The following is a 126,174-nucleotide window of genomic DNA, read 5'->3' as shown; positions in this document are numbered from 1 at the left end:
AGTTTTGTACAACAAAATGCATTCTTCTAAACTACCTTAATAACGCCTCTTTAAATAATGGGAGTAACATGTTTTCCCTGTAAACTAACTCAGGAATGATATTTTTATCATTTATAAAAACAAAAGAGCATTGCATAAATTAATTAAAATTAGTTTCAGAACACCTGAAGTTATTCGTAAATTTTGGATTATAGTTGTTTGAAAACCTGAAAATTATGGTGTTAGGGTCTCCTTCAAAGATGAAATTATACCTTTGTTAGTTTGTTTTGTGTGTGTGTGTGTGTGTGTGTGTGTGTGTGTGTGTGTGTGTGTTTACATTCATGTGGAGGCCAGTGCTCTATGTCAGGTTCCTTCCTTAATTGCTCTGTACCTTTCTGCACCAGAAGCTTAGAAGTGTGGTTTTACAGGGTAAATTATCTGACCAAAAGCCCTCAGTGTCCTTTATCTAGACCTCCATTGCATTGAGATTACAGGCATGCATCACTACACCTGGCTTTTACATGGCAAACACTTTATCCTCTGATCCATCTCCCCTGCTCCAAGTGTGTGTGTGTGTGTGTGTGTGTGTGTGTGTGTGTGGCCTTGGGCAACCTGCACCTACTGCTGTACCACAGAGCTATGTTCCCAGTCCTGGAAATACACTGTACTCTGCTGCAGTAAGTGAATTTTATATAACTGACTGATTTTGACGCAAGAACTAATATCCTTTAACAGGTATCTGGCTCAGTCTAATACTGTGGTAAAGGCTTTCTTTTGCTAGTACTAAAAAGAGTGCTGTTTAGTGTAATAGAGACAAGGTGCATTCGTAATTCCTGGATAAGGTTTTATAATAAAAACCATAAATCATAAATTGAAAGTACAGAATATATCACTTGTGGAATTTGATAAACTAATCAGAACAAGCTATATTTAAAATTATAGTATGACTTACAAATACAATGGCAAAAGAATCTTCTATGGTACTATGACACAAATATCCTGATACTTTAAAGCAGTTATATGTACAATCATATAATTTGCCTTCATGATTATATTTGATACTCCTATTTATAACAGTGACTCTCCATTTGATGAGAGCTTTGTGAGACTTGTATGTGTCCTGAGTAATAGCCTGCCTGAGTACTGAGTAATAATCTGTCTCCTAACAGATTAAAAATGGATAAGTGGGGTTTGGGATATAGCGCAGTTTGTAGAGTGCTTACCTAACATGCACCAAGCATGCTGGGTTCCATCCCCAACACTGACTGCATGAACAAATTCTGTGGTACATGCGTATAATAACAGCTCTCAGATGCTAGAAGCAGAAGTTCAAGGTTATCCAATGTTCTATCACAAGTTTTAGGCCAGCCTTGTTTACAGGGAAAATCCTGGCTCAAAGAAGAAAGAGAGAATGGGGGAAGAGAGAGAAGCATGGATAAGTGAGCTTGTGTGTTTTCATACTCTCCACTTAATTCCCCAGACCCTCTTTATGTTTTTGATTTTTTTTTTTTTATACTATGTGAAGTCTACACCTAGTTGTTAAGAGCTTGCCTGCTATCTCTATGTTTTAGGGGAAGGTCTGTGACCATTGTGGGCCCAAAATGCTCCATATAAAAGATGGGCATACTAGCACTGCACTAATCAAATTCAGGGGATTCCAGGATAAGGGAGCCTTTCAACAGTAGCTGGTAAACAATAATAGCTTGCTGAATCTAAGCATTTTAATAGCACTGCATCCACAAGAAACAAGTGGCTATGTGTATTATTTTTAATATTTTTCTTTACTTTTTATAAGGAGAGAGAGAATGAATGAATGAATGAGAGGGAAGGAATAAGCACATCAGAGCCTCCTGCCACTGCAAACAAACTAGACACATGGGTCACTTTGATGCATCTGACTTTACGTGGGTACTGGGAAGTCAAACCCAGGCCGTCAGGCTTTGCAAGCAAGCACCTTCAACCAGTGAGCCATCTCTCCAGCCCATATTTGTGATTTTTTTTCTTTTTTTTTTCAAGGTGGGGTCTCACTCTAGCCCTGGTTGACCTGGAATTCACTATGTAGTCTCAGGTGACCTTGAACTCATGGTGATCCTCCTACCTCTGCCTCCCAAGTGCTGGGATTAAAGGCATGTGCCACCACGTCCGGCTTAAACACTGTTTTTTGTTCTACTGCTTTCCTAAAACTAGTGGCCGTGTGTTAAGGATAGTTTGAAGACAATAAGGAAGAAGTGACATCTAACTCAATTTATAAATACTGAAGTTACTTTTGAAGGAAAACTTTTATTAAACTTTTTGGCTTGTTGGTTTTGTTGTTTTTTTTTCCAAGGTAGGGTCTTGCTCTAGCCCAGGCTGACCTGGAATTCACTATGTAGTCTCAGGATGGCCTTGAACTCATGGTGATCCTCCTACCTCTGCCTCCCAAGTGCTGGGATTAAAGGTGTGCGCCACCACGCCCGGCTTAGTGTTTTATTATTTTATGTATCCTTGTCCACTATGTGGGAATAAAAGTTTAAATCTTGCTTTTGTGAAAACTAATACATAAAATCTTTAGATTCCCTCGAATGACAACTTTTCATCAATTACCACTGTGATCAAAAGTGAACCATCTGCTCAATACACAAATGAAAGTGAATGCTAGAACTCATTCCTTGGCCACTGGAGGCAGGGATTACTGTGTAGTCCAGAGCCCCACTGTGGAGTTCAGGCTGACATTGGATTTATGATCCTCCTGCCTCTACCTCTTCAGGGCTGAGATTACAGAAGTGTGCCACCTGACCCAGTACCAGTGTGTGTGTGTGTGTGTGTGGTGGTTGCTGTTTCTTGGGATCAAGGCCAGAGCTTCACAAATGCTAAGCTAGTGCTCGACCACTGAGCAACACCCCTGGCCTAAACTTAACAAAAACAAAAAAGACTTCCATTGTATATTTGCTTTCTGGTTCCCATTATTTTGTAAAGTCCATAAGGGACAGTTTGAGAGTGTCTTGTTTAACTGGGTTTCTTTATCCCCATCTGCCAATCCCGCAGGTTCTCATAGTCTTCTAGCTTAAAAATACTCAGCATACAAACCATTTCTTCCAACTTCTTCTGTGGTAGTCTTTTATTTTATTCTGAAAAACTTCTTCACCAAGTAATTAATTTGTAACGTTCCTAAAAATGAAAGTATTTTCATATCTGTATAATTGTTATATTGGAATTTTGGGCTAGCAGTGCTCAGATAAACTCTGCAGTATTTCTTGAGCTTACAGTGCACTTTGTATCTAATATTTTATATGACTATGCTTGATATTTTAGGAAGTGGCCACACTTTATAAAATAATGAAGGCATATACAACAGATTAACCAATAGAGAAAAAAACTGAGTAACAAAATTTGAGTGTGCACACATGTTTATAAAGCTCAAGTTTTTGGTATCTATGGTGGGTTATGCTATGTAATATTGATAGTTTTATACTGTGTGATTAAAGCTTTAATTACTGAAATTGTGTTGTTATTCTCATAGCTTCTAATAGTGTTGGTGTTAAGACCCATGTCAGTTTTGTGTTCTTATAAAAAGTGTACTTTCTGCTGTAAAATATTCATTCAAAAATGGCTAGATCTGTATTTATGATATTTTATTCCAAATAAAAACTAGGGACCAGGGCTGGAAAGATGACTTATTGGTTAAGATGCTTGCTTGTGAAGTCTATGGACCCAGGTTTGATTCTCTAGGTCCCACATAAGCCAGATGCACATGGTGGCCCATACATCTGGAGTTCATTTGCAGTGGTTAGAGGTTCTGGTGTGCCCATTCTCACATGCTCTCTCTGTCCCTCTCTCTGTCTCTAATAAAAAAAAATCAAAACTAGGGTCCAATGATGATTGTGTCTTCATTTAATGTCCATTTCATATAAAGTTATTTGTTGAAAACACATCTAAAATAAATCTGTGATCAAATGGATCATTTTAATAAAAATAACTATTTTTTGCCTTTTCTTTCTAAAAATTAATGTTTAAGTTTATAATGTGTGAAGGTTACAGTCTTTTGGAATAAGCACCTAATCTCACTGAATGACCATTGTAATAAGGCATAAGAAAGGAAACAAAATAATTCATTATACCTGTTCTGTCCAGGTACTAGGGCCAGAGGAAAAGATGTTAGGAGTCCTCTGTCAATCTACGCATGCAGAGACCTGAGGGGAAGATGTTAGGAGCCCTTTGACACCCTATATGCAGAGACCTGAGGAGGTGTTAGGAGTCCTCTGTTCCTCTAGAAGTAGAGACCCAAGGAGGTGTTAGGAGTCCACTCTCACTCTACATGCAGAGACCTGAGGAGGAGATATTACGAGTCCTCTGTTACTCTATATGTAGAGACCTGAGGAGATGTTACGACTCCTCCATTATTCTACATTCAGAGACCTGAGGAGAATATGTTAGGAGTCCTCTATGCTCATTTGCATTGTTCTCTTGTGATGTATTCTCTCAATGAACTTGGAGCAATTTTTTGGTCAGACTGACTGATTAGTGAGACCCAGCAATTCTCCTGTCTCTGGTTTTCACAGGACTGGGATTACAGACATGTGTGACCATGCCCAGTTGCTTGTGTGTGTTTTTGCAAATTGAACTCAGAGTGAATTAAACCCTCTCAGGCCCTCATGCTTGTGTGGCAAGTGCTCTTACATGGTGCTCCATCTCCTCAGTTTTTCAAAGATATGCCTTTTCAAATGCTCACAATTTTCTTTCTTTCTTTCTTTCTTTCTTTCTTTCTTTCTTTCTTTCTTTCTTTCTTTCTTTCTTCCTTCCCTCCTTCTTTCCTTCCTTCCTTCCTTCCTTCCTTCCTTCCTTCCTTCCTTCCTTCCTTCCTTCCTTCCTTCCTTCCTTCCTTCCTCTCTTTCCTTCCTCCTTCCTTCCTTCCTTCCTTCCTTCCTTCCTTCCTTCCTTCCTTCCTTCCTTTCTTTCTTTCTTTCTTTCTTTCTTTCTTTCTTTCTTTCTTTCTTTCTTTCTTTCTTTCTTTCTTTCTTTCTTTTTGAGGTAGGTTCTTACTCTAGCCAAGGCTGACCTGAAATTCACTATGTAGTCTCAGGGTGGCCTTGAAGTTAGGTGATCCTCCTACATCTGCCTCCTGAGTGCTAGGATTAAAGGCATGCACTACCTTGCCTGGCCACAATTTTCTTTATATTGAATTTGGACTAATAATGGACTTTTCTGGAATGCCTTCTCTTTCTAAATCATTTTTTCATTTTTGTTCTTAAGCCAGGATAGCCTTGGCTGGCCTTTAACTTGTGATTCTCCTGCTTCAGGCTCCTCTGTCCTGGAATTATGAATGCTGGATTACCACCTTGTCACTGTTTTTTTTTTTTTAAATATTTATTTTGAATACTGTGAGAATACATATTCCAGAGGATATGAATGGATAAATAAATTTTTTGTTTCAAATTATTAAAAGGTATAATAACATTACATATTTGGTATAAGTTTATAATCTGCAAGTGATTTGTTCTTTATAGATGGAAACCAAGACACAAAAATAATGGAGCTCATGAAGAATTGCATTTTTTTTTTTTTTGAGGTAGGCTCTCACTGTAGCCCAGGCTGACCTGGAATTCACTATGTAGTCCAAGGGTAGCCTTGAACTCACAGCAATCCTCCTACCTCTGCCTCCCGAATGCTGGGATTAAAGGTGTGTGCCACCACGTCTGGCTACATTTCATTTGCAGGAAAATGGTCATAACAAGGTAATTATATTAAGTGAACTAAACCACTCAGAATGACAAATATTTCTTTTATTTGTGGTTGCTAGATTTTATATATATAAATAAACCATCTACATCTACATGACATGAAAGTAGAAGCAAAACTGTTTAGGGGGCAAAAAGGGCTAAAAGGAAAAGCAAGAAAAGGAGGATGGAGAGCTATGAGGAGGAATATGCTTAGCGTGCAATATATACGTACACTAAACTTAAACTAAAAGCTGGGGCTAGAGAGATTGCTTAGGAGATAAATGCTTGCCTGAAAAGCCAAGGCATCCAGGTTTAATTCCCTAGCACTCACGTAAGCCAGATGTACAAGGTGGCACACACATCTGGAGTTCATTTGCAGCCACTAAAGGTCCTGGCATGCACTTTGTCTCCTTCGCTCTTTTTCTCTCTCACTCAAATAAATAAATAAAAATAAACTATTTTTTAAATTAAAAGGTAGGTTTACTTAAAAATAAACTGCTCAGGTAACCAGTTTTCACTTTGAGAAATAACACAGGGATCTCATGTTCTATTTCCGTCTCTCTTCTGTGTGCCTCACCCTGAAGGCTAAGGCTGGCAAGCTCTGCCAGCAAGTGGAGGTGGTGCCACTTTCCAAGAACATGTGCTTTTATTGTGCAAGGGCCAGTGGATTTGGTAAACAGCATTGTCTTAATTTGAGAACTGCTACAGTTACCCCAGTCTTCAGTATTCACCACCCTAATCAGTGGGCACCCATCAACATAGATGCCATCAAGACCCAACACAATATGAGATCAACTCCCTGAAGGTCCATGTGTCATGAGTATTTTAAAGCAGCAAAACATTTTAACATTAGGTATATGAATGTTTTAGACATAATACTATTATATACTTGTTTAGTCTCTGCTTTACCATTTTTTCCCCTGCCATCATACAGTTTCCCTTTGAGACCATGAGCCAAGATAAATCATTTCCTTTTGTTAGCTGCTTTTAGTGGGGTATTTTGCCCCAGCAGAGAACACATAACTGCAACATATCTCACACGATTGGAGTGGTTTTTACTTATTTATCTTTTTGGTATTCACCACCCTTTAAAAAGCAGATTCTCCAACCAAGAGTAAGAGAAGTATGGATCAAGGGAAATAAGAGCAGTCATTTAAAGACCTTTTGATGGGGCTGGAGAGACGGCTTAGCAAGGATTGCCTGTGAACCTAAGAACCCATGTTCAGTCTCCTTCCAGATCTCACCTAAGCCAGATGCACAAGTGACACCAGCACCAGGCTGCACATGTACACGAGGAGGCGCGAGCATCTGCAGCTTGATGGCAGTGACTGAGGCCACTTGCTTCTCTCTCCCTCTCTCTTCCTCTCTCATTCTAAAAAGAAAAAAAATAAAAACCTTTTCATGTGCATACTTTCTTATCTAGTTCAAGAACTGTGGGGACTTCCCTTTAGAGTCTATGACCTTCCTATCCATAGGCTTTTGACTTAGTTCTCAGTGCCAGGTATGGATTCCCTCCCTCTGAGCAGTCCTCCCATCCAATCTTACCCCATAACCTGGGTACCACTATTGCACAGGTGTGCTCATCTGTTCTGGGTGGTTTATTTGCTGTTCACAACATCTGTTTATTCAGGCTGTTGGTGACCATTGTCCTCTGGCAGCTCGCACAGCATTTTGCAGCATTTTGAGGGCTGGCCAACAGGGCGGTGGCTTCCTTCTCTGGCTGCTTGTGACGCCATGTCCCTGCAGCCTGTGATGTCTGCAGCAATGGGTCTTACCATCTAGCTTTGGTGGGAGCCAGGTACTTTTTCAATGGCCTGCATTGTTTTGGAGACTTCATAGTCCTCCATGACCAGCAGCCCACTGTGGGAGATAATACAGTTCTGGCATTGGGGTTTTACGGTTATGCTTTCTCCACCACCAACAGGGCACTTCTACCCAGACAAATACTACCCTATCTCAGTATCTTTTAACTAACTAGGAGGAATGTTTCTGTGGTAGTGATTAATGCTGTCATTAGTTTTGTGAATTCCCCCTCTAACTGTCCTTTACCCCAGTGCTCCCCAACACTCTTCTACCTCCTGTATTCTGTCTTTCAACTTGCCTTCTCTCATCCTTTCCTGCTGTCCCTCTCTTCTAACCTCATTCTAGTTCCTTGCTTATTGTATATAGTTTATAAAGACACCAAGCAATTCCATGTTAGGAGCTACATGTGAGAGAGAATATGTGGTATTTATCTTTCTGAGCCTGTGTAACCTTGCACAGTATAAATTTTTTCCAAGTCCTAGAAATTTCAGCATTTCGCTGTTCTGAGTAGAATTCCATTGTGAGTATGCACTGCATCTTCATTATCCATTAATCAGGTGATGGCATCTGAGCTGATTCCAATTCCTACCTTTGTGAACACAGCAGTGCCAAATATCGTTGTGCAGGTATCTCTGTAGTAGGGTCTTTGGGCTATATGCCCATAGTGGTGTAGCTAGATAAGATGCTAGAGCTATTTGCAGGTGTATTTATTTATTTTTGGTTTTTTGAGGTAGGGTCTCACTTTAGCCCAGGCTGACCTGGAATTCACTCTGTAGTCTCAGGATGGCCTTGAACTCATAACGACCCTCCTACCTCTGCCTCCTGAGTGCTGGGATTAAAGGTGAGCGCTACTGCTGTGAGCATCCTGACCAGCAGGATAAGAACGACCAGCAAACAAAGATCCTTCTCGATCACACTTTATTGGAGAGCCTCTTGGTTAACAGAAAAGTTGATGGCGAGGGGCCGGGGCGCAGGAGTGTAGCTGCTTTTATAGGGTGTAATACTACTAGACACCTACGGATTGGCCGCCACCTGCTCCCCCATCACCCATGGCCACGGGATAGGCCCAGGATGCATTACATCATGTGCACACTCAGCATCAAGCAAGACTGTCGCCAGGATATGACCAAGTAGGGGGTTGTTCGTCACCACTCTCAGCAGGAAGTCAGCGCCATCTTGTAATGGCGTCTGTAGCCGCTCCCTGCACGCTACCATGCCTGGCATCAGATGTAGTTATTTATTTATGAATAAGAGGGAGAGAGAGAGAGAGAAAGGGGGGGGATTGAAAGAGAATGGGCATGCCAGGGCCTCCAGCCTCTGTAAAAGAACTCCTGATGCATGTACCACCTTGTGCATCTGGCTTATGTGGGTTCTGTGGAATTGAACCTGGGTCCTTAGGCTTTGCAGGCAAGCACTTTAAGCACTAAACCAACTCCCCAGCCCTATTTTCAGATTTTTGAGGGTCCTCTGTACTTTTTAATAGTGGCTGTACAAGTTTGCACTCTCACCCACAGTGGATAAAGGTTCCCATTTCTCCACACCCCCACCAGCATTTGTTGAGTTTTTGATGATTGCCATTCGGATTGGAAGTAAAGTTTATAACTTTGCTGAAAAGATGCCAAATTTTTGTATTTTCCATTTAAAGATAGACAAGTCAGGCTGGGGAGATTGCTCAGTGGTTAAACGTGCTTGCTTGCAAAGCTTGCCTGCCTGGATTCAAGTCTCCAGTGCCCATGCATAGCCAGATGCACCATGTGGCACAGGTGTATGGAATTTGTAGTGGCAAGAGGCCCTGGCATTCCCAGACTGTTTCTCTCTTGCAAGTAAATAAAAAAATTAAAACATATACACATGTTATTTAAATTTCCAAAAAAACCTAGTTTTTTGGTAGCTTCTTTTTGGATCCCTAACATTTCCCACAGTCCAGATTCAGGGCTTCTGTAGTGATCTAATCACTGTTTCAAAATGTTCTAAATTCGTGCTGTACTTCTGAAAAAGCAACAAAACAGAAAGTTTGTTAGTCAATACTATGCTTAATAAATGACCTTGTAACATTGTTTTAAGAAGCAATTCCACTGGTTTTGAAATCATTAGACACCTTTTAACTGAAAATTAGATTTTGTTTTCTAGCAAGAAGACCTTCTTCTGACCATGGTAGCTAAGGCTGGTCACCCAGGTTATATTGCAACTCCTTCAGTACTATTTCTCTGGATTCCTAAAGGAAGGCTTCCAGAACTTTCTCCATCCTGGCCTCAATGAGGTTCCACCTTAGACTTCTCTCTCATTTTCTTCTAGTTCTGTGTAAACTATTTTTTTGAAGCTTTCCAAGTGTTGGGGAAGAGTCTAAGCCCCGAATCTACGGAACGCGGTAGCTAAGTTTTAGCCCTTAACAAAGGCTTCTCCTTTCTGCCCCTGCAGCGTGGAAGCGGTCTGCTAAGAGCTGCCTCTGCTGCTTCCCGGGGAACGTGGGTCCACTGGGGCCAGAAGGGAAGTGGGGTCCTCGCCCAGCGCCGCAGCAGGCGCACCATCGGCTGGACGCTGCCCGCGTCCTGCCCTCCTGGGTGCCCTGTCCCTCCTCCCTGCACGTGTGCCTCTGCCGTCTGAGCCCGGTCCTCTCAGAGGTTAGCTTACGAAGCAAAGCTGTATCTTTGAATTCCTGTTTGCTAACCATCCTCGTGACAGGATATTTCTCTCTTGGACAGTATTCATAAATTCAGGGGTCCCTTAAAGGGACAGTTTCCTCTGCCCTTCTTTTCAGCCGGGCAGCTCCCACGACCTTGGACTAAGTGGAGGGGCAGCCCAGACAAGGCTGCCCTCGTTCTTGTGCCCCGTCCTCCTTTTCCAACCGCCCGTGGGCCATGAGGCTGCCCCTACTTCTGGCTCTTCTCTCTGTCATTCCAGTTGGGGCGCAGCTATCAGGTAAGTCTGTCCTGAAGTTAGGGGCTTTCGTGGAGGGAAGGGTCTGCGACACACCTTTCTCTCTGGGGGAAATGCTGAGTCCTGCCGGGGCTGGAACAGAGGAAGACACTGTCCTCACGGCTGGGGCTGAGGGGGGGCAGGCAAGGTGGCCTTGGCGGCGGGGTCAGGTACTGGCAGACCCAAGCACCTGCTTCCTTCCCCGGCTTTGCTGAGGTCGCAGAGCTTACAGCTCATCTTTGCAGTGGTTTTCTATTTTGTGTTCCACTCATTCTAGTTTTGAATGCACACTGTGCCTGCATCTGGAAATCTGCAGCTGCTGTCCCGTCGTCCCAGGTCCAAAGGGTGATGGTTAGAACTCGCCCCTGAGAGGGACTCCGATTGCCTACTCATGCACCATGCTGGCCGTTCATAATTCTTCTTTCTAGACAGTTCATCTTCATCTGTATTCTTAATTGTTCAAACTGTCTCCTAAGTGGGGTTGTTCAGTTTTACACCGATGGCTCTTTGTCTGCACATGGGTGATAGCTCATTAGGAACACATTTGCAGCTTTATTCAACCTGACTTTCTGTTTCTCTGGCCCTGATCTGCATAAGCCTCAGAATGGGAGTGCCTGGGGGATTTTCTATTGCCAGATTTATTTTGAGAGGAGAGACAACGTTGATATTTTGGTTCCTCATCTCCCTTCATGTCCCTCAAACCCACTAATGCCCACCGGACACAGGCAGTACCTGTCCTCTTATCTCTGCCCTGTAGAAAGTCTCCTAGGGGCATATTTGAAAGAAAAGGCCCATGAGAGCTAAGTTGCCCTCACGTCCTTTGCACCCCGCTTTTGTCATTGACTAGTTGTGTGACCTTGAGCTGGTGATAAGGTTTTGTGCTTTCGCTTCTGGGTCCATAAAATGAGGACAGTAATGTTTTATGGCTAGCAAATTGATGTGATTCAGTGAGCATTATGTATGTTTAGAACAGAATGTGGCCAATGGTAGGTGCTTCAGAGTTTAGCTATTAAAGCAGTGACACCTCCTTTTTGTAATATAATTCCCTATCCAGAAAAAAGTTCTGCAAGCATTTAAAGAAGTTCCCCAAGAGAGAATGGTGGAAGAAGATCCCTGGAGCCCACAAAGATAGTTTAACTATAGTCCTGGCTAGACAATATTTCTCTCACAATTAATCATGGGAGCTGGAGGAGGGGCTGCTTAACCCAGACTGTAGGATTGCCATCTAAGGGAAGTATTATCACACTCTAATTCTTCTTCCAAACTTGTGTGAGATAGCTAGAATCTTCCTCATGGCTCCAAAAGTAAAAACTCACACCAGAGGCGGTTGAAGGCTTGAGCTGTTTCAAGCAGAGTGTTTTACTGAAGAGAACTAAACCCTTTCACTGAAGGTCTTTAGACATAGCCTGGTCAGACTGGATGTCACAACAAATGCAATTACATAGAACATAACTGCAGTGAAAGAAAAAGCAAAAAGAATCAGGTGACAGTTTGCTAACATAGTTTATTCAATTGAATATATCCAAACATTACCATTTGCCACTTAACCAATCTAAGTATGATTGGGATATTTTCACATTCGACAGCGAAACAAAGCCTTCAAAGTCTGGCCTGGCTCTGTACTCACGGCAGATCTCTCATCACCCCCTTCTCTTTCCATGTCCAGTGGTCAGTCACATGGGCTGCTCACTCCCACTTGGGTAACACAGCCTCTGTTTTTTGTTTTTTTTAAAACTGACTCAATGCTTTTGAGCAAAACGTAGTCCTTAAATTTCTTAGGAATTTGTCTCTTCTTGAGACAGCAGGATGTCTTCCTCTGATTAATGTCTTCCTCCTCGTGGCACAGATACTGGGAGATAGAGGCTGGGACCTAAGGATCTCTTTTTTAATTTTTTTTTTTGTTTAATTTTCTTTATTTGAGAGCAACACACAGAGAGAGAAAGAGGCAGATATAGAGAGAGAATGGGCGCGCCAGGGCCCCCAGCCACTGCAAACTGAACTCCAGATGCATGCGCTGCCTTGTGCATCTGGCTAATGTGGGTCCTGGGGAATCGAGCCTCGAACCTGAGTCCTCAGGCTTCACAGGCAAGCGCTTAACCACTAAGCCATCTCTCCAGCCCACTAAGGATCTCTTTCAAGAGTACAAACGCAACAGAAAATGGGGACATGGCAACATTTCCAGAAATTTTGTATTACTCAAAGTCTGTGATTTTTCTTTTGCCTTTTCTTGGCCCAAATAGCCCATGTTCCAAGGGAGTTTGGGTAAAAGCAGGACACTTCTTTAGTTAAAGGGACTGAGATCTTAGCGCCCACTTCTCTGCTCTCTTGTCAGGGGTGTCTCCCTACCACTTGATGGTTTGTTATTTTTTCAATTCAGAACATTTTCTTCCACCTCCAAGGCAGCATCCCACACTGGAAGCATTCATCCCCACCATGAGCTGAGGACAGCAGATGGACGAGTTGCTTCCTGGGACTCTGGGGAGGTTGACAGGGAAGCCACTTCCCTTCTTGTCCTTCTTGCTGTCGTCTTTTAGCTGGCTGATCATGTTAATTACTCTGTGAAATCACACTGGAGACTCTGTGAGGAGTGGTTGTACATTGAACGTGGACGAAGCAAAGCAATTTAATTTGGAAAGTGATGTGTTTGCCTCATAGGCAATAACTGAACAACTGGATCATAGAAGAAAAAACATAAAACACTGATTTGATTTATGGCATTTACTGATTTTTTTCCCCATAGTTTAAATATCCCCAGCATGGTTCATTTCAAACTACCAACCTGACCATGTGAGCATAGATGGGAAGAGGAGCCAGCTATTGGGTCTGCTGTCACCACAGGGTAGCATGACAACTTTTCAGGCTCTCAGGAGTCAACAGAATACGGTGTGTGGTGGGAAGTACAGGGCATGGGCTAATTATGAAAAGGAGAGGAAGTCTTGGTTTGGAGAGAAGCCTTAGGATCAGGGGTCATTAAAGCAAGAGGGAACTTGGAAATGCTGTGTTTTGTTACCATTGCTTTACAGATAAGCCAAGTGGTACAGGAGGCACATGTTCAGAAGGTGACTATTTAGCAGGTAGAGGCAGACCTGTGAGGTCACTGTCAGCTTTTCATCTTCCAGCTTTTTGATTTCTTGCAGTAATATAAGACCATGTAAATGTGAGTTAGCTCAGCCCTGCTTCATCGTGGGTGGGAAGCAATCAGACTGCGATGCCGACACTGAAGCCATGCTAAGGTGTACAATTCTGATATGCATCTAATTTCAGTTTTGTTGTCTAAATTCTAGGAAAGAATCCTCCTAATTGTCAGGCTTTTATTATAGGGTCAGTCTTCACAATTACTTGTGCAAACTTTGATATCAATACAGACTCATCTCCTGCTACATTTACTTCTTTTTTGGCTTGTTTGTATATTCTGTGTGGTATGGTGTGTGTGTGTGTGTGTGTGTGTGTGTGTGTGTGTGTTTGTGGGTATGCACATGTATGTGCACACTGACACATGTGTCCTGCACGTACATGTGTGGAGGCCAGAGAACATCAGGTATACTCCTTCATTGCTCACTTACATGTTTTCTTGAGACAGATCTCTCACTGAACCTGGAGTTGATGATTTTGATTATATTGGCTGAACAAAAAGCCTCAAAAATTCTCTAATTTCTTCTCACCCACAGGACTGGCATTATAGGTGTGTGTGCCATGAAGGTCTGTTTATCTGAGTGCTGGAGAATCTAATCTGGGGGAGAATCGGGCCCTCTCAGGCTCATGTTTGTACAGCAAGCACTCTTACCTGCTAAGACATCCTTAGTCCACCATGTTAGTCCTCAGGCTTATTTATTTATTTATTTTAAAATCTCAACTCTTTTTAAATTTATTCGTTTACTTGCATGTGTGTGTTGGGAGGGATAGTGGTGTACCAAGGTCTCTTGCTGCTGCAAATGAATACCTATCTGGCTTTTTGTGGGTTGCTGGGAAACTGAACCCAGACCAGCAGGCTTTGCAAGCAATCACCTCTAACCACTAAGAAATTTCTCTAGCCCTCCTATATTTTTGTTTACTTTTATGGAATTTTTCAAAGCTTTCACAGGGTCTGTATTTGGAAGCCTGTTTTCACATATACCTTGGAACAACTAACTACGTTAGATTGCTATTACTTAAGTACATTTTTTTTTGGTTTACTCTACAATTATTGCACACAAATAGTAGGACAGACATATAAGCTCAGGGGCTCATAGTTGCACATTAAATAGAAAGAAAATTATAACAGAAAGGTCCTCTGTTCCTTTTGTTACATGAAAAAAAAAAACAAAAAAAAACAGGCTTTGGAGAGGAAAAGGTTTCAGAATCTGTGATTTTGTGAGAGCCAGCTCTTGGTCTTAGTTTTCTGACTGTGAGGTTAAAAAATAGACACAGCTTACCAACTCGTATTTGCTAGTCAGGAAAGAGTTAAATGTGGTTTGAACCTCAACAAAGAGGGGCCAAGGGAAGGGGGCAGGTAATGGATGAACCTAATAATGGTACCAAATTGACTGTATTCGCTGAGTACAAAACTAATTAATAAAAAAATAAAAATAAATGTGGTTTGAAACAGTGCATTAAAAGATAGACTTACGGGCTGGAGGTGGAGCTCAGTGGGTGAAGGTGCTTTCTTGCAGGGCCTGATGGCCTGGGTTCGATTACCCAGTGCCCACGTGGGGCTGGATGCAGGGTGGAGCTTGCATCGGGAATTCCTGTTCAGTGGCAGGGGTCCCTGGTGCGTCTTTGCTCATTCCCTCCCAAAAATAAATGTGTCAAATACATAAACAAAAAAATGAAAGTATTTTAAAATATGGATGTAGATCTTGCTTGGATCAACTGGTTTTAGGTATTTCATTTTAATAGGGAAAATGTTTTTCAGGTGTTTACTATAGGAAAAGTGACACTGAGAGCTCTGTTCACACTACATCACTTGAAAGTTCACAATGACTCTATCAGAGCACAAATTATCTCCATTCAGATGAGATTCACGCTGCAATGGTTAGTTTAGCTAAAGAAATACAGCCAGTAAGTGGCAGAATCAGGTTTTGATTGCAGACACTGGCCCTCACGACATCCCTGTGAGCAACCCCCTACCTGCCTACTCAGGCTAGAAACTCAGAGGTGTCGTTTCCTGTACTTTTGTATCCTTCTGGCTTCTTTTCTAGGCTGCTACCTCATCTTTTGTTGTCTCTGGGTTTTCATCCTATTCTGAGCTATTTCACACAGTGCTCAAGCCTGGCTCCTCTGACTTCCTGATAAGGATAGCAAATATGTATCCATCCATCTCTGCATCCCTGACGGATCTGAGCCTTGTTTAGATTATTCCATTTAATTATTACAGCAAGGAAAAGGTCTTGTGCTTCCCACTTATCTGACTGATGGTAGCCCAGAGTACTACTGAAACTTATCCAAGGTTACACAGCCGGTGGGATCTTATCACCTGGCAATGCGATGAGACACTAAAGCTCTGATTCTGCCCAGGCTGACCACATTCAGCAGATGAGTTTGGCAGTCAGTGTGTGTCATGTAGAAGGGCAGTGAAGAACGAGCTTTGCATCTGCAGGGTTTGTTCTCAGTCTGGCCCAGAGGCTGGCACTGGGAAGTGGATGACATAGGAAGGCGAGGAGAGGGGAGGGAGACAAGAGCTGGAGGAGTGGGTGCAGACCAGGAGACACAAGAGATCAATGTGTGTGTGGGGGGAACCTTCCAGCCAGATGAAAGAACCTGACCAGAGAAGGTGTTGACCTTCTACTTCTGGGGAGGTGAGGGGATGTTGGAAGTTTCATGGCCTCCTTTTTTCTCCTTGAGGTTAGGATCCAGTTTGATTTCATATTGATTCCTCCCCAAATGGCCACATGCAGTAACAAATTTGTAAGTTCAGTGACTATTTGGTGAAGGAATGAAAGACCGGGAGGAAAGTAAAGAAATTCTTTTATTTTCCTTCACTTTGTTTTTCAAGCAAGGGTCTCACTGTAGACCAGGTTGGTCTGGAATTTACTATTAAGTTTCAGGCTGGCCTCGTGAGTGCTGGAATTACAGGTGGGCCACTAGGCCTGGCTGTTTTCCTTTACTCTTGACCAACGTTGCCAAGCCCAATCCTCTGCTTGTTCGCCATCTGCCCATGGCATTTCTTTTGTATATACAAGGGACATGCTAATAATTCCCATTTAATTTCAGGGTTTTTTTATGAGAGAGAGAGAGAGAGAGAGAGAGCAAGAGGGAGAATTGGTGTCCCAGGTCCTTCAGCCACTGCAGTTGAACTCCAGACACTTGTACTACTTTGTGCACATGAGTGACCTTGTGGGTCTGGATTACATGGGTTCTGGGGAGTTGAACCTAGGACCTTAGGTTCTGCAGGCAAGTGCCTTAACAGCTAAGCCACCTCTCCAGCCCAGTTACAGGTTTTATTTTTTGTGGAGGAAATTATAGGTTTTAAATTCATTTACTACAGTAAATGGACTGAGTGTTTCTTTTTTAAATTATTATTATTATTTTTTTTTGAGAGTGAGACCCTACCTTGAAAAACAAAAACCAAAAAAATAATTTTTTTTTTTTTTTTTGGTTTTTGTCAGGCTGACCTGGAGTACACTATGTAGTCTCACCATGGCCTTGAACTCATGGCAATCCTCCTACCTCTGTCTCCCAAGTTCTGGGATTAAAGGCGTGTGCCACCATGGCTGGCTAAATTAATTTGATTTATTTATTAGCATGTGTGTGGAGGGGCGTGACAGGGTCTCTTGCCTCTGCAAACAAATGACTGTCCAGCTCTACATGAGTGGTTGAGGATGTGAACCCCAGGCTGACAGGTTTTTGCAGGCAGGAACATTTAACCAGTGAGTAATTTCCCCAGCCCCACACAGTATTTCTTAAGCTTGGATTCTTTGAAAACGTGACTTCTGACAGTCATACTCTGATTTGAGTGCAAGAAACTTTATTAGGACGTGACCCTGAAAAGTGTTGGCAAGACGAATGAGAAAGACAGACAAGAAGAGGCACATATGTTTTCAAGCTAGTGAGCAATGTCAGGAACCCAGGTTTGCTGGTAGGCTCTGGAGCATGGTGTGGAATATGACCCCGCTTTCATCCCCCCAAGGTTCAAGGCTTTGGGAGTGTCCATTGACTCCCATGAGTCACTAGGGAAGGGCTACTTACAAGGGACATTACTTCTCTGACCCATCCAATGTGTCAGAAAATGTCCACAGGCCAAAAGTTGTCCTGCTGGCATTCGGGGGTGGAGTCACCGTACACGGAAAGGGAGAAAGAAAAGGTTCTGGCAGTATCCAGTACAGATTCCCTGCCCTGCTCCCTCCTATTCAACTTCCCTGTCTTCCAGAATTTATTACTTTTTGTGTGTATTTAGTATCAGTATTTTACTGATTGATAATGGAGAAAATCTAAAAGATATTAAGACGTATAGCATTATCAGGGACTGGGAGAAGGCTCAGTAAGTAAAGAGCTTGCCACACAAGCATAAGGATCTGAGGGGGGATCCTGAGCACCTGTGAAAAGTCAGGCCTGGGGACATGTGCCTGTAATCCCAGCACTAGGGCACTAGGCAGGGGCGGGGGGCAGGGGAGTGGCAGAGAGAATTCCTAGGGTCTGCTGGCTAGCTTGTCTACCTGAATTGTTGATAGGGTTTAGTGAGAGATGCTGGCACAGGGGATGTTCGACAAGTATCTACTGGAAAGTAGCTATGAGCTCAGAAAGCTGAAGTAAAGCTGAAGGGAGGATCTGTCTGAATTTACGCATTTCTGACATATAAGCATTATTTAAAACATTCCTTATGAAATGCGATTGCAGAGAAATGAGTATGGTTATCCATGTGTCCCCATTTGTTTAGCTTTGCAATATTTCTGCTACAACAATGTTATTTGTATAGACAAAAATGGAATATTAATGAATATGTTACCTAAGTGTGTTTGAGAGTGACAACAAAGTCTAGGTTTTAAGCAGACTTCTGGAGGAAGAAGTGTGGCATTAAAAAAAATCAGATACCTTTCACAGAAGCAGTAAGTGGCATGCTGACATGCTGGGAGAATATTGCATGGGCCTGTACCATGCAACAATTTCATGTTTTCTTGTCTGACAAAGGCAATGTCAAGCTTGCACTGCTTCCGAGAGTGGAGAAGGGAAGCATCACTGTGCGCATTGACAGAGCAGCTTTTCAAGCATGCTTTCAGTCCGGATCCATGCTTACATGTTGGTCTTGGGGTTAAATAAACTTGCAGAGAAAACACTAATTGTATTTGTATTTATTATTTTAAAGAAATATTTCTATTTATTTACTTATTTGCAAGGAGGGAGTAAGATAGACAGAGAGAGTCGCAGGGTCTCTTCTACTGTGCCACTTTGTGCATCTGGATTTACATGTGTACTGGGAACTTAAAACCAGACCAGCTGCTGACTCATCTCTCTAGCCCTGGAAAAGACTAATTTTAAAAGGACCCACAAACGTGATTCTGTTACTAAAAGAAAATGATTTGAATAAAGATGCTACAGATTTAATGCATGCCTTTCATTCATTTGACTCATATTTGTAGAGTGGTTATTTATAGTTTTTGAGGAGAGATAACAATATTGAGTCAAAAAGATCAGGTCCCCCTTCTCATGGAGTTTATACTTCAGTAGAAAGAAACATGCAAGCAAGTAAGCAAGGTGTAGTGACACATGGATGCAATCCCACCACTGGGAGACGGAGGAGACGAGACTAAGACCAGCACCAAGCACATCCAGTGTGCGAGGCCTCCCTGTCTCAAAAAGAAAAGAAAAGAAAAGCAACCAAAGTCAAACAAAATACAACCAAAGATACCCCAATAAAAAAAAAAACTCAAAACTGGGCTAGAGAAATGGCCTAGTAGTTAAGGTGCTTGCCTGCAAAGCCAAAGGACTCATGTAAGCCAAATCTACAAGGTGGTGCATGCATTTGGAATTTGTTGGTAGCAGCTGATGGCCCTGGTACATCCTTGATCTCTCTCTCTCTCTCAAATAAAATAAAAACCCCCAAACCCCAAACCCGTAACTAAACACATGTAAGGAGTCTACTTTAACATGGCTACGGCTATTACATAGAAAACGGCGGAGCAAAATGAGTAGCATGATGAGCTCTCTCAGTACTGGACATGAGATGGCCGCACAAAGCTCCTACAACGACAAGGAGAGCAGTGTGTGAGGATCAAATAGTCCAGGCTGCTGCAAGCTGGTGACTGAGGGGTGAGGGGTCAGGTGCTGGACCGTGCCATCCGCATTGAGCCAGATGTTCTCTTCTTGAGTTCACTTGTTCCAGTTTTGAAGGGTTTCTACAGTTGTGGAACAAACTTCAGTTAGAAACAGTTTCCTCTCAACCTGAAACCACTCTGTAAAGGTAGAAAAGAAGGATAAACTTTTTCCAGTATGCATTAAGTTAGAATGAGAGGCACAGCATGGTAACCCAAGTGAGAGTTGGTGAAAATAGATGGAAATCTCCCTTCTTTATGACTCAGTGCATTTGGCCATCATAAGGGGTCATTTTTGCAATGTGGAGTCAGGAGCTGAGTCAAGTCCATATCCTCAAAGGAAATTGGGACATTATTTTCCTGATGACTCCATTTCAAAGAAAGCTAAGGTAGAAGATCGTGTGGCTTAATGACACTGCTGACAGTTAACGTGGAGAGAAGAGCACGGATTAGGAAATTCATGTTAGTCAGGGTTCTGCAGAAAAGCAGAATTCGGGCTGGAGAGATGGCTTAGTGGTTAAGCACTTGCCTGTGAAGCCTAAGGACCCGAGTTCAAGGCTCCATTCCCCAGGACCCACGTTAGCCAGATGCACAAGGGGGTGCACGCATCTGGAGTTCATTTGCAGTGGCTGGAAGCCCTGGCGTGCCCATTCTCTCTCTCTCTCTCTCTCTCTCTCTTTCTCTGCCTTTCTCTGTCCGTCTGTCGCTCTCAAATAAATAAATAAAAATAAACAAAATTAAAAAAAAAGAAAGAAAAGAAGAATTCATGGAAGGGGGAGAGAAAGAGTAGGGAGACAAGGCAAGAGAAGACAAAAGGAAGGGAGGAGAGGAGAGGAAGAGAAACACATTGGCTTAAAACTGTAGAGGCTAGTAAACCCAAAAGCAGCGAAGATAGGCTGCAAATTCAGGAAAGAATTGATAGTACATCTCAAGTCTGTGCTATTTTTATGTAACCATAACAAAATATCTAAGAAAATCAACTTACAGTGACAAAATATGTATCTTGACTCACAACTTGGTGTGTGTGGGGCTCAGCCCGTACTCTGCTAGTTCTGCTGTTTTGGACCAGTAGTAAATATACACACCATGGTGGGAATACCAGAGAAACAACCACTTACCTATAGTCCAGGAAGTAAAGCGAGGGGAGAAGCGGGCTGGAGACCCACCGGAGACCTCTTTGAGCTCAAAGTCCCAGTGAACCATGACTTTCCCACAAGATCCCACCTGCTCAGGAACCCACCATGTTCCCCAATCACCTCCTTGAGGACAGAGTTTTAACACATGGGCCTGTGGGGGATGTGGAGTCCAAGGCAGCCTGCAGCCAGAACTGCCTGCCAGGAAATTTCCTTTTCTTCCTGAGCTTGTTTCTCTAAGACTTTCAACTGATTGGATGAGGCTCACGCACCCTGTGGATGGTTATCTGGTTCATTCAGTCTGTCAGTTTAAATGAGGATCTCGTCCTTAGATAAGATTTGTGGCAATAGCCAAGCTGCTGTTGGACCAAGAATGTACCTGTCATGATGCCCTCACCCTACATGACACATAAAGTGGTCAGTTGGTAGCAGTAATAGACAATGCTATTATTGTGGAAAATGAGGGAATGTTGAGAAACTAGGACCTTATTTTAGGCTTGAGAATCTGTGTGGACAATGGTGTCATTGATAAGTAAGATTGGATGTTTGTTCATTAACACTGCTGTGTTTACAGTACAATTAAGATGAAGTGCAGGTGAGGTTCAGGAACATAATGAGTGGAGGAGGTGGCTGAGTAAAAGCACTGGGGGTGCAAGCACGACAGCCTGGGGGAGCTCGACCCCCACGTGGCCATCCAGGCACGGCAGTGCACGCCTGTAATCACAGTCCTGTGGGACACAGAGACTGGAGAAGCACTGGGGCTCGCGGGCTGGCCCCTCTGAAAGGAAAGGGCATGTCCACGTCCAGGAAAGACTTGGTCTCAAGGAGACAAAATGGAAAAGCGAGAGATAAGGACAGCAAACCTCCTCTAGCCTCTGCAGGCCTGTGCATGTGGTGTGTATATCTACACACACACACAAGATGAACACACACACACACACACATCAAAAAAATCAAGAAAGAGAGAATGAGGGGGTGGGGAGGGGGAGAGACTTAGGCACATAAAAGTAAAAAAAAAGGAAGAATATGTTGTCTCATGAGAAGGATAATTATTAAATTATTGCATTTATTTAGGGAAATATAGAACCAAAGGAAGAAAGATGAATCCATTCATGTGGCCTGAGAACCCAAGTGGTGTGCCTAAAAAAAAACAACAACAGAGAGCACATAAAGTACAAAGAGCTCCTACCATGGGGAGAAAGAGCCCATGTAGGAAGTAGGGGTTACGGAGTTCCCCCTAGAGAGAAGAAAGAAGGGCTAGGGGGTACTCCTTAGAGAGGAGAAAGTAGGGTTGGGGGTTCTCCCTACAGAGAAGAAAGTAGGGGCTAGGGCTCCAGCTGGGCTGAGCCAAGGAGAAACCTACCCGAAGCTGGACGTTCTCCTGTGGTCAGGCAACCCAGAGAGAGCTTGCCCTCCCCTTGTAAGTGTGTTTATGACCTTATGGTGGTGGGCCCTGCCTTCTGGCTTAGGTGAGCCAGAAGCACAGCGGTTGGTCTGGGCGAGGGGCTGTCTCTGGAACAGGCCAGCCATGAGGCCATGTTCTGGGGTCCAAGCTTGACTAATGTCAGGATTCTAGAAAAAGACCTCCTTCCAGGGCTGAGGCTCAGGTATGGAAAAATAAGTCTACAGAACTAAGAACGAGATAAGAAGTCAGATCATCTTTTGATCTCCAGCAAGAGCAGACTTTCTTGCCTTTTTACTTTCAGGGGTCACCCAGTCCCCAAATCCCAGTCTTGTGCAGGGAGGAGACTGCAGAATTGCTTGGAACTGCAGGTCACCCAGATTGATATATATTCATATATACATATATTTGTGTATGTATAGGTATGTATGTGCATATATGTATTATGTGTATATGTATATATATTACTATCATATACATATACACACGTGAATATCTATCAAGAGATAAAATGAAGATCAAATGATTTAAAGTAAAGTTGAACATGGGTAGGAGAGATGGCTCAATGGCTAAGGTGCTTGTGCCTGGAAAACCTAACAACCTGAGTTTCATTCCCCAGTACCTGTGTAAAGCCAGCCGTCCTGGTGCGCCCATTCTCTCTATCTCTCCGTCTTTCTTCTCTTGCAAATACATTTTTAAAAATATGTAAAGTTGAGCACTCTAGTGTTATCATTAAAATAATTATATATGTTTTACCTAACCTACCTCAAAGAGGATGGTAACATATCACACTTCAAAATCCTATTCTAGACCCTACATATGTTCAGTTCCACACTACGGTTGATTATAGTCAGCAATCCACACTTTCTCATATTCATTATTCTCATTATTCCCCTCAGTTATCTGCCTTCTGTCCACTGAAATCGTTGAGCAATTTAGAAGGGCTTTTTTTTCCTAAGAGACCTGCTAATGTGCAGGGTGTCTCCACGCTTTGGAGCTGAGGGGTTAGCAGACAGCCAAGCTCCAGCCCAGCCCTCTGCCAGTGCCTCATGCAGGGCTGGGAGGCCAAGGACATCGTCACCTTCGCCTGGTTTCTTATAGTCACAGGTTTTTAGACAAATGAAATTTGGGAAATCATGGTCCTAAAATATTGCCCTTGTTATGTGAACATACTTAAGCATTTTTTCTTTCTTTTTCTTTTGTAAATAGACAGTAAGCAATTCTTGATATACAATGAAGATCATAAGCGTTGTGTGGAAGCCATAAGTCCCAGTGCAGTTCAAACAGCGACCTGCAACCCACAAGCTGAATCTCAGAAGTTCCAATGGGTGTCTGAGTCACGAGTTATGAGCGTTGCTTTCAAACTGTGCTTGGGAGTGCCATCAAAAACAGACTGGGTGCCCATCACTTTGCATGAGTGCAACACAGAGAGTGAGTTTCAGAAGTGGGAGTGCAAAAATGACACACTTTTTGGCATCAAGAATAAAGACTTATTTTTCAATTATGGCAATAAACAAGAGAAAAATGTCATGCTCTACAAGGGATCTGGTTTATGGAGCAGGTGGAAGATCTTCGGGACCACAGACGACTTGTGCTCCAGAGGCTATGAAGGTATGAGGCTTGTTACTTACTGTTAAAATATTCATTTGGTGGTGGGGGGGACTGGAAGGATGGCTTAGTGCTTAGGGTGCCTGTCTGCACAGCCTAAGGACTCATGCTTGACTCTCAACAGTAACACCAGCGTGCTACGTTGCACATGGGCACAAGGGGGCGCACCCATCTGGAGTTTGGCTGCAGTGGCTAGAGGCCCTGTCATGCCTATTCTCTTGCTCTCTTCCTCTCTCATTAAAATGGTCAGTCTGTTGGGCTTGCCTCAAAAAAAAAAAAAAAAAATCTATTTTGTGTGTGTGTCAAACATCTCTCTTCTTAGTTGGAATTGAAGGAAACAAATATACTTTTGGGTGCTCCATATTAGAAATGTTAATTGATCATTTTATGAACTATCCTGGTTTCTCTGAGGATATGATAGGGAATAAATGTAATCAGAAAGTCCAAATAGTACATTAGCTATTTGCTATTAATATGAAGATACTACTTTTTAATTTCTCAGAAATTAGTTATTTTTAAATCAGCTACAAATTTCAGAAAACAAATTTTCCCCATAATCAGACTGCAAGCTTCTTATTTAGCCTTGTAAGATTGTAGTGCTAACAGTCTAAATAAATTTTCCTTCATTTAGAAGAAGAGGTTCTAAGAACATGTTCTTCACCAATTCAGATTGCCTAATGTGGAATTTGGCAAATTCCTGAATAATTTTGGTTTCTGAAGGTTTCTATTTTGTCACACTTTGTGTAATTAAGAACTATAGTAACAGCTTTGAAAAGCTGAAAAACTGGCTCTCATGTCAACATGCAAAATATCTAGTTACTTGTTGCAGAACGTGGTAGCTCTGGAAGGTTAGGGCATTATCTTATTTGTAGTTTGTTCCTTGAGCTTTTGAAGGTTAAATAAACTCAGAGTACTTAGTCTTCCTTTATCCTGGTCAAATTTCATGATCTGTGGTCACTCAGAGACAGAGAACAAAACAGAAGAGAGAGGAAAAGCAGCTCCCAGCTCCTTGCTCTCTTGAGTCTGATGATGCTATAATCCCATTTCAGGCTTGGGTACTTGGTTATTGTGGAGTGTTATCTAGAATAACATCAAGGTTAGAGAATGAGTATGCCTTCGGGGACAAGGGATATGTATTTCCAAAATTAATTTGTTACTAGGGCTACCAAGATGTGTTGAACCCAGCTTATCACATAGAAAACAGAACATAGGAATTCAGTTCTTTATATTGTTAGCTTTCCATTTTCTGTTTGTATAGAGAGCAGAAGAGAGTAGATTTCAAAGTAGGTGAGAATAGGACTTGGAAAATAGTTCTTTCATGGCATTTATTGAACATAATATAGATATAGAAATTCTAAGAGAGGCGACCCAAGTCGAGAAGCTTAACAGAGAATTAAAGGGTAAAACAAGGTGACTCAAACTTGGTTGAGTCAAATTCTACAAAAGAAACAATTGAGTCATTGAGGAATTTAACTGCGATGATTCCAGGACTCACAGAAGCCAGATGCACAAGGGTGTGCATATGTCTGGAGTTCGTTTGCAGTAGCTGGAGGCTCTGGTGTGCCCATTCTCTCTCCCTCTCTTTATAAGTAAATAAGTAAAACATCATCTCACTGGATGTGTTTATTTACTTATGTTTGCCTTCTCTGCATGTCCCCATACAATTTGTGATGTAGCAGACTGGCCCTTCCGCTTAGTGAAGCCAAACTAACACTAGAGTAGCATTCTGATGTTATTAATAACTGGCTAAAATAATTTTGGGGTAAATAAAAATAAACCTACATGGGAACAAGTGCAAGTAAAATGGAAAAGGTCAGTAGAAGGCTGGGCAATAGCTCATTTGTTAAGGTGATTCACTCACAAGCATGAAAGGCACAGTAAAGATGTCAGGTGCCTTGCTCTCAGTACTGGGGATACAGACGCGGGTGGGTCACTGCAGCCCACTGCCCAGCACGTCTGTCCCTGCTTAGCCAGCTGTAGGCCACTGAGAGAGACCCTGTCTCAGAAAGTGGATGGTGTTTCTGAGGATCAACGCCTGACTTTTTCCTCTGCCCTCCATATGATGTCTACACACCCCTGCACACACATGTACTCAAGCATGCACACATAGCTATGCACATATGATTTAAAAAATCCGTAAAAAGGGCTGAAGAGATGGCTTAGTGGTTAAGGCGCTTGCCTGCAAAGCCAAAGAGCCCAGGTTCAATTCCCCAGGACCCACGGAAGCCAGATGCACAAGGGGGTGCATATGTCTGGAGTTCGTTTGCAGTAGCTGGAGGCTCTGGTGTGCCCATTCTCTCTCCCTCTCTTTATAAGTAAATAAGTAAAAATAAAATATTTTAAAAAATCTGTAAGGAACTAGTTGAGCATTGTGACTCATGCCTAAAATCTCAGCTTGCAGGAGGCAAGGCCAGAGGATCCTGAGTGTGGGTCCAGCCTGGGCTATATAGTGGGGCTGTTTCAAAGATCATAATGAAATGATATGCAGGTACATGACAAACTATAATAAATAAAGAATAAACATTGCTTACAAATAGTAACTAAGGGTTTCAAGTGGTTTCTTTTCATGAGGTGGAGTAGAGACGTATACTGATTCCCAACGTAAGTACCAAACTAAGTGGAGGCTGGCCTGACTAGAAGTGGTGGGAGAGGCTTTCAGGGGTGCCCGCGTGTTTGGTTCCACAGCTTTAAGGTTATTCTCAATGTAGAGAGTTCGTGAGACGATGGTTCCAATTAAGCGGAGGGGTGGCGCGTCTTCTGCCTTGGAGGACGTGGCACGTGGGGTGGCCCTTCGGAGGAGCAGGGCCCGAGCGCGGGCAGCCAGTCCCCGCGGGCGTGATGAGAACGGCGAGCTGGAAGGCCGGCGTGCCGAGCGTTCCCGTAAGCGCAGATCTCTGTGTCCCTCCAGCTATCTATTCACTAAATGGCAATTCAAATGGAGCCGTCTGTGCATTTCCATTCAAGTTTCAAAACAAGTGGTACGCGGAATGTACAACTGCTGGGCGGTCAGATGGCAATCTCTGGTGTGGGACGACCACGAACTACGACGTCGATAAGCTGTATGGATTCTGCCCATCGAAATGTAAGCTACTGTTTGTCCTCAAGATGTTTTTGGCACATTCAGCATGACAATGCAGTTCTGTGACCCTCATTCTCGTTGTATCCCACCATGACCCCTTACAGATGAGAAACCGATTTTACAATTGGGAAAATGAGCCATTTGTATTTAGGGTAAACTCCATGGCCTTCTTAAAGCTGGAAGTCGGTACCCCATTCTCTGAAGTCGCAAATGCTTTCGTTTTATGAAGCATAGATCCCAAACAGAATTGAAATGAGGCCATGAATATGGTTTGTTTGGGAGAGATTAAGTGGGCTCCTGCATTTTGTGCCAATGTAAGGTAAAGGGCTCCTTACGGTGGAGATCAATCTTTACTTTAAAAGGCCATCACTTAGTTTAACAGGCATGAATCAATGTAAGTGGGTAATTTATATGCCTTTAGGACTTTTTAAAATGAACATGCAGGTGCAGTTGCAACCATTCAAAATGGACGGTATTGCATTAAGTATGAGAACGTGCTTAAAAATTCGTGAAGAAGCAGTGTGGTAGGTCTTATGTGGGTGGATCAGAGCATCAGTGTTGGGGGCAAAGCTGGGGCCCAGGAAAGAGGAAAAGAATGATGCCATGGTTACCTTGTCATTGCTGGGATAAAGCACCCAAACAGAAATTGCTGATGAGAGGTAAGTTTTTTATATTTCCTTCTAGTCTCCAAGGGGAAGCTTCATGATGGTAGGGAGGGCATGAGCAGAGACTGGACGTCACCTCTGCCACAGCAGGGGGAAAAGAGCTGCGGAAGAGCAGCTGAGAGAGGAGGGGTGTGGCTAAGACTCTTTATTCCCCACCCCAGCAACACACCTCCTCCATGAAGGCTCTTCCTCCCAAGTTACCTCAGCTAGGGACCAAACACTCAGAGTACAGGAGTTTATGGGGACACCTGACCCTGACTCACACAACTGATGAGCTCTTTGTTTTCGTTCTCCAACCTCTGGTATCCTCCCTGCTGCCAGCTTCTCCCTTTCTAAACTTCTTACTGCTCACTCTGCCACCTGCTCTTTGAGATTAGATTGGAAAAGCACATTTCCTGCCATCACCCGGGGCCAGACAGCAGCATCCCACACAGTGAGGGTTGGGCCATCATCCAAACTGCAAAAAATTCATTGACTACCGAGCTTTTGTGACCACAAACCCGCACACAAGCACACTGTGCTGTATGTTATTGTAAGTCAACACAGCTGAGAGAAGTTTCTCAATGACAAACAAAAGGCAGATTGAAAGGGTTTTCCACACTTACCTTTTGGCCAGTCAACTCAGTAAAAGTCAATCTGACGCTGGAGAGATGGCTCAGCGATAAAAGCACTTGCCTGCAAAGCCTAAGGATTCAAGTTCCACTCTCCAGGTCCCCCCCCCCCCAGCCAGATGCACAAAATGACACAAGTGTGCAAAGTCGCACATGCGCACAAAGGGGCACATGCATCTGGTGTTTGATTGCAGTGGCTGGAGGCGCTGGCCCGCCAATTCTCTCTTATTAAAATAAAAGTAAATTTGAATTCTTATGTCATTGTACTTGCCTTCTCTGGGTATCACCTCTGTTCTGGGCTAGCACCCCAGAGGCACATGGGCTTCCATTCATAATGACACCACTCTGTGGCCTTGACTGAGGTAGGTGTATTTGCCTCTGTTCTACAAACATTTAGAAATTAGATTTCCATTAAAGGTTTATATATATCTAATGTTTTGCATCATAAGTTGTTTATTTTTTTGGCTGAAAAATTGGAGGATCCCCCCCCCCGATATAACCACCCTTATTTCTAGTGTTTGTGGAGTCTTAAATCTGACATGGTGCTTCTTTGAGGCATGTGTTATGTGGGTTCAGCTATGGCACCCCACACTTCAGAGGTAATGATGAAGGAGTTGCATGGATTTGTGATTTAATGGTTAAAGTGTGGAGGACAAATGACGATTTACTAATCACAAAGAAAATTCACAACCTTGGATTGTGTTGGAACAATGACTTGAGTGTATTTAGCAAAGTAATTTCCCATCTCATTAATTCTGTGTATTCAATGCCAAATTGTATGTTTTTTTTCTATTAAATATAGAATAGAAAAATATCTTATTTCAGTATTTTTTAAAACATGTAAAGCACAGTTTATACATTTTTATGTCTCATGGGGCTTTCTAACTTCGTAATCCATTTTGTTTTGTGATCCATTCAAATTAGGGTTTTGTTTTAGCATAGCCTTAGGGTGACGGGTTCAGTCCCGGAAAATGAGGTGCCAGTTACTGACCTGTTGACACCAAGTACACGTCCCTCATTGTCCTTTGTGTCAGGTGCTGTGATGGTTTCCTTCTGCTAAGACATTTGTTTTCAAGTATCACGAGAACAGGAAGAGGACAGCAGCCACTCTCCCAATTCCCCACAGCCTGCGACTTCAGCTTAACATCAGCCCTGCTGCTTCTCTCTGGGAATTTGAAGTCTGGGGATTTGTCCAGTCAGCAAATCCATATGTTCATTGAGATAAATGTTTTTGTTCTTTGATTTAAAATGCAAAATAAACTTTAAGTGAAGAGTCTTTGAAAGTTCTATGCTAGTCCTCAAATTAAGTCACTATATACTTTTAGTTTTTGAGGTGTGATGGGACCACAAAATTTACATCAAAAGCATAGTATGTCAAAAGGTTGATTCATCATTAGACACAAAACATAGTTTGGTCCAGAACTAAAAATTAGGATATCTTTTACTGTATGCTTATGAAAAACTACTAATTCCTTAGCAATCTGGGTACTTCTCAGAAGATCTGAAGAGTTAAGATAATATTCTCTGGCTTCCTTACAAATAAATGCAAAGTTTATTCCTTCTTTAATACAGCCTGTAATTGGAATTTTATATTATTAAAAAAAGAAAAGAGGCCATTTTCATAACATGAAACACAAACATTTTGTTTGTTACCTTCCAAGCATACATAACAAGCTATCAATAATGCCTATCTAAATATATGGTTGGGTTTTCACAGAGTATACTAAGTCTATAAAGGAAATTTGAAATCATAAAATAACAAAGAAAAATATAAGCTAAAATGATCTTATGAGGGAAGCAATCCTAATAACCCGCATATTCTCTTGCTAAGAGCTTCATCCAAGCTGCATATACCTCATGATGAGGAATGAAATGAACAAAAGAGGCTCCAAAAGGTAATTTACAGTCAAGCCTCTCAGGTTCAGATGGAACGAGTCCACAGGGACCCTAACCTTCCTCTCTTTTCCCTGTGTTTCTCAGAAGAACACACTAGAGAGTGCAGACGACATACCCACTTGCCAGGAGAGCAGCGTATTTCTTTCTTTTCCTCGTCCACGGCCATTGCTGATGAGCTCTGGGCTGGCTGCTCCATTCTTCCTCCTTGTATTCGCTTTGCTTCCCACCTCATCCAATCCAAATGTCCCAGCAGAAAACCAGGAAGACGATGCCTCCCTTTCTAAGGTTGGGTCAGATTGGCCAGGGTTGGGCCACTGAACATGGGCTCTATAGATCAAGAGTGACAAAAACACAAACGGCCTTACAGATACGCTGACGGTCGACAAGAAGAAACGCATGACAGTGGCTTCAGATGGTCTGAGATGTGTTGTTCTCTGGAAGTGTTTCCAGCCCTAACACAGCAAATCTCATTTGCCCTCTTTCGCAGTGGGTGGTGGGAACTTTTGGACAAAAGACCCACTGACCAGCATTCTGTACCAGATCAACGCTGAGTCTGCTCTTACATGGCATCAGGCGAGGAGGAGCTGCCAGCAACAGGATGCTGAGCTCTTGAGCATCACCGAGATTCATGAGCAGATGTACCTGACAGGTAATGCGCAGAAAGGAAAACACATCCATAAGTAAAACCTGGATCACCTGATTTCTACATAATTTAACTTAAAGGTGGGCAGTATGAGGAATGAAAGATGTTGGTCCATAAGCAGATAGTACAGATGATGTGACAATTCTGTGCTCTGAAGTCAACTCCAAAGGTGACAAAGAGGTGACTTTTCATAGCTGACTTTGTTTTCCTCATTTGATGGTCCTCATATCTGTGCTAGGGAGCTTCTGAGGATGATCTCAGAGTGGATGGCACTATGGTAAATGATGCTCTAGGACACAGGAGGTGCCTTCATGCTGGTCAGGTTTCCAGGTCTAACTTAAAGCCACAGGCTTCATGTTGGCACCAGCAAGTTCAAGATGATAGAAGGAAATATGCTGCCATCGGTAGAGACAAGCTGAGAACACTGGCCAGCCTAAGTCCTTTGCTATGTGTCTCTCCAAACCATAAAAGTATTGTTTGGCTTTTAAAAACAAACGTCTTTTATCATGTTGTGAAGATTAATGTTTGCTTGAGAAAGGAGAGTGTTTTTTAGTTTCTAAAACCCACACTTGGGGAAGCAGAGATTAGGGTTAAAAATCAGCAAACATATCTTTCCCATGGCTCTGTTTCCAGAATCCCCTCCCTCCAGCTCACCCAGATAGTACTGCTAAATCTGTCTTTGGCTCTATGACTATGTTAAAAAATCTGCTTATAAGGCTGGCTAGATGGCTTAGTGGTTAAGGGCCTTGCCTGTGAAGCCTAAGGACTCATGTTTGACTCCCTAGATCCCATATAAGCCAGATGCACAAGATGATGCCAGTGTAAAGTCACATATGTGCATGGGGTGGCACATGTGTCTGGAGTTCAATTGCAGTGGCCAGAAGCCCTGGCATGCCAATTCTCTCTCTCTGTCTATCTCTCTCTCTTCCTCCCTTGCATTACAAAAATGGTCAGTCCATTGGGCTTGCCTCAAAAAACAATGTTCTTTTTTTTTTTTCAGTTCAACTCTTTATTTTACTAAAATCAGAATATGCACAGCACATGCAGTGCTAGCATCTGAACTAATACAATAAGCAATTACTAAAGCTACAGTGACTTGAGGTTCAATCTTTACATTCAGCAAGTTTAAACCCATTTTGAAACCTTACTTAATAACTGAAAATATTGCTTGCTGATAAACTTGCTCAAATGCTACCGCTGAATGTACAAGTCACTGATTATGCCAATACAACAAAGACAACCACATGTTTGAGGATTGCAATGTGCCAGACATTCACTGAAAAAAAATACACACAACTAAACAAAACTCACACAACAAACATCTGAGAATCTGGACACTCCATTTCAATGTTTTGAAGTGTTTCCATTAATATCTTAAGACAAGTGTATCAAAACCTTGGCATATTTTAATTTCAAGTCGCCAATTTTGTTTTTACTAACATCAGAAAGTTATGGCTACGCTGCCAGTTCCGGGTCGGCTTAATTTGACTTAAGAGTTTAATATGACTTAACATTAAAAGCTCACACTACCCCGAAATATATAATTTCACGCATACGGTGACATTCAACATTCAAGTGCCAGTGTTTTTGTACTGTCTTTTGGTCAAGTTTTCTTTAAACTTTCAAAGAATCACTTTTAGGCTTACAAAAATAAATATTTGTCAAAATGCTCAATAAATATTACATAAAACTAGCAGCAAAAAGTATCTAGAAATCTGTTGTGTGCAAAGTTTTCTTCTCAACTATCATTCCCATGGTCCCAAATAAATTTTAGAATCTAGTCCCATCCCCTTCCTAGACAAGCTGCATTCAACAATCTCCAAGAGACAAAATAAGATTGGAAGTTTAAGGACACGTACACATGACATATATATAAAATTCTCTGAATGTGCAATAAAAGAAGTACTTTGTAAAAAGTTATGGGCAAAATGTACAAGGGCCTAAACCTAGACTAACTGAAATAGCACCATAACAAATGACCTCAATACTGTCAAGTGCACCTACTTAATAAAAGTTTTAGAACAAGGCACAATACACTTGAAAATCTATTGCACTTTAGGAAATTTTTGCCATCTTCCTATGCCACTATAAAAAGATTGAGCGAAAAAACAATGTTCTTATAGCACTTAATTTTTCATCAAGTGGCTAATAAAACACCTTCACATAGTCCCGAGCTGCCAGCTGTTCACCCATAATGCCTTTCCTTATGCATTCTGCTTCTTGACAAAAGAATAATCTTGAGCTCCTCATGGATGGCATGGGTGTCTCTTATTCTTCATCTCAACATCGCTTCCCATACTATGCTTTGAGTTTGGGAATCCCCAACTTTTATACAGTTAATCTGGAATCCTCTCCATTTCTCTTATTTTTTTCTCAATTTTTATTAACATATTCCATGATTATAAAAAATATCTCATGGTAATACCCTCCTCCCCCCACTTTCCCCTTTGAAACTCCATTCTCCATCATATCCCCTCCCCATATCAATCAGTATCTCTTTTATTTTGATGTCATGATCTTTTCCTCCTCTTATGATGGCCTTGTGTAGGTAGTGTCAGGCTCCATTTCTCTTATTTTTAAGCCATCATTTATTGTAGTTACTTACATAAATGTCCCACCACCTCTACAAAACTATAAACACATTGGACTATTGATTTTATTTTCATATTCATTCATTTATTTATTCAACAATCTATCTGATAACCATGTGCCAAGTGACATGATGGTACTGAGCTGACCCTGCACTGCCTGTATAAGCTGAATGTTCAGTAGGGAAAACAGACATATGTTGATGTATGGTATATGTGTGTGATGAAAAATATAGATAATTATTTATCCATATATCCTACTGAGTGGCCAGCAGAACATTAGTTTATCACACATACCATGACATCAAAATAAAAGAGGAGGTCCAGGGCACACTGTCCTAACTGGCAGATGCTGTTGGCATGTCTACCAGGCAGCAACTGTCCTGAGAAAGCCAGCCTGAGCTACCTTCAGATGCCTGCTTGAATCTTATCCAAGTTGCTGGAATGCTAGTCAGCAGATTTCCATTAGAATTGGCATGAGAGTGGCTGATCTGGGGTGATTTGTAGTACTTCCTGTCTTTCTTTAAGTCAAAAATAGCATAAGACCAGGAAAAAAGTCCAGCAGGAAATGTAAAAAGATTAAACAGAGGAAAGACATTTTTTTTTTTTTGTGGAAGTTAGACATACACAACATTTGATATCCACTGAGGAGGAATCTAGAAAATGATGAGGGCAGATACTCATGATATACTGTGTTTTGGGAAGTATGTCCTTAAAATGAAAAACAACTCATACATAGTTACCAGTTTACTTTTGTTTTGTTTTTCAAGGTAGGGCTTAGCTTTCCAGTTTTTAAATATTGCATTTATTTATGAGAGAGTATAAGAGAGAATGGGCATTCCAGGGCCTCCAGCCACTGCAAAGGAACTCCAGATGCACATGCCACCCTGTGCATCTGGCTTTACATGGGTACTGGAGTTTACCTGGGTCCTTAGGCCTTGTAGACAGGTGTCTTTTTTTTCTTTCTTTTACTTTTCTTTTTATTTTTTGGGAGGGGGGGATGGGCACTCCAGGGCCTCCAGCCTCTACAAATGAAAGTGCACCCCCTTGTGCACATGTGCGACATTGCAGGCTTGTGTCACTGTGTCTAGCTTATGTGGGAACTGGAGATTCAAACATCAGTTCTTAAGTTTCACCAGCAAGATCTTTAACTGCTAAGCAACCACCATGAAGCCATATCTTCAGCCCAAATAGTTATCTTTTTTTTTTTTTTTGGTATATTGTAGTAGGGTCTCACTCTAGCCCAGGCTGACCTAGAATTCACTATGTAGTCTCAGGGTGGCCTTGAACTCACGGCGATCCTCCTACCTCTGCCTCCCGAGTGCTAGGATTAAAGGTGTGTGCCACCATGCCTGGCTTCCAAATAGTTACCATTTTTAAATGTAATGTTTTTCATGGGAGGATTTAAAAAAGCCAATATGATTAAAAATGTGTAAACTAGTTTGATGATTCAGATTAAAGAAATTTATTAAACTAGATTTGTTAGTTCACACTTGTAATCACAGCACTTGGAAACTGAGGAAGGAGGATTGCAAGTTAGAGACCAGCCTGGGCTTCATAAGGCAACCCTGTTATAAGTTAATAAGTAAATAAATAATAACTAACTAAACAAATAAATTTGCTTATTGAATAGTGTATGTGTGCCAGATACTAGGCTTTATTTTGAAAGCCCAAGTCAACTTTATAAAAAAATATTGCCATCCCACTTTACAGAGGAGATAACAGATCAGAAGGGAGAATTGATGCTTGTTAATGCTTCAAATTCGGAAAAGGGCTAACCAGCAATCCAGCCCTGGCTAGAATTTTACCCAACTGTGTCTCATTCATAAAATGAGCAGGATCTGCTATGCCCAAGCTCTAGTGAGAAGCCTTCGTTTACGCACCCTCTCTCTGCCCCAGTGAGTACCTCCCAAACCTGCAGTGTGATTTTACATGACCCACAGGGCACAGTGTCTCACCCACCTGAGCCTTTGCCCACCACTTATGGTGTTTTCCATATTGATTTATGCTTATGTCCTGAAAAATGTCAGGTTCTCAACTTAATCCTCAATTCCTAAATCTGATAAATACTGCATATATGCTGGACTCTCATTTGCAGAACTGAAATAAGATTGAGGAAGTGAAATTTGGTTTGCTACCCTGATGTTTTGACCAATTTCCTCTGTTATTGCTTGGAAAACAAATTGAACATATATATGGATAAAAAAATAAAAATACCAGTGTAATAGGGGACAGAAAATTTGTTCTATCATAAATAAGTTCAAAAGTAGGCTTAGAGCCTTTTCAGACATCACACGTACCAAAATTAAATTAAAAAATTAGCATATGGAAAACTAGGTGTGGAGGTTTATGCTTGTAATTGCAGGCCATCCTTGGTTACATAATGAATTTGAGAACAGCTTAGGCTACATGAGACCCTGCCTCAAAAAAAAAAAAAAAAAAAAAAAAAGGAGCTAGGGCAATGGCTCAATGGTTAAAGGTACCTGCTTGCAAACCTGCCTGTCCAAATTCAGTCCTCTTCCATAAATGGAAGTCTGCAGAATCTGAAAGCTCCTGGGCCAGCTAGACTGGCGTATGCAGCAGAAGAAAAAACACAACGAACGAGAAACGCGCTTTCATAAGAGCGTGAAAGAAGAGGGCAGACACCCTGAGGTGGGCCTCGGACCTGCTCACACGTGCTGCAGCATGTGCACGTCCATGCGCACACACACGGTATATATGTGCACATGAGTGACAGCTTAGCATGCGGAACCAATGCTTTGTGTGACCAAAATAAAAAAGTTTTGATTTGGTCCATTCCGGAATTATGAATACACATTAGAGAAATAATCTGTGGATTATGCTTATTGGTTTTAAGTGACACTGTTCTTCTCTGTGCTAGGAATGGAACTCAGGGTTTTACACATACCTGGGACATGTGCTCCACCATTGAGTACACCCCAGTCCTTGAAGTGATAATGACCTTAATACAAGATTAGGTTTTTGTTTCTAAATTTCACCTTTAGCTAACCCTATTTCAATTTGTAGCTGTTAATAGTGATGATAATAATGATTACTTATATTTATTTTAAAGATACCTCTTGCAGGCCTCTTTCACAAACTATTAAGCTTTCAAGATAAGTTTAGAAGCATCTATGGAAGTGATGAGGTACATTTGAGGACAGTTTCTTTAAACAGCTCTAAGCAGTTATGCCAAACATGGTGGTAACTTGAGCAATCTGAGACAAAATACACTTTAATTTTGAATCCATGAATTGTTCTTTATAGTTTTGAGAAGTTAATTATGATTACTCTCTTACTCCTTTTTAATTTGAGAGAGAGATAGACAAAGAGACACAGAGAGAGGAGTGAGAGAATTGGCACGCCAGGGCCTCAGCCACTGCATTCAAACTCCAGAAGCTTGTGCCACCTAGTGGGCATGTGTAACCTTGTGTTTGCCTCACCTTTGTGTGTCTGGCTTACATGGGATCTGGACAGAGACTGAACATGGGTCCTTAGGCTTTGCAGGCAAGCACCTTAACTGCTGTGCCATCTCTGTAGCTCTCTCCTATTATTTTTAAACAGGTTCTTGCTGTATAGCTTTGGCTGGCATGGTACTCACTATATACCATAGATTAGCCTCAAATTTGTAATAAACCTCCTGCCTCAGCCTCCAGAGTGCTGGGGATTACAGGTGTGTACTACCACTCCAAGCTTTCATTGTCCTGGCCCTTAAGATGTTTAAAGTGCCAGGTTACTTGGTTTGGTAAGGAGCTATATTTAATATTTTTGAAAAGCTGCATTTTTTTAAAGACGGAGCCTTCAGAGCCTCTACCTACTGATCTTCCTACCTCAGCCTCCTGAGTACTGGGAATAAAGGAGGCCCAGGCCAACATACCCAACTTAAAATTCTACTTTTAAGAGCATTTCCTTAAGTTTACTCCCAGAAGTGTACGGATAATTATTCAAGTTAATATAAGTGTAAAGAGTTTGTGAAAAAAAAATCCACTATTCATTAGTAATTACTAATTATTAATATATAGAATGATGAGGCTTATCCTTGAATATTTCCTAGGTACAGTCCAGAGATATATTATTTCTTTTTACATGTTGTCCATTATCTATGTGCATGAAGAAGGTGAGGACAATTGTTAGTTTGTTTCTTTATCCTAAAGGGAATACTCAAAATAACTTTAGTAACTATGTAACATAAAATAAAAAAGAAGTTGTTGGTGATATGAAATTGATTCAATATGAATTCATTATTATTTTAATGAAGGTAGTCAGGCTTGATATTTATCACAAAATTTTAGGACTAAATAATGTCATTTATTTTTTATTTTATTTTTAAAAAATATTTTATTTTTATTTATTTGAGAGAGAGAAAGAGGCAGAGAGAGAGAAAGAGAGAGAGAGAGAATGGCACACTAGACCTTCCAGCCACTGCAAAAGAACTCCAGACACATGTGCCACCTTTTGCATCTGGCTTACATGGGTCCTGGGGAATTGAACCTGGGTCCTTTGGCTTTGTAGCCTTAACAGCTAAGTCGTCCCTCCATCCACCATTTATTTTTAAAAATATATTTATTTATTTGAGAGATAGAGAGAGAAAGAGGCAGATATATGCATATATATGTGTGTATATATATCCATCCATACATATATATGTGTGTGTGTGTATGTATGTATGCATGTGTGTGTGTATATATATATATATATATATATATATATATATATATATATATATATATATATATATATATATGGAGAGGGAGAGAATGGGAGTTCTAGGCCCTCTAGCTACTGCAAACAAACTCCAGACTCAGGTGCCACCTTGTGCATCTGGCTGTACATGGGTCCTGGGGAATCAAACCTGGGTCCTTTGGCTTTGCAGGTAAGTACCTTAAAGACTAAACCATCTCTCTAGCCCTATATAATGTCGTTCCTTAGGAAGGATTTATAATACTTTCTTTTTCATTTTGGAGTAAATTCTAAACATGAAAACCAAATGCCAAGTCTTCACAGATGATGGAGACAGGTTCTGGAAGCAGAGGGCTATATGATTCACACATTTTCTTCTGAATTTTATTTCCCTGGCTTTTCTGAATACGAGTCTTACATTTGTTTCTGCTTTCTGTTAAAAAAGGATTAACAAGCACCTTGACCTCAGGGCTGTGGATTGGACTTAACAGTCTGAGTTTCAACACTGGTTGGCAGTGGAGTAGTGGCAGTCCATTCCGCTATCTGAACTGGCTACCAGGTAAGGCCAAGCCTACTTATGCCTGAAGAAACTCAAGTTTAATTTGTGTGGCTGCCACAGTGACCTTCATTATCTCACATCAGGATGTCAAGGAGAAGAGTTGAGAGACCTATTGGAACATACCTTGTTACTTACCTTGCTTTGAAATATGACATATTCCTTTTTTTCTTTTTCTTTTTCTTTTTCTTTCTTTTTTTTTTTTTTGGCTTTTCAAGGTAGGATTTCACTCTAGCCCAGGTTGTCACTATGGAGTCTCAGGGTGGCCTTGAACTCACAGCGAACCTCCTACCTCTGCTTCCCAAGTGCTGGGATTAAAGGCGTGCGTCACCACGCCTGGCTGAAATATGACATCTTCTTTTTTATATGTACACAATACATTGTGATCAGAATTTAATAGGTTTGAATTAAAACTACTGCTTATCTCATATATAATATTCCATGCTAGCATAAAATTTATTAGCTGTTCTTTGACAATGTGTAGTTTGATTGCAAAAAATATACCATCAGGGCTAGAGAGATGGTTTAGTGGTTAAATTCTTGCCTGTGAAGCCTAAGGACCTTGGTTCGACACTTGATTCCCCAGGACCCACGGAAGCCAGATGCACAAGGTGGCACATGCATCTGGAATTCATTTGCAGTGGCTGCCTCTTTCTCTCTCTGTCTGTCACTCTCAAATAAATAAAAATCAACAAAAAAGTTTAAAAAATACAATCAGGGAATGATTAATCTTTCAAAAGCTTTCTGATTTTCTGGAAGATTGAGAATAAAGTCAAAGAATTATTTTCATGGTGTCACAAAATACAAGACACAGAGCATACCAGGAGACAACTTGATGAATATAACTTGCCATACAAGATGACTGTTAGGGAAAACAAAAGGACCAATGACAAAGTTTGCATCTCTTCACCAGTCCCAAGAGCTTTTAGTAGCTGGGGGAAGCTAGTGAGTGTGATTCCAGTCCCTCCAACCCTAGCTTACTAAGGAAGAGTCCTTAGTGATTAGTAATGTCTGCAATGGGTACAGGAAGGGAGAGAAGTGGTGTAGTGTATTGGATGCATCCTTATCGGCTTTGCTACAGACAATACTGAGATGGTGTCCATTAAGATGCTGAGATTTTTTTTTTTTTTTTTTTTTTTTTTTTTTTTTTTTTTTTTTTGGTTTTCCAAGGTAGGGTCTCACTTTAGCTTAGGCTGACCTGGAATGGACTATGCAATCTCAGGGTGGTCTTGAATTCATGGTGATGCTCCTACCTCTGCCTCCTGAGTTCTAGGATTAAAGGTGTGCTCCACCATGCCCGGTTCTTTATTTTCTTTTACTTTTTCTTGTGTGTTTGTGTATGTGCACATGTGTTTTGTGGGTCTGTATGTTGCTGTGTGGGTGGGCCAGTGTATGTGGAAGTCAGAGGTTAACCTCAGATGTCATGCATAGGAACACTATCTATGTTTTTTTAAGATCTGGTCTCTCATTGGTTGGCAACTTGCCAACTAGGCTAGACTGGCTGGCCAGCAAGGTGCAGAGAGAGTTCCGTCTGTTTATACAGCCCTGCGCTTCAACTGTGTACTACACCGGACACTTTTACCTGGGTGCTGGAGATAGAATCTAGGGCCTCACGCTTGCACAGCAAACACTGTGTCCTGAGACCTTAACCACTCCCTCTTTTGGAAGCCAGGCTTTTCTGTGTCACACAGGCTGTCCTCAAACTCTTGATCCTTGTGTCTCTGCCCCCAAGTGTTGGGATTACATGTGTGTAACACCATGCCCAGCTTGACTTATTTTTTAAAGCCACCAAATGTTACTTGTATCTGTTTTAAAAAATTAAACTTCTGATTTTTCCAGGTTGACTTCTATTTTTGTTTCAAAAATTGCTAAAACATGAGAGGTAACTCTTTGGAGATTATGTGGTTATATGTTAGTTTACATTGATTAGGCTTTAGGGGCTGAAGACAAAGCTCAGTATTAGATTTTTACTGTGAAATTGTGATATTCCACTTTTAATGTATTCCCTTTGAGTCTGATGGCTACAGGGCTATTGAATTTTTTGGTGCTGGAGTCATGAATGTTCCTTACACTCTCATCCCTGTGAATTGCACCTTGAAGTGATAATAAGTTTTATTTTCTTCTGAAATATGGGAAGCAAATATTACTGCAAGGGAAATTATATGCACACATACACATACAAGGTGCCTTTTTTTTCTTTTTGAGGTAAGGTCTCATTCTTGCCCACGCTGACCTGGAATTCACTATGTAGTCTCAGGGTGACCTCGAACTCATGGCAATCCTCCTACCTCTGCCTTCCAAGTTCTAGGCATGCGCCACCATGTGTGGCCAAGGTGCCTTTTAAAAAATAAGTAAAGATATCATTTATCTGCCTACTCATTTTGTCAAATTAAGTTGGAGAATACCAGCTGGGCTCAAACAAATCATTAGACAATCCTCAATATTTATTAGGGCACTAGAATTTATTCTTCTCTTAAGTAGTAAGTATTCTACACCATTAAATGACCAATTTTATTTTATTATTGAATTTGGAATAAGGATTTTAATAGTCAATATCTTGTATTCTAAGTGCTTAGTAAAATAATTTGGGGGTTAGCTTAGGGGAAGATGAGGCTATGAAAATGAAATATTAATAAGACAGGCAATGGGCTGGAGAGATGGCTTAGCGGTTAAGCGCTTGCCTGTGAAGCCTAAGGACCCCGGTTCGAGGCTCGGTTCCCCAGGTCCCACGTTAGCCAGATGCACAAGGGGGCGCACGCGTCTGGAGTTCGTTTGCAGAGGCTGGAAGCCCTGGCGTGCCCATTCTCTCTCTCTCCCTCTATCTGTCTTTCTCTCTGTGTCTGTCGCTCTCAAATAAATAAATAAATAAAATTAAAAAAAAATAAAAAAATAAAGAGAACTGTGTTCTTTTTAAAAAAAAAATAAGACAGGAAACACGTTTTCTTATTAAATCAAATGTCTCAGAAGTAGGTGCAAAACAAATCAACCTTCTTAGAGAACACATGAATTTCTTGAAACTAAAATTAGAAAACTTGTAGAACGCTTCCTTATTTTATATAAATTGATGAATAAAGTGTTTGAACCAAATTATTACTGGGTAATGCATCTAATAAAAACACATTTACATTTCAAATAATAATATTTTATATAATTGATAAATATAAATCTAAATATATCATTATTATAACAATACAAGATAATATTTGATATTAAAGGTGGTAGTGGTATTGCATTGATAACTATATAGATATATAAACATGATTTACTAATGAGTACTCTAACTAAGGAACAATAGCTATAAAATACATTCTTGTTTTGAAAGTTTTTTTTCTAGTATGGACACCTAATCTGTCAGTTTAGTTATCCTATTATTTTGGCCACAATATCAGCATATTAAAAAAAGCATTTTCATAGTAACTACTAACATTTTTCCTCTGTGTGGTATTTATGTAATCTCCAGTTTTTTTTGAAAAAGATTTTGTGACATAGGTGACATGATTCCCACCCTTCAGGAAGAGAGTGAGTTCAGGTACATGGTAAATACTTACCAAAGGTCACAAAGTAGAATTGGTTAACATAATGCATGCAGCTCATTTGGCAGACTTCTGGGGTGGGGGGAGGTGCCACTATCGGAGTAACAAACACTGAGAAATGTAGTAGTCAATGTGTGCATCCATTGCATCAACAATTGAGTCTATCTGGTTCTTTAATCAGTTTCTGGTGAGAAACCAATAAGGATTAGCTCTTAAAAGTAGTCTTCAGGGCTGGAGAGATGGCTTAGCAGTTAGGCGTTTGCCTGTGAAGCCTAAGGACCCCGGTTTGAGGCTCAATTCCCCAGGACCCACGTTAGCCAGATGCACAAGGGGGCGCACGCGTCTGGAGTTCGTTGGCAGTGGCTGGAGGCCCTGGAGTGTCCATTCTCTCTCTCTCTCTCTGCCTTTCTTGCTCTGTCTGTTGCTCTCAAATAAATAAATAAATAAATAAAATGAACAAAAAAATTTTTAAAAGTAGTCTTCAAGGGCCTGGTTTGAGGATATTGAGTATCTTAGTCCTGAGATGGTAAGTTGGCTTCCGGAGACTTTTACATTGCCTTGTCTCCTCCTTCCTTCACGTCCAGTCCAACTGAAGGGTCCCTCATATTCAGAGATTCTCTAGCCTATTTTTTACAGTTAGCCTGCTTATATTTTATGGTAGCTATTGCTTATGTTATAGCCAGTTTGGAACCCTGTGCATTCTTTTTATTTAGGTACATTTTGTTTTTTATAACTTGAGAACTTATTTGTATTTACATATTGCCTAATGGTCATATTCCCATTGAGCTTTACTCTTAGTTTCCCTTACTCCCACTCCCCTCACTGCATGGACGGCCCGCCACATTGGGGTTGTCAGTTTTCATTATGGGGTCATGAGTGCACCAGTCAGTCTTTGTGGTGGTGGTGGTGGGGCAATTCCTCAGGATACTCCTTCCCACCCTGTTGGTCTTATGTTGCTTCTCTTACCTCTTTAGTAAGGTTCCCTGAGTCTTGCAGGGTGTGTTAGAAGTCTCCTTTAGTGGTGAACTCTTGGCAGCCTCTGATTTTTTTCTCTGATGGGTTTTGAGTATCCTCAGTGTCTTCTGCCATCTTCCTGGAGGAAGTTCTCAGGCTAGCAGTAAAAGCAGCACTCATATTTAATCTGCCACCTCCTCGGTGATGTTTCCTGGGCCCTGGCAAATGTGATAGAGATGACATCCCATACTAGGCAGTTGATTTTCTTGTCCTATGGGTGTGTATTTAGGGTCCCCTGCACCCCTCTCACTGAGCAGAACTCATATCCAATCAGAGAGCAGTTGATTACCCCCATAGTTAGACGTCTTTCTGTGACACAATATAATCAATGTGACAACTGTCTAAAGTCTGGTTTTATCAATTGATGGGGGTGGTTATTTCAACATAGTTCACTTGTATGATCTACATTTTTGGTATTGGGAGTGAGCAAACCACAAAAAAAATAAGGAAATTACCACTATGTCTTTTGCTCTGCTGTCAGTAAATATTTATTTGTGAAAATAGAGCAAAAGACAGAATGGGAAACCAGGAAATCCCAAGGATGAAGGCATATGCCAGAGGGAAGCAATCTGCCTAGACTACCTCTAATAACCACACCTTAACCTTTCATTTTCTTAAAGGAAGTCCATCAGCAGAACCTGGAAAGAGCTGTGTGTCACTCAACCCTGGAAAAAATGCTAAATGGGAAAACATGGAGTGTGCTCATAAACTAGGCTATATTTGTAAAAAGGGCAACAGTACTTTGAATTCTTTTATTATTCCCTCTGGTAAGTGATTTAATCTGAAATGCATAAAATGCTAGAATTAAATATGAGATGATAGACTAATTATAATTGCATGAAATGACTCTAGAGACTTTTTTGAAAGCTTATGAGTAGTTGCATTGATATTCCCACAGAGTTCTTTTTGTTGGTTACTACTACTGGTTGCTAACATTTCCTGAATGTGAAGAAGAGTTTGATTATTGTGTATCGTCTTTGGTATAAATAAGAATTGTATCTTCCCTGCCCTATAAGGAATGATTTTCACATGTTCTGGAAGAGGAAAAGGAAATCCATAGGATATATACTTCTCATAGGTGACCAAACTGGAATTCAAGCTAGTAAACAAATATCTGGAAGGGATGTCTTTGTTATGTTCACATAGGTAGGGCTAGGCTCCAGTGTGGTTAAGTATAATATTTTACACTAAAATTTTGCATTGAAAACTTTTCAAACATCATTTGACAAGATGATAATCCCTGGACATTACATGGCTGGATCAGTGCATAGGCATGTTTACAGTTTTAGTTTTACAGATCTAAATAGAATTGAGTGGATATGTATGAGGACTGAACCCACTTTGCATACTCTCCAGAGTGACTGTGGTCAAGCCTTAGGGAGGCCTTAACTCAACTCTGTAGCTCATCTCCTCTCTTCCTGCTCTAGAATGGTTAGATAATTCTTTCTTAGGAGGATGCATGCAGTTCTGTTTCAGAGAGTTGCAACTTTGAGGAAAGGAAAGGCTGTTTTCTATTTTCTCTGGAATGGGAGACAGAATTCTATAACTTTTCCTTATTGCATAACTTGTTAGCTTTAAATTCCTCATTTTGTAAAATATAAATCATAGTACTTCGTCTTCTTGTAGTCTGGTCACTTCACTAAGAACTCATTCTCTATGAAAATATCTCCTTTTAGTTGATTACATATTGAAAAAATAATATTTTGAGCCAGGCATGGTGGTGCATGCTTTTAATCCCAACACTCAGGAGGCAGAGGTGGGAGGATTGCCATGAGTTCAAGGCCACCCTGAGACTACATAGTGAATTCCAGGTCAGCCTGAGCTAGAGTGATCCTACCTCAGAAAATGAAACAAAACAAAGCCAACAAACAAACAATAATATTTTGGATCTATTGAGTCAAATAAATTATATTATTAAAATTTACTTGGTTCACTTGGCTTTTTCCTGCTATGGTGAGCAGCAAATCTAAAATGATGTGTGTGACTCACATCTGTGGTTTTTGATGATCCTCTTGGAGAACAAATGATCTTTAGTGGCTCCCCTGGGGGACTCCCTTTATTTCACTGGGGTTGGTTATTTCAGGTTTTGGAAGTTTTTGTTGTTGCTTTGCTTTGTGTGGTGCTGTTGACTGAACCCAGGGTTTCACATGTAATGGGTGAGCCTCTGCAAAGAATGCTTTCATAGGATCACTGGTCTGTTTTTGGAGCCCTCAAAAGTGGCTGACATTATTTTCAGTTTCCTAGACAGCACAATTAAAATACTCCACCAGATGGCTCCAGAGCTATGCTAACAATTCTTTTTTCCTTTCTGGTAACCAATGAAGGTATACAGAATTAAAATTGTACCGAGGAGGTAGAATTTTTAATGTACATTTTTCTTTTACGCTAGTTCAGCCAGCGTCAAGGCACTGTGATTTACTGTTTCCCTCATGATGACTATGTGCGAAGATGTTTCCGCCGGTCTCTACTAGGGCAGGGAATGGTGCTAGTTCATTACATGCATTACAAGAGAGCTGGCCATCATATTCACCACTGGAAGCCGATCTCTTGAGAGGCTGTGTCAGCTGGAAAATAATTTCAGGGAAGCCTGGGATAGAGTGAGACTCTGTCTCAACCCCCACTAAATAAAAGAATGACAGTGGTACCCAATATGGGGCATTTAATAAAGCAGCATATTTGAGAACATTGAATGATATTAAACTTCAATATATAAATTCACCTTTATTTGATTAAATTTAGCCCCTTTCTAAGCAAGTGTTGCCAATTATTGTTTAAAATAGAATCTGTAAAACAGCCACAAAGAAGCTGTCGTCTCTTAACTGTAACTTCAGCGTTCTTTCCCAACCCACACTCATTGCACCTACCATGTGCTCCGCCTTGTGTTAAGTTCAGCATGGATGAAGAGGCCTCTCTACCTTCAGAAGTCTCTGCTGTCACTCAGCAGCGCAATTACTTTGAAGTTTTGTGTACTCAAGATTATGATGACTACAACTGTTTATAGCAATGATGGAGATTTTCACCACTGGGTTACTTAATTATGTTGTTGTTTGTCGTTGACAAGTGTGTTGTTTCTGCTCGTTTTGCGCTCAGGACACAGTGAAGAGGGGCAGTTTCATGTTAGTGGTAACAGTGTGAGCCTGTTAGTCTTTTAAAAATGTATGTGACAACTTTGGTTTGTGTGTTGTCACTTGTTCAAAACCACATGACTTGTGGCAAATTCAAGCTTTATCTAATAGATTTTGAACCCCAATTTCTTCACTGGCCAAAATCACGCATGCCATCTTTGTGAACAAGCTAAGTGACTAGGTTAGCCCCGAGCACGCTGGGCTCATGCAGCTCGACGGCAGAAGCTCCACAGTGGCCCTCCTATCCCCATCCAGTTCACTCCCTACCTCACTCAGTCCTTTCCCCCACCTTACAAAGATCACTGGTTCACCCTGAGTATTGTCTTTCTAACATCCATGAAAAAGGAAAAGGTATACTACAGTTCGTTTGAGGATAGATTATATATCAAAACTTTTAGGTTTCTAGAATGTAAACCTAAAGTAGGTTGGCTTATAATAAGTGTTTATTAAATTAGACAATCTGCTGTACATTAATGTAGTTTATTGCAGTTGCAACACCTAAGAGATATCCCATTTGACTTTATTTATTAGAATGCATTTTTTTTGTGGTATTGGGGATAGAACCTAGGGTCTTATGTAAGCTAGGTGACTGCATTAACATAGCTGTATCTCCCACCCTTGACTCTGTTTTAAAGTAAAAAATATGTATTTTTAAAAATCCCTTTTGTAGGGCTGGAGAGATTGCTTAGTGGTTAAAAGCATTTGTTGCAAAGCCTGATGGCTCAAGTTCAGTTCCTCAGTATCCACATAAAGCCATATGCATCTGGGATTCATTTGCAGTGGCAAGAGGTCCTGGTATGCACATTCCCTTTCTCTTTCTTCTCTCTCTGCTTAAAAATAAATAATAAACAATAAATGTTTAGAAACAACAAATCCCCCTTTTTTTTCTAAAACAAGTAAGATAGAATATTTTTAGTCTTACCTTTGTGAATGCATATGCCAACAAAAATGCATGTGTCTTTTATTGCCTATAAGTATGGATTACTTTATATATATGATAATGTTAAATATGTAAACAAATCTCTTAGAAATGTTTTCCAAACCTCTCTTTACTTATAGAGACTGACGTGTCTGTTAAATGTCCTAACCAGTGGTGGCCATATGCAGGCCACTGCTACAGGATCCACAGAGAGGACAAGAAGATCCAGAGGCATGCTTTGCAAGCCTGCCGGAAAGAAGGCGGTGACCTTGCAAGTATCCACAGCATAGAGGAATTTGACTTCATTATCTCTCAGCTAGGATATGGTGAGCGTCCTTACACTAATCACAAACTTCACACTGCTCTCTCCTCCTCTCCATCTGCCTCTGGAATATATGATCATCAATGTTGCTTAATGAATTTAAACTGATAATTAAACTAACATTAATTTAATAAATAGAAAGCAATCTGAGAAGATGAAAATTAAATATGTAATTTAATCTTATCACCAAGGGATTTCAATTTATTTTTCTTTTTCTAGGTAGCTATGAATATTTTTCTACATATCTGGTTTAAGAGATATCTGTGTTTAACTTGTCAACAATGTTTAATATATTGGAATTCTGTGTATGTGTGTATTTTCTTTTGCAAAGCCAATGTTATAGCTCCCAAAGTATCTCCAAATGAACCATTTCACAGCACACATTGAATTTTCCTTTCTTTATTAACCCAGCTTGTACTGCTAGGGTTCAGAGTAGAAGAAATGAACCATTATTAAAGGTGCTATGCTAAACATTTAAATAAATTTATGACCCAATTTTGTGTGTGGTCTGCTTTTAAATAAACATAAATTTAAAAATGCATAGAGAATATAACTCACTGAGTTATGAATTGCAAAGCTGAAGGAAGAATTACAGATACAGGCTGAGCCTGTCCTGAGCCATCGCTTGCACTACAAATGTTCCTGCTCTGAAGGGACCACTGACAAGTCCTATAGACAAGCCGCTGCTATTGCTGGCCAAAAGAGTTGGATAGGACACAGGGCTAGACAGCACCGTCTAACAGTGTGGCTTTACAAGAGAAGCCATCATGTCGGAGGTGCTCCCATCCATGCTCAAGAGGGCTGGAACCACAGTAATCTACCTGTAGCAGTGAACCTGGCCAGGTACCTCTGAGCACGCTTCCATTCCCAAAGAACTGTGTTGGGAGGCTTCTCTCAAACAGAATATGGTGGCCCAACATGTCCAAATAAAACATTTTCTTCTACACAAATAATTCAGCTTTTATTTATCACATAAATAAATGGATAAATCTTCTGAGAAGGTTAAAAAGAAAAAGAAAGAAAAGCTCATCCTAACCAGAATAAAAGAGGATGAAATGAGTCAGGAATGCTTACTCTGAGGAAGGGCAGCTAATGGGTCTCTGCGGAGGAGATGGCCATCATTCTCATCTCCCGCTGATGAGTCCACTGAAGAGCTGCGGCTGTTCTTCATTTCCACCAGCAAAGCCAAAGGAAATGGCTGCGGGTGAGGGAGGAGCCTGCTTCCTGACAGATAATTGCCTGAAAACTGACTGGGGTGCAGGGCAAGAAAAAGCATTGACAAATACACAAACAAAGACAGTCTTAGTAGTAAAAGATGTACAGGTTTGCAAACATGTGCTTGGGTCCAGTGCAGACCATCCAACTCTACATGACTGAGAGTGGTCTTGAGAAAACAGCCTTCTGCAGCATGGGAGCAATTTCTTAATTATTTCACACTTATCTTGCCTGGAAAAACATGCATTAAAGGATGCTAATGTAACCACAATAGATATTTTTGAATAGTAGTCACAAATGTTGATTATGTCCCAACAGTAAGTTAACAAATCAACGAGTGTTGGAAGTAGGTTGGTTAAGATACTAAAGGAGCCAGGTGTCGTGTGCATGCCTTTAGTCCTAGAGGCAGAGATAAAAGGATTACTGTAAATTTGAGGCCAGTCTGAGATTACATAGTGAATTACAGGTCAGCCTGGGCTACAGCAAGACCCTACTTTGTAAAACAAAACAAAACCAAAAAACCTGCTAATAGATTGTAAGGTAAACCCTGCCATATTGTGTATAACATGATACAGCAACAGAAGGTCCAACTATTATTATTACTATTTATATTTGGGACACTGAATGACAAAGGTTGCTTTTATATTCAGCTTGAGAATGAGTAAATTAATTAGATATCCTTCCTTTAAAAAAATTACTGAGCTGGAGAGAAGGCTTAACAGTTATGATGCTTGCCTGCTTGCCTAGGATCCAGGTTCGATTGCCCAGGTGCACAAGGGGCACATGCGCCTGGAGTTTGTTTGTAGTGGCTGGAGGCTCTGGTGCACCCATTCTCTCTCTCCAACAAATAAATAAAATATTTTAAAAGTTATTAAAAACAACATAGTCAAATATATATTATTTATATTTCAGCATAATACTTATTTAATAGAATAAGCATAGTCTTGATAAAGGTAAAGAAAAGTTGTCAAAATTGAGATTATTGCTTATAAATTAAAAGCTTTCAGGACCTATTTTAGGTAACTGAGATGGTAGCTCTAACATGAGTCGTGAAAATATGCTATGTGTAGATAACCCTAGGCCTGCACTTAAGCTGTAACACAACTCCTTTAACTGATGTAGGGAAATCTGTTTGGCAGTGTTAAACTCACGTTTGTATTTTTTGTAAGATAAAGATTGCACTTAGGAATTACAAAAGATCTAAGAAGACAATAACAGTTTAATAAGAGAAAAATATATAGGAATCACAATATTATAATTGTGTAACACCAAAAATCCTTGAGGGGTACATAAAATCCCTCTGAAGCTTGTACTTGTTGATCAAAAGATCATGATCTGTCAACTCAAGTGACAGGAAGAGGGGGACCATCCTGGTGATGTCCCTCATGCTCCGTAGTAGTGGAAACACCTGCCACGGCTGGCAGCAAGCCAGTGGTGGACTTCCCTCAAAGCAAAGTTGAAAGGCAACTTTCAGAAGGAAGACACTCAGCTGCTTAGGGAAATTCCTTTAATTTAATTTTAGCATTAAAAGATTATCATCCAGCATTCACAATTGTAATTCTCAGGCAAATTAAATAGATAATGGACTGTATGTTCTTTAATTTTTTCATCTGGAAGTTTTCTTTTTATTTTTAAACTTATTTATTTGAGAGAGAGAGAGAGAGAGAATGAGGGTGCTAAGGGCCTTCAGCCTCTGCAAACAAACCCCAGATGTGTGCACCCCCTTGAACGCATGTGCAACATTGTGTGCTTGCGTCACTGTGCATCTGGCTTACATGGGACCTGGAGATACAAACATGAGTTTTTAAGCTTTATAGTCAAGCACCTTAACCACTAAGACATCTCTCCAACCCTGAAAGTATTTATTTTTGCAAATATGAAATTTTAGATCTTAACTCACAAGTTTGATTTTTGTTAAGGCATTTCTTATTTTTAAAACTTTTTACTGACACTTTTCATACATGTAGATAATGTATTTTGATCATGTCTCTTCTATTATCTTCTCTTGTCCTCCCTTCCACCTCCCCCTTCTAGTGAACCCATTTTTCTTTCCAACTATACTACTTTGATGGATTTTTTTTCTTTCTTCCACTATCCATGATAGAATGCTGATAGGGCCAATATTTAAGAATGATAAGCAATTTAAGATTAATAATGCTTTCTATAAATTTCAAAACACAATAATTATATTTTAAATCTCTATGGGTTGTTTTGAATTTAGGTTTATTTATTATTTAAGTTTTGTTGGCATTTTGTGGCATTTCATAGTGAGCATGATTAGATATTTATTTATGTTTGAATAAATAAGTGCCAGATGTCAGAAATAGTGTCTCTTTAAATTTCTCTTACTGTTTAGATATTTTCACTCTTTATATAGCAATTTGAATAGAAGTACATAGACTATTCTTTTTTTAAATGATGTTTTAAAATGGTTTATTTCATTTATTTGAGACAGACAGAGGAAGAGGCAGAGACAAAGAAAGAATGGGCATGCCAGGGCCTCCAGCCACTGCAAATGATCTCCAGACTCATGCACTCCTTTGTGCATCTGGCTTATGTGGGCCCTGGGGAATCAAACAAGGGTCCTTAGGCTTCATAGGCAAACTCTTTAACCACTAATCCATTTCCCCAGCCCTAGACTGTTCTTTTGTAAAAATATTTTTCATTATTTATTTGTAATGAAAGAGGAAGAGAGCAAAAGTGAGGATAAGAATGAATGGGTTCACCAGAGCCTCTAGCCATTGCAAATAAACACCAGATACATATTTTTTGTGCATCTGGTTTTATGTGGGTGCTAGACAATCAAACCAGGGTTGTTAGGCATTGCAGGCAAATGCCATAACTGCAGAACCATCTCTCCAGCCCTAGACTGTTCTTAATAACAACAGTTGGTAAAACAGAAGTGATTTGAATTTTACTTAAAAATATTCATAACTTTAATGTTAGTCAAGTGATTTACATATATAACAGCATATCTCCAACACTAAGTGTGCTTGATATGATCAATTATATTGAGAAAAAAGCAGCTTCACAAGGTTAAGTGTAAGGATTTCTCTCTCACAATGCCCAGAAAATGTAATATTATAGCTAAAAATGCAGTCACATTTATGATGTAAAGAAAACATTGCACAACCTGAACTCAACATTGTAAAACATAGTTGACATGATTGTGTAGCATGTTGGACATAGTTCCATGCAAGAGGATTGTCTCCTATGACCGTTGTAGGAGCAGACTAAGGGGCAGAGCTGAGTGGGCAGAGCCTAGAGACTTCTTTCCCAGTGCCCTCCTGACCTTCAGAAAGCGCTCCTTGCATCCACTCCTTTGGTGTGTTCTTTCCCACTTAGAGCCCAATGATGAGCTGTGGATTGGTCTCAATGACATCAAGATTCAAATGTACTTTGAGTGGAGTGATGGGACTCCTGTAACTTTCACCAGATGGCTTCGTGGAGAGCCAAGCCACGAGAACAACAGGCAGGAGGACTGTGTGGTGATGAAAGGACAGGTAAGGAAGCTCTGCTGACTTCAGTCAGCGTCCGAGGAGCTCGTCTTCTGTCTGTCTGTCGACTGAACTTGTTTCTGTTGCAGGTAAAGTGCCATAGATTCAAGTTGGACCAAAATTCCTATTCAGTTTCTTGATTTTCTCTTAATTGTTTGCAAGGTCAAATTTTCAAGGCCGTAAGATAAGAGTAGAAGTGATTGGTTCAAGGAGGGTATCAATCAATAACTAATTTTGTTCCTACCCTAGGTTCTAATATACATGCATACACATATGTATCTTTATCTATATGATCTGATTGATCGAATCAGAGCTTTGATTGTGCCTTTTACTGCTTGTCCTGAGTAGATATGGACCAAGGAAGATCTATTTTGGCTTGTACTTTGGAATATGCACTTGAAGTCCTTCACTTATTTTTCAGATTGCATGGACATCTTCTATTGCTCCCTGTTTTATATATGGTCACAATAACCAAAGAATATCATATCACCGAATTTTCTTCTGTTAACAGATAATACACAACTTCTTCCCTCATTTGCAAAGTGGGAATAGTAGTTGTATATATCTAAGAAACTAGGCTGAGGACTGAGCTAATGCATATATGCTACACACAGTTTCTGATCAACTGTTGTTCAATGAAAATATTACCTGATACTTTACCCTTTTTATTGTTATCATAATTAATTGAAAGCTGGACAAAAGAGTAGGTGTGGTCTGCCTGAACAGTTGGCCGAGGGAACCAAAGAGCATCATTCTTGTAAGGCCTGAAAGGAGTCGGGGTAGATAGATAGGTAGGAGCATCACTGGTGAGGATCAAGAAACAAGTGTTGTCTTGGGTATGGAAGACCAAATTTGTAATTTATTACTGTGAGAGGACTGGATATTGAGTTTCAGTGGATTCAAGATAAATTATATCTTAAGGGCAGACAGTATGGAAAATATTGTTCAAGCTTTTCATCAACTAAAGCAAGGAGGTAGACATGATTTGAATATGATATGTCTAAGGAAGTTAGAGAAGGTAAAATCTGGAAAGAGGTAGAAGTGTGAAACAGATTTCGTGGGACTTTCATCAACTACGGAGAAGGACAGATGATGGCTAGGGTTTCAGGTTTGCTTTAAAGATTTGTTTAAGTGAGGATGTTTTCTGGAAGCCTGAGATGACCCAGGCTCTGAGGAGAAGCTTCACGTAATCCCCCATTGTGCACCATTATTGAAGCACCTTCACACACTTGTGGGTTTTCTCCAGACCACTGTAGACAGTGACTTTGCATGTTTAAAATACACAAATCGCACTGGGGCTACAGTCTCTTTATGTCTGTGTAGCTGGAATGAGGTTTGTTTTTTACATGAAAACATGTCGGATGACACTTTCCCTGAGTTTAGTTTTCCTTCCGAATTCCAGTTGTAAGAAAACTATAGTGGACTAGGCCAGAGATTAGTAGGAGAGAACTTTTCTAGCTTGCCCGAGGCTTTGGTTTCTATCCATAGCACCACAAAAAGAAAAATAAGTAACTTGGTCAAGCAACAGATAATCCTTCATTTTTCCTTTTGCTCTCTGCAGGAAGGGTACTGGGCAGATAGGGCCTGCGAGCAGTCACTTGGTTACATTTGCAAGATGAAATCACAAGCCCATGTTCCCGGATCAGAGGAGGCAGAAAAGGGCTGCCAGAAAGTGAGTACTGAATGTTCACAGCGATTTAGGGTCAACAAGTCTCACTTAGTACAACAGGCTTTATTGTTGTATGAGAAAATGCTTTCTTGTTGTGATTGCCAAATATTTCAACTGTCTAAACATTCAATTGCCATAACTATCTTTACAGTTGTTTGGGGGGGGGCTCTCAACAGTTAATATGTGGGCACACATGGGGCTTCATTCAGAATGTCATGAGAATTTAAAAAGAGAACAGGGAATAAAATGGGACAATGAATGGATGATGGGGCAGGTGATTAGATGAGACACAGGGGAAGGTGCCATCCAGATGTGGATGGTCTGTGAGCCTACAAGTGGTATTTCCAAGTGATAAGCTCAAGGGCTGACAGCAAGCTTCCTCAGTCACTATTCCAATTTATTGTATCTTTGGTTAATGTTCTTCCGGTGGGAGACCTCTCAGGAAACCACTGTGGCGGGTGGCGGAGCATCTAGACCCTGAAGGGCGCTGACAGCCCCTCAGGTAAACACAGTCGTGCAGACCTGTGCTGTGCCTGACTCACCCGCAGTCTTACGTTGTCGGGCGGGGAGGGGCGGTAAAGCAAAATGTTTGTGAAATAATTTTTCAAAGCACAAAGGAAGTATAACATAATTTTTCAGGTTTAGGATTATTTTCCTGTTTGCCGAGTTGCTCATCTTCCTCTTTTGTCCTTTCTCACTTCTCTTGCATTAAATGTGAAGTGGGAAGTGATCATCTTTCCAAGAATGCGATGCCATGGTTGCATCATCTTAAACCAAACACCACAAGACTAAGAGTGTATAACATAATTTGGTATAGGAAAAGTAGAACAGAGAGCAGACAGTTGCATGTGAAAGATTTAAGAAGAATCTAGCAATAATTGGAATTGCTTTTCTCATTCTGAACTCCAGAGACTTGAGCCTAGGGAATCTGTGTAATTTCTCAGCCCACATAGGCAAGGTCTCCTGTCTCCAGGCCAGTGCATGGGTTTCAGGACTAGCACTCCTACACTATGCCTAGTCATGTGCATATGGCAGCAATGGTGTATTATTGCTATTTTCTAAAGTAATGAACATATTTCTGCATAATAATCTATTTAATTAATTAAGTTGTGTGTGTGTGTGTGTGTGTGTGTGTGTGTGAGAGAGAGAGAGAGAGAGAGAGAGAGAGAGAGAGAGAGAGAGAGAGAGTGAGAGTGCCAGGTGCCGGGGCCTCTTGCCACTGCAGACATATGCACTACTTTGTGCATCTGGCTTCATGAGGTAATGGGGAATTTAACCGGGCTCGCAGGCTTTGCAAGCAAGGTTCCTTAACCACTGTGAATCTTCCCAGCACTCATCTCCATTTTATATAGTTTTCATATTAATTGTCACATATCTGCAACCTGATAATTTAATCTTAACATAGAACTAAAAAATAAGGAAGTTAGTTACATATTTGTGATATACAGTTATTTTATGTTCTAATAAACTTATGGAAAGATTATTATAGTTCTAACTCGCAAGAATAGGAATCCAAAGCTCAGGGAAAGAAAATAATTTGACAGCTTGGAAATACCGGTAACCAGCAGTGGCTTCCTCAGTAGGTGGGAAGGCTATGGGAAGAAGTTGCCCTTTCTGTGCCTGGACACATGTGGCACCAAGGGGTCTTCCTGAGAGTTTAACACCCTGAGCCTGTGATATAGACCTGGGGGTCAGTTTTCAATTCAACACCTCCAGAGAGAGAAGTGCTAAAATAAGATATCAACATTATATGACCCTGAGTTGCTAATATTCCAAATTGCCTAACAGATGCAAATATGAATCCCCATTTTGAACAGAGGTCGGAGAGCTGATGCAGTGGGTAAGAGCACTTGCTACGCAAGCATGCCTATGACCTCAATTCTGAGGGGAATGGGATTAGGAAAGATTGCTGCCAATCCTTGGTTAACTAGGGGAGGTTGGGGAGCTGCAGTTTCCATGAGAGACCCTGTTTCAGAGCAATAAGGTAGAAGAGTGATCGAGGAAGAGACCTGGTATCTTCTGTGACCGCATGCATGCACATGCGTCTACACACACCACACATACCTGTCACACATGCACACATGTTGCTACATATGCTACAATACTCATACCACATACACATATGCACCATACATGATACACATATGCATTCATACTCTACACATGCTATGCATGCACACCAAACATACTCTACACACATATACATACAAGTACCACACACACTGCACAAATACACACTACATACTACACACATATACTCACACTGTACAATCCTACACACACATCACACATATACTACACAGTCACATCTACACCACACATACAATACATACATGTTGCACACATACATGTACCACACATACTGTTAACACACTAAAAACTGTTCTTTACGTGGGGTGCTGGGCAAGTGAACTCAGGCCATTAGACTTTGCAAGCAAGTGCCTTTAATCACTGAACCACCTCTCTACCCCCTCGATTATCAGTTAAAACTCTGCATGTATGCCACTGTAATCCAATTCACCAATTCTCTCTGATATCCTTTCTCTTATATTTAATTTGTTGAGTTTTGACGTCATTGCTGTATTTATTTTTATTGTTTAAACACTGTCTTAAGTTAAATCACCCAATTTTTGGTGTATTTTATCTTTATGTTTGTTTTGGTTATTATTTTTATAATATAGTTCTATTATGTCCACTCAGTAATCCTCCTTTGAAAATGGGACATTTGTCACATAGTTTGTAGTTTTTGGTTATGAGCTAGTGTCTGTTTCCTTTCTCCTCCCTATCTCCAGTGACTTGGTTTGGGGAAATCTTTCTATCATGCCATTTTGTATACCTCTCCCATGAATGCTGAGGACTTTCGGTGACCATGCTTTAACTTTTTAGTTATGGAGTCTCAAACATTATGAACAGTACAAAATTAGAGCTCATACTAGTCTGTGTTACAGACATGGCTTTATTTATTAATTCACTTGTATTTGTTCCGGTGCTGGGATCTGGACGCTTGGGCATGCTGGGCAAGCATGCTACCACTGACCTACACCCCCCCCCCCTTGCTTTTCTGAGCATGCTCTCCCTGTGTAGCCCAGGCTGGCCTCAAACTCATGATCTTCTTGTCTCAGCTTCCCAGATGCGGGCGTTATGGGCATGTGCCATCATTCCTTGATGGCATTTGTTTTAAGACTGAAGAAATGTTTCTGTACCCAGATTCATGAGCAGATGACTAGATTATCAGCTGGGGATCTATGGCAGGGTTTTTTAGCTCTCCTTTCAGAGAGCAGCTTCCCTTGTCCCAGTCATCCACAGAGGACCCCAGCCCGTGGCATCAGAGTGGCTGAAGGCCCACCCCTGGGCTCTGAATGGTCAGGAAGACCGCCCCCCCTTTCAATCCCAGTCAACCATACTCTTAGCTTGTGTCTTTTCTCGTCAGCTTTCATTGTTTTACTTACTTTTTACCTGGAGAGTTTCTCTTCTTTCTCTCAAACTCTAGTATGAATTTCTTATTTATTAGGACACTTTGTCTAGTGTTTCTGTATATCTGAAGTATGAGAAAGGAGAAATATAGCCACATAACCTGATGTTTGATGAGCATTCTCTATGGCCAGGTAATATGATTTTATTCATTATTATTGAAATTAATTGTGTGTGATCTTGAGGCATGGGTTATAAAAGTGGAAACTTTAATGATACTATTATTATTTGGCCTTTTCATTGGAAACAGTGTAAAATAATTTTCTATTTTCAGTACTCTAAAGTAGTATTCAGAAGTTTATTATTCACCACCTACTATGGGTGTCAATAAATATTTAAGGTTGTAATCCCTCAAGCTGTTTTTTTCATTTTCTTCAGTGAGATCAGTTCACAGTGGTCTTTCCTGGGGATGCTTCGGAATTGAAGAGAATGACTTCCCTCTCTGTGCTTGGAGTCCTAAGTTGTCATATGCAGAACAATGCAGTACTGTCTTCTTTATTCACTTCTCAGTGTACCCGGCAATTTCTGTTGCACTGATATTCTTTAGGCTTGCGTTCTTTACACATTTCTATGGCTTACAGATTATTTGCGTTTTATGACAGAATAAGTTTTCAAATAATATTTCCTAACAAATATTCTTGGTAATCTGACCACTTGTTCATTGCTTGATGACACTTTCAGGGCTGGAAAAGGCATGGTTTTTACTGTTACTTGGTTGGCCACACACTGTCAACATTTTCAGAAGCAAACCAAACATGCCAGAGTGAGAAGGCTTATTTAATAACTGTTGAAGACAGGTATGTAACTAGTTTAATTTTGTTTAAAAATATATCAAATAGTGAAAAGTTTTCAGAAATGTCTAAGTAGTAGCATGTTCTAAATTTTGAAATTAATTGCATGCCATCTTGAGACATGGGTTATAAAGGTGGAAACTTTAATGATACTATTATTATTTGGGCTTTTCATTGGAAACAGTGTGAAATAATTTTCTATTTTCAGTACTCTAAAGCAGTATTCAAAAGTTTATTAATAATGGACTAAATATATTTTATATCTAATGTTTTTTTTTTCTGATCTACATGCCAAAATTTTAAAGTAAGAAAAGTAAGTACAATTTGTCAGTTCAACACTCCCCTTTCTTCTTTACCATCCCCTGTGCCAAAGAAGGGGACAGAGCAGACTGAATCTGAGGCTACAGGCGGAAGGAACAAGTCACACCGTTTCTCCTAGTTTATACTCACCCCAGGTTGTTTAGCAACTTTGAAAGGTCTGAGGATTTCTTCCTACCAGCCAGCAAAAAGTTCTTCAGTGATTCCAGCGGGGTGTTCTTGAGCCTGCTCAGTGCTAACGCTTGTCTCTCTGGTATCAGATCCCCCAGGCCAAGGGCTCAGTCTTAGAAAGGTTCCCCATTCACATCATGTAGTGGTGAGGGACCTAAGCTGTTTCTCCTGTGTTTCTGAGTGGTTTTCTGAGTAAGAAGGCATTCTCCCAACCGCCACTGTGGATTCCATTCATTTATTTGACCAACTCAGAGGACTCAGCAAAGCACTTCCGTTTCCTAGTCAAGTTGGAATATTTGGATGAAGAGATAGGTGCACACAGGGGGTGGGGGGAGATGCCCAGAGGGTCCATCTGGTCTGCCACCATCTCGGACTTACCACCTGTCCAGCTCTTGGCTTTCTGAACCCTTTGTTCTGGTTTTTTTTTTTTTTAATTTTGTTTATTATTTATTTATTTGAGAGTGACAGACAGAGAAAGAGGAGGGGGGGGGAAGAATGGGCATGCCAGGACCTCCAGCCACTGCAAATGAACTCCAGATGCATGCGCCCCCTTGTGCATCTGGCTAACGTGGGTCCTGGGGAATCGAGCCTTGAACCAGGGTCCTTAGGGTTCACAGGCAAGCACTTAACTGCTAAGCCATCTCTCCAGCCCTGTTCTGTGTTTTTATGGAAACCTTATTGCCTGGCCTACTTGATAATAGACCGAGTGAAGAGGCAGCAAGGCCTCTCAATGCTGTGCACCTCTCTCCAAGGCCCACAGCAGGGACCACCAGAATTGGTAGGATGTCTTAGGACCTACTATTGGACAAACAAAGTCAGAGTTATAAGCGTGTACCTACGAAAAACCAACTGAAATACATATCAAAATATCATAGTAAGTAACTTATTTATTCTTTCCATTCTTCCTTTATTTTCATTAATTTTAAATTAATCTTGGTTTTGTTGGCTTGGTTACTAGACTAATAGGACAAGAACATTAAATGAATATAGAGGATATTATGTAATTTTAACCTATAAGGCCTCATCAAATTTTGAGATTTATTTATTTTTTGTTGGGGAGTTGCTTTTCAAGGTAGGGTCTTACTCTAGCCCACGCTGGAATTCACTATATAGTCTCAGGATGACCTTGAACTCACAGTTATCCTCCTACCTCTGCCTCCTGAGTGCTGGGATTAAAGGCGTGCATCACTACGTCCAGCTGAGATTTATTTCTTCTTATTCTTTAGTTATTCTTGGCAATGTTTGGATTAACCACTCAAGAAACTTTAAAATATTCAGTTTACTTGCAGTAAAGAGGAATATAAAAAAAATCATGGTTTAATTATTTCAAGGTAGAGTCAATTAAAATCTGTGGGATCCTACTGATATTAAAAATCCTCACAGAAAAATAGATATGGGGCTAGAGAGATGGCCAAGCAGGTAGGAGTGCTCGCAGTACAAACCTGATGGCCCCAGAGGATCTGAGTTCTATCCCAAGCGCCTATGTAAAAGGTTGGGCATGACCACACATGCCTGAAGCCCAGTGCTGAGGGAGGCAGAGACAAGATCATCACCGCAGCTCACTGGTCAACCAGTCTGTCCAAAAAATAGAAGTTCCAAGTTCAGTGAGAGACTCCATCTCAAGAAAACACTTGCATGAGTGATAGAGGAAGACATCTGATTCTAGCTCCCATATGTGTACTCTTGGTGTACACACATACACACGTATGCACCACACACACCATACTATACCATGCATACTATATATAAGAGCACTCAAAAGCATAGATATAAAATAATTGTATTTCAGCTTACATCTTCCTTTCATGTACTACAAAATGCTAACACATCATTGATATAATGCAAACATCTGAAAATCTGAGCACAGATGCTTTTAAAATCTCATGACATGGACTGGAGAGATGGCTTAGTGGTTAAGGCGCTTGCCTACAAAGCCAAAGGACCTAGATTTGATTCCACAGTACCCACATAAAGCCAGATGCACAAAGTGGTACAAGTGCCTGGAGTTCTGCAGTGGCCAGAGGTCCTGGTATGCCCATTCTCTCTCAAATAAGATATTAAAAATATTTTTAAAAATCTCATGTCATATACATATTTAGCTTTTTGAAGTAGGGTCCCACTTTAGCCCAGGCTGACCTGGAATTCACTAAGTAGTCTCAGGGTGATCTTGAACTCATGGAAATCCTCCTACCTCTGCCTCCTGAGTGCTGAGGTTGAATGCATGAGCCACCATGCCTGGCAGCATATATTTTATAATTTTCTTTGTGTTTTCTGTGGTATTTTTTGTTTGTTTTTTTCAAGGTAAGGTCTCACTCTAACCCAAGCTGACCTGGCACTAACTCTGTAGTTCCAGGCTGGCTTCGAACTCAGAGCTATCCTCCTACCTCTGATTCCTGAGTGCTGGAATTAAAGACATGTGCCATCACAACCAGCTCTTCTATGATCTTTGTAGCTCACTAACTCTTGTCTGATTTGTTTTTTAGACACTTAAAAAAGTAAATTACATTTGGAATTTTTAGTTTGTTCTACTTAGGATATGAAATTATTTACACTATGTTCAAATAAATATTCAGTCATCATTAGAGCTCCACACCCTCCTTTTCTGTTCCCTTGGGAGGCACCGGTGGCTCTCTTGGTTCCTGGAAACTTTGAGTGCCACCTTTTATCATTCCAAGAGATTTCTGCCAGTGATGCTGCTTCCATGGTTTCATGCTTGTTAGACAAACCTTGTTGCCTTGCCTACCAAGTCACAGTGTTTCTAGCTCATGGCAGAGCTAACATGCTGAAGGGAGAAGAGTCAGAGAGCGTGATCTGACTCAGCTCTTTCCAGAGACTGAGTATGAGCATGAAACCGAGTGGAGGGTGGGTTGTGTCCATGTAAGTCCTTCCATTGGAAACAGTCTTCTACTTGTTTAATTAAGAATTGGGTAAAGGATGTGGCCTGTAAAAAGTGGATTTTAAACAATTTATTTTTCAAGTATTTTATTTATTTTATGAGAGAGAGAGAGAGGGAGAAAGAAAAAGAGGCAGATAGAGAACGGGTGCATCATGGCCTCCAGCAACTGCAAACGAACTCCAGATGCATGTGCCATGTACTGCATCTGGCTGTACATGGGTCCTGGGGAGTTGAACCTGGATCCTTAGGCTTTGCATGCAAACACCTTAACTGCTAAGCCATCTCTCCAGCCCTGAAACAAGTTTTAATTGCTGTAATTTTCTCCTTTCAAAATTCTCTTTAATTTTGAGGTAGGGCAGAGAGTCCAGTGAGACCTAGAAAACAATGATTTGGGCATATTTGAATGATTTGATTAATTTAATAATATGAAATTTTCTTTCATGGGCTTGTATTTTTTAGTGAAATATATTATAATATTTATATATAAATATATAATAATATATTTGTCTTGTGACTTTTGTTGGGGAGTTGAGAACAAAATTTATCTACCCTAGATTGGACACCAATGACAGACCAAAGAAATGATCCTATCCAAGTTTAGCCTGGTGAACAAATGAATTTATTGTTGTTATGGGTGACTCATAGGTTGCTGTGTCACCAAAATGTCTACCCCAGAGTCATAAAGGTTGAATTCTTGGGGCTTCCTGCCCAACTTACAGGCACATCCACAGAAAAGTCTCTTCTCCTTCACAGTGTTTAATGCTCATGGAAGCTGAGGGAGGGATTGTGAGTTGTGCCACTTTCTGGGTTTCCTAAGTCTTGAATTTCATGACTTCCTGGGCTTCCTAACTTTCCTTAGCTTCTTGAATCTTTTTTTTTTTTTAATTTATTTATTTATTTATTTATTTGAGAGCGACAGACACAAAGAGAAAGACAGATAGAGGGAGAGAGTGAGCGCACCAGGACTTCCAGCCTCTGCAAACGAACTCCAGACGCGTGCACCCCCTTGTGCATGTGGCTAACGTGAGACCTGGGGAACCGAGCCTCGAACCGGGCTCCTTAGGCTTCACAGGCAAGTGCTTAACCGCTAAGCCATCTCTCCAGCCCAGCTTCTTGAATCTTAAGAACCTCCTCTTCTCTTCAGGAGGGAATGTTTCCACTCAGAGGAAATAGCTACACAGCAACCATGCATTATGTTTGAATGACCAACTAAACTATGGTGCAGAGAACCAAAGTACTTTTCATGCTGGTGAATTAAAAACAAAACAAAACTGCATAAATGTTTCTAAAGTTCAGTTGAATTTGATTTTTTTAAAGATATGAACAAGCATTCCTGACTAGTTTGGTTGGATTGAGGCCTGAAAAATATTTTTGGACAGGACTTTCAGATGTCAAAAGCAAAGGGACCTTTCAGTGGACTGTAGAAGAGCAAGTTCAGTTCACCCACTGGAATGCAGACATGCCAGGTAGGTGACTGCTGCAATTTAGGGGTTCAGCCTCCCTCCACAGCCATCAAGAAAGCCTGCTGCTCCTCTGTGAACCTTTCCAAATTAATGTTTTATTTATTTATTTGAGAGAGAGACATACAAACACAGAGAGAGTGAGTGTGGCCACACCAGGCTTCCAGCCGCTGAGGCAGACAGCACTTTGTGCCTCTGGCTTTATGTAGTTGCTGGGGAATCAAACCTGGGCTGCATTGCAGCAAATGCCTTTTCCGTGAGCCATCTCTCCAGCGTCAGAGTATGGAAATTAACTGAGCTTTCAGTAATCTTTATGTTTTCTTCCTGCCCTCTCCCTCCTTCCTTCTTATGTTTTAAATCCCACTGAGTTTGCAGTGTTCTAGAGGAAAAAGGAAGAGAAAATTGCTAGGTTATTTGGTATGGATCTATTTTAAAAAAAAACTTTAAAATTTCAAAGTAGTCATAAATGCTCTGAATGACTGACTTATTTCTGACAACTTGAAGCTATATAGGAAATGTCCGTCAAACTTTTCAGTGCAGCAGGAATAGAAATACATGTTAGCTTGAAGGTTGGACAAAGGACAGTACCTATGTGAAACTCAGTGTTCTAGTTGCTTGAACTTGTCCTTATATGAGCTGGAATTTATTTTACCTTCTACGAGCTACACAAGGGATGTTTAGGTATCTTTATTTAAGAAATGTAAAATTGGGTCTCAGAATTTATGGGTCTTCGAAATACATGAGCCTGGATTTAGACTAAACTGTATAGTTTCTAAATGTAGCCACCTTGTCTTATAGTAGCCAGCCTCCTTGCTAACTTTGCCTTGTCTTTCCTTCTTAGAAATTGTTAATGGTCTCTGAAACAGACTGTGAAAGAGTTTTTGTTTTCTTTCTATACCGATGTCACTGGTGTATGACACTTTTCAATATGACAATACCCAGAGAATTCATCACTATTATAGATCACAAAACATTGTGCCAGAGTGACATAATAACAAAACAAATACCAGAAGTGCATGAATTTACTCTTTGGCCTGATGCAACCTCATCACCAGGAGTTATTTGACTTAGAATCCTCATGTTTCAGTGAGAAAAAGACATTACAAATCAGATTATTGATTGTTCAATTATTAATCTTTATGAAATAGTCATGATATTCCATACAATGTTTTTAAATAAATGTGTAGAATATTAAAATTTGAATGCACACATTTTGTGTTTATTTTTTCTTTGAGACATGGTCTTGCTCTAGCCCACACTGATCTGGAACTATTTCTGTAGCACTGGCCTCAAACTGTGAGCGATTCTCAAACTGTGAGTGATCCTCCAACCTTGCTCTCTAGAGTACTGGGCTCTTAGGTGTGAGACACTGTGCCTCGCTAAATGAATATTTTTAGTTGATTTAAATGATAAGAGTGGTAACTCCTAATTTCAAGTTTTCCTTTATTTCTGCAACTCATTGAGCAGTAGAATTCTGAGAGATGAATCCTGAAATAACAATGGGGAAGCTTTTAGAACTGTGTGAATGAGTTCTAGGCATTTAATAACCTTTAAAATACTATAAATAAAATATTAGCTCCTAGCAGTAAAGAATCTTGATATTTTCTTTTTTATTTAAATATTTTTATTTTTATTTATATATTTATTTGAGAGAGAGGGAGGGAGGGAATGAGAGAGAATGGGCGCAGTAGGACCTCCAGCCACTGCAAACGAACTCCAGATGCATGCACCCCCCTTGTGCATCTGGCTAACGTGGGTCCTGGGAAACTGAACATGGGTCCTTTGGCTTTGCAGGCAGACACCTTAACCACTAAGCCATCTCTCCAGCCAAATAATCCTGATATTTTCAACCTCCTATCTTAGCTATTTGAAACTTGCTATAACTACAAAATAGAATTATTATTTTTTTTTGAGTTTTTTTTTTTTTTGATTTTTTGAGGTAAGGTCTCACGCTAGCCCAGGCTGACCTGGAACTCACTATGCAGTCTCAGGGTGGCCTCGAACTCACGGCAATCCTCCTACCTCTGCCTCCCAAGTGCTGGGATTAAAGGCGTGCGCCACCATGCCAGGCTCAAAATAGAATTATAAATTACTAATATAGAATAACCATTTATTTATGTACTTCTTTACTTACTTATTTTGTAACCCTATAAATTAGGCCCTGCTATTTGCACCTTAAAATAAGAAAGAAATTTCAGAATGGTTGTATAACTTACCCAAATTCTCTAAATTAGGAGTGTTCTGTTTGGAAATTTGTAAACAAACAAACAGAAAAAAAAAAAAAAACAATCCAGGACTGGAGGGATGGCTTAGCAGTTAAGGTGTTTGCCTGCAAAGCCAAAGGACCCTGGTTCGATTCCCCAGGATCCACGCTAGAAAGACGCACAAGGGAGAGCACATGTCTGCAATTCACTTGCAGTGGCTGGAAGCCCTGGTGCACCCATCCTTTCTCTCTCTCTCTCCCTTCCTCCCCTGTTTCTCTGTCAAATAAATAAATAAAAATAAATATTAAAAAACACAAACTTTGGTCTTTGGAGATCTATATGTATCTGGGTGATGGTGGGGATCTCAAAGTTAAAAAAAAAAAGGAAGGAGAGAAGGCAGGCTGACAGGCAGAAAGGAAGGAAATTCATCAAACTACTATTTTTGCCATTTTGGCAGAAATATCATTAAATGCCTATGTGAGAGCCATCTTGTCAGATAGATGTTAGAAATAAAAAAGTTAACCAAGGGCTGGAGAGATGGCTTAGCGGTTAGGCGCTTGCCTGTGAAGCCTAAGGACCCTGGTTCAAGGCTCAGTTCCCCAGGTCCCACATTAGCCAGATGCACAAGGGGGCGCACGCATCTGGAGTTTGTTTGCAGAGGCTGGAAGCCCTGGCGTGCCCATTCTCTCTCTTCCTCTATCTGTCTTTCTCTCTGTGTCTATCACTCTCAAATAAATAAATAAAAAATTAAAAAAAAATAAAAAGCAATGTCTTGGGTGATTCTAGAAGCTTCATTAAAAAAAAAAAGTTAACCAAGTTCCCTTCAATTAAGGTCATAATTCTGTTAGGGACATAGACCACACAAATAAAAGTCAAAAATATGTTTTGAAATGTCACAGGCCGGGGCTGGGGATGTAGCTCAGTTGGTAGAGTGCTTGCCAACTGTGGAGTCCATCCCCAGCACATCACAAACAAGGTATTGTGGCACATACTTGTGATTTCAGCATTGAGGACATAGAATCAGGAAGATCAGAAGTTCAAGGTCATTTTGAGTTACATAACAAGAACAAGGCCAGTCTGGGATACATGAGACTGTCAAGAAAGAAAGGGAAAGAGAGAGAGAGAGAGAGAGAGAGAGAGAGAGAGAGAGAGAGAGAGAGAGAGAGAAGAGAGAGAGAGAAATATTGAGAGAGAGAAGGAAATAAAGAAGGAAGGAAGGAAGGAAGGAAGGAAGGAAGGAAGGGAGGGAGGGAAGAAGAAGGAAAAGAAATAGCACAAAATGGAACTGGTGAGATAGTTCTTGCAATCATGAGAATGTGACTTTGATCTCCACCATTCACATAAAGTCCTGGGTGGAGGGTCATGTACTTATAATCCCTGGACCTCACTGGCTAGCTCGTCTAGCCTAATTGGTAAGCTCCAGGCCAATGAGAGACCTGTCTCAAGCAGAGACTATGTTCCTGAGAAGTTACATCTGAGTTTTTCCTCTGGCCTGCACACATGTCCACAGGTATTGATGAAAGGAAAGCGCATGACTCAGTTGCTGGGGTACTGGCGTTGGCATGTATTCCACATCCACGGGCAGAGGTCAGTGCCCACTGTCACAGCGCTTTGAATCAGCCTCTGTGCACAGGCTGGCCTTCAATAAGGATCGATCAGCCAACTTTATGTTTGATGCAGGACGAAAGACAGGATGTGTTGCCATGAGAACTGGAATTGCTGGAGGCTTGTGGGATGTTTTGAAATGTGATGAAAAGGCAAAATTTGTATGCAAGCACTGGGCAGAAGGAGTAACTCGCCCACCAGAACCCACCACAACTCCTGAACCCAAATGTCCGGAGGATTGGGGTACCAGCAGTAAAACCACTTTGTGTTTCAAGGTGAGTATCTGTTCCTAGGCTAATAAAGAATCTCACTTTTTTTTTTTTTTTTTTTCTTGTTAGGGTCTCACTCTAGTCCAGGCTGACCTGGAATTCACTATGTAACCTGAGGGTGGCCTCGAATTTATGGTGATCCTCTGCCTCCTGAGTGTTGGGATTAAAGGCATGCGCCACCACTCCCGGCTTAAGAATCTGACATATTTTATGTATGACAAGTTACCTAGGGAGTTAAAAACAAATAAGTGACAAATTACATTGCTCAGGCTCTCCCTGTAGAAACTCTTTTCTGAGGGTACTGGTCTGGGGGGGTCCCTGGGTGCATACTAACGGCTGGTTAAACTGAGGAGAACAGATACAATCAGCAATACAGGTCTGTCGTCCCCATTGGCTCTCTGGGGCTCCTCCTCCCCCAGCTCTGCTCTGAGCTCTTCCTCTTGATGAAAAATTCTGCTCCTCATTATGTTACATGAAAAGCTATGGCATTTCCTTTTTGCTCGTGTCTTGAAACTTGAGCTTCTGGTTAACTTAGTCTATAAACTAATATTCTATATTGCCCTGTGGGTTGTGAGGGCTTGCTCTGTTTTTGTTTTTTTTTTTAATATTAGTGACTATGATGGTGGGAGATGAAGGCAGTATGGGTAGGGGCACGTAGTCCTTTAAAGTTCAGAAGAACATTGCTAACTGAGTGGGCCACTGCACTGAATCTCAAGAGCGATCTAGATTGTTCAATCTAGACTGGTTCGTCAGGGTTCACAACACAATTTACTCACAAGAGACTATGTGGGAGATTTTGTAAACCAGGTGTTATTGTGAGGTGCTAGTTGGAGGACTAACACAACACAGGTCAGGTATTTTATTGTTGTCTCTGGAATGTTTGCATTACTACACTGGCTGAATTCATGCTGTAAACAACTCTGCCTTAAGCTGTCAGGCTATGGAGATTAGCCTCAGTTTTTCAAGGGAAACAGAATTGTCCAGAGCTGAAATATGAATGAGGGATTCTAGTAGAGACTACCCAGGTTGATGTGTATCATCAGTTCAACTTTTGTGCCTCACTGCAAATCATGTGGCTTTAGAAATGCTTTAATTAGAGTATGTTTAGAAATGCACTGACCATCTTAGAAGTACCAAGATGGGAGAATTAATTAGAATCAGCTAATAGTTCATTTACTTAAGAAACCAAAATTTGTTAGCAGAGTGTAGAAAGATGAGATAGGGATTTTGGGATCTACTGATGAAGAAACTTATTCTTGACAAATTTATTATAAAGCTCAAGTCAAATACAGGTCAAGCAGAATGTTATCTACATTGCAAACAACCTGGGAGACATGGTCTATTGAGGTAAGCCTCCTTTCCCACATGCCTGTGATGGTGGGGACAATGACTCATGAGGAATGAAAATTATGAAAGTTAGCAGCTCTAAATTACCTCTTGCACTCTTTGCACGTCCCAGTGTCACTGTGGATTCCATCTGCAGTCCTCTGGGTAACAGGACCCAGTGCCCAAATTATATACAACATATCAAATTTAGTTTAATTTTGAACCCATTTCTGCCACAGTATGTTAATACATGTACTTGTCAAAATGTGCTGCTGTAAGGAGAAAAGTCAACATAGTTTTGACACCAGTAGTAGCCAGGTTTTTACCATTTAAGATGAACAGGAAAACAGACAATAACAAAATTCTAGGGATTTCATTTTCCTTGAAAAAAGTTCCATATTCCTATTCATTTTCTTTTTTTAAATTTTTCAAGGTAGGGTCTCACTCTAGTCCAGGCTGACCTGGAATTCACTATGGACTCTCAGGGTGGCCTCGAACTCACAGCAATCCTCCTTCCGCTGCCTCCCGAGTGCTGGGATTAAAGGTGTGTGCCACCACACCCGGCCTATTCATTTTCTATGTATCATAATTTTGCTATTTTTTTGTACCTCAGTACTACTTTTTATACTTAACCAAATTATTCTTGTCTCCCAAAATGAACTATATTAATCCATATGGCTTCAGTTTCTAAGTTTTGAATTTTAATTCTTCTATATTTTAAAATACTTTTATTTTATAAAGCAGGAAAATCATTCCTCAAGTTTTTCTAACTCAAATAGTCACATATAAATTGATTTCAACACAAGAGAATGAGATGGTTTGGAGTCTTTGTAAAACTTAGTTTTTCTACAAATGAATTCCTTCAACAGTGAATGATTATTTTGAGTTGAAAGGCTAAAAATTGTAAAATATTTTTACCAAATCATGTCTTTAGCTGTATGCAAAAGGAAAACATGAGAAGAAAACATGGTTTGAATCGCGAGACTTTTGCAGAGCTCTGGGTGGAGAACTGGCTAGCATCAATAACAAAGACGAGCAGCAAACGATATGGCGGCTCATAACGTAAGTCTTTCTTCTCTAGGACGCTCATCTCTCACATGTCTCGTGCTAATGTCACGAAGCAAACACTTTTATGTTTCTGTATCGTGTCCCAAATTTAGTTCAAAATCTTAATTGTATAGGTACACATCCAGCAATGAATGGCTCTATAAAACCATAAGGCACTCAACACCTAGCTGTTGAATGAGTGAGTGAATACACTTTTAATGCTTTACAATATTTCTCTCAAACAATGACCAATTTTTAGGATGTTTATGGCTGGCAGATACACATGTATTGCATAACCCATTTAGTTGCTACTCTCTTTACTTGCATACTACTTAATTTGTGCTTCAGAAGTAACTTTCAAATCTTGCTTGTCTTTATAGGTGACCCAACTCAGTTCAGCCAGTTACATCTACTTTCTTTGTATTTGTAGGGCCAGTGGGAGCTATCACGAGCTGTTCTGGTTGGGGCTGACTCATGGAAGTCCTTCAGAGGGTTTCACCTGGAGTGACGGTTCTCCTGTGAGTCATTTCAAATACAGCATTTCTTGTAGTACATTCTATTCATTTCGATGTTATCATTCGCTTAACTCACATTTGTAGCAAAGAAATATCATCATGATAGCTAGAGACATTTTTGCAAACTAAACACAATTACAAGGAAAAGGCAGAAGTAGACATTGTTCAGCTTGCCCCATGTGCTGGAAGCATAGCTGGGATTGAGTAGATGGAAAAAACGAATGAAAGCTCAGTTCACCAGTTGATCTAAAATATTTCTATTCTGCACAAAATAAGACATGTCTTCACAAGTGAGTGTTCTGTAGCCTTCTGAAAAATCAATAAAATTGGACACAACTTTTGATGTTCCCATTAATACCCACCAATGCTAATCGCACTTCTCCATTCTCCAAGATAGAGAAGTGAGGGCCTTGAGCATTTGCTGGCAATAGTGAGCAGCTGCAGTCCTCGCCAGAAATGAAATTTGTGACTTCAGTTCTTGCTCCTCTCATAACCCACTCGCATCTCTTCAAGGAACTTGAGTAAGCTGGTTTGTTTGATGGCTGCTGCACTAAGATTTGGAATTTATATCTCTGGAAAATCAATCATATTGCTTGGTACAAAGCTCTGTGAGCTCTGACTGAATACTGAAAGCTTCCTAGAGGACCTAAACACAAGGCTCTTATTTGTTTCCATTGTTAATTTTAGCAATAGTTGGTCTTTTTGTTAGCAATTTTATAGGCCTTTTTCTTTTTTTTTCTTTTAAAAATCTTTATTTCATTTATCATTTATGCCATTTTTTTCTTGCTTTTTTCAAATGTGAGCTGCTGCCTTTTTCTTCCTTAAGAAGAATTTGTTGTATTTCTTTATCCTCTCTACCTAATAAAGAGAAAGCATCCAGTGAATTACTTAAATATTATCCCTTAAGAATGGGCTGTGAATTTAGGAAATTACATTACTGATTGAGAAATGGAACTTTTTTGGCTTCTTCCTATATATACATCCTATTTTGTGGCCATTGGAGCCATTCAATTTAATGAGAGAACAGAAAGTGGTATACTAATCAATCACTTACTCTAGTCAACTTTAAGAGCATCCATGTAATAGATGTTACTTCATTTTCCTTTTTTGTTTGTTTGTTTTTGAGACATGCTCTACCTTTAGCGCAGGCTGACTTGGAACTCACAGTGATCGTTATCTTTTGTCTTTTGAGTAATAGAACTAAAGACATGCACCAGCACACTTGGCTTCAAAAAGTTATTTCTTTTTCACTTGTATTCATAAAATGTGTTTTCAAAGCAAAACTACTTTAAAAATAAAAATTAAGTAGATGAAAAAAGGGAAACCAATCGTTTTCTATATGGATAAATGATTTGCATTGGTGTGACATCAATACTTAGTAGCTGCAATGTCATATTTCTGGTAGAGCGTTTGACTAAGAGTAAGTATCACATTTCTAATATAGGTTTCATATGAAAACTGGGCATATGGAGAACCTAATAACTACCAAAATGTTGAATTCTGTGGTGAGCTGAAAGGTGATCCTGGCATGTCCTGGAATGATATTAACTGTGAGCACCTTAACAACTGGATTTGTCAGATACAAAAAGGTATGATCTCCCTAGAGCTCGCTTCCTGATACCTTGATACCTCCTCCTATCAGCAGCATGGAACAAACAAACAACAGACTGAGGGAATTGTCTAGAGCCTTCACTTCACCGGATGAGGAGGAAGGCACTGAGTAGATAAATGTTCCAAAAGAACAGAAGATCAAGAGGCCACCAAGAATTCTGTACGAGTCACGTCCTCCAAAAATGTTTCCATGAGCAGTTCTGATTCTGGCCCACATTCTGCAGTGGTAGGGACGGTTGGGTATCCTAGCCTGTAAAAGAGAGTCCAATGTAACTTCTTCTTTATTTTTAGTGTTTTTTTTTTTTTTTTCCCTAGGTAGGGTCTCACTGTGGCTCAAGCTGACCTGGAATTCACTATGTAGTCTCTGGGTGGCCTCGAACTCACAGTGACCCTCCTACCTCTGCCTCCCAAGTGCTGGGATTAAAGGCGTGGGTCACCACGCCTGGCTAACTTCTTTATTTTTACTTTTTTGAATTTTCATTTGCTGACATACATTTGCCATTCCATAGGTAGAAACTCTCCCAAGTGTGAATGTTTTCATTACTGATTTCTGAAGCACATATTCAACACTGAGAACAGGCAGGACTTGGAAAACTCTGAGGCTATGGGACCTTTTTTTTTTTTTTTTTCCCCTTTTTGGTTTATCAAGGTAGGGTCCCGCTGTAGCTCAGGCAGATCTGGAATTTACTATGTAGTCTCAGGGTGGCCTCAAGCTCATGTAGCTCCTCCCGCCTCTGCCTATATGCTATTATTTATGCTCAAAAATTTATAATAGTTCCAGTCCTTAAGGATTGACAGGAGCCATGTTTTTAAGTTATAATTAAGCAAACAACGGACTCTTCCCTGATCAGCTTCCTCACAGCACGTAGATGAATGGCGCCACATCGCCCTCTGCTGGATCGTAACTCCCCATTCTGCGGCAGAGGCCTGGTGCTGCCCGACGGCGTCTTTCCTTAGTCACGTTAGCGTTCCTGCTTCAGTTTCCATAAAACCCGTGGACTGCTTTGCAGAAGGGCTTCCTGCTAAGAAAGGCTGGTAGTGGTACTTTTGTATTCTCAGAGCTTTTTCTATCACAGATAGAAAATACGCTAATCCAAAGGCCAGATAAACTGACTTCCTTTAGCAGATTACAACAAAATCTAGATACTAGCTATTTTAGAAGAAAGACATTTCATTTAAGTTCTAGCAAAATACACATTTAAAAAGAACAAGATTACTTGTAGAAAATATATTTGTATGTTATACATAAATAGTGTATGTTGAATACTTTCAAATAATGAAATTGTGAATTTACAGCTAATTTTAATATGTCTAACTGGAAAACTACCTGATGAGCACCGACTTCACACTAGTGACTGACGTATTTTTACCGTACCTGCATATACATATTTCTAATCCATTTTATAGTTGGTGAAATGATGGCTAAGCAATTTAATCCCATGACAGAGATTTGAAGCTGGGCTTCATTCATTTTAGAATTAATACATTTTTATTTCTTTATGTGAGGCTATTTGTGCCAAGAAACTGTCTTCCCATTTCTTGTGGCCAGTATATCTAATTATGTCTAATTTGTGTGACCCTAATTCTCTCTTATTTCATTGTCCTTTTACAATGTGGGAAGTGAATTGGAGGGTGGAAAGAGGGATGCAATAAGTGGAGGAGAGTTTTTAAAGTTTAGTTAGCACATGGAAACATAAAGATCTTTAATGGCCAAAGTTTGACAACGCTTAATATCTTTTTCTGATTTTATAGGGAAAACACTACAACCTGAGCCAACACCAGCTCCTCAAGACAGTAGGTGTTTCTGTATTTTTTTATATCTGTATAATAGGCTTTTCCTGCATTTTCTTACTCAGTGAAAAAAAAAAAAAAAACAAAAACAGGAAAGGTGAAGACCAGACGTTCTTAACATCTTTGATAATCTCATGAAAGGTTAGACCTTCGTATTGGGAGAGAAGACCACATGTACAATCTTAGTTCAACTTCCTGTAGTTATGTCAGTCAAATCCAAAGGTCCTGATTTTCCTTGATTAGCACACTGCCAGTGGTCAGAGTTGATGTCTGCAAAACAACACACAATTATTTCATTAAAGGTCTAAAGTTAGAGATCTGAAATCTGTTTGACTAGGTCCAGAATGCAGTTTTCTACATAACCATGTTCCTGCCAGAGGACAGGGGGAAGAATCTGGTAGCTTTCTTTGATAACTGTTGGAACTGCACTCCTTGAATTCATTGGTTTATGGCTCCTCCCTCCATTTTCACAACCAGCAGTGTGGCATCTTCAGTTGTCATTGTGCTTTCTTATGTAGTTAGCCTAAATCACGTTTACAAAGTTCTTTTCATTAGAAGCCAATGTTCATAGGCTACAGGAAATGGGTCCTGGATATCTTTGAAGCCAGGTTTTAGCCTCCTACAGTATAGAACCATAAAGTTCTTGGTTTGGTAGGAACCTTAGAAGTTTCTTGGTGTATGAGTATCTGGATTCACCAGTTGTACCTGAACTACAAAGTAAGTAACTACTGTAAGAAGTCTTTTTTTTATAGTGGGTAGAGTCTGATTTCTCATAGTTCCCATTGCTTGGACCTAGAACATCTTTCCAGCTATGCTAACCTCCTGATGAAAGGAACACTGGGAGTTATTTTACCAAGTAATGACCCATGGACCTTAGTTGAGAAGAGAAATATGCTAGTTTTTACAGGGTTGGTAGTGAATAAATATTTGGCCTTAGACAATCCAGTTTGTACTTAGCATAGATATTCTGTTTAGTCTACCATCTCAGATATAGACATGTTTTTGAAATAGCTACTGCCTCCATTGACCAGATTTTTAAAATTTATCAAGCAAAATCCATCACCATTTCTTATGATGTTTTTCAGATCCACCGGTCACAGCAGATGGGTGGGTTATCTACAAAGATTCCCAGTATTATTTTAGCAAGGAGAAGGAAACCATGGATAATGCACGGGCATTTTGCAAGCGGAATTTTGGTGATCTTGTTTCCATCAAAAGTGAAAGTGAAAAGAAGTTTATATGGAAATATGTAAGTATGATTAATTTAAGAGTGGAGTAGTGGGGGTGGGAACATACCTTAGCAGTTAAAGGCACTCGCTTGCAAAGTCTATGGGCCTGGGTTTGATTTCCCAGTACCCATGTAAAGCCAGATGCACAAAGTGGCACAGGTGCCTAGGGTCCACTTGTAGTGGCAAGAGGCTCTGCAATACTCTACTCCTCCGCCTTCATTACAAATAAGCAAATTAAAAAAATTTTTTTTGTTTGTTTTTTGAGGTAGTTTCACTCTAGCCCACGTTGACCTGGAATTCACTCTGTATTCTCAGAGTGGCCTCGATCTCATGGCGATCCTCCTACCTTTGCCTCCCAAGTGCTGGGATTAAAGGTGTGCGCCACCGCGCCCAGCAAAAATATTTTTATTGATCTGTAGCTCAGAGGTTAAAGGCACTTGCATGCAAAGCCTGAAGTCTGGATTTAATTTCCCAGTACCCACATAAAGCCAGATGTACAAAGTGATCCACACATCTGGAGTTCTTTTCCAGGGGCAAAAGTCCTTTCTAATACTCTCTACCAAATAAATAATAAATACATAAAATAATGCTGCCCACTTCATTAAAAATATTTTTAGATTTCATTTATTTACTTATCTATTTATTTGAGAGATGGGGGAGGCAGATAAAGCATGGGAATGCCAGGGCCTCTAGCCACTGCAAATGAATTCCAAATGCATGTGGTCCCTTGTGCATCTGGCTTATATGGGCTAGGGAATTAAACCTGGGTCCTTAGGCTTCATAGGCAAGCACCTTAACCACTAAGCCATTTCTCCATCCCTAAAAATATATTTTTAAAAATATTTTTATTTATTTATTTGCTATTTGAGAGGTGGAAAGAAGGAGGGGGGAGAGAGGGAGAGAGAGAGAGAGAGAGAGAGAGAGAGAGAGAGAGAGAGAGAGCAAGAATGGGCATGCTAGGGCCTCCAGCCACTGTAAACAAATTCCAGATGCATGCTCCCCCTTATGCATATGGCTTACATGGGTCCTGGAGAGTCAAACCAGGATCCTCTGGCTTTGCAGGCAAATGCCTTAACCACTAATCCATCTCTCCAGCCCCCTAAAAACTATTTTTTAAGAACATAGAACAGTGATGAGGCTGGTAAGATGGATTTGTTGGCAAAGTGTTTACTGCAAAAGCATAAGGGCGAGTCCATCCCCACACCTATGTATAATAAATTTTTCTTTGCCCTGTGTGGTGACAAGTGCCTGGAATCCCAGAGTTGGGGAAGCAGAGATAGGAGGACCCTCGGGGTTTGCTGGCATTTGATATTTAGAGAAGGATGTAAAGTATTTGCTTCATAAAGTATAAATCATTAAGTTATTATTTTTGTATTTTATGAACATTAATATAACTTAAATATAAAACAGTTTTTCATGAACTCTTAGAAAATGTCCAAGTAGGCTGTCTCACTGATATGTAGGTTTTGTTGCTTACAATGTGACTGCAATTGAGCTTTATATAAACTTTCATTTCTTAGGTAAACAGAAATGGTGGCCAGTCACCATATTTTATTGGCTTGTTGATCAGCTTGGATAAGAAGTTTATGTGAGTAAATCAGCTAAAACAGCTTTGCTTAGGACAAGGCTCTGAGAAAAATCCTATGAGTTGTTTGGAGAATTTTTCTTTGCTGAGTGTTATAATTTTTCTAATATTCTGAATTTTTAAAAACCCTACAAAAATAATTTAAAATGATCCTATGAATGGTTTTCAACATTAACAATTCTCAAAGGGCTCAAAGTTGGATTTAAGCTTGCAAAATGTCACTTGTCTTTCCCAAAAGAATGAATGCTTCTTCAGAGGTAGAGGGCTGGATATGGGAAACACTGGTGGAGGAAGTCAGGTCATTTGGGTGTTTCTTTCCTTGTTCATTAATGAATGTGCTCTCTGGGGTTTTAACAACAAATATGTCCTTCTGCCCATGCGCAGAGGTCTTATCCACATGATTCCATGTGATTTTTATTGCTATCTTTCAGTCATGAAGACATCATTTCTAAGGAACAAATATGGTGGTTATTCATATGGACAAGTACTTATTTTATCATTTTTAAAGCAAGGTGGAATCCAATGATCTCTTTTCCTTCCAGCTCTCCATGTCTGACTCTCTATAACTCATGAAAATAGGCACTGACCCATCTATCTTGCCAGACCAGAGTAAGCCAGACTCAAAATGCCCCTCGAGAGAACCTGTATCTCAGTGGATGGATCAGTTATATAGGAATCATGACTGAAGAGAATGGGGGAAAGACTTTGTTTTTGGCTCCAAGAATAGTCAGACATCCACTTCCCCTTCTTCGGGACTAAAAGTAGTTTGTGTCCAGGTGGAAAAAGAAGGCTGGCAAGGATTCTGTCTTCATGTCTGTCTCATGCACCTTCTCAGTGAATCATACTCCTGGGTGACAATATCCTAAAATGAAAGTGACACTGTGCATGATTAAATCTAGTTTAGAGCTGTTTGTGGATTTGACCCAAAGCACTGGGTTTCCATCAAGGAGCTCAATGCTGGGAACACACTGGCTCACCCGGCGTCAGAGTTTCCTTTGGCTTTTCCCTGAGTGTGCCGCGGACCCTCTGCCCCTTCATCCTGATGTCCTTTCCCACTCTAGGTTGTGTCCAAGTATTTTGATGGCTGGGTGTTTGCAAAATGCTTGAATTTTCTTTTCCAGTTGGATGGATGGAAGCAAAGTGGATTATGTGGCCTGGGCCACCGGTGAACCCAATTTTGCAAATGATGATGAAAACTGTGTAACTATGTATACAAATTCAGGTAGACCATACACAAATTTTATTGACTTTCCTTTACAGTATATGTCTTATTTTCTGTATCTTTAAGCTAGAAGTAGCAGGTGATGCACTTAAGGAAGAAAATAATGCAGAATTCTTATTTTAGGCACCTAGCTTTTCAATTTGTAAGGAGAAATTTGTAAGGATGTTTACAAGTAAGCTAACAGATGACATGGTCAAACTTCTCACTTCTTCCAAATTAAAATACACTTTTTTTCTTTACCAGATAAGGTCACAAAACCATTCTCATACCCAATAAAATAAAAGTAATTCTTCAATATGATCTAATAAGAAGTCTGACATTTATATTCCTCATTTATTTACAATTTTTCTGCTTTTTATTTTTTGACATTTTCATGGATATGTGTTACATTATGAATATATGCAGTCCACATTACCTTCTCTTACTCCCTAAAAGTCTTTCTGTATTCCTGCTCTTACATGTGCTCTTCCTTAAAGTGAGCAGCCTTCAGTTGTAATTAACTCACGGGGAGGGTTGGTCTCCCAAGCCCGCCCCCACCCTGTGACTGACTGCTGACTTGGCACCATTGTGCACAGGTCGCCAGACTTCCACATCCTTCTGCCCCATCCTCCAGCTATTACATTCAAATTATGGTACATTTTTAATAATATCAATTCAAGTAAACATCTAGAATATGCCTGTTCCCATTTTTTTCTCCAGCTCTATAAAATGAGAATAGTTTCTCTGCTGTTGAAAAGACTAAATGAGATAACACACCTAAAACTGAGCACATGCTTAGCAATTACCAGATTATCACTATTAGTGATTACTAATATCCACAATATCAAGTACAATGGTTGGAGCATGAAAAACTTTCTGTAACTTGAACTCTTGTCAGTTTAAGTGAAAGAGCAAAGGAGGTAGTGTAGGAATTCCTCTAGTTACATGGGAAAAGAAAATGTGAGTTTGGTCTGAACCATTATTGGAACTCCTCACAAGGAGTTTATAAATGTTTCTTTAAAAGTGTGTTTTTAAACATGAACATGTAAATCAAATTTAACTACTCTTCTCTTTGCCAGGGTTTTGGAATGACATTAACTGTGGCTTTCCAAATAACTTCATTTGCCAGAGGCATAATAGCAGCATCAATGCCACAGCAGTGCCCACCGTGCCCCCCCGCCCTGGTGGCTGTAAGGAAGGCTGGAATTTATACAATAACAAGGTATTAGGAGAATGAGGTGCAGTCTTAGTGTTTGTGTTACTTAAGTTTTTAAAAAAAATTTCTTTGACAAAATACACAGGAAAACAACTTAAGGAAGGTTTCCTAGGCAATGTATGGAGGTCTCTATTGTCCACTTGCATCAGAAGGACATAGGGATGGCAAAGAAGAAGGGCTCTGTGGTGGCAGGAGTGTGTGGCGGTGGCTCCTCACTTCTCCATGGATTAGGAAGCAGAGGACTGAAGAGGGCAGGGCTGGGTGTCTACTAGCCGGGTCTCACCTCCCAAAGGTTCCACAATCTCCCCAAACAGTGCGACTGGATGAGGACCAAGTGAAGAAGCACATGAGCGTCTAGGGAGCAAACAGCTCCGTCAAACCACTACATGACTGCTTAACTGGAGAATGACACATGCAGATCTTTTAGCCCACGCTTGAGTTACTCCTACCTTATCACTTTTAGAAAGTTTTGGCAAGAATAATTGGAGATTCCCATCACAGATTCTCAATAGAAATTTAGACCATATGCCCAATAGTTCTTTTATCTCAAGGGAAAATAAAAGCTTCCAAAGGAAATTGTGGGTCATTAAGCTGATTTTCAAAAAAAAAACTTATTGTTTATTTATGAGAGGGAGAGAGAGAGAGAAATGCAGATAAAGAAAGAGAATGGGTGCACCAAGGCCTCTAGCCACTGCAAAGGAACTCCAGATGCATGCACTACCCAGTGTATCTGGCTTATGTGGGTACTGGGGACTCAATCCTGGGTCCTTTGACTTCACAGGCAAGCACCTTAACTGCTAAGTCATCTCTCCAGCCCAGGTTTTTAATCTCTATTTGGTTGTGAGAAAACTTAGGTGTAAGTATAATTTTTGTGAATAATTTGATTTCTGTAGAGAAAATTTTGTTATTTTTATTTAAAACCTGTTATATTTGCCTCCCATTTCAGTGTTTCAAAATCTTCGGATTTGTTGAAGGAGAAAGAAAAAATTGGCAAGACGCACGCACAGCTTGCATAGCGCTTAAAGGAAACCTGGTGTCCGTGCAGAACGAGAAAGAACAAGGTGGGCGAGGCATTTGCGTGGGTAACGTTGTCCGCCAGATGCTCTGTCTGTAACTGATCACTGCTGGTTTGTTTTCTAGAATAAAAACTAGTAAGGAAAAAACCATCAAGCCCTTATTAAGAATCATGTGATTTAGTTTTAGGCCCATGCTTAGCTCTTTGCATTTCCCCCAAGCAGCGAACGCGGAAGCGGTGGTAGGCGGGCCTTGGGCGAAGCATGCTCAGTCAGAAGTGCAGCTTGGAAGCAAAGCCAAGCTGCCCAGCACAGTCCTACCATGTCTTCACCCAACCTGTTTCTCAAACACCCAAAGAAGAGCGGTTCAAAGAAGGAGCACTTGCTGATTTCCCATTTACTTCTCATCTAGGCACTGATATGTAACTCACAGAATAGTAAACTGGGTATTTTATTGTTCTAAAAAAAAAAAAACCCTTCCTTTTATTGACAGTTTACAACACACACACACACACACACACACACACACACACACACACACACACACGGTGTGTTTTGATTATAATACCCTCCCATTCTCTTGTCCTACCTCCCCTCCCCTCCCCTCCCCTCCCCTCCCCTCCCCTCCCCTCCCCTCCCCTCCCCTCCTGCCTTGTTACCCTTCCATTGAATCCCTTCGTTTTTTTCCAATTAGTCTCTTTCACTTCAATGTCTCTCTTGAATTTTTATGCTCTCCTCCACTATCCATATCAAAATCGTGATGATTTCAATATGTTGCAGGTCTTATTCAGGTAATGACAAATGATGTGATGTCAAGAATACAACATGATATCATATCTGATCATAGCATTCCAAAGTACACCACCCCATCCTTTGACTCTCACGTTCTTTCTTCTCTCTCTTCCACAGTGTTACCTGAGCCTCCGAGAGGCTTGGGTAGCGATGGCTTGCTTAGTGCTGAGCTCTCAACAGTGACTTATTCTCAGCACTTTGATGAATTTTTGAGTTTCCCTGGTGATCAAATTTCATATTTTAAATGTGAACTTTGTACAAATGTGGAAAAAATAAGAATAAGGTAGAACTATGGAGGGTGTGTAAGTATGGGTTTCACATCCATACAGCAAAAGCAAGGCATTTGTCACTTTTTTAGTTTTTGGAGGTGGTGGGCCACCTTTGTTGAAATAAGCATTAGGTCAATTTTGTGGTTTGCACTTTAAGAAGGAGGTTAACCAACCACCAAAGATTCATAATAAAGTGGTAAGAGTTTGGGAACCACAGCAAGTGAGTTATGGTTCAGATGAAGTGGTTTGAAAATGTCTTTGAAGATTCACCCTATGTGGCCCCAGATCTAGGACCAAATGAGTGGCAGTTACTGGAAAATATTTAGGGTCAAAATGCAGAGGGCATTTGTGGTGTGACTTTTCCTGGGGAGATATGACTGACAGAGCAAAGATGCAATTGCACTAAGTCTAGCTTAGGGGAGCAGTGAGCTTGTCGAGGACGCTTACAGCAGCGTGGCTGCTCACAGGAGCATGGGCGACTCGAAGCCGCTGGATCGCTGAGAAGCCTGTGCTAGAAATTCACAAAGTGCTCTCCCAAAGGACATGGCACTCCACCGTGTGGATGTTCTGACGCATCACACAGCAGCCTAACGGAGCTCCCCTGGGACCTCCCACAGGCCCATCACCCTCCCCCCCCACGCCTCACACAAGTGGCATCATGCAGGGGACATGAATGTGACATCCACACTAGTCTGCCACATTCTTGCTTTAGCTACCCAGCAGAGAAACACAATAATGGATTTCCTGTCTTTACCACAAAGTGCTGATTCCTGGCATAACTAAATTAGAACCTGAGTAATAGAGATGTGCAGAAGGAAACAATTTTCAGATAAAATAACATTATTCCTGGCAAAACAGGCACACATTGCTGAGTTCTTACTGTGGCTGTTGGCAGTGAAGAAAGAAGTCCGTGCTAAGCGTTGCCAAATAGAACTTTCCTACATTTCAAGTTGAGAGGTCAAAGCTGTGCTTTTATTTAGAACACAAAATAAAACAAAAGTATCTATCTACCCAATGCTCTTATTGTTTTGAAAAACATTGAAAGCCAAGCTGCTTCTTTTTTGTACTTTTATGTTTAGTTAATTGAGAATGAAGTAAAGCTGAGCCCAGCGGTTGCCGCCTCTCTTGTTCTCTAGAGTGAGACAGCAAGGGCTGGTTGGCAGGAATGTTTGCTCGCCAGCAAACAGGTGACTGCGTCTCTGCAGACCTCTGCTTTGCATTTTCTATCAGTAACCCCAAGCGCTGACTCACTCCATTTCCTGTTTATTATTCATGCCACATACTTAAGTGTGAGGGCTTGCACCTGCTGGGCTCCATCCACTGTGGCGCCCTTGGGAGCAAGAAGCTCCTTCGGAGACAGGCGTGGCACATGTTAAGGAAAGGGGGCCACACGCTACCCTTAAACCTTCCATGGCTTCTGGAGTGTTGTCACAACTTCCTCTGCCACAGGATTACTGAGGAAGTGGGAAGTCACAGTGATCTGGATGCTCGGAATTTCTCTGGATCTTCTCACCGGGTGGCGTCAGCCCTTCAGCAGCTGGGTGCTGGGGCTCAGGCACTCATGGGTGGTCACTGGTCCCTAGGAGTTGCCTGCCTGGGGGACACTCAGCCTACTCTTTTGTTTGAGTTTTATAAAATATTGAAAATTTGAGGGCCAGATGCTTCTTGTTTTGACAAATAGTTGTGCTTTTCAGAGATTTTTCTAGGTTGAGAGTTCTTTTCTTAAAAAAAAAAACAGTTTTATTTACTTATTTATTAGACAGGGAGAGAAATAGGCAGGTAGAAAGGGAGAGAGGGAGAGAGATAAAGAGAGAGAGAGAGAGAGAGAGGGAGGATGGGTGTATTGCAAATGAACTCCAGACACGTGGGTCACCTTGTATATCTGGCTTATGTGGGTACTGGGGAATGAACCTGGGTACTTAGACTTCACAGGCAAGTGCCTTAACCTATTAAGCCATCTCTCCAGGCCAAGAGCTTTCTTCTAATTACGGTAATTAGATTATTTTATTTATAGGATCAGAATAGCTGTTAATTCATAGGATGGTATTTTCACTGGGCAGTATTGGAGCTTGAATCCAGTGCCTTGTAAATGTTAGGTGAGGAATATACCATAAAGTTATATCTTTAGTTCTCTTTGTACTTTATATTTTAAGATAGGGTCTTACTGTTGCCTAGGCTGGCCTTGATTTAACTCTGTAGAACAGGCTATCCTCAAACTTGTGATATTCCTACATCAGCCTCCAGAGTGATGGGATTACAGGCCTGAGACACCAGGCCTGTCTTCATAGGATGAATATTTTTGTGAATTAGAAAATCACTTAAGAACACTGTTAAGCAGCGCCAACCTAGATTGGTTGCACAGAATGTAAAGGACGTTGGATGGCCTTCAGCCTTGTTCTGCCTTTGCCCTGGTGTCCTTGAGCAGGTCACAGCTCTTACCACTCTCTGCAGTACCTAGAACAAACCTAGACGTCCATTGTAAGACACTTATCATAGCTCAAAGCTCCATGGCTAATGAAATGCAAAGGTTAAAATGTGTTTGTTTTCATGGTAAGTGCTTGTAAATAATAACAAAGACTTGGGTGACATGCTCAGTATTTTGAAGTTAACATCTTTAAAATGTTTTCTCCATTTGGACTATAAAAGCCTCAAGTTTAAAATCTTTGTGTGAAACTTTCTTTCAGCATTTCTTACCTATCATATGAAGGACTCTGATTTTAATGCTTGGACTGGGATGAATGATATCAATCAGGAGCACACATTTCTTTGGACAGATGGACGAGGAGTTCATTATACAAACTGGGGGAAAGGCTACCCTGGAGGGAGAAGGAGCAGTTTGTCATATGAGGATGTAAGCAGCACTTTCAGGTGGCTTCTCTGGACCCTTTCCATGTACAGTCATTGTATTGATTAATCTCCTATGATAAATAGGAGTTACTTCCTTGTTACTGTCTGGTTTTTGCAATTTTTACCTTCTTCAGTCTGAGCCACACTTGAGGAGAAGTTTCTATATGAGATACTGAGTGGAAGTGTTTGAGACTAGTGAGCCGTAGAGAAGCCCAGCTCCGTGTTCAGCTCAGTTATGCTCAGGACAGACACTTAAAACCACGACTACCCACGGTCTTTGCACTTGCTGTTCCTTCTCCCTGCAGCTTACGGAGAGTCTGTGTTGCCAATGGGGAAGGTGCACCTATTCTAAAGATCCCTTCAGAACCATCAGCATCACAACTAAGCTCATACTTACATGGAGAGAGGCTTATTCTGTGGGAAAATTATGCAAAGTACTTTCATACAATATGAGACTATACTTGTTTATTTGGGGTTTTGGGTTTTGTAGTGCTAGGAGTCAAACCCAGGGCCTTGAACACGCTGGGAAAAGGCGCTCACTGGCTCTATCCCCAGCTTGACTATTACTTCTTTATTTTACTACTGTTATACAATTGAGCAGTCGACTTGTTGGTATCAAATATCATGCTGGGTGGGGGTTATGAAAAGCATGAAGACATGTAAGATTTTTTTTTTTTTTAACTTTAGAAAAGGCTATAATTACACTAGAATGCAGGCATTATATAAGGAAGGAAGAAGAAGTGAGAGTATGTACCAACAGACTCAGGTATACAGTACAAGAGTCGAGAGGGAAGAAACTTTGTAGGGCGGGGTGACATTATCAGTTGGAACAAGTCTACAGGGCTCATTGTGTAAGGCACTGCCATTGTATGGTGTGATGGAGGGAGGAGAAGATGGAAAAGAATAGACCCTGGGGTACTTTTTATAAGGAAGCTTCAAACTAACGTAAGTGGATAGAGAAGGCTGTGGTAGGTCATCAGGTGAGTGATGTCTTCAAGGAAAAGGTTTGGTTATGAGTAATTGCTCTTGAATAGTTTTCTTGTTAGAAAAGAAGTAAGAAAGTATAATTTGGAAAAATATTGGCATACTGTGAGAGTTTGTCTTTACCAGATAAATTGCAAAAAGTAGGGTTGAATACAGAAATGATCTGAATAGAAAAAAATGATCTGAGCAGCAGGGCTCTTATTAAAATCACGGTTGGTAGCAGCATGCAGGGGTGACATACTTTGGCAGTGTGTGGTTTTCTATGCAGAAATTCATTCTCATTGGGAAATTTGGGGCTGGAACTCACGGAAGTTCAGGCAGAATGGAGCGCACTAGGGTGGCAGGAGTTCAAGCGTCCACATGAAGGGGGGGGACAGCTGGTCGCAAAGCCATGTGCTCTAAAGCAGAACGACCTTAAAATTTGAAAGCAAGGAATACTGAGAGATTTTGGCTTATTAATGAGGCGACTTAAATGCTGATTCATACTTGTTTTCTATTTCTTCATTTATCATTTTACAGGCTGACTGTGTTGTTATTATTGGAGGCAAATCACACGAGGCGGGGACCTGGATGGATGACGCCTGTGACAGTAAGCGAGGCTATATTTGTCAGGTGCCCTCTGGTAAGTCCTTCCAAACTTTACTGGCATGATCTGGACTTTAAAATGTGTTTTAAAAAATAAGATCGGGCTGGAGAGATGGCTTAGCGGTTAAGCGCTTGCCTGTGAAGCCTAAGGACCCTGGTTTGAGGCTCGGTTCCCCAGGTCCCACGTTAGCCAGATGCACAAGGGGGCGCACACGTCTGGAGTTCGTTTGCAGAGGCTGAAAGCCCTGGCGTGCCCATTTTCTCTCTCTCCCTCTATCTGTCTTTCTCTCTGTGTCTGTCGCTCTCAAAAAAAAAAAAAAAAAGATCATTTTCATGTATAACAGTAGATTTACTTAACATTTTTTAAACCCATGTAAACCATGGTAGGCAAGCGTGGTCATATTTTATATACTTTATTCATAATTATGCTCCCTTATCATTACCAGAAAGTTCTGTGCAGATTAGTTTGAAGTTGAAACTTTTCCCAATCTTGATAGCAGTTTGAACTACATGCCAGTAAGCTCTCTGTGACTGTGAGAAAATACCCAAGAGAATCAACTCATGAGAAGGAAAAGCTTATTTTGGCTCTTGATTTCAGACGTTTCGGTCCATCCTGGCAGGGCCCCCTCACTTTCGATCTGAGCCGAGGGGGAACACGGCAAGGAGTTTCTTGTGGAGAAAGGCTTCACGCCTCATGGAAAGAAAAGAAAAAGAAAGAGGGAGAGGCTGGGATCACACCCACCCCTCAAGAGACTTTCTTACACCAGGCTCCGGTTCCCATGTTCCACTCCTTCCCAATAGTGCCATAAGCTGGTGGCCAACTTTTAGCACATGGCCTTTGAGGGCATTTAAGAGCCAAACCATAATATGTATTTGCCTCATATGACGTTTTCTTTAAGGCCAGTGTAGGAATCTCACAGTTTAACTCCACAATGTGAGGCACATGTATGGCTCTTACTTGATCTGCACTCTATCCATAAATACTGTAGGTATATGATGTGAGTTTCTCTTTACATATTCATCCTGAATGAGGTTAAATGAAAATGAAACAGAGCATGTGGACAACTATACAATATCGACAACTAGTTACACACAAGAATCAGAAATCCAGAAAGCAGCTAAGGGTGAGGTTTGTGGCTGGGAGAGGACCATCCCTGCTTTGGTCTTGTAGGATGAGTTAGATTTAGAGGCATGCATTCCTCCAGATCCAACAGATTTTTCAAAAACTTTCTGTGAACATTACAGCGACAAAAACCAGCTCATATTTCCAGGGTTGAATAGTTCTGCAGAAATGTTAGTCTCTTCATTCAAAAGTACTACAGAAATGCTAATCTCTTCAACCAAAAGCCAGTTCTGGCCATGACATTTCTTTCTTTTTTACACAATTGGCTCCTTGGGCTTGTGTATTTTATATCTTTTGCTTTAAACAATGCCAAATAAAAATATTCAGAAAAAAACAGATCTTTACTAACCTTGTACAGTTTTTCTTGTCATGTTCATTATATAGCACAATGTAATAGCTATTTAAGTAGCAGTTGTATATAATTGATTTTATGTCATTTAAGGTATAACAGGTAGATAGATATACATAGGTTAGTACTGTGCCATTTTATTTTACTTTTGATCAATGTACATATTAGTGGACTATATGTGATTTTTTTTTTTTTTGGTTTTCCAAGGTAGGATCTCACTCTAGCTCAGGATGACCTGGAATTCAGTAGTCTCAGGGTGGCTTCAAACTCATGGCAAGCCTCCTACCTCTACCTCCCGAGTGTTGGGATTAAACGCGTGTGCCACCACTCTGGGCCATGAGATGTTTAATGTGTGTGTATATTGTGTAATGTTTAAATTAGATGAAATGCCATTTTGTATCTTGGTTGTTGGCAAATTTTGATATGCAGTTCCCTGATAGTTACTGAGGGCAACTGTACTATATGACCTATGATTGTACTATGGCCTGATTATGAGGCAGCCGGTATAAGATTGCAGTGAAAACGATGTCATAAAAAATTATAAAAAGGAAACTATTAATCTTGCTTAAAAATCAAGAATAATGAAAAATATGGAAAAACAGGGAGAACAAAGCTGTTATCTTTGAATAGTAGGTTAAAGATGGGTTTAGTGTCCTAACTTTTATTTTGCTTTCTAAGTGTTTCAAAACTTCTGCATGAATGTGTACATGTGTGTGTATGTGTGTGTGTGTGTATGTCTTTACAGTAAAGGATGCTATTTTAAAGAAACATAAGGTATCTTGGGAAACAGTTCCATTAGTGAAGTGTTTGCCTTGCAAGCATGAGGACCTGAGTTCCATCCTGGACCCATGCAGGTGTTGGTGGGGGCTTGTGACCGCCTTGCTGGAGAGGCAGAGGCAGGCAGGATCCTGGGGTTTGCTCTTCTACCTTGGAGAGTTTCAGACTACTGAGAGAACCTATCTCCATAAATAAAGATGATTTGATAAAGATGATGCATGAGCTTGTCCTCTGGCCTCCATACGCATATGGACATAGTTCACATACACCCTCACACATGTGCAACCACCTACACACACACATGCACACACACACGCATGCACACACACAAACATGCACACACACATGCATGCACACACACAAACATGCACACACACAAACATGCACACACACAAACATGCACACACACATGCATGCACACACACACGCAACATGGTCTTTGCTAAAGTTTAGAAAACACAGAAAGGCATAAAGGAAAAATGCTTGCCCTGATATAACCATCTGCATTTTTCTCTGGATATTTTTATGAATAAACAAATTGAATAGAAGATCTAAATTTCCTAGTTGAATGTAGCCCTCTGTGAAAGTGTTCTTTTCTTTGTAGACTTACTTCAAGCCTCATTTAGCACTTTTAATGATCCAAAAAATTTCCAGTGGCCCAATGCCCAGAACTCTGCATGCTGGGCGTTTTTTTTTTTTTTTTTTTTTTAAGACAATTCCAATACAGGTTCTAAAGACCCTAGTCTGGCTCCTCGGTGTAATGGCTCCGCATTAACACTAGATGGCGGCAGCAGTAGAAGGGAGGCTGCCTGAAAGACCAGAGAAAGTTCGGCATGCACTTCTTCAGGGCATAAGGCAGATCTTCTATTAGACTGGTTTAAGGAGAACAGGACAGAGAATGGGCAAGACAAAAATCTGGCATGCAAGAATATCTAGAGTCACAAGCCAGTAGTTACTATTCTATGAGTCTATGAAGACTCAAATAGTATTTTAGGTGTGTGTGTGTGTTTGAGTGTGTGTACACACACACATGTCCCCGCCCCATACAGGGTCACTTTAACTGTGGCATGGTGGAAGACAAGTTTTAGGTAATATATAAATAAATGAGCATGGCTGTGTTCCAATAAAACTTTATTTATGGACATAAATTTGAATTTATTACAATGTCAAAAATATTAATCTTTGAGTTTTTTTTTAATCCCAGCCATTTGTAGAACTCTGGATTGCAGGGCCTCCAGCCTGTGCCTTAGTTAGATAAGATGACGGGATCTCGGCCAAAGTATAGGACGTTATTACAGAGTGGTGCTTGATCCTGAGGTCCAGGTGGAATTGATCAGGGATTTTTGTTTACGACTTTATTCTAGAGCATGCACACGACTCCTTATGGGCACATTACTTCCAGGTAGAGTCAAATAGACACCAGCTGATGTGAAATCGTGGACAGACTGGAGAAAACGGGAAGAGGGTCAGAAGATTGTTCTTGACCTTGATCTATGATCCAGGCAGAAAAATAAAAGATTAGCATTGACAGGATGATAATTTAATTTGTGACATTAAATTGTGGCACTGCTTTTATCCAAATATTTGGTCTCAATGAATTTGTAACTTTTTTAGTTTAGAAATTCATCCATATATCTACCTTGTTCTTCATATAGTTTTCAAAGTGTTTAATTAGTAAGACATACTGATTAAAAATAAAGCTTTGCTTTCTGAAGTAAGATGCCTAGTGAAAATGTGTTTAACACTTGTCAGTTTGGATTCCTACTTTTCTTATTGTTGTCATGATGGATGAGGTATGGTAGTCATATACTGATGATGCCGTTTAATATTCATTAATAATTCAAATAAAAATATATTTTTTTATTCTAGACCCTTCCTTGCCTGTTCCTCCAACGATAGCTCCAGCAGATGGCTTTATTAAATATGGTGAAAGCAATTATTCCCTCATCAAATCAAAGTTGCCATGGCATGAAGCCGAGAAATATTGCAAAGTGCATTCATCCCGTATTGCTAGCGTTCTAGACCCCTACAGCAACGCATTTGTGTGGATGCAGCTGCTCCCATTCAACGTACCTGTGTGGCTCGCCCTGAACGGTAACTTGGTAAGGTGCTGGGAACATGCCCAACTTGATATGAGTGGTAAATTGTGGTGTGATATGACTCTGTTTCTGTTTACGTGATAGAATCCGTGCTTGGCATTGTCCACGGTTCTAACACAGGTAAGACCTGGTCTGTCCAGGGCTGCTGCAGCCAGTGGTGAAGGAATCGAGTGCACCTGATGAGCCGGGTTACGTTCTGCATCGGGGCGGCTTTATGTGCTGGCTTCTTTCCTTCCTGCCTCACAACTGCAAACTGTGCCATACAGATTAAAAAGGCATGAAGAACAGGAGCGTAGGCAACGGGTGATGTGGATTCCTTTTATTTATTGACTTTGATGTGTGGAAAACACGCTGGACTTGTGATAGGCCCCAGCGGTGGGCAACTTCCACCCACTGCAGTCCATTCTCTTCATTACACAATAGACAAAGAAACACTGGTAGAAAATAGGGGAGGGGAGGGCAAGACTCAGAGCAGAGCGGTGACGGGGCCAGAATTCCCTCAGGAGGACTTTCTCTGTGCCCTGTGCTCCATCTGTCCTCGCGTCCGTCAGGCAGCAGTCACCGGGAGCTCAGCAGATGCTAATCCCAGATGTATTAAAGAGAAATTCCAACAAGGAAGAGGAGAAAGGGGGCTCCCTGGCACAGGTAGGGTCTCACTCTAGCCCAGGCTGACCTGGAACTTGCTCTGCAGTCTCATACTGGCCTCAAACTCACAACACTCCTCTTATCTCTGCCTCCCAAGTGCTAGGAGGTGTGCACCACCATGCCTGGCTTTTTTTTTTTAGTACTAGGGATTAAACCCAGGGTCTCTCAAACATTCTAGACAAGTGCTCTGGCACAGAACTATATCCCTAACCCAAGATGTTCAACTCTTAGATATATTCTGAGATGATAGGAAAAAAAAAAAACCTCCTTTTGTGGAAAACAAAGAAAAGAAAACGAGGATATAAAATTGGGGAGTAGATTGGTGTCAAGTTTAATGTAGTTTTCAATGCCATGACACAGAAATAAACTTACACTTTAGAGTATTTCCTAACTAGATCAGGGACTAGTTAAAAGTAGTCCCATGATGATTTTGTTGACTATGTATTAATAATGCTTAAAAATATTTTTAATTATTTTTGCAAGGAGAGAGAGAAAGAAAAGATAGATAGACAAAGTGGGTGTACCAGCCAGCTGCTAAAAATGAGCTCCAGATGCATGTGCCACTTTGTGCATCTAGCTTTACGTGGGTGCTGAGGAATCAAACACAGGTTGTTAGGCTTTGCAAGCAAGTGCCTTCCTTAACCACTGAGCAATCTGGTCTGGTAAATCAAATGATGAAGTAAAAATAGGGAACATGTTTCAATGTCTGGTGGTACTATATTTAATCTTCTGTTTCTAGTCATTACTTACAAATTCACTTATAGATTTATTAGAAGAGTATTATTAATCACTGAATTTTTTATATTTCAAGATACTTTATTTTCAAAATGGGTCACAACACTAAGCTTCGGGCCCATTCTGCCATCGTACAAGCTACAAATGCTTGCTCAGCAGCTGAGGGGCACACTTAAGTATGTTTGAAAAGTGAATAAAAATCCATATAAAACAAATATTCAAATAGTTTCCATAGGAACACAGATAAGCGTGACCCCATTGCCCAGCCTTCCACACTGCTGCATCTGCGCCAGTTCTACTCTTACAGAGACATTTCAGACTAGCAGTCATTAAGTTAAGTGGACCCCCCAAACCCCTTAATTCAAGCTACACTCGCAGCTAAGAGCTACAAGAATGGAATCCACACATTGATACTAGTGGAAGCACAGGCTGCCGGGTGACGGTCCATCCCACTCTCCTGAGCACAAGACATGGGCAGAGAGCCGACGCCCTGCTCCTCCACTGCAGGCGGGAAGCCGTGCTTCTGAGCTTGCTTCACGAGTTGCCACATTGGTCGTGACATCACATAATAAATAGTAGGCCTCTGGAATCCATTGAGAGTAGAAGCAGCAGCAACAGTGTATGCGCCCGTGTTTTCAAAGAGCATCCAATCACCCACATGCACTTCAGGCAGGTTATAGCGCTCAAGGATCCGATCAAGGCCATCACATGTCCGTCCCCAATGCTGGAGGAGTAACACTGCTCATCTGGCTTGGGTCTCTTCTGCAGCAGGGGCTTCACATGTGCACGATCACAAAGGATGCAATTAAATGATCCACATACTCCACCATTCACGTAATACATACAGGTTTGTTCATTCAATTCATCTTCATCATCGGAGCCAGTCTGCTCCTTCAGCACAATTTTTTTTGGCAATGATATTGACTGCAAGCGTGAAAGCTGATGCAATGTATATCTGCCCAGCTCTGCTACGATTCTCACTCCACAGTCTGATGGAAAGTACTTATCCAGTGCTATGTTGATCACACTGGTGATCTCTTAAAATTTAAGCTTCACGTCCTCAGATCCAGGAAAACCACCACCAAGATCAAGAAGATACATGCTGAAGAGGCCAGTAAGTTGAAAAGGAGACATAAAGGGTGGAGAAAGGAAGGGAGGAGGATACTTAATAGGTTGATATTGTATATATGTAATTACAATGATTGTAATGGGGAGGTAATATGATGGAGAATGGAATTTCAAATGGGAAAGTGTGGGGGTGGGGAGGGAGGGAATTACCATGGGATATATTTTATAATCATGGAAAATGTTAATAAAAATTAAAAAAAAAAAAAGAAGGTACATGCTGAAACCAATCTCAGCTCCCATGTCGAAGACACAGCGGACATCAGATGCTACTTGAACAAGTGTCTCAGGATCTGAGCAGCCACATCCTACATGGAAGCTGACACCAATGACATCAGTATTTAGCTCTTTTGCCCATTCCAAGAGAAGTCTGCTGATTTTGAGTGTGGCCCCAAATTTAACACTGAGGCGACAGACTGCTTTGGAATCATCAGTGGCAATTCTCAAAACCAACTGTGCCTTTGGGTGCACTCTGGTGACTTTCATCAACTCAACTTCACTATCAAATGTCATTATCTGGACTCCACTCCTGGCTGCATACTTAATTTGAGACACTCGTTTACAAGGATTTGCATAGATAATCCTCCCTGGAGGTACCCCAAGACTCTGCCCCAACTGTATTTCAGTCTTGCTTGCACAGTCGAATCCTGTCCCAATGGCAGCTAGGGTGTTCACTGGGGCTCTGCTATCATTACATTTGACTGCACACGAGGAAGAGCTTTTAACCACCTTAGATGTTTCTTTAGAATGTCTCCAAGGTCCGCAACATAAAAAACATCCTTATCATCATCAGAAGAAACTTCATTAATTTTTTGGTCCAGAATGTCCTTGGCAGTAAAACCTTCATCAAGGATGTGGCAGTCAATCTCTTCCTTATGAAAGTTGTTCATGGTTTCCCAATGTGCCTGTGGAAACTAAGAGATGGAGTTAAGAAAATTATTTCCAGCTTCTCAAAGGTATCCAGGAATTTCAAACTTTGTGTCCTTGGAGCAGCACTGGAAATGTTCTCACCAGGCCGGGGCTCTGTGGGCCGGCCCCATGGACGTGCCGCCCTTGTTCCCGCCTGCCGCCTGCCGGAGACCCCAGCTGGCCCCAGGGGGCACCGAGCTGCTGGCTGAGGGCGACCGCAGCGGTGGCGGTGGTGACGGTGGCGGCCGAGAGCAACTGACCAATCACTGATTTTTTTGATATTACCAAGTAGTTTGCATGGGAGCATATATTTGTTTGCCTGAACTTAGTAAGAAAGTAAGCATACACATGGAATAAAAAAATAAACTAGCTTTAAAAAAATGGCACTTTAGCCAGGTCTCGTGGTGCATGCCTTTAATTCCAGCACTCAGGAGGCAGAGGTAGGAGGATCACTGTGAGTTCGAGGCCACCCTGAGACTACACAGTTAATTCCAGGTCAGCAGCCTGGGCTAGAATGAAACCCTACCTAGAAAAAACAAAACAAAACAAAAGGCATCCTAATGCACGTCAGAAGTCAGGAGACCTAGCTCCTTTACTATAAATCTTGATAAATGGCCTCTCTTGTCATTCATCACTGGTGTTATCTCACCAACAGGACACTGAAAAGATCAGAATAGATTAGTGTGTCTCTCAGGAATTCAATGAAAGAATGGCTATTAAATTTTCACTAACATAAGAAACATTACATTTGATATAAAGATCAAAGTTGACCTTGAAAACGAAGTTTCTATGGAATGATAAATATATTGTTTTATCGGTGTTTTCAAGGTTATATTCCTAGGGATCTCCAAGAAATAAACATTTTTGTTTTTAATTTGAGAGAGAGAAAGAGGCAGAGAGAGAGAGAGAGAAAATGAGCACACCAGGGCCTTTAGCCACCCGATGCTTGTGTTCCCTTGCGCACATGTGCGACACAGCGCACTTTGCATCACTGTACATCTGGCTGTGTGGAACCTGGAGATTTGAACTTGAGTTCTCAGCTTTGCAGGCAAGTGCCTTACGTGCTAAACTATCTCTCCAGCCTGAAATAAACATCTTTACGAAAAGATACCCTTATTGAATTGGAATTGGATTGAAATGATTTATAACTTACTTTTTTTGGCTCCTAAATGTTCAAGATTCCATGCCAAATCACAATCTTAAGTGTATTTTTTATTCTTTGAATTTTCTGAAGCAAGCTTGCATTTTCATTGTTATTTTTTTCCATGCAGACCAACAATGAGTACACTTGGACTGATAAATGGAGGATGAGGTACACCAACTGGGGGGCTGACGAACCCAAGTTGAAGTCAGCGTGTGTTTATATGGATGTGGATGGCTACTGGAAGACATCACACTGCAATGAAAGCTTTTATATTCTCTGCAAAAAGTCAGATGGTAATTGGGTATCAAAATATGGGGGATTTCAAAATTTCTGAATATGCCACTCCCCACCAATACTGATGTTATTAAACAGTGATGTATCTTGGATAGCTAAGAATAAGATTAACATCCCTTCAACCTAATCACAGCCTGATGTGCCTATCAACCCATATGAATAGGTCACACTAACAGAGCTGGAGAGTTTGATTCCTTTCACAAGTTTATTGGCTCTGCATCTTTGTCATTTAGGTTGTCCTCTAACTCTCTGCTGACAGGTTATCCAGGAAATTATGATTCCTGTTATTATCAATAGCATGGGTGCCATATAATTACACCAGACTGTATCTGGATTAATCAGAACCTATGGGATTACAGAGAAGGGCTTGGAATCCTGCCAACAGCAATTACATCACAGGCACTGTGATAGCACCTAAGACAATTTGTGTTAGGAGTCCAGAAAGAAAAGAGTGGCTTGAGAAAGGAAACCTCTTACACATTATTTTAGGGTAATTTAAAAAAATATATAGCGTAGTTATAGGATTTATAGACCTTTATCTTAAATTATCAGTATGATTCATTCCCATGATATCATAGTGAAGTTTACTGAAAAATATTTAAAATGATAATGTAAATGAACTCTCAAAAATAAAATGAATGAGCTCAATGACAAGCATTAGATATTTTTTATAATGGGAGGTGATACCATTTTCCTTACCTATGAGATATTAATCTACATATTATAGTAACCTCTGCTTTGATTTATTTTCAATCTCCTTTTTATTTTTTTTATTTTTTATTTTTTTTGTTTTGGTTTTTCAAGGTAGGGTGTCACTCTAGCTCAGGCTGACCTGGAATTCACTATGGAGTCTCAGGGTGGCCTCGAACTCACAGTGATCCTCCTACCTCTGCCTCCCAAACAATATCCTTTTTATTAACAGAAATTCCTGCAACAGAACCTCCACAGCTGCCTGGCAGGTGTCCAGAGTCAGAGCAGAATGCTTGGATTCCTTTTCACGGCCACTGCTATTACATCGAATCTTCATTTACAAGGAACTGGGGACAGGCTTCTTTGGAATGTCTTCGAATGGGTAAGCATCACATTCCTTTAAGAAATCCAAAAGCATCTAAAGTGGTAAGAATCAGGAGTGCAGGGTCATCCTTGGCTACACAGAAAATTCTGAGGCACGTTTAGATACATGAGACAGCACAAAAAAATTCACAAAATAAAAAGATCCAACATTATTTATTTTATTGTGGTGCTGGGGTTAAAACCTGGACCTCATAGTGGTAGGTAAGCCCTCTACCATTCTTGCCCTGAGCTACAGTCCAGACTCATATTTGCTTGTCTATGTTTTGTCATTTTTCTAGTAACAGAATAATAAACATGATGTAAGTTCTAACTTGTAACTTCATAATTTTACAGATAAAAACCCAATCATTTATTGAAAAAAATAATTTCTTCTGTTTTAATGTTCTAAATTCTTGGGGTTCTCATCCTTAGTCATCCAAAATATTGTATTTACTTCCTGGCACCACTAAACTTTTATTTTACAAGCTCCTAGAAAGCAGCATGTTTTATTATCAATATGAACATTTTTACATCTAATTATTGTATTTATGAAGAAAAACAAAATGAAAGTCAATTAAAAATGTCACAATTATTTGTGTATTATTATAATTTTTGTGCGTGTGTATGGAAGGGTCTCAATTCTAGCCCAAGCTGACTTGGAATTCACTCTGTAATCATAGGCTTGCCTCAAACTCACGGTGATCCTCTTACCTCCTGCCTCCTGAATGCTAGGATTAAGGGTGTGAGCCACTATGCCTGGTTATTTTTGCGTATTTTTATTTTATTTATTTTTTTATTTTAGAGAGACTGAGGAGGGGGAGAGAGGAGTGTTGCACCAGGGCCTTAGCCATTGCAAATGAACTCCAGACTCTTGCACCACCTTGCACTTGCCTCACCTTTGTGTGTCTGGCTGGCTTATGTGGGATCTGGAGAGTGGAACGTGTCTCCTTAGGCTTTGTAGGCAAGTGCCTTAATCACTAAGCCATCTCTCCAGCCCAGTGTTTGTGTATTTTTTATTTTTATTTTGTGTATTTTTATATATTGTCTCATGTAGCCAAATTTGCCTTTAAACTCTGTGTAGCCAAGGGATGACCCTTCACTCTTGATCCTCCTGCCTCTATTTCCCAAGTACTCAAATTACAGGCATGAACAACCACAGTCAGATAAAGAAAATTTTTATTTTATTTTATTTATTTATTTATTTATTTTTTGAGGTAGGGTCTCTAGCCCTGGCTAATCTAGAATTCACTATATAGTCTCAGGGTGGCCTCAAACACATGGCAATCCTCCTACCTCTATCACCTAAGTGCTGGGATTACAGGCAAGTACCAACATGCCTGACTTAAACATAATTAAAAAAACCTGGGCTGGAGAGATGGCTTAGCGGTTAAGCGCTTGCCTGTGAAGCCTAAGGACCCCGGTTTGAGGCTCGGTTCCCCAGGTCCCACGTTAGTCAGATGCACAAGGGGGCGCACGTGTCTGGAGTTCGTTTGTAGAGGCTGGAAGCCCTGGTGCGCCCATTCTCTCTCTCTCCCTCTATCTGTCTTTCTCTCTGTGTCTGTCGCTCTCAAATAAATAAATAAATAAATAATTTAAAAAAAAACAACCTTTTCATTGACAACTAATTTTCAAATTTCGTCACAAAAGCATATCACTATGGCGTCTAGGCTGACCTTCTTAGTAAAGGCCACTTAGGTAAATCCCACTGAATAGCATACTGGAATTATTTTACTACATTTTTGTTAGGTCATAACTCAGGGTTCTTCATATGGCAATGGAATACAAAGCTTATTTTGACTCATTTACTTCAAGTTTATTCAGTACCAAACCTTGACCTTTAACTTTCAGTTCTGAAGGAGATAAAGTTTGCTTTAGGAATATTTGATTTGTGTATGTTTGTGTTCAGGCACACAAATGACTATAACTATTATATTTTCCTGGTTAATTGAAACTATCATTATAGAATTTCTTCATAGTCATCAGCAATAATTTTTGTCCAAGAAATTTGTCCAATAGTATTATAGCAACTTCTCTTTTGTATGTATGTGTGTGTGTGGGGGGGGGGTCCTATGAAAGTACTGATAAAGTGGCAATTATGTCTGTTACTTGGCCATTTTGCCTCCTGATTACCCTAGTCTTTCATTATTTGTGTTCAGGAGATATTTTCTAGTGCCTTGCTTAATTCCCTTGTTTCTTTTACTGTAACCACTGCCTCAGGCAGCTGCCATGTTTAATTACCACTGCTAGTTTATTTATTTATTTATTTTGTTTATTTGGTAGACAAATATTCTAAGGAGAAAGTACCCAGCTTATGATGGGTCAACTTAGTAACTTTCAACCTTACTATGAGTTTATTGGCTCATAATCCAATAAATTGGGGATCATCTGATTATTATTTAGTCATTTTCTTAGCAAGCTCTTGAGGATTACAATTAATATGAAGCAATCTAGTTCAGTTTTCTTTCAATTGTATATAAAAGCTTTCTTCATATATAGCTCTATTCCCTTTGCCTTCCTTTGTGATTTCCTCACACAATACATTTACTTAACATGCCCATCAACACAGATTTATAATGACTGCTTTACGTGTTTGTCTGTAAGTGATAAACAGAAATAAGTACATACTGACTTTTATATTCACCTATGTACTTACCTTGCCTAGTGCTTTTTATCTCTTCATGTGAACTTGAATTATTCTCATTTGCTTTTATTTCAGTCCGAAGAGTTCTCTGTAGTATTTCTTGCAGTAACATATTCCTTCTGCCTTTGTCTATGTAGAAACATTCCTAATTTTCCCCTATATTTGAAGTATAATTTTGCTGGATAGGGATTTTTGTGGTCCAGAGTCATTTTCTTTCAGCCATGTGAACATTTCATCTCACTGCTTCCTAGCTTCCATGGTTTCTGACAAGAAGAAGTCAGTGCTATCATGCCAGTATATGATGAATCATTGCTCCTGCTGATGTCAAGACTTCTTTGTCTTCTCACAATTTGATTATCATATGCATGGATTTTTAACTACTTAAAGCTAATAAATGAACCACGTTTTTCTGACGGTTGTGTATGAGCAGTTTGCAGCGTTGTCTTGTGCTAACTTCTTTCATTTGCAGATCCTCAAGGTCAGACAGAGGTGAGAATGTAGGGCCTTCTCAGGTTTCTCTCAGTCATGCTCATTGCATCTTTGTGATTTTTCAGTTTCCTAGCCGTGTGTCAATACTTGTGTGCACGTGTATGTGTGTGATGTGTACATATAGCACGGACATCTCATTCTCTGGCTTTTGCTGTTTTGTTTTTCTAGCTTGTTGTTTTCAACTATGTGGCTGCCTTAGGTAGATTCAAGGTTAAATAATGGCTACTGACAGCTTTAGGCAAACTTGGAGAGAAAAGTCTGTTTGTGGAGGAAGGTCGAATCAGGCTAACTAAAGATAAACTCTGCCAGTGGAGCGTATTAGCAGCTTTCTCGTTGTTGTGATCAAATACCTGACAAGAAACAATTTGAGGAAAGCAGAGTTTATTCCAGTTTACATTTTAGAATTACAGTCTATCATGATGAGGAAGGCATGGCGGCAGGAGCTTGAAGCAGCTGGTCACACTTCATCAGCCATCAGGAAGCAGAGTGGTGAATGCTTGTGTGCAGCTGCCGTGTTTCTTTTGGCTTAGCCCGGGACCCCAGCCATGGAGCGCAGCCCACAGTTAGGATGGAAGGGGTCTTCTCATCTCAATTAGCCTAGTCTAGATAATCCCTCACAGGCTTGCCCAGAGGCCCCTTTCCTAGGTGATTCTTGGTCCTGTCAAATTGACAAGCACACTTATAAACTTATGATAGTCATTATAAAGCTATAAGTTTTTTGGTATTTTTTTTTTTTTTGTGTGTGTGTGTGGGGGGGAACCCATTTCAAGGCAGGTTCACCCTGTAGCCCACGCTGACTTGGAACTCACTCTATAGTGCCAGCATGGCCTAGAACTTGAGGTAACACTTCTGCCTTAGTTTCCAAGTGCTGGGATTAAGGTGTGCACCACCATGCCTGGCTGAACAGTAGGTTTGCACTACAAAATATAACACTGAGTTTTTATTGAGATCTGTCAATTGTATCATCTTATAACTGGCGTTTTAGTTTACTTTTTGTTCTTAATTTGAGTGACATCCTGGTTAATATTCCTATACTACATTGCATCATTGTATTGCCTGAAAATAACCATAGGTTCTTTTCCCCACATTGTCCCGAATACTTGCCAGGGAGGCAGAACTATCTGTACCTCACATCCTCTTTGTCTTTCTTCTTATTACTTCTTCCTGGAATTATTTTCTGTCCCTACCTGAACTCTGCATTCCTTTGTACTTTAATGCTGCTTCTTCCATCCTCCCTTTCTGCTGGCGCATCTAACAAGAATATTTGATATGCCCATAGCTGTATTAGTTACTTTCTTTGCCCAGATAAATACCTGACAAATGCAACCCGAGGAAGGAGAGGGTTATTTTGGCTCATGGTTTGAGGGCACCTGAAGAAGTCACGGTGGCCGATGCGCAGAGTTGCTGGGCGCATTCAGTCAGCAGTCAGGAAGCAGAGAGAGGAGAGGACTGGCATTCAACCTGCCTCTCCTTTTGTACTCAGTCCAGCACATGGCATAGTGCTGCCCGTAGTTAGGATGAGACTTCTTGCTTCAATTAGCCTGAGCTAGAAGCCATTTCACAGACATGCCCAGATGTTTGTTTTCATGGTGATTCTAAGTCCAAGCAAGGTGACAATCAAAAGTAACTATCACCATATTCCATAATACTATTTATTTTCTTGTATTACATTCTTTGTAGTCATTTTTCCCCCAGTCCATTAAACCATACTTTAGGATGGAACCTAGATCTGACTCTTGTGACGTGTCCTGCAGCAGCTAACTGGGCTTTGCCCTTGGGAACCATACTTCAGAATGGAGATGGAAGTTCAGAGAAAAATACTCTCTATTTGACATTCTTTCTCTTGCGTGGAGATGCTGGGCTCACTTTTATCACTGTAAAGTGTTTATTAACATATCTTCAGGCACTTTGAGGAGCTCTCAATGTCTGTCTGTCTGCCCTCTGATGTTTTGCAGGTTCTTCCCTGGCTTCCATTGAAAGTTCTGCTGAATCCAGTTTTCTGTCATATCGGGTTGAACCTCTTAAAAGTAAAACCAATTTTTGGATAGGCATGTTTAGAAATGTGGAAGGTAATTTTTGCCGAGCTATTGTTTAATGGAAAGTACTTCAAAAATATTCTAATGCTGTATATAAAATGATGCTTCAATTCTAGAAAGTTTTGTCTTAAATAATGATTAATCTATGATGAGTTTGAGAAGTCATATTTTTACTTGAGATAACTGAAAGCACTCACGTATTTTATTTTTATTTTTTATTTTTATAATTTTTATTAATATTTTCCATAATTACAAAAAATATCCCATGGTAATACCTACCCCCCACACTTTCCCCTTTGAAATTCCATTCTTCATCATATTACCTCCCCATCTCAATCATTGTACTTACATATATACAATACCAAACCTATTAAGTACCCTCCTCCCTTCCTTTCTCTCACGTATTTTATAATCCTGAAAGTTACTAATTAAGAAATATCTTCTGCAACTAAGTTAGTTTAAGATGATTTAGAAAATATGTTCCTGTTTTTTTGCCAGAATAAAAAGCTACAGAAATATAAGTGTAAAAATTTATATTAAATAAAATAAAAATTTTAATTAAAGCTATGTGATAGGCATATTTTTCAGTTTATCAATATGAATATGCTATGACATAAGATTGACAATTAATAATTTGTCACTATAGACCTGTTATTTAAGAAATCTAGACTGACTGCTTCATTCATGACCCCAGGGAGAACACCAACAACCTCAGTGAGGAGGACCCTCAGTGGAAAGGGGTGGAGGACAGGGATCCCAGAAGATAATCCAAGGGGATCAACACACAGTTTGTTCATACAGTAAAGTTCATAGTAAAAATAAAAATTATTTTAAAAATCTAGTTGTAAACAATCATTAATTCTAGTATTAATAACATGCTTAGAAATTTTGTGCCAATGAGATGAACTTAAGATTTGCTGTTTGTAACTTCTGCTTTTACTGGTTTCATTTGGTGACCAGGCAAGTGGCTGTGGATAAATCAAAGTCCTGTCTCCTTTGTCAACTGGAACACAGGAGACCCCTCTGGTGAACGAAATGATTGTGTGGTTTTAGCTGCTGCTTCTGGGTCTTGGAATAACATCCACTGTACTTCCTATAAAGGATTTATCTGCAAAATGCCAAAACGTAAGTAAAAAGTTTGTTACGTGCTGTGTATGTTCTGAAGCCACTGTTCAGACTGTAAGGTGTCTAGTATAGTATTGCAGTGTGATTATGGCCTCATTGTAAAGTTTCCCCTCTATTGGTGAGAAATCCATTGCTGCCTGTAGCAGGGAGTGAGTGGTATTCTTTGCCTGATTTTGGTTTCTCAGTACATTTGCCATGGTGTATCCATTTAAACACATTCATGTATAACTTGCAGGGCAGCCTGCACAGCCTGACTGCACCATGTCACTGCGCCAAGCAAGGGAACGGAATAGAAGGGGCCAGCCCAAACCAGATAAGGCCACGGGTGCACGTCCTGCAGCACCAGCTTAGCCTGCGTGGGAAACGGAGTGGAAGATGAGGAAAGGAAAGCAGTTAGGGGAATAAACGGCGTTAAATGCTCCCCGTGTGCACCTGTCTGGATGTCAGTTATGTTTTTATACCATTTCACCCGACATTTTATCTTTCTGAAGAGAAAATTCATCCTTAGACACTAAAATAAATGAATTAGGAGGCTAGGCTTGAAGCTTAGTGATAGATCACTTGCCTAACATGATATAGGCTCTGAGTCTCTGATCCTCAGGTCTGCAATCAGTCATCAGTCAATCAGTCAATCAATCAATCAATCAATCAATCACACAAACTAGTTCTGTTCCCTCAGGAGGCTTCTTTTGTTTCAGGATTGTGAATGCACTTAATATTTAACTCTTTCAAGATTTCACACTCTTTGTTGTTATATAAATTACACTCTGGGGTAATACTGCCCTCTTTTCTTTCACTTTCCAGTCAAATCTTGCAACACCTTAGACTCCAGTGGGTCTGGGGTAGGGGTATAAAAGTATTAGTGTTCGAAGGTAATTTGGAGGGCCCCATTTTTTAAATCTTCCAATGTACTCAAACTCATCATGTAGCGGTAGGGTGCCACTATAACACAGACAGACAGAGGGTGAGTAAATGTATATAGGTAGGCAGGGATACAAGTAGATAGTAAAGGGCCATTGATATAGCTGTATTTTCTATCTGCATTCTAGATGCTCATTTATATCAGGCCATCTTTTCACCACATTATATCATCATCCTGTCATGTCATATCATATCATCATAAGCCAATTTTTAGAGCTTTTTCCCCCCAGGATAGAGTGTCCTCTAGCTCAGGATGATCTGGATTTCACTTTGTAGTCTCAGGGTGGCCTCGAACTCTGCCTCCCAAGTGCTGAAGATTAAAGGTGTGCTCCACCATGCCTGGCTACAAGCCAATTTTGAAAGATTACAAATACCTTTGAGCGAAATAAAGTTTGTCATTTACATGTGGCAATTATGGATTTGTGTAAATATTTATTTTTTACAGTTGTTGATGCTGAACCTACCCAGGCATTAATCACAACAAAAGGTAAGGTCATTGTGAAACTTCAAGCTCAGGTCTAGTCATCCAAAAACAGCTTGTTTTAAAGGCTGCCTCAACCCCTCCTTCTCTTACTGCACTTTTAGTAGAATTGCTTGAACTAACTTGGCTTTGTCATTAACTTTTCCTTGAATGATATTTTAGAGGAGTAAATTTGGCAGTCATATCAGTGTTTTTATCTAAAAATTCTGGAAGACATTGTTATGTTGCAAAGAATTGCTTCATAAGAAGAAATTTCAAGAATCCTTTGTTTTAACAGTTTTTTTCTCCTATTTTTATAGACAGCTTTAATGAATTCTGTTTTCCTTGTTGTGTTGGTTGCTAAAGAAACTCGCAGTGAGACTGGCCGTGGTCGGCCACTGCTTGATTTCTCTTTTGAGCGCTATTTGTACGCCACTCATATTTAGAAATTCAGACTCCCACTACCATTTTCCCCTAAATTTTTAATTTGCTTTTCATCACCATCATTATGTTTGTCTTCTGAAACCATGCTTGTTGACAGCCTGAAAGTATTTCTAAGTAAGGCACCTATGTGTATTTAAAACACTGCTGAACTACCTCAGTGTGATTGTAGAGACAGGAAGTATTCTTGCAACTGAATAAAGATGTTAACGTTGTTAACATCTTTTATGTCATGCTGGATCTTGTTTTTACATCTTGTGAATATTCACACATTTTGTTTTTGTTTTCCAACAAGGAAAGTTGTATTGTTTTACATAGCATCAAGCCATCTGCTCTTCCTGCCTCCACTAGTTTCTAATGACTGTGTTTGTTTGTAGCTGAGATGGTGGTGCCTTCCAAATCGTCTTCCAGAGTGACAGGAGTGGTCATTGTGATTCTCCTGATTCTGGCAGCTGCTGGTTTCGCTGCCTTTTTCTTTTATAAGAAGAGGCGTGTGCACATACCTCAAGAGAGCACATTTGAGAACACTCTCTATTTTAACAGTCAGTCCAGCCCAGGCACAAGTGATACAAAAGACCTCATGAGCAACATTGAACAGAACGAGCATGCAGTCATCTAGTACAATAATGTGATGTCCTTGTATTTGAATTTCATAAAATTTTAAGTAAAATGTAAAATTTGTTAATTCAGTGTGATTGTTTCTTTTAGGAAATAATATTGGGTTGTGCTGGTCTGTCCCTTTTCTTTGCCTAATTGAAACAATAATCTCATTTTCTAGCCTGGCAAGACATTTTTACAAAGAGATGTACTGACGTTGGTTACCGCAATTTAAAGTATCCTAGGTGAATACTCAGCACTGCGATGCCAGTGCTGCAGCACCGTGGGTGGGTTGCCTGTGCCAACTTCATGCTTATAACAAGAGCTTTACAAATAACCAACTAGGCCTTTTGGGATGTTTTAAGGATTTCCCAAAGATAGGCCATGCAATGAATCGTAATTCAACAATAAGTCCATTTTAAAAATAAGCGTGAATAACCTCAAGGGCATTAAACATGTAGCCAGTTTCAGTTGTACAGTATCAGTTTCATGCCAAGTAATGAGTACAATATGGCTGTTAGGAATCTTGTTTTCTCCAGTAAGGTTTGATAGGCTGAATCTTGCAGATACATTATTTTTCCTGTTATGTGAATATCAGGCAGTCAGTGATGTTGAATAAAAATATAAATTTGCATACTTGAATGTACTTAGATAATATGAAATAAACAGTAAAGACAACATATATTTTACTAGATTTGTATTTTAGTATCATTTTTCTTAAAAAATGATTTATTTACTTTTCACTTAATTTTACTATTAAAATAAATGACATTGTTAGTAAAGAAATGTCAAATTAAACTCATCTGTTTGAAAAAGATATGCTGCAGAAACACTGTGTAAAATGATTTTTTTATCCATTAGTAATTCCCCTTTGCTAAGAGTCTTACCCTAGGTGACGTCTTAGGTCAATTGTGTAGTATTTTCCACGTGTCGTGTTTCCTGGATTGCACTGCAGCTCTTACATCAATCGCCCAGGCTGGCCCTCCTTTCTCTGCCTCTGGAGTACACACAGCCGCCACGCCAACTCTCCCCTTGTCAGTGTCTTAACGGACCACCCATGTACTGCAGATCACCCAGGACCAGTGGAACAAGCTTCTTTGCATGGCCTTGGTGAGGGGAGAGGATGCGAACAGTGTTTTGTTTCTTTGTTTTGACTTTTTCACTCTTTGAGGCTGGATTTTGCTATGTAGTCCAGGCTGGCCTAGAACTCACTGTAATCCAGGTTGGCCTCAAACTTGCAGCAATCTTTCTGCCTCAGTCTCTTCAGTTCTGGAATTAGAGTTACAGGCGAGCACCACCACGTCCGAGTAAATGTTGTGGGGTTGTTGTTATGTAATAATAATTACTATCATACATTTGTGCCCTTTCATGTGGGAGGAAAGCAGTCTAGCTGTATTTTCCAGAAGGTCAGTGGTTAGAAAATGGCTGATTGAGTAGGAAGGTAGGGGAGTTTCTAATACCCTAGCTTATATATATGAGCGGAAGAAAAGCAAGAATTGATGTGGGAAATTGCGGAAGAGGTAGTTGGACACAATTACCTTCTATGCTTCAAACAATAGAAAACAAATTGCTCTTCATTTTCCTTGTAATAACAAAACATCTTCTATTTGAAGATGTTTCAACAGAGATACTGCTCATAGCGTTTAAATTGTGAGTGGAGAATTATGTAAAGGAAATTTCTCCTTTTTTTTCTTTCTTCTCACCCAGTCCAGATACATGGAATAACTAGATATATGAAACAGAGAGAAATACAAAAGTAATCATGGTTTACAATTTTTTTTTACACAAGCCCTTTCATTATAATTCAGGGCTATATTTTCACAGAAGATATTTGGACTCCAAACAGCCCATGTCTCAGACCCAAATATCTTATCATTCCAGGATGCAATCTCATGTCTGACAGGGTTGCTGGTTATTGTATTTCACACTCCCACTTCATCTTCTCTAGCACATAATCCCATGGATCAGCTCTGTGGCTCCAAGTACCCCTTTAAACACAGCAGTAACATATCGAAGATGGTTTTTAGGAGGAAGTATTGGGTAAAGGAAAGTGCCCTCTGTGTGTTTTCTTCAAAATACTAAGCTCATCCAAAATATCTTCAAATTCAAAGCATTACATATGAAAACATCAGGTGTTACCTTGATATTTTGATATGCAATGTTTCGCTCTTGGCCTGGCTGAGCTGATACCTAAATGTATCCAGCATGTCCCTGCTGTGCTTCAGAAGTTTAGTGATTTATTTTGTACAGGGATTATCACGGTAATTCAATCTCTAACCCAATTATTCACAAAATTTAAAAATAGTTGATAAGTTAGAAAAGTTTTTTTCTGGCTATGCAATTTGTTATTGATAATGCACAAAGTTTTTGGATTGTTGTAAAATGTGGAGAAAATATATTTTAGGTGTGAGGTTTGGATTTTTGATTTTCTTTCCAGGTAGGGTTTTGCTGTACTCCAGTCTGATGTGGGATTCACTATGTAATCTCAGGGTGGCCTTGAACTCATGGCAATTCTCTTAACTCTGCCTCTGAGTGCTGGGATGAAAGGCGTGTGCCACTCTGCCTGGCAGGTTTGGATTTTTAGTATTTACCAATCAGTTATTGCTTCCTGTTACTATAATAAAATCCCCAAGGTTGGGTTATTTATATAGAAAAGAGGTATGAGTGAACTTACATTTCTGTCAGCGCGGAGTTCAGATCGAGTTCTGGCAAGGGCCTCATGGAAGCTCAACTCGTGATGGAAAAGTAAGTTCATGTGGCAGAGAATTCAGGCAAAGGGGCAGCAGACCCACTTGATACCAACTCACTGTTGGAGAGATTTCCCCAGTCCTGTACCACCAACTGGAGACAAAGGGGTAGCTGACCAACTCAGTACCAACCCCCTGCTGTAGAAATTACCCTAGTCCTGCACAACCTAATCAGTCCTAGGAGATCTAACCCAGTATCTCCAGAAAGCCAGGAATCCATTCCTGAAAGCGATGCTGCTAGAGACTCATCAACTTCCCTGTAGGCCTCACCTATAAAAGGACCCACAATTCTCAATACCATGGCCTTGGGAACCAAGCTCCCAACACTTTAAAAGCATGTTCACGCCGTCCTCACATATGATGAGCTTTGGCAAGGTTATATTCTGTGTCCAGTAAGTCTTCCCCCAATATGTTCATATGATTCACTTCTGTTCATATTAATTGAATTATCATGTACTCTGAGTTTCTTCACTAATTTGAAATTTATCCCTTCCTCATTATAAATAATTACTGTTGGATTAATATGAAAATTCTTGATGCCAGAATGATTTCTGTTGTTCCATGACTATTTTTGTTGCTTTTATTCCAACTTCTGTTAATCTCATTTGCTTATTCTCCAAGTTTTTTTTAAATAAATTTAAACGTGATTAAAAACAAGCTTTGCTTTCTATACAGTGAAATCTACAACCTGCCAGTAGATATAATATCTCACTTGTTTTAATTGAAGCATTCCAAAAGTTTTCCTCAGTGGTGGTGAAAATGGAATATTTGGTAAAGCTTTACTACCACATTCCCATCAGTGCTTTTATAGTTGTCCATTTTGCTCTTGCATTGGTAATAACTGGGACTTCTGCTTAATTTTCTACACTCTGCTGATTACTGTGGGTCAGGTTCTGGTTTCACACATTCCCAGCCTTCTTCCTTGTCTAATTCTTCTTGCTTTGGTTCTGGGCATGTGAAAATACAACTAACAGATGTTCTATAAAACATCATTGCAGTCAAGGCTGGGTGACTTCACACAGGGTGATGAGTATAAGGGTAGAAGCTACTTGTCAGGCCACTTCTTTCTTGAGACAAGGTCTTACTCTATAGACCAGGCTGGATTAAACATGATCCTCTGTCTCCCAAGGACCCGGATTACAGGTGTGTGCTGCCGTGCTTTATAGTGTGAGTTGGCTCTTTTAAAAATTTTGTTTATTTTTGTTTATTTGAGAGTGACAGACAGACAGAGAGACAAAGAGTCAGAGACAGAGACAGAGAATGGGCGCCTCAGGGCCTCCAGCCACTGCAGACGAACTCCAGATGCATGCACCTCCTTGTACATCTGGCTAACATAGGTCCTGGGGAATAAAGCCTCAAACTGGGGTCCTTAGGCTTCATAGGCAAGCACTTAACCACTAAGCCATCTCTCCAGCCCCCAAGTTGGCTTTTTATTTTTTAACGCCAACTTTTCAGTAGGCTGAGCTCTGGCATACTGTTATTTAACCACAAACCTAAGTACCCTGTGAGGGATGTCATAGCATAATTAAAGCCCCCAATCACTTGACATTAAGTTAGAGAGATTATTCTGAGTGGACGGACTTAATCAGCTGAATGACCTTCAATGTAAGTTTAGGATTTTCCTAGGGAGGGAAGGAAGGAAGAGACTCCTGCCCATAGAGCAAGACCCCTGCCTGTGACCCATGAGGCTCCACCCGAGCCTCCTTTTCTTAGGGCCTGTCTTTATGGACCTCAGATATGCTCAGCAAGTCTGGTACAATTGTGTAAGTTGGTTCCTTATACTCAGCTTTTCTATGTCCTATCTTAAGAGTTCCTCTTTGTTTTACTTTCTTACCTGTGTACTCATTATTTATTATTATTGTTTTTTTGAGACAGGGGTTTTTCTATGTAGTCCAGGTAATCCCTGAATTCTCTCTCCTACCTCTTCAGCCTCCCAAGTTCTGAGTCCACAGAACACCATCCCACCCATCTTCCTACTGCCTCATGTCTGTGATTGAAACTTGAGGGATATGTTGACAGCGACATAACTTATCACATCAAAATGCCAACCAAATTTATTGCAATCTCAATATTTATCTCGATTCCTCGAAATGCTAACTGTCACTCTGTCATCCACTGAACTGAAGATGAGGGGGCAGTTGAAATGGAGAATCCGAAACAGCTGCACATGAGGATACGTGACTGTGATCCCAGGACTTTGGAGGTTAAGACAGAAGGATGGATGTGAGTTTGAAATAGGCCTCAAAGTAAATACATAAATAAATAAATAATGTTAAATTAGAAGATGAGTTAAAACACAAATTTTTACTTAAAAATCATAGCCATATCTGGATGGTGGCACATACTCGCACTTGGTGGCTAAGGTATGAGGATTATGACTTTGAGGCCAGGCTGGCCTACAGGGCAAGACACTATCTCAAAAAGCCAACCAGAGGCTGGTGATATGGCTTAGTGGTTAAAGCTCTTGCTTGCAAAGCCAAAGGACACATGTTCTACTCTCCAGATCCCATGTTAGCAAGATGCACAAAGGTGAGGCAAGTGCAAAGTCCCACATGCCCACTAGGTGGCATAAGTATCTGGAATTTGATTGCAGTGGCTGAGACCTGGCACATGAATTTTCTCTCTCTATTCCTTTGTCTCTCTTCCTCTCTCTAAAAATAAAAACAAATTAAAAAAAGAAAACCAACCAGCAATTCAAAGTAACCACAAAGAACAATAACAACAACAACAAAAAACCCAAGAGAGTTTGAGAGCGCTGTTAGGGATGCAAGAGCGGAATCCTGGGAGGGAGCAAAATGATGAAGCAGATGTCCAGGCTCATGATTCCCAACCTGGAACCCTTTTCTAAGTTATCAAAAATTGGAAATGTGGACCCAGAGAAGGGTAAATTATGAATTATGACATTTATTTTAGGGAGAGTTAGAATCCAAAGAGCAGGCAAGCAGGAAAGCCCAAGCCAAAAGAAATTCTCTCCCTTTCCTGGCTGGACAGGGTGAAGGGCGAAGGAGAAAATCTCCCTCTCACAGAGAAAGGGCTGGGCACCCACGTGGAAAGCAAAGCAAGAGAGCCCAGAGCCAATGGTCTCACTGACAAAGGACATCAAGAAGTCAAGCGAGGAGGGCAGAGGAGTGGAGAGATTGGCCAAGGGCCAAGAGGCTGGTCCACATGTTTTTAGGTACATTTACATGACTCAGATGTCTAATTAGAATATGCCGCATTATTTGACTCAGGTGTGTAAAGGGGATTGGATTGATTGGTGGGTTCTAGAGGTTGACTCAGAAACGCCAGCTCACAGGTGTGCTAACCCTTGAGAAAGTTGAGAAAGAAATAGGAAGCTGTAGCTGTAGTTGACTGGATCACACGTGGGCTCTAGTCTTGCTAAGGAAGACAAGGTAGTACCCATACTTCTGTGGGCTAACTACCTACCAGAAAAAACACCCCCTTGCTCCTCATCTGTACCATTAGGGCTTTGGGCAAACTCATACGAAGTGCGCTGACCCATCAAGTGCCTTTGTAGCTTCACTCTGACAGGAACAAGGGCACCGAGCAGAGTCTGAAAGGTCAATAGAAGACTCGGTGGGGAGGGAGAAATGCAGAGATGGAAACTAGACAGAACCAGAGCTGCAATAGAGCCACTGAGCTGAGCTGAGAGGAATGTTGAGAAATAGGGGGGCAGGGGTCACACTCAGGACACTGATGCCCAGGCTCCATTCGCATCCGGGGCACCCTGACATTCTGCTCATGTGAGCCAACCAGAGACAAACTGTCCCTGCACACAGGCAAGCCTGCATGTGTGATCTGGTCTCATTTAAAGGAGGCCAGAAAGAACACAGCTGTATGCACAAACATTCAAATGTTGGGCCATAATCTAGTATCCTCACAGAGAACCAGGCTCAGAGACTTTCAGATTTAGGTCATGGAATTATTACATACAATTGGCTTTTCTCTATTACAAACTAAGAAGTTAAAAATCCTCTCTTAATTTGGAAACACTCATATTACTAAGGGAATAAAGACTCAGTGCTGGTAAAAATTTATCATTAGGCCAAATTCTTTAGAAATGAATATTGTAATCTCTCACAGCTATAAGGAGAGCAGTGGGTGAATTTCTTGTGGCCATTAAAAAAAAATCTTTTTTTTTTTTTTTTTTAATCAAAGAGAAGCTATGACCAAAATCCATTACACTATGGCTTTTTAATTTTTTTTTTTTTGTTTTTTTGAGGTAGGGTCTCACTCTGGTCCAGGCTGACCTGGAATTAACTCTGTCATCTCAGGGTGGCCTTGAATTCATGGTGATCCTCCTACCTCTGCCTCCTGAGTGCTGGGATTAAAGGCATGAGCCACCACACCCAGTTTTTAAGTTTTTTTAAAAAGTATTTTATTTATTTGCTTATTGGAGGTGGGGGGAGAGGCAGATATATATTGAGAATGGATGCACCAGGGTCTCCAGCTACTGCAAACGAGCTCCTTACACCTGCACCACACTGTGCAGCTGGCTTATGTGGGTACTAGGGAATTGAACCTGGGTCCTAGACTTCACAGACGAGTGCCTTGACTGTGAAGCCATCTCTCTAGCCCTCATATTGGCTTTTTTGTGCTTATTTTTTCTTTAGGGAATACACATTGTGCCCAAATATCACAAGAAAATCTTACTGAAATATTATTTTTGGTTGAGCCTCAATAATTGTTATCATAAACATGCATCAGGAGACTGTTTTTTTTTTTTTTCTTTACTGGAAATTTTACCCAAACCACTCTATGTAGAACCAGGGATTATTTTGCTATTAAGAATTCTTTAGTGTTTTGTAAATAGAATTTTTCATTTGGAAGTTCCCTGGCAGCAGCTCCTTTAAAGGAAAGAGGCCCAGACATTAGAGAGGCCCCTGGAGCTGGCAGACACTGACTGCTATTAGAGTACTAACATCATTCATAGCTCAGTGATGTTCGTAACAATTACTGATCATGAACTAGCTGGGGGGAACAAGTGGAATCTTTTTCTGCCATAGCTTTCTCCTTGTGGGTCTGATTACAGCTCTTGTGTACACAGAACCCTAGGGGTTTTAATGAGCCCTACAAGTTGATTTTTAATATGTATATTTTTTCCTGGTGGCCAGAAAGTTCAAATTCTGGGGTCTGTAATGGTTTTAGCAAGAGTTCTCAAATTTTTTTTTTTAATTTTTTTTGTTTATTTATTTATTTATATGAGAGAGATCGAGAGTGAAAGAGGCAGAGATAGAGAGAGAGAGAGAGAATGGGCGTGCCAGGGCTTCCAGCCACTGCAAATGAACTCCAGACGCGTGCACCCCCTTGTGCATCTGGCTAACGTGGGTCCTGGGGAATTCAGCCTTGAACCGAGGTCCTTAGGCTTCACAGGCAAGCGCTTAACCGCTAAGCCATCTCTCCAGCCCAAGAGTTCTCAAATTTTGCCTACTATGAAAACCATGTGAGTTCTTAAAAGCTCAGTTTCCTGTAGGTCCATTGTTGAAATTCTGAGGAAGTAGGCCTGGGCCAGAGACCTGGAGTTTGCATTTCAAGACTTCCCAGGAGCTGTTGCTAAAGGCTTCCTGTCGATTATCATTCTGAGAAACTAATTTGGAGCCACCATATTGAATTTGAATACATTTTCTCTAAATTGCTAGAAATCTATGACACAATAGCTCAACAGCCATATGAATTAATTAAAGCGAGAGTGATACAAGAATTTCGGGTTCCTTGTACACCAACACACCAGTAATTTCTGATGTCTACATGAGAAGGGAGGGAGGTTGAACCTCTATTTTCCTAGAGCTCTTCTGGATTTTTTTTTTTTTTTTTAACCTCAGGTTTATAATCTCTAGTCTACTTTCTAGGCTAGGAAGTCTCAGTTGCGGGGTCCTAGCCTGTGCTCCGGCTGTGGCATGGGGTCTCTTTGCCACCATGCTGTTGCTGTTTGCCACCTACCATAGGGGGCAGCCTTGCTGAGTCTGCACTCCACAGGCTCTCTTGTTGCACAGAGCCCCGCATGGGGTCCCGCCAACATGAACCCCTTTCTCAGCATGCGGTTTAAACCTGTGTGTCTCGCAGCTCTGCCGCAGACACAAACCAGCACCAGTCTTACCAGGATGGGCGTTTCCACAGACTAGCGCTGGTCAATAGTACCTAAGTCTAGAGAGACCAATGTTTCACAGAGCAAACACAGAATATCTCCTGACAAAACCTCAGTTATCATTCTACACCCAGCCTTTACATTTTGTTATTGGCTTTACAAGTAGAAAGAGAAAGCAAAAGTTCTAATACATGTCTGCTGCAGAAATTTTTCAAATCTGTCATTTACCAAATTTTAAACTTGCCCAGTTTAGCTGCACAGAAGACAGTGGTGGATCCGGGACTGGGCAGGCCGGGCCTCCAGCCACGAGGAAGGAGGGAGCAGAACAGCTACAGCTCACGTTCCTGTGCCAACACACCAAAACAGTGATACAAGAATTTGGGGCTTCTTTTATGCCAATGCACAGACAATTTAGAGTGTCCCTTGATCCTTATCCTGTGAATTTGAAGGATGAAATCCATGGACCAGAGGATAAGGTCCAGAAAGATTTCATTACAGCTTGGAGCTTTAGAAGGGGGAAGAGAAAGTGGTTTTAAGCCTGGAACATCAGAGAAGGAAGCAGTGAGGAGCACTTGTCCAGGGAGGTGAGAGGGGGTCTGAGAAGTCCCCTGAGGGAAGAAGGCAGAACTCTTGTCCAGAGAAGCAAGAGGGGGTTTGAAAAGCCCACCTCAAGACTCAAATCTAAGTTGTTGTTTTTCTGGGGAATGACTACATGAGAAAGACCACTTTGCCTTTGTTGTATGAGCCCCATGGATCGGTGGTTGGTTTCACCAGTTTACTCTGATGCCAGGAGTGTGGGGTCAGGAATTCAGGAACTAAGAAGGGAGTGGAAGGGGGAAGAGATAAGGAAAGGCCAGATCCTGTGACATTTCTGACCTGCAGTAAAGTGTAATGACCTAGATTTTCTCCCACAGATCCAAGGACAGCTCCTGCACTTAGGCCAAGAAGCAGCTATTTGCTTTGGGGGTCAGTCATCCCTAATTTGCCTAGCCAATTTCTGTCTCCTATTAGTAGCGACTCCATTTTGTTCTGTTTACTAACCAAAAACCATAGATACTAAAATCAAATTTTGGCTCTGGAGAGATGGCTTAGTAGGGTGCTTGCCTGTGGAACCCAAGGATCCAGGTTCTATTCCTCAGCACCCATGTAAGCCAGATGCACAGGGTGGCACATGCATATGGAATTTGTTTGCAGTGGCTAGAGGTCCTGGAACACCCATTTTCTTCTTCTTTCTCTCCATCTCTCTTTCCCTTCCTGAAATAAAAAAAATTTTAAATCAAAATTTCTTCTACATACAGTTTGGATGACTGTTCCCCGTGGCTTGGTCCAAGGCTGGAAAATTGGAAAGCTATGGAAACTTGGGGAGGTAGGACATCTGGAAACTTCTTTGGTCACTAAAGCGATAGCCTTGAAGCAGACTGAATGACCCGGTGCTGTTCCTCTCTATTTTTTGCTGCATTATGCGGTGGCTGTGTTCTGCCATGCGTTCCCTCCATGATATGTGGACTCAGCATGGGTCCAAAAGCAATGGGTCCACTTAAGCATGTGCTGGAACCTCTAACATCATGGGCAAAAATAATCTCTTCCTTCCATCTCTCTTTCTCCACATTTCCCTTTTCCTCCTCCCTCTCCTCTTCCTTTATCCTTACCTCTCCCTCTTCTTCTTCTTCCCCCAAATTTCTTCCTCTCTTTATCCATTATTTCCTCCCTCTCTTTGAGAAAGGGTCTCACTATGTAGCCCAGGTGTAGCATTTACTTTCTAGTTGTTGGAACAAAGTACCAGACCCAAAACAATTTACTGACAGGATTTATTTCAGCTTACAGTTGTAAAAGGAAGTGTCCTCATGGCACAGTAGGCAATTAGGGTATCACATCTTGTCACATCAGCAAGAGAAGAAAGTAGTCTCTGTGAACTCGATCTGAACATTATGTGGAGTGGACTATAAAGTTCCAAAGCCAAACCTAGTGACACAGTTCCTCCAGCAAGCTTCCATCTTCCAAAGACCCCACACCATTGCCACCAGCTGGAAACCAAGTGTTCACAAACACACGTGGCAATGGAGGACATTCTATACCCAAACCCACACATTCTGCCTGCAGTCCCCATTGACTCATGGCCATCTCATGATGCATAATTCATTCAGTCCAAGTTTAAACATTTCCATAGTATTTACCAGTCCCAGCACTGTTCAAAAGTCCAAAGTTCAAACTCTCATCTGCGACAATCTAACTTTGAGCCCCATAATATAAAAACATAAGTTAAATACATTGAATACATAATGGCACAGAATAAATATTCCCAGTGCAAAAATAAACAAGGGAAGATTGGAGCAACTCAAGATAGAAAGCAAGCAGGGCACATGCCAAACACTGCAGTGCCATGTCTGGCATATAGGAACTGGGATGAAATTCTCTGGGTTTCAAAAGATTTTAAATTTCCCCTTGTAAGCCATGGCTGCTTGCTTTCTGGGCAGATATACCTGAGCCGGAGCAAGCAGCTTTTGTGGGCAGCTGTCTTGTCACCATGGTTGGGGTCTCCACTGCAACCTGTGGTTTATCCCCATAGCTCCATGCCATGGCCTCCCAGGGTCCCCATGCTGAGACTTCAACACTCCCTTACATCACCCAGTGCTCATCTCCAGAACTATGTGCACTTCCTGACCCTTCTTTGTACTTCCAAAACCAGTACCAACTATGTTACCAAATTTGTTAATCCAGGAGGGAATAAACCCTTGAGGAACAGGAAACTCCCCAGCATTCTTCCTTTGGACCCTCTATTTTCAAAAGGAGCAGCACTCCTTCTATTGGTACAATGCAGAGTAACTGCTTGATTTCAAACATCGTAATCTCTTAAGCACTTGTACCTGAAAGCAGCAGTTTCTGTGCCTGAGATCCTAACCTGTTCATATTTCCTCTGCCAAATATGCCACTCTATCCCTTCTAAATTCATCTTTGCCTGTGTTCTCAGGACATGGAAGAAAAGGACAGAATTTCACATAAACTGCCTCTAACCTAGTTCTGACAGTCTTTTCTTTCCCCTCCGAAACCTTGTATACCATGCCTTCCCAACACACAGTTCTGTCTGCTTTAGGTCTTTCAAAATCTCACCAGAATGACCCATCAAGCTCTGCTTACAGCACTGCAAGGCTTCTCTAGTCCAAAGTTCCAAATCATTCCATATTCTCCTACAAATAAGCTCCAAAAGAGCAAAAATCACAGTCATATTCATTGCAGCAACAGCTCCATGTCTCTGTAACAGTTACTTTCTCATTGCTGGGACAAAACACTGATCCAAAAGCAGCTTACAGTTTCAAGGAGCAGTTTCAATGTGGTGGAGAAAGCACTGCACGAGCGGAAGCTGGCTCACACCATCATGTGTCAACAGGGAAGTAACAGAGTGAGTGAGATATCAAGGATCACTCCGTAGGGCTGAACTATAAAGTCCCAAGGCCTGCCAGAGTGGCACGCCTGCTCCACCAAAAGCTTCCACCTTCTAAGGACCCCACAAGTTTCCTAAATTGCTATCATCTGGGGACCAAGTTTCAAAACACATGAGTCTATACCCAAATCAATACACTCTAGCCTGGAACTTGCTATAGAGACATTGAAATTGCAGTTCTTGTCTCACCCTTTGGAGCACTGGGGTACAAGCATGGGCTATCACACCTTTTCTCTGTCGGTAAACAGTCTCAGGTATTGTGTTATGGGAACAGAAAGGTGAGTAGCATAGAGTGTTTTTCTTGCCCTCCCTAGTTTTCCTGTTGTTAGACACATCATCTTCACTAGCACTACCAATGAGTACAGGCAAACAAAGCACTTGTCCAATTCTGGAATAAACTGCAAGACATGGAGGGACACACATTCTAGAGTCAAGATAACAGAACCTATATCTGTGAGGAGAACCAAATCTCTGCATTATGAGTGATCCCAGTAAAGTGTGAGTCCTCAAGAGGTGATTATGTCATGGATGTGCCAGTCTTGCTGGGTCACACTAAAGTGTGAGTCCCCAAGAGATAACTATATCATGGACGTGTCAAAGTCTTCTCCTCTCTGAAGAGGAACTCCGTAGAAATCTTTAATGGTCATAACCAGCATTACTTGGTTATGCAGCTTTATTCTATCTAGAAAAAAGAGGGGAAAAGAAGCAGAAGCATTAGTTTCTTGGAGAAAAATATTAATAATTTGAAGGGGAGTCTGTCTCTTCTCCAATAACCTGAAAATCAGAGTTCTACTTGAGTGCAATTATAATAGGAACTATAATAGGGCAATTGATTTCTTACCTATTACATGCCTGCTACACTGGGATGTCATCTAATGGGATCTCATATAGTCCTGAAGTGTGTTCCATCCACCACAGCATCACCCTAGAGGTGGACTATAAAGCTCAGAAACCTAGTTCTTGCACCAGGATTTAAAGTTTTAGCAAAGAAGAAGAGAAGTTTTAGGTGGTTGTGGGTTGATAGTCAATAGGAGTTTACTTTTCTGAATCTGATAGTTTGTCTCCTTTGTGAAAGTTCTGAGCTATGAGACAGGCTAACCCCAAACCCTATGCTGCTGCTTTGCTGCATTTGAGTGTTATAACAGGTCTAGATTTTTCTGGTCAGGCCATGCTTCCCGCAAATTCATTGTTGCCATAGGACAGCAGACTATAATGAGGGGTGGGCTATGAGAGCATTATGTTTTTCAGGGGTCTCTACTGTATTGTATCATCCATGATGTCTGCTGAGAGCCATTTCCCATATAGTTGGCAGCCTGGATGGATGCCCCACTGATTGGTCTGAAGCACTTGGGACATCATATCACAGTCATGAAGGCCTGTTTTGACCACGTGCAGGCCTCACCTCCAGCACACAGCATCATATCACAGTCATGAAAGCCTGTTTTGACCACGTGCAGGCCTCACCTCCAGCACACAGCATCATATCACAGTCATGAAGGCCTGTTTTGACCACGGGCAGACCTCACCTCCAGCACACAGCATCATATCACAGTCATGAAGGCCTGTTTTGACCACGGGCAGATCTCACCTCCAGCACACAGCATCATATCACAGTCATGAAATCCTGTTTTGACCACGTGCAGGCCTCACCTCCAGCACACAGCATCATATCACAGTCATGAAGGCCTGTTTTGACGACGTGCAGACCTCACCTCCAGCACACAGCATCATATGACACTCATGAAAGCCTATTTTGACCACGTGCAGACCTCACCTCCAGCACACAGCATCATATCTCAGTCATGAAAGCCTGTTTTGACCACGTGCAGGCCTCACCTCCAGCACACAGCATCATATCACAGTCATGAAGGCCTGTTTTGACCACATGCAGACCTCACCTCCAGCACACAGCATCATATCACAGTCATGAAGGCCTGTTTTGACCACGTGCAGACCTCACCTCCAGCACGCAGCATCATATCACAGTCATGAAAGCCTGTTTTGACCACGTGCAGACCTCACCTCCAGCACACAGAATCACATCACTGTCATGAAAGCCTGTTTTGACCACGTGCAGGCCTCACCTCCAGCACACAGCTTCATATCACAGTCATGAAAGCCTGTTTTGACCACGTGCAGACCTCACCTCCAGCGCACAGCATCATATCACAGTCATGAAAGCCTGTTTTGACCACGTGCAGGCCTCACCTCCAGCACACAGCATCATATCACAGTCATGAAGGCCTGTTTTGACCACGTGCAGGCCTCACCTCCAGCGCACAGCATCATATCACAGTCATGAAAGCCTGTTTTGACCACGTGCAGACCTCACCTCCAGCGCACACAGCAGGGCACCCTGCAGGACACGAAGCGGGCAGACACAGCTGGGTCCTTAGCTTGAGCAGCTGACTTGAATCAACAGCCACGTGTCCGAGTCTGGCACAAGTTCTGAGGTGTCTCAGCCACTGGTACTGAAGCCTGGGTCTTCCTCTAAACCCCCTGGTGCGTGGACTGCTTTTTTTTTTTTAATGCTCATTTGTTCTTGTATTAAAAACAGATATTTTTTCCTTGTAGGGCAGCAAAATTTTTGGGGTTTCCATATGGACAGACAGGAGCAGAAAGAATGGGCTGAGGGAGGCCAGGCAGTATCAGGTCACCTTTTCTAAAGCTGATTATTGGAGGATCCAAGCCACTGTGTTATTTTGGACTGTGTTCTACCAAGCATATTGCCAAGGGGCCAAGCCTCAGGATATCAACGATCTGCTTACAAAACACATGCTCCTTCACAAGAAGCAGACTGCCTTAGCCAAGAGAGTATATCTGCCAAAAATCTCACATGGTTGAAGGCAAAAATCTTAAAGCCCTAGCAAACAAGATTGAGTTCTGTGTGGAAAGAGCCATCCTTTTCCAGGATCCCAAGAGCCACCCACACCTGGCTTCTAGTAATGTCTGTCTTTTTTCAAACAAGTGTATGTGTGTGTATTGTGTATGCATGTGTATATGTGTTCATATGTACATGGGCATGCGTGTTAATGCAAGTGTGTGTGTGTCACAGTTCACATGGGGTTTCTTCCCCAGTTGCTTTCCACCTTATGTTTTTCAAAGACAGTCTCCTCCTGAACCTCGAGGGCCAGGCTCCAATGGCGGGCGGGTAGTGCTGAGGAGGGACCAGGCCAGCTGATTCCCCTCAAGAGGTTGAGGAGAAGGGTGGACATTGGACAACTCAGAACCTCTCCTATTCACCAGAGGAAAACCACACTGGGTCGGGAGTCTTGTGGAAGCAGGAACTCACAGGAACTCACTTTATTGTTATAAGCAGTTGCCTATAAGATGTTGGGGACAAAGGCTGGGATTTTAGGATGGGGGAAGGTAAGGGCCAATAGTAAACTGTTACAATTGAAATGATAATTCCAACTCCTATGTGGAAGTAGCAGACCAGAAGCCATTAGGTGTCTTGCTGAGTCCGAGGCAGAACACCAAACTTTAGCTAGGCTCAGAAAGTTCCACCAGGCCTCATGCCTGGGCCTCTCAAGGCCCAACATCTCCCCCTTTTGTTTTTGTAAGAGCATTAGTCACCATGGCCCCTGTCTTAGGTTGTCCCCCTCTGGGGATCTTACCTGTCATTGGGTACCATGTGTTTAGCTCACTGAGAACCCACTCCATGGCCTTTCTTAGGTTGTCTCAGTCAGTCTGAGATCTTACCCATCATTGGTCACATGGAGGGCAGGGGAGGTGGCAGTGGGTCATCTGAGGAACTTAATTCCTGAGTTGCCAGCCTGTGATAATGTATTTCAACCTGATGAAGTTTTATTGCCTCTAGCCACTGGTGAATAAATTGTGTAATTTTGTTAATTACACAAGACCCAACAGTGAGGTTAAGGAGGAGGGGAAGGAGGGGCCTAAGTAGAAGGAGGAGGTAAGGTAGGAAGCCATGTAAGCCCATCCACAGTGGGCTGTCCTAGGGGTCCCTTTGCCTCCTCTCCAAGTCTTACTGGAGCCTCTTAGTCTTGTCCTGGACGATTCACAATTTATTGGCATAAAAGCAGCATTTTTCCTATAAAAACAAGCATATGCCTCCCTTTTTGGCCATTAGTAGGTCTAGTCCTTTCCTGTTTTGTAGGACTACCTCAGCCAGGGAATCTAGCTATTGGTGGAGATAGGTCTCATCCGATATAATCAAAAGAGAGCATAGGGAGGGCCTCATTTCCAGGAATGAAATCTACATCTGGGATTAAGGTGGCTGGGGCACAGAGGCCCGTCCAATTGGTGGGCAGAAAGTTATAGGCCATCCCGCCTCCACAAACATAAATCATTCCAGAAGGCAGGCAGTGTTGAACATTGGGCTCAGTTGTGTTAAAAGTACAGAAGGAAGGATGAGTGTACCCCACATCTATACTGGAATTATTAGGGGAAGGCGGGGCCCAAATGCAAGTTCCAGAGGAAACATTAGGAAAAGCTGGATGGGGATGGGGAAGGTGGCTGAGCAATTTTTTAAGGTTGTATGGGTAACTGTACTGTAAGTAGCTGGGGAGGCTTAAATATTTTAGGTGTCTCTGGTATCCAAAATTTTTTTTTTTTTGTACAAAGTTTTCCCATGGACAAAAATTTTATGAGCTTCACATAAGTTTCTATCAAAAAACTCCTTCTTGTTACTGGGTTTTTGTACTTTAATCACTTCTCAATACAAAAGATTATCCCAAGGTTGGGAAACAAACCAACCCTTTGATCCCAGCAATACAAACATAAATCTTAAGGAATGGCCAGCTCTTATCAGTAACACTGAATGTGTATAATCTTGCTTACATGTAGGTGCTAAAAAGTCTTGCTGTCAAATGGCCCAGAGTTATGGATACAAGGCCAGCCAAATGGCTCCAGAAAATTCCTCCTCCCTTTTTAATTTTTATTTTATTATATATATATTTTTTATGAACCAGGCCCTTCTGGGCCTCAGTGCAGAAGGACTGTGTCTGTCTTAAGTTGTCCTCTTCCATATTTAGGCCTTACCCGTCATCGGTACATGAATTCCATAATTCATGCCCTGTCTTATGTTGACCTAACTCAAGAAAATCTTACCCATCTTTGACTACCAGCCTCTGCAGGGGCTTTAAGATAATGTCTCAGGAAGCTGGAGTTGGTCCGTAGCTGTATCCCATGTACTTCTGTATGGATATCCATAATGGATCTCAAAAGGCATTTAACGAGTATGGGCAGCAGACACAGAATGAGCAAAAGACAAACACCTGTAGCAGCAAAGCTTCCTATCAAAGAAGTGAGAGAATTCCATCCAGGTAAGGAAGATTTAAAAGCAGATATTAAGTCATCAGCAGCTTTAGCTGCATCAAAAGTAAGATGATTATTTTGCAAAGACAAAACCTCTGAATGCAACTGAATCAGATCCAAGGAAATATTACCATTATGTTAAGTCTAACAGGTGAAACTGTATCTAGGGTAAGGATTGAGCCCAAGATCTTAAAAGGAGGCACAATTTGAACTTTCTCAGGAGCTACTTTAAAGCTGTGAGTATGAAGGATAGTTAGACATTAAAAGTACAAGCCTAAAGCCAAAAGCCACAGCACACTTCAGGAACTCCTGTTAGGCACACTTTGTATATCTTTAGATTGAAATCTGAAACCCACCATCACACCTTAAGATCCACACAATGGCACTGACTCCAGTCAGGTGGCTGTAGAATGTAGACTATAAGCAAATAAATAATTGAACATATTGGGGGCCATTTATTTAAATTACCACATTTTGCCCCTGGAGCCCAATAGATTTATAACCATCACACATTATAAATTGTTACAAAAATTTAAAATATTTAGGGTAAATAATGCCTCTTTTAGTTGGCCATGTGGGGATAACAATTCCCCCTTTTGTTTTTGTAATTGAAACTTGAGAGTTTGATTATATCTTTTAACAATAGCCTGGCCCTGGGGGTTGTATGGGATGTCCATGGAATGTGAGATTTTTTAGGTCTGGAGAAAATCTATAAAGGCCTTGTTTACAAAGCAGGGGCTATTATCTGTTTTAATTTGATTAGGCAGCCCGAGAGTGGCAAAACACTGAAGTATATGACTAATGGTATGTTTAGATTTTTCCCCAGCATGTGCTGATGCCCAGCAGGTGTGGAAAAAGGTATCAACTGAAAGAAAAATATCAGTGAGCTCAGTCACCATGAGGGGGTGGACTTCTCCCCTGTCCCCACCTGGGTTAGTCCAAGGGAGCCACATGGCAGTTACTCAGGAGGTGGAAAGCCTGCCAACTCCCAGTAGGGGAGGGCCAGGCACAAGCTGCCAGGAAGGGGCCATCTATTTAAATTATTACATTTTGTCTCTGGCTCCCAATAGATTTATAACCATTACATATTATGTATAAATTGTACTCAGTTTAATTTTAAAGGTCCCCACAGTCTTGACCAATTTAAGATATTAAGACCTGTAAAATCAAACAAGTTAAACACTTCTAACATATAAAGGCACAGAGTAAAAATTTTTAACTGGTATAAGGCATAGCAAGGAGAGACTAAAACAATGTAAACTGAACCATCATAACCTAAAATTAGTCTCAGTGCCTGTAATTTTAACTTGCTTAAGGTTTTTTAGCTTAAAATCTTAAATCTCTGCTGGGCATGGTGGTGCATGCCTTTAATCCCAGCACTTGGGAGGGGGAGGTAGGAGAATTACCATGAGTTTTAGGCCACCCTGAAGCTCCATAGGGAATTCCAGGTCAGCCTGGGCTAGAGTGAAACCCTACCTCAAAAAACCAATACAAAAAAGAACAAAAAAATCTTAAATCTCTCAGTCCAATATCTCTAGCTAAGCACATCAGTCCATTACAAATTTAACTTTGATTAAACTCTCTGGGCCTGGGCAGCAGGATGCAGCCAGCCCTTATGCCAGTAGCCCAGTTCCAACAAAGTCTCCTGCAGTCTTTGCTTCCCCTTAGAAAGTTCATAAACCAAGTCTTGAAGTTTAATGCTGTCTGTATTTAGCATTCTCAGACTCTTATCAGAATAGTCCATAAAATCTGGCTTACCACTCCAGAAGACACCTTCAGTTGCAAGCACCAAGTCCATGCCTATTCCTCCAAAACAAAGGTTCCAAAAGATCAACATCCACATGGTCAGGTTCATCTCAGTTCACTTATCAGATAGCTTCAGGTTTGCTGAGATAAACTTCCAGACCAGGTACAGGTATGGAGGAAGGGATATTTATTGAAGCTTACAGATCCAGGGGAAGTTCCACAGTGGCAGAAAAAGCTGGCCTGCCTTAAGAGGCCCAGAGAGAGAGAGAGAGAGAGAGAGAGAGAGAGGGAAGCACAAGCCTTCAGAAATATAAAAGCCTCAGATGTAGTTTGCTAGGCCCCACTAAGAAATACAAAAGCCACCAGTGAACAGAAAGTTAAAGGAAAAAGAAAGGGAACAAAGAGATGTTGACAAACAAGTACAGGTTATAGAAGCAAAGTTTAGTGCATTAAATATGAGACTGCCTCATAACTCATGAGGGTACGTTCACCCGCACACCAATTGACCTCCTCAACGAATGCTTCTCTGGGGCATCAGTCTGCTGGGTTCCCAGAGCTGCATGTTAGGTGCCAGAAGCCAGGCTCTGCCAGCGGGCAGGTAGTGCTGAGGAGGGACCAGGTCAGCTGGTTCTCCCCAAGGGGTTGAGGAGAAGGGTGGACGTCGGATGACTCAAAAACCTCTCCTAGTCCACGGAGGAAAACCACACTGGGTCGGGAGTCTTGTGGAAGCAGGAACTCACAGGAACTCGCTTTATTGTTATAAGCAGTTGCCTATAAGATGTTGGGGACAAAGGCGGGGATTTTAGGATGGGGGAAGGTAAGGGCCAATAGTAAACTGTGACTATTGAAATGATAATTCCAACTCCTATGCGGAAGTAGCAGGCCAAAAGCCATTAGGTGTCTTGCTGAGTCTGAGGCAGATCACCAAACTTTAGCTAGGCTCAGAAAGTTCCACCAGGCCTCACGCCCGGGCCTTTCAGGGCCCAATACTCGAGTTCACCAATTCAGCTACACTAGCTAGCTAGCCAGAAAGCCCTCGGGGTTTGCCTGTCTCTGCCTTCTCAGAACAAAGACAGAAGGAAAGAAAGAGAAAGAGAAGAAGGCAAGGAGGCGGGGAGGATGGAACACTAGTGTTGGTGAGTTCAGGCTTATGTGCAGAGGCCTGGTGGCTCTTGCTCTTCTCTGTACTGACTCTCACTCTTGTCTGAGGAAAGCTGTGCAGGCCAGTCTTAGAGACACGTTAATGTTTGAAGTTCTTTGCTGCTGAGACAGAGCATACTGTGTCCCACTTTGAAAGTTTTATGTGTCACCAGAGGAAACCTTTTATTATGTCCCAGTCTCTTGGCCAAAATACTGTATTAGAGATTCCCACAGCACATGCATAGCATAACTTTCTTTCTTAGATATTTCTTTGTTGTATCCTGCCTGTCTATGAGGTTTTCTTTTCTGGAAAGTTGCAACACCATTGTGATCAGTAACCATTTCCTGTCGCCAGTACCTGCACATAGTAGCAATGTGGGTGGATGTTCAAGAAGTTTCTGGTTGGGACATGATATGAAGGAGTATGTTCTTCCTGAAGCTCATTGAGTCCCCTCTCTGTGCTATGCACAGGTTATTCATCACATTACTAATAATTTACTTCACCCTTCCCAACAGTCCCATGAATGTACATTTCTACTGTCACCCTCAGTTTATTGTGAAAGAAGCCGAGAAAGTTCGAGAATGTGATGTAACATTACACAGCCAGCAAATGGCAGATTGTGAACCTTGACAGTCTGGCTCTTGAATAATCAGGCTGCATTTGAAGTAAGAATAAGGAAGGAACAGGACGTTTTATCTGTATGAGGTTTTTTTCTTTTTTTTTTTTTTTTCCTCCCTTGGCAACAGGGAGCCAAAATTACTCAGGGTGCAACGGAACTGGCCATGAGCTGGATCCCTGGTGTGCATGAAACCCAAGGCCAGCACTACCTGTGGGCAGTGGGGGCAAAGACATTGTCCCCAGAGACCACCCACAACAAGGATTTGCTGATGGTAGGGGTAATCAAAACCTAGTGGGCACAATGCCCTTTCTTCCTCCCCAGAATCAGCTGGCCCTTCCAGACTTAGCAATGAAGGAGGAGTGTGGTACCCAGGAATGTTTTTCCAAATCATCAGCTCTAGAATAGCAAAGCAAGAATCTCACTGCATCTGTTATATTTATTATGATCATCACCATCACCTTCATCATCAGTAAATAGACAATGCCCATACATGGTATAAGGTTGAATGATTCAAAATGATGATGGTGTCTATATCATAGGGGACACAGAGAGGAATCTCCTGTATTTCTCTAAATGTTATGTGGACTCTTTGGTGGGGTCTAGGAATCTAATTATTACTAGAGCTAATTAGCACAAGAAAAGTAAAAACGTTTTGTTACTTGTGCCTATACATGGGGATCTTCACAGAAAAGTGAAGACCAAACAATTTTCCAAAGCACCATGCTTTTAACTTCCTGGACAAAAAAGAAAGAGGGGCTGCAGAGATGGCTTAGTGGTTAAGACACTTGCCTATGAATCTTAAAGACCCAAGTTTGATTCCCCAGTACCCACATAAGCCAGATGCACAAGGCGGCACATGCATCTGGAGTTTGTTTGCAGTGGCTGGAGGCCTTGACGTGTCCATTCTCTCTCTCTCTTTCTCAAATATAAATAATAAAATATAAAAAAATTTAGTGGTTGTTGGGCTGGGCAATGTGGCACATGCCTTTAATCCCAGCACTCAAGTGGTAGAGGCAGGAGGCTTGATGTGAGTTCAAGGCAAGCCTGAGATTACATAGTGATCACAGAGAGCCTGAGTTAGAGTGAGACCCTACCTCAAAACAAACAAACAAACAAAAAAGAACAAAGAGGTTTTGAAGGGAGAGCAGAACTTATGAAAATGGGACTAGGATTATGAATTCTGTA

The 126,174-nt window shown here is 41.0% G+C and overlaps 1 protein-coding gene and 1 pseudogene across 1 annotated transcript; one reads left to right on the top strand and one right to left on the bottom strand.

The window, feature by feature from the left end:
* The first annotated feature begins 10,098 nt into the window (after window positions 1–10,098).
* Mrc1 (mannose receptor C-type 1) lies at window positions 10,099–104,616 on the top strand. The gene is made up of 30 exons (XM_045135012.1): window positions 10,099–10,397; window positions 23,363–23,764; window positions 26,670–26,843; window positions 30,500–30,661; window positions 38,369–38,482; window positions 43,647–43,793; window positions 47,211–47,396; window positions 51,953–52,110; window positions 53,666–53,776; window positions 57,926–58,041; window positions 62,738–62,886; window positions 66,765–66,964; window positions 69,219–69,346; window positions 69,762–69,849; window positions 71,291–71,435; window positions 73,210–73,251; window positions 74,334–74,497; window positions 75,998–76,065; window positions 77,184–77,284; window positions 78,343–78,485; window positions 79,426–79,540; window positions 83,238–83,404; window positions 84,904–85,006; window positions 89,088–89,320; window positions 94,003–94,168; window positions 95,092–95,241; window positions 100,308–100,421; window positions 101,349–101,513; window positions 102,880–102,921; window positions 103,713–104,616. The coding sequence occupies exons 1-30, from the start codon at window positions 10,337–10,339 to the stop codon at window positions 103,952–103,954; spliced, it is 4,356 nt and encodes a 1,451-aa protein (XP_044990947.1). The 5' UTR covers window positions 10,099–10,336; the 3' UTR covers window positions 103,955–104,616.
* Window positions 91,083–92,712, bottom strand: LOC105944318 (annotated as a pseudogene).
* Window positions 104,617–126,174: the final 21,558 nt, after the last annotated feature.

Source organism: Jaculus jaculus, chromosome 15, assembly GCF_020740685.1.
Source record: "Jaculus jaculus isolate mJacJac1 chromosome 15, mJacJac1.mat.Y.cur, whole genome shotgun sequence".
Classification (NCBI taxonomy): domain Eukaryota; kingdom Metazoa; phylum Chordata; class Mammalia; order Rodentia; family Dipodidae; genus Jaculus; species Jaculus jaculus.
Note: the sequence above shows the minus strand (reverse complement) of the source record. Positions and strands in the feature narration are given on the sequence as shown.

Bases quoted from the DNA above. Each gene is read 5' to 3' on its own strand.
- Mrc1 (XM_045135012.1), top strand. From the start codon at position 10,337: ATGAGGCTGCCCCTACTTCTGGCTCTTCTCTCTGTCATTCCAGTTGGG. The intron at 26,844-30,499 runs GTAAGCTACTGT...CCTCTTTCGCAG, and splicing joins TGGATTCTGCCCATCGAAAT to TGGGTGGTGGGAACTTTTGG. The intron at 85,007-89,087 runs GTAAGTCCTTCC...TTTTTATTCTAG, and splicing joins TATTTGTCAGGTGCCCTCTG to ACCCTTCCTTGCCTGTTCCT.